The sequence below is a fragment of the Lasioglossum baleicum genome, chromosome 3 (assembly GCF_051020765.1).
Source record: "Lasioglossum baleicum chromosome 3, iyLasBale1, whole genome shotgun sequence".
Lineage (NCBI taxonomy): Eukaryota > Metazoa > Arthropoda > Insecta > Hymenoptera > Halictidae > Lasioglossum > Lasioglossum baleicum.
Window position 1 is genome coordinate 18,685,773 of NC_134931.1, and position 115,597 is coordinate 18,801,369.

Genomic DNA, 115,597 nt, shown 5'->3' on the forward strand with positions numbered 1-115,597 from the left:
TTTTAGTCGTGCAAAATGTTTCTTTTTCAGAAATGTTAAATAATCCTCTGAACAAAATTTTCAATATTCTAGATGATTTAAGGGACTCGCATGAACTATCATTTCTCTCTTGTCTAATACTAATTTATTATCTTGCTGCCAATCTTCTCTACTACGAGCAAGGTTATGTTAAATAATTTTTTAATTTTTCCGTACGTATATGAAAAATTCAACGTATATTAAAAGTAACTCTGAAAAATAGGTCGTTCATTTATCGTTAAAAAAATACTACTCACTGTTTAATCCACGGCAAGCAATATAATCAATTTTAATATTATAAATTAAATTATTATAAATTATAAAACAAATTTTTTAAATAAAATTATAAAAAATCTTGGATGTGAAAAGAATAATTATTTACCCGCGGTATAAACATTTGTTGATACAAGCGTATTGAACTGAGCAAAATTCTTGACCGATATGTATATATAATAAATAAATGAAAATAACAATGGTGCGAATATGGACAAGGTTTGGCTCGAAGGAGAATGAAAGTGAGCGGCGAGTATCGTGACGTATAGTTTTTATTCGACGTTATTCTCATATGTACATTCATCAAGGTCCATAATAATTATATTAATCGTTATGCAATAATTACAATAAAAGTGCAACCCGCTCGTGTGGTTACAGGTCAACGATATTAAGGTATAACAGGTTGATTAGATTCTCCTCTCCGTTCGTCTCGGCGTGTTGCGTTACATGGTGCGCGAGTGTGCCACTCCTGCTTTTGCCGATTAACTCCTCTCTCGGTTCTTCTCTAATTTTATAAACGTAACTTTTTAGGGGCTGAGCTAGTCTGCGTGATACGGGTGAGGCTGCGGCGATTCGCCCTCGAACAGTGCCATTTTCAAGCGTTTGCACTTGGCCCGGCGATTCTTGAACCAGAATTGCACGTTCTTTGGCTCCAGCCGCGGGAACTTCTGCCGGTATGGCATCCGGTTCAGCTCCTCTGTGTATTTTAGAATTAGCTGTAAATTAAACAGACGAGACGGGATTCATTAAAATGCGAAATCAATTTTGCCGGGCGAAAGTGTGAGCATCGGGTTGCGAAAGAGGCGTTGTTCTCTGCGAAATCGACAACAGAACTGTCTGGAAATTTACGTCCAGGTTTTACGTCCGGTGAAATTCATTGAGAAGGTTTCGTACAACAAGACGAATCAACAGGCCATAAGAACAACACAAAATCTGTTTATTAACTGTCTTTGTTAATTGATTGTCTACCATTTGAAAGTTATACTATTTAATAATAAGTATTACAAATTTCTTTAGTCAGTAACTATTATGCGATCGAATTGAACTTCTCCCATCGATAACTGTTATGAGCGATCCAAATAAATTTCTCTCAACGATAACATTTACAAACAAGAGAAAAAGTTTTCGGTGACTTCTAATCCTTATGTATTTGTAACTAATACGATTTAAATCGATGAAATACTTGTTATTCCATGATTTTTTTTCTTTTTGGTTATAACAGTTATGGTCCCTGATTTCAACAAATAATCCGTCAAAATTTAGTTCGAATGCACTATATGAATTTTGACAGATTTCTTCGAGAACTATTACTCGCTAAAACTGCATGAGGGATGAAAGAACCATGATTGCAAAACGTTTACAGTCTACAAAGACTAGCTTTATTAAAATTATAAAGAAATATTGTCGGTCGATAGTGGGAAAATCGAGTCTGGCATTACTACATTTAGTTAAAAATGCAGTTATGGATTGTCATTTATAATTTTGAATAGTCATAGACAGCGAATGTTATCACTGTTTCAGAGTCGGACCAAGGAAAATATTGTTCTTGTGACACTGATAATCAAGTAATATGTAAAAATAATTTCACATGCTTCAGCATTTCAACTTCGATCGTTTATTTCGAACTGAAAACATTCTACATTATTTTTAATCGAGCTACAGTTTGGGAATCAATCGTGTGCGAAACTTCTTTTTCGGACCATGTTGTTTAAAATTCGTGTAAGAAAAAGTTTGTTCGAGGCAATTCCGTGTTCACCCTATGCGCGTGTATGGCAATGGACTGCAAACGACAAGCGACTCGCACAATCATGAAAAACATCCGGTGGCAGCTATTGGAAATCCGCGTGTCGCTCTGAATGTATCTGGCGGCGCGGCGCGGCGCGGCGCGGAACGGCATCAGCGTGGTTTGATATTAATACAGTAGAATCGGGAAATGAATATACCGATAATTAAGCTCCGCTGTTCAACTTACCGCGTGACTGGGATGAGTATTGTGGGTGAACCAAGCCTCGAGCCTCGGCACTTCCGTCACGGGATCGATGAATGTCCGGTTCCTCTTCCTCCTCTCGTCGAGCATGCTGGTCGAGCAGCCGGCCGGGCCGCGTGGCGGCAAATAAGGTGACATATACATAATTCCATGACCGAACATCGGACTCGGGACCAGTGAGAATCCCGGCATAGGACCGGTCGGCCTTGCCTCCTCGTCTTCGGAGCCGGAGGACACTCGAGCGTCCTCCTGCTTCACGGAGGATGGCGTCGAGGGTGGAGGTTGTTGATCCTCCGGTCTGGTTGTCAGTGACAGTGGACCGACCGGTGGACTTCCGGGTGGACAGGGAGAAGGCGAGGCTGACTGCAGCATACCAATGTCACACAGATCTTAGCGGAAGTGGATCGGAACCTCACTTGTAGACCGCGATCTTTACGCGGAATAAAAATTCTCTACTACTGTTGCAAGAAATCGGGGTCATTTCGGAACATATTTCTTTTAATAACTTCAGATCGGCATTGAAAAATGTTCAGTGACATTAGAAATATGATTATCAGCAGGCTACGAATGTCTGCGGAGTGTAAAGGGTTAGAAACTGATGAGCATACTGCGGATCTTTATGCAAAATAAAAATATCTTGCATCGATTGTGGGAAAAACAGGAATAAAACGTTAAAACCAACATTACAATATTCTTGAATATTTTAAACTTATACGGGGTCTAAAACCAACATTACAATATTCTTGAATTTTTTTAATCTATTAGAGCCCGTTCAGACACGACGGAAACCACGCGGCTGCCGCCTCTGAACCGCAGGAAATCAAATCCGCGCTGTTTCCGCGCGATTTTCATCTTCGTACCGAGCTAAAACTCTCCTGCATGTCCGCGCGGTTACCGCCTCACCCTGAACTACTGTCAATTTTGACGCGGTTCAAATCGCGCGGTCGAAAACGCGCGGATTCCGCCGTGTCTGAACGGGCCCTTAGTGTTCTATATTTCACCCAACTAATTTCTCTTATAAATGCATAAAGATCCGCAGCCCACTGATGAAAAAGACAAGGAGACATTAGTTGTAACAATCTGTACCTGATGTCTGGAATCTTCTTCCTCATCGGAACAGTCTTCACTGACGACACTGGCGCCCCTCGGACTGAGTCCAGGAGGGCTATACCCATTGACACCTCTGTTCTCAGCCCTCTTCTGGGCAGCCCTGGCGTTCTTGAACCAATAGACGACATTGTTTACGTCCAACGGTTTCCTACCCCGTCGAGACTCCAACGAATTCAATTCGGACACATAGTGTTGTATTTGCTGCCTCGACGGGTGTTGGTTCTCGCCGAACCAACGCTGCAAACGCGGTAGTTCTAACTCAGGATCGAAACTCGTCCTCATCCTAGTTTTATGGGAGTACTGAAGAAGCGCAGGATGCGGAGGACCTATGGTACCGCCTGCTGATCCGATGCTACCACCTCCGTCTGGCTGAGGGCTCTGCGTGTGGTGGTGGTGATGGTGGTTCGAGGTAGGTACAATGGGGTTCAGACCCAAGCCCAACTGTTGCTGCTGCAACCACGACTCGAAGTTCCGCTTGGTGTCCTCTGATAATTCGTTCCCGCCTCTGCAGAGGGACAGCAAGGTCATCTGTGTAACAGAAATACGTTGCTCTTCAGCATCGATTCAACTATTTGCAATCCACCTTTCCTCCGCGACAATTCAGAATTCGTACACTCGTTGTCTAGAATTGTCTAGACATCGTGTCTGGACTTGTGCTACGATCCAGTGGAACATTGTCATTTTCGAGTTAATTATTGGCATGCTGGCCCTTAGAATTCGTTACAGACTTGGGTACGGTTGAAAGTTAAATGTCTTGTTTTGTATCAGGTAAACAGACCAGCGACCAACAGACCATGAAAATTAATGTTTATATTAATGTCCACTTATTAAAAAGTTTCGTGATCTACCAATTTGTATTAAAATAATAAATTACATTATCTGAATATATTATAATTTTATCCAGCTTTCGGTGGAAGCACTCGATTATTACGGTTTTTCAAGGGTTTCCGATAATAATCTCAGGAGAACATGTTTTCAACAAAAGTTGAACAATATTTAAACATCTACAAACTTCTATGTATAAAATCTCGAAAAAAAATAGTTTCTCGACAGAAAATGAAGATCATTCTGATATTTGAAATATTAAAATGCATTTTTGATTTCAAAATATTATACGAATTCGACGACCTACTATAAAAAAAAGAGAGATCTTGAGCCCATAGAAAACGCAAAAATAATTTTTTCCAGCTTTCGGTGGAAGCACTCGATTATTACGATTTTTCAAGGGTTCCCGATAATCTGAGGAAAACATGTTTCCAACAAAAGTTGAACAATATTTAAGCATCTACAAACTTCTATGTATAAAATTTCGAAGAAAATAGTTTTTCGACAGAAAATGAAGATCATTTTGATATTTGAAATATTAAAATGCAATTTTGATTTCAAAATATTATACGAATTCGACGACCTACTATAAAAAAAGAGAGATCTTGAGCCCATAAAAAATGCAAAAATAATTTTCTCTAGCTTTCGGTGGAAGCACTCGATTATTACGATTTTTCAAGGGTTCCCGATAATCTGAGGAAAACATGTTTCCAACAAAAGTTGAACAATATTTAAGCATCTACAAACTTCTATGTATGAAATTTCGAAAAAAATAGTTTTTCGACAGAAAATGAAGATCATTTTGATATTTGAAATATTAAAATGCAATTTTGATTTCAATATATTATACGAATTCGACGACCTACTATAAAAAAAAGAGAGATCTTGAGCCCATAAAAAATGAAGAAATAATTTTCTCTAGCTTTCGGTGGAAGCACTCGATTATTACCATTTTTCAAGGGTTTGCTATAATCTGACATTGAGGAAGAAATGTTTCCAACAAAAGTTGAACAATATTTAAGTATATACAAACGTCTATTTTGAAAAAAATAGTTTCTCAGCAGAAAATGAATCATTTTTGAAATATTAAAATGCATTTTTGATTTCAAAATATTATACGAATTCGACGACCTACTATATTACGAGAGAAAGAGAGATCTCGAGCCCATAAATAACGCTAAAATAATTTTCTCCGACTTTTCGGGCCAAATGCCCTGTGGATCGCGAGGTTGTGTGGCTGGTTTGCCGTTGGTGAGCGTTAAAGCGAGCAGATTATGGAAAAGTTTTAGGCGGGCGTTAAATACTACTAGGTTTCACGGCACATGCACCTTATCTGGACAATGATTTACGCGCGAACAAACATCTACGGCCGCGGGGGCCAAGTAGCTCGACGCCACTTTAATAACGTGGTAATCCGTCGCGTATCCGTGGCACCTTGACAGCGTCTGTCGTCGCAGAAACCGTGTTGTTATCCACATTGGTTCTGGTTGGCCTGTCACCAGCTAAAATTCTGATCCGGCGAATTTTACAGCCCGGCTCTTAATCACTCAGAATCAGGTAGTCAACCGGCGACAACGATGACGGCTGACAGGACACAGGCTCGCGAGGCAATCGGCTGATAAACAGGTAAACACCAGTCGAAAAATACAGATGAAGAAACGGGCGAATTCAGCTCATCTGACAACATCAACGCACGTTGTAATTCGAGGCCTGATTTACGCTCGATTTATTATGTATTTCGAAATGACGCAGTTAGGCACCGTCAGGTGCTCATCCCGAGGGGTGGTAGTAAATCAATCGTCTTCGCCTAAGATCTGATCAAATATCCTCAAATACGGATACCCATAATTTTCCGTAATAATTAGGCTCTTCATAGATTAGGCGTCAGGGACAGCCGAACGAATATTAATTACGCCCATGTTGAAAATATTCGAGCGATTTTATTTCATCACCACTCGTTCAACCACGGAGTCCGCAGTCGCGCGCTCTACCCACTGAGTTTGGAGTAAATATAGGGGGCATAAAAATTTTAGAAAGGCTTAGCTGGGGGATGGCACGGAAAAGTTGGGAAACACTGTGTTACGACGTCACGTGGCTGATCCGGTACCGACAGGGAGGGGGTAACTTTCTCCCCTCGATTCGAATAAATTCCCCTGATCTGACGACTCTGCTGATATGTTTTGATACTCTATATCGGATGTGTACCCATCTTATCATTGAACACTTACATTGTGACTATGGCGCGAGATAAAAGTGACAGCCATCTAATATGCAAATTAGCGATCACCAAAGCTCATTATAAATTGTTACAAGTGCGGCATTGATATATGAGGAAATGCACTTGGCACGTTCAATTTGCGCGACACCAACTATCCGGAAGCAATTGCGGCAAATCGAGTAAATTGTTTGGGACATGTTGTTTATTATGTTCATCCACGTTCATGAAATTTGCAGATTCGTTAAAACAACAGAAAATTAGTATAATTATCAACTCTCCAAATTATTCTCTGTGATCAATCTAATTTACTAATCAATAGACAGATCTTTACGCAAAATATAAATTCATTTACTCTCTTAATGTGTTTAAAATAGGTTGAAAATAGTATTTTAAAATTATTCTAAAGCTTGTACTATTTTAAATTGCACCTACTCATTTCTGTTGTTAAATCAGCTGTCTACTAATCAAGGTCAGACTGGCTTATCCTAACCGTTTTCATGAAAGACACAAGCAAAGATAATTACCAGTAGCCAATTCCTCGAATTTTGCATCGTCAGAAACTTTCGAAAAAGTATCATAATTTATACGTCGAATAGCTCTTATACACTGCAACCATGAGCGACACTGATACGCCGGGAGACGCAGCGATCAACGAACGTTATCGTCGATCCGTATTTGATCAAAATTCAGCAGCGCCGTCTAACGAATGTATATGTAGGGTTTATCTGTTAATACAGCATCTGCAAAGTTCTACACGGGAACACACATTTCGGTTCGGTTACAAAAGTTTATAATTTACAATTCCGCGCGAATCCCGCCAATCGAATGGCATTGCTCCTCTCGGGATTATGTTCTATTTTTGGAATTAAAACTGGTGATTCTGACAAGACACAGATTAATCTTCTTCGCTTAATGCTTTTATAGGAGACTTGTCATTTGTTCATTCCCAATAGCCACTGTAAACGAAGCTGACTGTCGTGGAGATAAACGAATGGCACTGGATTTAAATAGCACTTCAAATTAATGAATTCTTTGTGTGAATTCGTGATAACTCGTCAGTGTTGATATCCGGACGATATTGGGAAGAAGTTCGTCACCATTTTTAACCTATTGAAAACTGCTCTAACAAAATCTGTTTCCCGAAAGCTTTTTGTACTCTATGATATGTTTATCATTACCAGATAGTGCAGAAAATGAATCTGTACAATCTTCGACTTATTCGAATTGTTAAAGGAAGAAAGACATGTACACTTAGCTCCTGTTTGTTGTGATGCAGACAATTTTCATTTTGCACAGATCCTAGTCCAGCTGTTATACAACTCTGCTATAAAATTAATAGCAACGCTAATATCTCATCATTTAATACTCGTGAATAATTGTAAATGTTTTTAAATATAAAATTTCACGAAACAATTCGCAGCTAAAAGCTATCCCAAGGATCGAGTGGTATAAGTTGAATAAGCTGGGGCATAATAAGTGTGCAATATTTAGACTGCGGATCTCTATGCAAAATAAAAATTGCCTGCGTCTATTATTTCTTCCCTTAATGATTTTAATAGAGGAGAAATCATATATTAAGATCTTCAATTTCTTAAATTTTCCAACAATTTTGAATTTCATCTACCCAATTTCTCTATAAACGCATAACGATCCGCAGTCTAGTAATATCTAATGGAGACTATTTTGAAGGGGATAACATTCACGTAGACGAAAAAATAAAATTTTTTCCGACAAGTGAAAATTTCCGGTATTTTTTTAACACAACTAGTATATGTTTCGCTACACAAGCAGAAAGGAATAAGGAACGGGAAATGAATTTTGACCTTGAGAAACGTTTGAAGGTGAACCGTTCATACGATTTGCTATTGGTCCTCGGAGAACGGTAATTTAAATCATGAAATTACACTTATCATGGCTTCCAAAATCGATCGGCCCTGTTACCTGGCACGGCCGGATAGTTCTCGACGAATGATCGACAGATTAAGTCATATGCATTCGAGCAGCCGCCGCGCCGCCGCGCCGGTTCTCTATCGCAGCCGTTCGCCATTAGCCGACAGGCCGAAACTCGAGCAGGAAACGACTGTCAGGGAAAATTGGTAATCATAGACCACCGCGAGCAGCATTAAAGTTCGGGGATGGGCAAGTACAGTAGGATCTTCAAAGAGAGTGCACTTAGATAATGCCCGCCCGTAGGGGGTGGGACACCCCTTCTCCTTCTTCCGATATCGAGGGGGCTTTTGATGAAGGCCGCGAATTTGGTTGAGTAAAGGGTAATCCTATCATACGCCATGAGATCTTCATTGCCGACGAAAGGGCACGCTTCTGCGCTGCCCTTACATGGACATCATACGCTGCTGTTCCAATCTTCGCAGAAATCAAATCAACCGGATCCTCCTTGCGCATCATCGTCTTCCAAAGAAACAAGAAAACGATCCAACGTTTCCCTCGTTACACACGAGGTCTACGTTTCACGATTCTCCATTTGTTACTAAACCGCGGTTACACGTTCATGTTATTGTAGACTTTGAAGACAGCGACACTTTTTCTAGTGCTGCTTATTATCAGTTTTATTTACAGGAGCTCAACATCAATTTTATTGACAGGAACTTAACATCAATTTTATTCACTACGCGGCTCGACCTTTTCAAATTGCCAGTTTAAATACGAGGTGTGTACAAAAACTAACGGGAATTTTTAGTTTTCGGTAAAACTTTTATTTACTCGTCTACATGAATGTTCTCCCCTTCTTCCAATCCCCGAAACACTTCTGAAATTCGATCTTTGGGGTAGCTGTTAGCTCTTTCAGCGATGCGTCTTAATCTTATCTGCGCTTGAAAAACGACGACTCGTTAAGGTTCTCTTTATTTTTGGGAACCAAGAGGTCACACGAGGCCATGTTTGGTGAATATGGGCTAGGACACCGTTGCAGTGTTTGTTTTGGCCAAAAAGCAACGAACAAGCAATGAAGTGTGAGCAGGTGCACTATCGTAGTGCAAAAGCCAGGGATTGTTTCGTCACGAACAATCGCTGATCGTACTAATAACACGTGTAATCTTCTCGAAAGCTGACAATAGATTAAACATCGAATACGACAACCAATGTACAGACACTTTTCAGACATGTTTACCAACACAACCAAGAAAAAATGGCGTGAATCGGACTAATACAACCCGCGAATCTACGAAATTCTCGTTATTTTTTACTTGTTTAAAACTAGTATCGATTGAAGAACCATCTTTTAAAGTAAATTTGAAATGAAATGCGAGCAGAACTATCAAATCAAATATCTTTCAATTTAATTTTATGTTTAGCCATGATGCGACAAAAGTATCTCACTTTGTAGTGTTAGAATAAAGGTAAACTAATTAAATATAAAAGAAATTTTCTTGTATTTTTGTTAGCACAGGCGGTTTAACCCCTAAATGAACTATTAGGGCCACAAAATTCTAATCATTATTTATCGTGTAACTATTCGTAGTCTTAGAATTTTTACTTGCTATCTACTAATTGGATGAAAATGAGTATTAAATATATATGCTAGTTAAATTCTTGCATTTTCAAAGTCCAGGGTTAATGATGTGGAAACGTATTTGGTGATCCAGGGTCTGGAAACGTCATCGCGGTGACTCGAAACCGAGAGGACATTTATTTAAGACGAAGATCAGCGACTTTCAAGCAAGAATCCGGACCAGATTACCACAGTGGTTTCCAAAGGAAGAACAAGTGCACTGGCCGGAGGACTTCTTAATGAGATTAGGTGTCCCGACGACAAACACTCCCTGGTTAGATTTACATTTTATACATTTTTAAGCGGTCTTACTTAGAGTGAAGTCTTTCCCGTTCCTTGATCCCGAATCGTGTTTAAACTTCCTGTCTGAACGCTCGATCTTTATTTCCGAGTTAAGCATCGATTAGTCTCGGATTAAACATTCGCTACGTCTAAAAAACTATTTTAGCGTTATCTATAGGCTCAAAGTCATAATATAGTAGATCATTGAATTAGTCTTAACAGCAGTTATAATATTATGCAATCAAAAATGCATTTTGATATTTAAATAATCAAATGATTTTTATTTTCAGCCATGGACCATACACTTTCAACAATTATGGAATAATCCATCGGTAGATAATGTGTTAAATTACACCTATTTTTGGCACAAATACTTCAAAATCAGCTGTCCAGTTATTTGAACTAAAACATTTATTTTCACGATTTTATCGATGAGTGTTTGTTGTGATTTTGAATTCTTTTAGTTTCGCTACCGAGACTAGAAACTATGAACATTTCGATGTTGGAAAGATCCGCCAGTATCTCGCGTGCGAAAAGATTTTAGTGGATTTCACTGTAAACAAATAAACTGCGTCATTCCGCTAAAAACGTTTAATGTAATATATTTAATTTAATATATAATAATCCTGTCGATTTTAATTAAAGTTAAATTCTTTGTAATCTTTATTACCAGATTCAATTCTTACCACTTTATAGTACAACGCAATACGTATACTGTTTATGCACACAGAAATTATAAATATTTATTAAATAGGTAGGAGGACTATTTTCTCATTTTATTGTCTATGCTTCGAAATAAATAAAAAGATGAAGATATCTGATACATAAAAATAAAAATAATAGTAGACTTCATGAGAAATTTTTAAGACAGTCTACAGATAACTATTCCATCATTTTATCTTCAATATTGATGTCTTGAACAATTTCAAAATAAAGTAAAACTGATTGAGATTCTATGCTTCAATTGCATAATTGTTCAATTTAATTTTTCAATACATTCGTGATCTAAACACAGGTAGAGTATTTTCGGTCGATAATAGATATGGAAAAGAATAATTGAAGACTTACCTCATCCAAAGGACAACCAGCAGACACTAACAGCGCATGGGAGTGCAACAATAGCAGTCTCAGCAACTTGTTTCTGACTTCCGCTGCCGGACTAGGCGGTGGCGGTCTCGATCTGTACACTTGGATCTTCAATGTTGCGACCGAAGTCAGCTCGGCTAAAATATCGCCAACTGTCAACAGCGGACCATCCGCGACCTTCTCCATTGGCAGTGGTTTCCAGTTTCTTATGACAATGCTTCCCCTTGCGCTCGGTATCAGGTCGCTTGAGTAGCCTAGCCGGACCAATGCTTCGCCAACTAAATCCTGTAGACAGTTCGACAACAAAGGGTCAATTCAACAAAAATTACCTTTTACCATTAAAGTTATAGTAATGTCCCATTCTAAGTCCGGCGGAGGAGACCACTCTGTGTCACTTCGCCTACCTATTCCACGGGTATATCGACGTGAGCAACTACTAATCCAATTACAACCAATTTCACCAACTTATATGTATGATTTCTCCTTTATTAAAATCATTAAGGGAAGAAATAACGTTCAAGTTGGTTTCTATTTCTTGCAATCGAAGCAGACAACTTTTATTTTGCATAAAGAGATCCGCAATCTAATGGCACGGGGTTAATAATAATTAAAATAAATATGAGAAGATTAAGCGTATATTAAACAACTAGGTTGGTTTGCTTGTCAATGTAGAAATAATATGTACTTACTTGGAAAGGCATGGCCACAGGGATGATCACGTACGAGTCCGTCTCTACTTGAGGCCTACGCCAATTCTCACGGGAGTTGCTCACATGACTCTCCACGATGTTGTGAATCGTCTCGACCACACAATGCACTGGGATATTCTTCCCTGCAACAATTATATACACCAATTAAGCGTTTCAACGATTTATTTTCCCGTTAACGTGTTCGATACTCTCTTGCTGACAGAAGCCTCCCGTTAAGTGCTCTCAGATACAGCGAAACGAATTAATAGAGCAAGCTAGAGCGAAGCTAGAGCAATTTTTCCAAAAATTGCAATTGATCGGAATTGTAGAAAAAGTTGCATTTTACAACTTTCTTACGTGGGCCTTTAAAAATTTTAAAAATATGTTTTGTAGATACAATATTAAAAGAGCGTCCGAATATTGATTCGTTTCACCGTAGTCTTTTCTCGATTGCACACATCTAAATATCTTTTTGTGCGATCGAAAGATCTCATAGTTATAACTGATCTCATCACATCATATTTGTTTACAAGTGCAATGATTAGAAATTCGTTCTTCGCGTCCTGGAGGATAAAGAAAATTTACATTCGTCAACTTTGTTCAAATGGAATATTTTTTAATGTACACTCGATGCTTCTCGTCATTCCCCACATACAAAAAGAAATACTGATTCACTCATAGTAAAAAATCATTAGTTCAGAAGATATTTTGATATTAATAATGAGCACAGGAGTTTTTCTCCACAAGTGATTTTTGTGTGGGGAATAACGAGCAGGATCGATTAGTGCACAACAAAATATACGATTCTGTTTAAAAAACAAAGTTGACCTTCATATGATCTCTGGTTATGGTTGTTTGAAGAAGAAAACGAAGACGAAGGCACGAATTGATTCGTACAGCTAATAAATGAGAAAAGTGTTCATACTAAAAGTACGAATTGTCTAGAATAAAGATAGCGATGACGAATGGTAACAGGCGCGATACAGGACGCGAAAGTTCAAGATCAATAAAGCAGAAGCAAAGGAAACAGTACGCGAAACCACCGGCTCCCGTACTCGTATATCCTAACGCCGCACCGCGACGAAGAATCAAGCCAGTTCCGGCTTTGTAGATTCGACTGACAATGGCCGCGCGCTTTCGCATTTCAGGATTTGAATTCGAGGGTCCAGATGATTCGTGAGGCTGAAGATCGTTGAGAGAAGTCTAACTCCCGCGCTAAGCATATGCAGATCCACTCGTCTATCCCGAGACAATAAGAGCTGGGCGATGGCACAATAGCTGCGATCCTTGTGTAACCCTGACTTAAGTCCCGGAGTCTATCCCACTCCAGGTCATAATCCCAGACTTCTGCGAAACCGAGGAAATGGAGAACGAGGAGAAGGCGAGGAAAGAAGAAGAAGGAGGGTAAACTTGCTTTCACCGACTCCATTCGGTGTACAAGGCAATACTGACTAACCGAAACCTGGGACACCTCCCTTGCAATTAGTCGGAGAGAAAACCCTGCTCGATTTCCCGAAAAACCGGAAGTAAATCGTGCTTTTTTAGTGACCCTGTCCAAATGAAAGGGATGTTCGCTCTGTCCAAAATTCGGATAAATCTTTCTGTAATTCTGGCACGACGAGAAGTACGGGGGTTGTCTCGTTTCCAGGATTCCCATTTCTCGATAATGCAAAGATGGGGGTTTTCGGTAGTCAAAAGCGCTAGATAAAAGATCAATCTAGGTCACGATCACCCTCAAAAGTCTTATTTTTACGTTTACGAGGCGTAACTTGCATTATTCGGAAGCATGTAGGTGTCGCAGCTTTACGAACATAGCTACATCCGCACCTGTATGTTTCCGAATAGTGAAAATTATAATACGTAAACGAGAAAATAGGACTTCTGCCACACACTGTGACATTTAGCAGGAAATTGCAAGTTTTTGGCTTGTAATTTTAGTTTTTCAACACATCTACATATAATCTACATACTATGTATACCCCTTACATTGTAAGGCTCAAAATGTCATTTTGAGAAACATTTCCTAATTTTGAACACCTGTCCCTCGGTACCTATTGGGTTAAAAAATACGTTGGACCAGTGAAATTTGAAGGAGATTTAATGCTCTTTTCAAAAATGAAAAGGAAAAGTTCGTGCACTGAGAAAAAAAAGTAGTTACTTCAATAACACGCGTGTTATTGTAATTTTTTTTACTTCGACGAATATCAATGTATTCTTTTCAATAGTATGAAATTTAAAAGCAAATCGTGATGTATTTGAAATGTCTATCATGAAATGATTGAAAATATTATTCGATTCAATACCGTACATTATTATTCGTAATATTTCTCTTTTTCCTTCAATCAGATATGTTGTTAAAAAAATTTGAGAAATGTATTGATTTATACTGGAATTGGTTTGAGGCCATATCTTATTTTATTGAAAACATTGATGTCAAGCTATTCGCTTATACAATTGTATTAAATATTAAAATAAGTTCATATGATATTGGCACTATTCAATAATACATCTTATTGAATCAACATATATTTTTTTTGTTTCGACAGGATTTTGTTCTCAGTGTGGGACCCATAGTATTTGAGTTATAGGCGAAATACCAAAAACAGGTAACAAAAATCGTGGTTTTTTTTCTCCCTCCCCAAGTTAGCACGGGGTCATCGAGGTCGAAAAAACTCAGATTCGACGTGCCAAAATTTCATTAAGTTCGGAATACTTTCCAGGTAGACGCCCTTTTTTCGACCTGGCGACTGGACTAATACTTTTGAGCGAAAGTGTAAGGTTCCATGTGAAGATTATTGTTTAACACGTCGGATGTGACTCGTCAGCAAGACAATTGCGAAAGGCGAGGTAAATCACGGTGCGAAAACATAATCACGAGACTTCTAATCTGTAGGAGGCGCGTATCAAAAGGGTTTACGCGTTCTATCGTAAACTGTTGGAGGACGTTATCGATGCTGGACGATGTAAGGTGCTAAGTCTCCCAGCAAGATGACCAACAAAGGATTTACTGTCGGCGGCACAATATTAGGTATTAATGCCCTAAACTTCCATCTAATACGCTGGTCACCATAGAATCCATCCCCATGGTTGCGTAAGACAGGTCGTACCTAGGAAGACCGAAGGCTGACCAGTGCCCACCTTAATCCAGAGACGTATAGTTTTCATTAAGGTGGCCCGGTCCTGGCATCGTCTCTGTACCGGGATCAGCTGGTTCAAGGCAGGCTTTTACTCCGCAGATTTGGCCACAGGAAACCGTATTATGCGGTCTGTTTATTAGCGACCTTCCCTGATGCGCAAAGATCCCTTCAGCGACCCGACGCCATATTGTCAGACTTCTTTCGGCAACTTTGTGCCTGCCGAAAATCTTCTCCGCGTTCCGTTGCATATCATGCGATTTACTATTTGACTGTTGATATTTAGGTTAACTTCTCGTAACAGCGCTCGGCCAGGTGCTAATGGTGCAACGAACGTTAAAAATTGAGGTTAACTAGAATGTACAGGGTTGTTACAACGAAGTGTCATTATTTTTTACTATTTTTTTATAGTGTCTATCTATTTTCCTTAATTTTTCATGGCTTGTTATAATTTTTAATCAAGAGGAGAATTGAATTTTCATTTTGTTTAATAAATTTTTGATGTTCCGTAAAGATCCGCAGTCTATGGATAGCATATGATAAAATTTCTCTCGCTGGAACACATTGTTTCGTCTACGAAAATGATGTTAACTTGATTAATTATATCAATAGCCCATACTGTTATTGTTAGTCAATAGTGAATCGCATTGTAGCCTGTGTCTGGAATATTTACATGGTTGTAGTATCTTGTAACATTGCTGATTGTTCGTAATGCTTCGGCCGTGTTTGTGAAAATGCGATCAATTGGGGTAGAACGACGGTATAGATTTCCATTGAGTTTGATAAATTAAAAGCGAGGGGAAAGAAAAGTGTCAACCACTCATCCGCGAAATCTTTAATCTGTACAACCGCAAAGACATTTCTCATTTCTGGTGCAGACCCTATCGGTCTTCTGGTTATCTCCCCGTTTACGCCGTGAAGGAAGTACGACGGAAGCGTCAGGACGGTTCCTCTTTGACAGTTCTCGCAGCAAGATAAGATTCATCCGGAGGACAACCCTTGAAGAAGCGAAACCGAGTTTCTCTCGATAGATTTCTTTCGTTCATGAAATCCGGTACATTTCAGGTTCGTTACGTGTCCCACTCATTATTCAGTTGCGGGCTTTTTTGTCAATTTTTCTAGACACGTACAGAAGAATGAAAATAGAACAAGTAATGCAAAGAACGTACGCAATTTTCTTTTTTTTTGAAACAATATTAGGTAGGTTTTTAGCCCCCTGATTTATGGTTTTAATTCGAGTGAAAGTAAAAAAATTTGTATGGCATTACATTGAAAATTATATTAAATAATTTCCTTTTATAGAAACGATATTAATTAGGCTTTTATTTATTTCAAAGTTTGAAATTATTCCTGTATATCTTTTATACTTTGATTATCATAAATATCCTTTCTAAATGAACATAATTGCATAGATAAATCAACGAATATCCAATGTGTATAACCATATTTATACTGTAACACATAATGTACCAAAAATATCTAATATTTGAAATTCTACATTGAAAGAAACATCAAAGTATAATAATAAAATGGTACATTTAAACCCACAGATAAGAACGAGATTTTCTGCGAAATCGAAACTGCATGAAATCGAATTACAAAAGTATCATATTGATATGTATTACGTTAATAAAGGTATTGATAAATTTAAACGAAGGAATATTATTTTGCCACAATCAGTGAAAATAATGTAATACTTGTACACTGAATTCAAATGTAAATGTACAAGTATTTTACGATAGAAGAAACATAAGCCATAATTGAATTAATATCAAACGAAAGCATCGTTCAGGAGGAAATTCTTACCGAATGTACTTCTCACAGTTTAACGAACTCCCAGCTCGATAAATTAACGGAGTGCTCCCTGCACCCATTGCCAAGTCAGCAGTGCAGATACAAGATAAAAAGTTGGAACATATTTTTCGACACTCTGTGATCACCCTCTTCGTGCTGCTGTGATAATGGGTTCCTTAAGAGCGCGGTGGGGTTGCCGTTGAACGAGTCGAAAAATCTTTACCGAATATTTCTTTCCTTATGTCATCCAGCAGCGACATTACTATCACAAGATAATTCATCGCTGCCTCAGATTGGCGAGCGGAGCTGTATTTTTAAAATATTGTCTTTTCTCAAAGTTTCCAAGGTCATGGAAGCTCTTTTTAAAGTAACCGCATATATTTTTGTGTTGCATCGCGTACCTCATAAAAGAAACATTCAAATATGTATGTACTATGACGTGGCCTTGAATTCCAAAAATGAAACTCAAACTTAAATTCCGTTTCTAAGGAGAATGCAGGCTTTGCGAGATATGTTAGATATATAGGGTGTCCCAAAAGTGTATATATCCATAAAATAAGAAGTGAACACATAAATATTCATAAAAAATTCTATAATATTTTCCTGTTAACATTTAAGCATTGAAGAAAAGGTAGTTGTACAATGAGTATAAAAGTTCGCTCCCATCTAAAAAATTGATGACAAGGAAATGCTAAACGTTGCAGCTATGAAAAAAGAAATCGGCAAAGAGTTATACATTGTATACAGAAAATATTTTCCGGAGTGTTCGGTAGCAACGTTCACACTATCCAGGATGAGTGGGATAGAATGATTCTACTCGTTTGGATTTCGTGTGCGGAAGAGCGGCGATATGCGGCCGGTTTCGAGGAGAAAATAAAAATTTTCCCCTAATCTAACGCTCGACAACCGGAAGAGGAACGCTATGCAGATAAGTCGTAGCGCGACCGGGACTTTGATCCTAAGGTTTCCCCTTCGTCTTGGTGACTCGGTAATCCAAGACGACTTCGCCTAATCTCTCGAAATCGAATCAAGCTGCGCCCTGAAGCCTCGACTAAAGAACGAACCTATTAGAATTCATTTTTCCGATCTGCGTCCCGGGGACCTCCTAATGAGCGAGCTACACATTTTTCAGAAATTGAACAATGTATATCAATTCGATTCTTGATTGTCGTTCGTGTGCGGTGTTCCCACTCTACCTTCCCCTTCTACAGCGCTATTCCCCCACGTATCCTCCACGGCCGAGTCACGTGACGCGTTCTGTCTCTTTCGTGCATGTAACAACGATGCCACGTGACTGATCCGGTACTGGCAGAGAGGGGGTAACTTCTCCCTCTCGAATCGAGTAAAGTGGTTATTAAAAATACGGTTATTAAAGACGATCACACACACAAAGGTTCGTTACCAGTTTATATGTTTCAGAAATGAATTACTCCCTCTGTCCCATAATAATATGTAGTAGCAAAAGAAAATAAATATAGAACGCAACATTTATTATCAAAAAACTAAACAATAATTTAAAAATATTACTCCTTATTTTCTATGTTGAGTGTTCAGATAGTTCTTGCTGCATTTTTCAATAATTTCGTTACTGCATTTTAAATTTGTAGGTAGAATCATATAATGGTTCTCCAATAAATATTGGAGCCATCGTTCTTCGTTGCTTCCAGCATAATTTGTTTTTTTTTCGATCAGCGGATGAAATTAGAAAAATTGTTATAATTCGTAATAATTAGATTAACACAAAAATTGACAGATGTCATGAAACATTGATTCTGATTGTAGGCTTCGCAATTTTGTGCTACAACATAACTTACAGCTGCATTTAAATATTCAATTGCTACTATTATTATGGGACAAAGGGAGTAAAACAAATCACTTGGAATTTTTAGTGTATTCTGTCGAATCACATTGTACTGCAATGATCTATAGATGAAATTGAACATCTCTGTCGCCACGTGGCGATACCAGCGATTCCTGGAAGTCAGCGGCTTTCGGAAGTTAGCCGAAGTGCGTGCACCAGAAGGAAAGTGTGGGTGGCATCGGTATCTGTGGCTGATTCGGCGGATGCCGGACTTTACAGATAAACGACCAGCTCTTTCGAACGTTTTATCTGCTACTCTCATCCTCTCTCTATTTCTCTGTCTTCCTTTCTGTCATCTCTGCTCAACCTTCCGCACTGCGCTTTTAATCTTCCTAACAAAACTCCAAGTACCTTTTCCCCCGTTATTTGAAAAATGGTGAAATCTGCAAACTTCCAAATTGCACGATTTTCCCTTCCTTGGGATTTCGTCCAGGAATGTTGTTAAATGCAGACAAATTTCTTTCTTTCAAATTCCCATTTGCATATCTAATTTTATGAAAACTAACATAAACATTTCTTTCATTGACTGAAAGATTCGTTTTGGTAAAAATCTCGCGGATCTTCATTCTAAATGACAATTTTATTCATCGGTTCCAACAAACAGCAGTCAAATACAAATTCCTTTGAAATTCCCACATTTATATTTAATTTCATGAAAACTGAAATAAAGAAAAAATTTCTTTCATCGACTGAAAGACTCCTTTTGGTAAAAATGAAATAAGAGTTATTTGAAATTATAAAAATTAATCACGTTTCGGGGAGTCACAGCTTTGATCTTCACAAATAGTAAAACAGCGTGAAATTTAAAATGGAACCTCGTAATGGAAGACCCTTAGTTTCCCGGGATTTCTCGGATAGTTCGTTGCCGAGCACGTCGAATGAGCCGAGGAAAAAGTGATTTCAGCAAGAGGAAGGGAGCTAATCAATTAAACATACCGAACAGTCCACTTCGAGGATACATGACGCACTTTTACAAGCGCGATAAGACATTTATCCGCGAACTAGCGCATGCAGGCACTTTTCCGACGGTCCTTCCGCCTAACCCCGATTTATTGTCACGTGTTAAGGTTTATCAGGGAGATTCTTCATAAAGTTTACAGCGTGTAGTATTAGAAGTTTCGTTTCGCATCGGGCGCGCTCCATTTGCGTGCAGGCAAAGGCTGCGTCCGTGAGCTTGCGTGCGATTTAAGCTCTACGGCACCGCTAAGCTCGCGTTGGGGCGAAAGCACCAGATAAGACGTAATGAGATAACCTCACAGCTAGTGTAGCTTATAAGATCACCAGCCACGCGACGAAACCTTCTAAATCTAAGTGTTAGCCGATTCTTAGAGACGGGATCACGCACCGTGTTGAAAAACACACACATCTCAATATGTATAGCGTCTGCGGAAACACGCGGAACCTTCAAACGAGTTGGTTTTCATCCCCGCCATTAAAATTCAGAATCGCCGCACAATGGGCTCGCAACCGCGACAGCCTGGTAGAAACTAGAAACCCGAAATATGTAAATTCAAGAATTCATGATTATTAGTAAATGTACTTAAGGATATGCTTTTGTAGAATCAGTAAAAAATCATTTTCGGTAATTAAAATATGAGTCATCAAATATAATATTTTCGTGTGTTCGAAAAGTATGTCTGAAGTAATATCTCGACAACAAAAGTGAAAGGAATTACGTTAGGATATGGGAATCATATTTGGCAAGGTTCAGCATAAAAGTACTTGCTTGTTTAAAAATGGATAACTATAAAACTAAACAATATAATTTAATGCAATAAGAAGCATTTTATAGCAGGCTTGTTAATCATTCTTTTCTTGTCCCGTAGCACTTGAAACAATGTTCGAAAGCATTTTTAACTCTCAGAGACGCTTTTGCCCCATTTTCGGGGCAAGTGGGTAGTATTTAACACTTTGTACAATATCCTATCAAAATGATAATTTTCAAGCAAAATTATAATTCTACATAATACTAATCCAGCAGTAATAACTGTGGCAACAGTTTGATACCAAGAACGTTAAGTTTTTACACTCCAGACTGAAAATACATCAGTTTAAAGTCCAACTTTGCAAAAACTAGGCCGCACTTACCCCACTCCACCTTAGTTACATTTTTCATTTTTGTTTTGTGAATTTTAGTCGCTGCTTTGTCGCTGTTTATGCGGATATGTCGTGTAAGAAAGCACTGATGAGATTGAGGTCAATTTTTATATTGCAAAGACGTTTAATACGAAATTGATGAGTATAGATTAAGCAGCAGATATCCGAGGTAGTAGGTACTTATTGATACATATGATTTTATAATGGGTACATATCAATTCAGGACAGCTAGGAGTAGTAACCATTAAGAAATCATTTTACTTAACAGGGTGGAAAGTTTAAGAATTCGTGATCGCAGACTTTCATTATTTTACAATACCTTTTCTTAGAATTTATTGCTGCGTCTATTATATTACTCAAAGAAAGCATAATCTTATTTCTTTACTTTTATCATTTATTTTTTTTCAATGAAGAACGTAAGAAAAACTTGATGCGCCTACTTCCTCGACAGTCATAGCGTCACTAAAGGGTTGAAGGCGTTAAAACAGCCCTTCGGTCGACTTAAATGAACGATGAGCAATCTCGTAGATCATTGAGAAAAAAAACTTATAAAATTTTAACCCTCTCTCTTGACCAGAAATATAATTACTAGCTGGCGGATTTTCATGCAAAATAAAAATTGTACTGAGCAATCGGAAGAAACAGAAGGTAAATATAAATACACTTTCCCTTTTAATATTTATGATAAGTCGAGAATAATATAAAATCCATAACTATAAGTACATAGACTGTGACAATTGTGTAAGTTCCTCCACGTAATTCCATGCGAAAATTCTGAAAAAGATATCTGACGCTTCCCAGATATCAAACTGGATATTCGAGAATGTTTTCCAATTTTTCAGTTGGCTATGAAAAATCAAAAAGACTCGGAAAACCCCGTTAAATGGAGATTTCTCAAAATACAGCCCCTGGAATTTCGATTTTCTATTCGCGTTCAGATCGCTGAACCATCCTGCTAAACGCTAATGCTTACTTTTTGCCGGTCGCGTTCGAACCTCGGAGAGCGCGCGTTTTGCCCGATAGTCGGGATCCGTTCTCTTGAAGTATGTATTCCCGTTGAATAGAAGCAAGGGTGAAAACTTGCCCTAAGACGCTTAGAGAGTAAGCTCTTACACAAGACGGAGAATAAGAGAAGGGCGTCGTTCTCTTCCCTGTGTCCTCATCGAGCCACGAATACGTGTACGCACGTGTGCGGCCTGTTGTGTGTGGGTGTGCGAGCCGATCACACATCGAAACACATCGTAACAAACAGAGGGTTTGTTTTCCAACACTTCCACGGGTCTCCGCGGATTCGCCCGAGTTTCCAGGGGGGGGGTGAGGGTTGCTGGCAACTGACGTTGTGTGCACGCACTGTGCCCCGAAAGATTAAAATTACTTCGGTAAACTGCGCCCCGAACGAGAGAAAAGGAAGATGGTGAAGTAAGACACCGTGAGCAGCGGGTGTGGGTGGTGGGCAGAGGGGAGGAACGTCTCGTAAATTTCTCAACTAAGGAGCTTAATTTGGATTTTCGGTAACGAGTTATTGTAAGCGCCATCTCATTGGGGGATGATTTAGGCAGCGGCTACGACACAGGATCTGGCTGCCTATTACCGGTGGCCGATCGATGGATTATTCGCTGGATCCAGAAGAATAAATATCGAACTTCTTATCGCCCATGGCTGCCACCCTCGCGGGATATATCCGGTGTCCTCGGGGAACGTGAAATTTCCAGCTCGTTCGAGTTTAGATTAAAGCGTCGTCGTTGGAGTCAATCGACGTAGAGTGGGGCATTTGGCCGGAAAAATCGGAAAACATTATTTTAGCGTTATTTATGGGCTCAAGTTCATAATATAGTAGGTCGTTGATTGGACACGTGTTTTACACTTTTCTAATATCTTTCATGCTTTTCGAGATATTCGGCTAGAAAGGTTTCAAATGAACACCCTCAAATTCAGATCGAAAACTTTTATTTTGCATTCAGATCCGCAGTCTACTAATGACAATATTATTGAAAGACATAAACGATTCTATGTAATTTTTATTGGCTTTCAATGAACACAGTCAAAGTGGTCATAAAAAGTACTACACGTTCCCACAGTCACTTTTAATCTCAGAAGCAACCATAATACATTTCATAAATATTATTCGATTTCCATAATTCATGTCCGACGAACGTCTACGGATTGTACACAATGTTATAAATTTTAAGCAAGTAATACCTTAAAAAATTCATGAACGGAATATGTAACAAGCGGTTCAATTAATGATTACGGAAACAGAGTGTAGACGCGACAGAGTATACAGCGTTAATTTATATAATACATTCTTGAGTGATGAAAGAACGAGATCGATAAGATCTCGAGATCCATGTAGAATCTTCGGAGTTACGTAGTGGAAAATCAAATTCCTGTGGCAAATGTTTCATGCTGGAATCACCATACCAAGCAGAATGACTTTACGTATTGTACTATACGAGTTTCTCGATTTTACAAATGCTTTCGCAGAGGAAATAATGCACACAATTTTCTATCTATTTATTTGAAAATTATTGTCACGGTTCAAAATGTACGGGATGTCAAGAAATTCTGTATGAGAACCGTTACTGCTTGATTCTTCATGTTAGGATCGACGAAGATCTGTTAAAAAAGTTTCGTGGAAAAATTGACCTTGACAGCCTTCTCAAGGTCACATTTTTTATGATTGATATCGTGTTCTACTCGTCGAGAAGAGCCAACTTCTCAAAGGTCACATAATTTCTCGACACGCTGTACAAACTGTTCAAATGGAGTTTACGATTCGGAAGAACCGTAAGAATCGAAGTTATAACTAGAGATTTCCTCTTTAAGGGTAAAAAATTCTTCGAGAATTTTTCTACTGAAAGCTCTGTACCCTGGTTCGCCTATTTAGAACTTGGGAGAAGCTTTATCGTTACGGTTAACAGAATGCGCGCCGATCATTATAACCTAGCTGCTTCACTAGCGCGGGTAGGTATTGTGAATGGTAGCCAGTGTAAATGTAATCAGGGCTGCGAAACCCTTGACCACGTAATATGGCAATGCGTATTGTATAATCCACAAAGGCGAATGTTAATAAATGCCCTGCTTAGGGTGCAGTTATAGTGGAGCGGCGAGCATCGATGATAGCGGCGCGGTGAAAACAAACCAACATTCGTGACAACATTTCGACACATACTAAAGAAAAAATACATATGTATTTTCTTTGTTTTTCTTTCTTTTTCACCGCACAGCTCACCTCGCTGCTCCACTATAACTTTACACTTAGGAAAGGCCTTCAACCTCCTCTTAATGTAGACACGCTCATATCAAAGCCAGATATTGGAGCTTGCCTTAGCATTCATTCTTTTTTCAAAGATTGTAATTTCCATATTTAAAGTTAACGGACATTCACCTGTATTATTATTGTATTATTGCATTCACTTGTATTATTATTGTATTCTTATTGTGTTATTACTGAATTCCATATCATCGTATTCACTTATATTACTCCTGTACAGCGAAATAAACCCGGAAGGGTTTAAAATGCTTACAAATAAAAAGAAAAGCTAGAGATTTGAAAGACTTCACGACTAGACTGCGGATTTCATGCGTTTACGACAAAAATGGGTAATCGCAATTTAAAGCAGTGGACATATTAAAAAGATTTAAAGATTTAAAGACATCCGCTTTTTTTTCTTATCGGCTTCAGCTTAATCAGATAAAATGAAAAGAAGAAAGAAATGTTTATTGATTTTGCAAGAAGATCCGCAGTCTATTCATTAGCATTTCATTGAGACTCCATTTTCCACTTTTTGCCGCGGTTTCTTGGAGGACAGGATCGGCGAAGATTCGATCGCAGGGATGTCCTCGGGGAGCGCGGTCGCGCGCTAAACAACGCGAAATGATTCAGCCCCGCGGCTGACAACCTGATTTAGAAACAGGATGGAGTCTTCTGTGAAATCCTCAGAAGGAAGAGAGCTGATCCTTCCGGCGACCGGAGAGTCCTGCAGAATGACGTAGTAATCCCGCGGGAGAGCCTCGGCCTTAGCCTTAGCTTAAGCCATAAGGGTTTGCATACACGCGCAGAGAGACCGGCACAAATCAGGATACACACACAAGAAGACCCCGGGCCCAGATATACAGAGAGAGAGAGGCTTGCACGCGTCCTTAAAACACGGATATACGCGCAACACGGGCGCTCCTAATCCACGAGGGTTTCAGCAAAACTTAAACCCCCATCGGCCGAGGAACACTCTGGATTTAGCTATTCTACTTGCGCTGGACGATCTGAAATATTTAAGGAAATCGATAGCGGACTCCGCACGCTCCTACGTAAGATCAAAGGCGATCGGATATGCAAAGGAACCGGGTACGCGTCCCTGGTATCCTCCTCTCGCGGTTCGTCGTAGAAAAATAATCGCTGCGAGGAGATTATTGAGATTCGGAGGGGACCGAGTTTAATTTTTCGGTGGCCTCGTTAATATTTCAACGGGATGGCCTGTCCCGATGGGGCTGCCAGCTTGAATCATTTAAGCTGCGGTAAGGATAATGAATCGCGTGTCCGTTGCTCTAACTCGTTTGCGAATACGATTTGATGCGAAAATCAACCGTCGCGAGTCACTAATTCCGAGGCCTGTCCCAGACTATTGAACTCGACATACAGTTCCTCAATTCCTACCGATTCAATTGAACGAATAAAATGTTACATCGGGAATATCAGAAGGATTAACGAATCTACAAGAAATATATTCGCAAAAGTTGATAATTACTGGAAAATGACTCGTGAAAAAATACTTCTGATTTGATCAGATCTCGTGATTAGGAGCATAATCACACGTAAAGTTTTCGTCACGGACGGAGAAGTTCCAGGACCTTTCCCGCTTTCACTCTCCTTTCTAGGACTCGAAGCGGCGTGGAGAGGGTTAATTGAAACACAACAAGCTCGTCGGTCGGTTCTTTTAAACAATGAAGGCGTTTTAGGCGACATTGTGCTAAGGCACGTAATCTTCGGGGGTTTCTCGAGAAGTGACGCTGGTCGGAGCGAGGTAAGGTGGGCTGACTGTGGGAGGGGTGGCAAGAGGGTCGAAGAAGACACCAGCCACGGGCACAGAATCGTCGATGGAAGGGTGAAGGTTGGGAACGGTAAAAGGGGAGGGTGAAAGGGCTCCTTAGCGGAGATCTTAGGCAAATCCAGCGTGAAATCGCATCAGGACATCCCCTTGCCAAAACCACCACTTACTCGTACCATCCTCGCTTGGTATCCGTGCTATCCGCCTAGGAAAATTCTTATTGCCATCCCTTTTTGACCATATCGGAGGAATTTCATGTAGCACGCTGTGTGTTACGGAAATACGTCAGCTATCTTCAGGTTGTCGTTGTGTGCCAGAGTGCCAGCATACTTGTGAACACATCAAAGCAATCGCACGACTTATCCAGACATTATTATCGACGTGTTTTTCATCTGTACAAAATGAAAATGGAGAACATGGTCTGGGGGAACTAATTTTCTTATAACTTTCGAATTTTTAATTTTCAATTTTTAGCATTTAATATTGAAAGGGAATGTATTTCTCCGAACACGTAATTTCTTTCTTTTGCATAGGCAATATATTTCTTAATATTAACAGCGAATGTTACCACGTGTTTATCGTCACCCCAGAAATGTACACGACAATTGTTATCAATTGTCGCGTAATTCTTGGATCGAAGGATGAATAATTGACATTACAAGTAAAATATAATGATAATAAGGTATGGAGAATGAATATGTCAGGTAACAATGAGTGAAATCCTAGGACATTTCATACAGAAAGGTATAATTTTATGAGACTACTATTGTACAAATCCAATGAAATTTCAATTTAATTCGAATTATACTCGAAGCTGATTACGCACAGCCATTTAATCGGTCCTACGGTGGGAGAAAAGAAAAAGTACAAAGATATATAACATTGTCGTTTCATCACGTTCTATAAATTCGTGTGAACTGCTCGCGAGCACACAAACGCGCCTAATTGTCCCGTTTCCGTTAACTCATAATCCACACGTGGAACACATTAACACAATCTCGCGCGATTGTGCCGTGCACTAAAAAGGATTTATTTTTCGAGCGATTACTACGATAACACCGTGTTGCATCTGCGAGCGTAGCTTATTCTCTGCTCATCATTTATCCGCTGTTATCTCGCGCGATTTTCCACCGTGTGAGAGCGAACAAAACGTTTTCTATACAATCTTGTATCGCCACGACGAAGGTGACGTTTGACGACTTGACAGGCCGCGAGTCGACAATTATTCAAAGCGAACACCGTCGTCTTCTTTGCCTCTCGCGGAACCACTGTCAAGCTCACGGGGCTCTCTTAATCAAAACGCGAGGAGAAAAGACATTAAAGGCCGCGGAGAGGCTCGTATCTCGCCTCGAAATAAAGTTCTAGTCGGCCAGGGAAGATAAGGCTCCCCCTCGGCGCTACTTTCTTTCTTTCTTTCTTCCTTACACTCTTATGGGATCGCTGTCTAAACGCACTCTATTATTACAATACAGTCACGGCGTCGCGTGTGATTTCTTCTCCCGCGGAAGATTATGTCGGATCCTATGAAACGGGGAAATGTTTCTGGCGTCAGATAAACCTTAACGGATCGCGGCGAGGGTTTAACGCGCGGCTTACCAGCACGAAAACATCATTCCCTCTCGCCGCGCAAATCATTTTTAACACCCACGGCAACGAAACGTTTTTCTTCTTGCGCGGAGCCTTCGAGTTCGTTGACTGATTGGCCCAGAATAATTGCACTGTGGATCTTTGTGTGAAATAAAAATGTTTTGTAACGTTTGCGGGCGGCAGGAGTTAAATAAATATTCATTCCATCCCTTAATCGATTTTTTACATCGAAAGCATGGTAATAATATTCATAAATTTTCTAACTTTTACTGACGCATATAGAAAGTTTTCATTAAAAAGTTTTGCAACGGTTGTGAGCAGTAGTAGATAAATAAACATTCATTTCATCCCTTAATCGATTTTGTACATTGAAAGCATCATAATAATATTCTTAGATTTTCTAACTTTTTACTGTTTTATATCTTACCCAGCAAATTTCTTCATAAATGCATATAAAAATGTTTAACAACGGTTGTGGGCAGCAGGAGTTAAATAAACATTCATTCCATCCCTTAATCGATTTTTTACATCGAAAGCATGGTAATAATATTCATAAATTTTCTAACTTTTTACTGATTCATATAAAAAGTTCTTATTAAAAAGTTTTGCAACGGTTGTGGGCAATAGGAGTTAAATAAACATTCATTTCATCCCTTAATCGATTTTTGACATTGAAACCATCATAATAATATTCTTAAATTTGTATAATTTGTTACACGCATAAAATAAATGCATGAAGTCTGAAATTTAGCAATAATTCACGTCAGCGATCGAAATTGTTGTGGAACTTCTGAATACTAGAACAAATTTTAACTTTTTAGTTACGGTTCCATTAATTAAATTACTTTGATTTTGCGAGGATTTTCGCAGTAGATATTCGATATTTGAAGTGTGAAAGATTAATTTCAGAAAATTAATTAAATGGATTTAAATGAACGTTCCCTTGTTGAAGTTTCTGGGAAGGTCTAAATTAAACAGAAATTTGATTACATTCTATTAGACTCGGCTTTTTACGACGTCGTACTGAGTTCTAAACAAATTTGTTTAGTTACATTGATATCCGTTCGCAAACAATTGTATGAATGCAACTGAGCAAAGAAACAAATAGAAACAGGCCAGATAAGCTTACTGTTTTGCTCATATGTTTAAGAACGTATTGTCAAGTCATAAAATATTTATTAGCTTTTCTGTGCGGTAGAACTATCACTTTAATTATCCTATTCTCAGACAAAGGAGCACGTGTCAAGTGTCTATACACACACACAGTTGCTCACGAAAGGGCTTTTTTTTAAAATTGGTGACCAAACGAGCTAACTTTTTTAGCAACTAGAAGCATTGATTTAAAAAATTGCAATTAGTAGAAATTATGAAAAAATCACGTTTTAAACCTTTTTTGAAATCGATGAAAATTGAAAATCTGCGTTTGTAGATCTGTGTTAGTTATACACATGTTGAAAATTCGATTTCGGAAAATTTACAGCACTCATTGATGAAAATAATATTGAAGCTGCTTCGCGAGGCTCAGGGTTCACTCCACACCTTCGTCCATTCTTTGGCGCAGTGTCTGAGAGAGAAGACTAATTTCGAAAAATTTGTCACACGGTGGACACTCGACAGATTAATTGAAATAATATTGCAGCAACATCGTTAAGCCAGGACACGAGCCTACGCGTCGAATGGGACGCGGTCATCGACGTTCTAGTAAGCCGCGCTCTCGCGAGCATCGTCTTCGACTTGGGCAGGAACTCGAACTAGATCTCTACGTGAATACATCCAGGTGAATACATAATGTGTAATCCTCGGGGTATGCGGACTCGGCGTCTTAAGCTAATCTTGTTAGGCGTTCTAAGCCTTCGGCTGACCCCGCGTAGCGGGCTTTTAATCCCTTAACACGGCTACGCGCACGAAGATTTTGCATAAGAAAGAAATAGGATTGTCCTACCCCTCTTCGAAGGTGACGAGCCATTTTCCGTCTTCTTTTGCACACGGGGAAAGCGATTCCTAACGGATTGATGCTCCGTTGCGCTTGCTACCTTCACCTGAGAATCGGTGAATCATTTTGAAAAAACGTGCCAACGGTCCTTACGCTTTCACGCTTCGCTCCTGAAGACTCTTTCGTATCTTGCGAACGAATAATGGGAAAAGTAATTCAAGCTCTTTCGGGTAGCTTCTACTGGTTCGATGGTGCAATAAATGGTGGTTCAGAGAAAAATTGGTGTGTGGTGAGAATGAGAAAAAAATGAGAATAAGGGAGAGGCAGAATGTATGAAATAAATTTGGTTGAACGAAATAAAGAAATCAGTGTGCATGATCGAGCGTTTTGTTTGGAAAAATTGTCATCGTGCGTGTTATATCTGGTTCGTTTATAAACATAGATAATTCTATTCACTGCTTGAACAATTGCTTGAATGTTTAGAGGTTGGTACCCCCTAATTGTGGTGTTTATGGAACTTTAGGGTAGTTTTTTAAAAAGGTAACAGCTGCTGGTTTGTCAGTGTTCATTTAAAGAACAAAATTATTGTTTTTATTGAAGTAACAGCTGCTGGTTTTTATTTATGAATTTTAATTATTACACAGTTGTAGTTAAATAATTGATTGAATCCATATTACACGAATTTCAGAGTATCGTTACATGTTTATGTGAAAAATATCTTTAAAAACATTGTTATACTAAAATATAATATTTGTAATTTAATATTGAATATTCTGTTGAGCTTTAGCAATTCGTAAGTAGGTCTTCTCTAATTACTTTTCACACATTTGCAATCTGTAAGTATGTACCACATTATAATTAAATCAACCCATTTTCCACTGAAATATAGACGCACTTTAATTATTTATAATTTCGGCTATAAATAATCACGTATCGTGGATTTGGTTTTAACTTTGACACAGTTTCGCATCAAGATTATTAATGTAGCTATTACATGAATGATATATGAGGGTTAATTCGGGTACCGATAAGCTCTGCAGTAAAAATATTAATAATGTAATGAATCGGGATGTAACAGACTGTAGAATATCAAAAATAATAGAATAAATTTAATGCACACAACTCGACTTATTTCATTTTTGCAGACAAACGATTCCATTATTGTAGTAATAAAAAAAATATATAAAAAAGAACTTTTTTAAAAACCACGCTTATATTAACATGCACTAAAGAGGAGAAAATAATTTTTTTAGGCATTAGTGACTATAAATAAAAGCGTGGAGCACTGAAGTATACTGACGTAATCTTCGTGGGCGCTCCATGCTTTTATTTATAGTCACTAATGCCTAAAAAAATTATTTTCTCCTTTTTAGTGCATTTAAATGTAAGTGTGGTTTTCAAAAAGTTTTTTTATATATTTTTTTATTTTCTACGTTATAGTCTTTTTTAAATGGAACGCACGATATAGTAATACTGGTATGAAATAGTAAGATATATAGAAACGCAAGATGTTTATAAGATACTCCGAGAGATGACGTCTCTTGATGGAACACCACACTGACTGAGCTCCTTCGGTGCGAAATGGGTGAGTAGAGTGGGGATGAGTCGGAGTGGGAACGCGTAGTGGAGTAGGGAGCGCTGGCGCGCGGAGTGGGGATCGCTGAACGCGATGACATACTACCGAGCGTCGCGCGACGAGGTGTGACGGTTAATATTAATATTTTTCTCTCCTGAACGCACAGTTTTTTTTTTAAATTTGATTTTAATATTGCATTGTCATTCAGTTCTGAGCTATGTTTAAAGTTTCAAGTCTCTAGCTCGTCGGGAAGTGGTTTAAAATTCGATTACAAGATTTGACGCATACAACAACGACAACTCGGCAAGCTAATATAAGCGTAGTAACAAAAACGTTCATTTGTATTCCTATATCTTCACTAATGGTTAAATATGTGTGGAAATGTATAGTGAGAATGAGAAGGAAAAATAACGAGTGACAGGCAAAATGTATGAACTGAATTTTGTTGAACGAAATAAAGAAATGAGTGTTTTGTTCAATACATTGTTCGTTTATAAACATTGATAATTCCATCGACTGCTTGAACAGAATATTAGTGACGTAGGAACGGATATTACGTGAAGAATATTTCAAAGATTTCGTTTGAAATCTCGAGTTCACTCGATAGGGAAATTATAATCTTATATTCGTTGGCGTGTTGTCTTAATAATTGCAGCATGCATACGTTCGCAGAGCCACTTTATACGATTGTTTCCGTCACATCGCGAATCAGATAATTATCGAGGAAAAACCGTGCTCAAATAATCCTGTTCGGCTGGCAGAACGGAAAGCCGCCGGCGCCGACAATATCGGATTTCACAGATCTGCATTTCAGACCGGGAAACGAACTTAAAATTTTCGAATAAAGTCAACAAACAAGCTGAGCGCGCAGTGCAGAAACGAGGAAACTCTTCGGGATTTCGCGCGGATCACAGGGCAAAGTTTGTTCCTTGTGCGCCGCGATGCGAAGAACGGCCAGTTAACAAATCCTATTAAAAATACATACATACAGTTGAAAGTCATCGACGTTGCAGCGCGCCGCTCCGCGTCGCCTTATTTCTATACTTATAAGAGTCTTACAACATTAAAGCCTTGGCCGCGGCTATTATGAATGTACAATGAAGCGCTGCTCGCGACTCCATCCCCCCCCTCCTAACCCCCACTCCGGGTGCGGAGAGATAATTAAAAAGGGAGAGAATTCGGGAATTCTGACCTCTGTCTTCGACTCTCGTGCCTCCTTTCTCGTCGCTTAATCTGCTTTAGAGTGCTCTTAGAAGCGCTCAGACGACTTCAAAAGAAATGATAGCCGCCGAAACTCACGTGAAAATCTGAAGGATGACTGGTCTGGTTGTCAATCAGAGAAAGAGTTACGTGCTTGTATCAATTTGTTACAAATGATCTTGTCTTTAACTGTGAATTAATTCACCTGAGGTGCTGTTTTTATGCTAACTTTTGTGAACTGACCTAAGATGTATTTATGATTGTATTATTATATTAATATATTATTAAATTATGTGTTATATATTGATTTATATACATATAATTCTCAAAATTGCATACAATGCATTTGATTTTGGCACGTAAATTTTCGAAGACGTGCAAACATTATTTTTCTAGGGAACAAGTAGACTGCCTTCATTATTAATTAGAATTAAGCATTGTGTCACTGCAACAATGGAATAATATTTTCAGTAAGATATTATTGGTTTCAGGAAATTTTTTATTTATGCTATTTATTTCGAAACCGTAACATGCTCGAGTCTTTTGGAAGAAAGAGTACGTCATTCGCTCGCAATTAGTGCAATCGATTACCTTACTCTGTGTTCGTAATACATAGAATTATTAGATCAATATCCTGCAATGCGACAATAATTAAGATTCTAAATTGGAATTAAAAGTTACAATCCAAGTTAAAATTACAAATTGATTTTGGCATTGTATTGTTTGGCACATTATCTGGCAAATCATAATCTGAAGACATCAGGAAACTAGAACTGGGAAGTGGGAATTGATCAAAGTGATGACTCCTCCAATTCTCCTGCATGCTATGAATCCTAGTAAGTGTGCTCGAATGTTTCACGACACAAATTAGGTTCTAAACCCGGTCAGAGAATAGTGTCATCCATATGTGACTGATGTGGAAGACGACGTGTTAACCCCATGCCTTAAAATGGCGTCTCAAACATGTAATTGGGCTTGTACGCCACAAGAAAAATTTGAATACATTCCTAATGTTTTAGCTATGTCCTTAGTGCGTCCTAGACAATTTCTTTGCAAAATGTCGAGACTTTATCTGACTTTAATGGTAAAAAAGAAAGAGGTGCAACTTTTTTGCCTGATGAAAATTAATATTTCTATTAACAATTAGTTATTAAAAAGCTTCGTAATGTACAGTTACTCGAATTAATATTCGGACGCTCTAAAAAAAACGATAACTTTTTTAATATTGTACTGTACGATTTGAACCTTTTTGGGAAGCTAGAGCAATTAGTTTACTACATGATGTGAAAAGAAATTTTTCCAAAAATTGCAATTAATCAGAATTGTAAAAAAAAAATACTAAAAGTTCCATTTTACAGGAATTGAAAGATGTAAGAATTCTTAGATACAGACCGAAAATCGTGAAAATCTGCAATTCTTACCATCTTTAAACGTTTGTAGCTCGTTGACGAAATTTTCAGAATATGTTTAATTAACACAGATCTGCAAAACGTGTTTTTCAGATTTTCAATGTAGGCCCACATAAAAAAGGTGTAAAATGCAACTTTTACTATTTTTTCTAAAACTCCGATCAATTGCAATTTTTGAAAAAATTTCTTTTCACATCCTGTAGTAAACTAATTGCTAAAAAAGTTCAAATCATATTAAGTTTACCAAGTAAAAGCTATATAAACTAGTTGTAAGTTAAGTTACTATTATGTATTGTTAAGAGGACTAATATGTAATATGTCGATATGTTCATGTATTGTTTATGCTACATAAACCATACTATGTTTAAAGCATTAAATAAATAATAATAATAATAGTACAGTATTAAAAAAGGTATCGTCTTTCTTAGAGCGTCCGCGAATATTAATTCGAGTAACTGTACCTATTTAGTATTACTTTCCAGCTTTTCGGTGGAAGCACTCCGTTATTACTATTTTTCAAGGGTTCCCGATAATCTGAGGAAAAAATGATCCAAATAAAAATTGAACAATATTTAAACACATCTACGAACTTCTATATACAAAATTTCGCAACAAAATTTTTTCGACAGAGGAAATAAAAATCAGTTTGATTTTCTAAATATTCAAATGCATTTTTTATTTCATAATGTTATAACTGGCGGTAAGACGAATTCAACGATCTACTATATTATGATTTTGAATCCATAAATAACACTAAAACAGTCTTTTAACCTGGAGCCTGGGAATATGATGAATTAATTTGCACTCACCGAATGAAACGTGTTGTAGGAAAGTGGAGGGAGCTGCTCTTCAGAAAATTTTTTGATATGAATAATCAATTGATCGCGAGGCTAGTGGGGGCAGTTTTGAACGATAAATCAGAATCGAGGCTCGGCTGGATACCGATCGGCCGTTCTGCTAATGCGAGCGGTCTGATCGATTCCGATCTGCGCGGCGTTTAGGCTCGGCTAACTCATCGGAGGTTCAAGAGTAAACTTTTCAGCCGTGATTACCGAAAGTACCAGAGGCACCCATCGATGACATCACCTGCCCTGCGTCGCGAGGCTGAAAGAGGAGAAAGATAAATCGAAAACAGGATGCAGAGGCGTGGATTTTCGCAGAGGCTAACGTGGAGGCAAACGCACACAAATCTACGCCAACCGGTGTGGTGGTGCACATACAGAGAGTATCGTGGCCGGAGATACGATGGAGAGAGGAAGAACGAAGGCGAGAGGGATCAGTGTATACCTACACGCATCGAGGTACACACGGGAGTTAATGCCACTCACACATCGTTGCCACCTTCGGGGATTATCCTGCAGGGATATTTTTGATCGTGCAATAATCCCTAATACGATTTACACAGCTCGTGCTCGCAGGGACGCACATATTATTCGCAGACGCCCATAACCATTTGCGACTCCGCACCTGACTGACACCCAGGACGCCACGTTCGCTCGGCAAGAATTTTAATTAACTAATATCCCGGTCGAATTGGTTTTCTTAACGATTATTATTTATTCCTCACGGGGTCCATGCTGTACGCGAATTGTAATTCGTTCGGTTGCAAATATGTTTCATTCTTAATGATTCTGTTGCGACCGATTTACAAACGCAGGTAACTACGGTTAAATGTAATAACTGCTACCTCCGAAAATAATTGTTCGATCAAATAAGTCAAGTGTCTATCATTTTAATTATTCACATTCTTAATGTGAAATATATGTATTTTCGTCTACGATAAAGACAAGTGCGACGATAAATCTCGGCTTATACATACAGGGTGTTCCAAAATTCCATCAACAGCCGGAAATGGGAGGTTCCTGAGATCATTCGAAGCAACATTTTCCTTAAAAATGTTATCCGCGACTTTGTTTAGGAGTTATTAACGAAAAACACGGACCAATCAGAGCGCGGCCTAGACGCGAGATGGCCCGGCGCGCCAAGTATACCCTTAGTATACCCTGATCTTCGGATGACCTTGAAGTATCATTTAAAAAAATGAAGGTGGCCTTGGCAATAATTAAAATCAAAATTTTCGAACTTTTTTTATTTCAATGTAAGTATAGCCAAATCGACAACTGATCGATAATCGTTTAAAATATTTTTTTGTTAGATTGTCGCAAGCATTCAATTTCAAAATCGTGAAAAGTGTTACGTGGGACACTCCGTATATGCTCACATGAAAAAGGTCGTAAAAAGCGACTTTCAGTGTTTTCTCTAGACTAGTTGCAATTGCTCCGAAATTTCTTTCCACATCATGTAGTAGTGAATTGTTCTAACTTCTCAAAAGTTCTAAGATGTATAGTACGATATTTAAAAAATGGTCTTATTAAGAGTCTTAATAAAATTGTCTTATTAAGGTCGTAAAAAGCGACTTTCAGTGTTTCCTCTGGACTGGTTGCAGTTTTTCCGATATTTCTTCCCACATCATGTAATGGTGAATTGTTCTAACTTCTCAAAAAGTTCCAAGATGTATAGTACGATATTTAAAAAATTGTCTTATTAAGAGTCTTAATAAAATTGTCTTATTAAGGTCGTAAAAAGCGACTTTCAGTGTTTCCTCTGGACTGGTTGCAGTTTTTCCGATATTTCTTCCCACATCATGTAATGGTGAATTGTTCTAACTTCTCAAAAAGTTCCAAGATGTATAGTACGATATTTAAAAAATTGTCTTATTAAGAGTCTTAATAAAATTGTCTTATTAAGGTCGTAAAAAGCGACTTTCAGTGTTTCCTCTGGACTGGTTGCAGTTTTTCCGATATTTCTTCCCACATCATGTAGTAGTGAATTGTTCTAACTTCTCAAAAGTTCTAAGATGTATAGTACGATATTTAAAAGACTGTCTTATTAAGAGTGTGCGGATATTAATGGGAGTATAGGCGAACGCAGCGTGAGGCAGTCTAAATCCCGAGGAGAACGGAGCGACACCCCGTCAGTTAGGGCCCAGGAGTTAGGGGATCGCGGATCGATGTGCAGCCGGAGGCATCGATTAAAACATAACGGCTAATCGGACGGCAATGCGGCGAAGCCAGCCGGTGCTCAACAGTTGTTAGCTGCCCGGATAAAGATAAGTGTCGACCCTGGTTCTTCTGCGTCTCCTTCTTCGTCTTGTTCCTCTTCTCGGGGGAACTCGGCACGAAGATTAAGCCGGCAGCCGTGACCGGTGACCCGTAAAGATAGCCGGCTCGTATATTCGAAAAGCCGTCGATCGGTGCATCAACGTTGACGCGTCTGGTAAGCCTACACTTTTTTATCAACCCTTTTCGCGCGTCGCGTTGCGTCGTCCCATTGTCGGCTTTCAGGTTCAGACCGAGACCGAGGCGTCGTTCGTTGCACTTTGAGCCGAATACATCTGCGCCAAGATTCGCGCACGCCGCTGCAACGAAACGCGTTATCTCGGAACGAGAGACCGTAAAAGAAAAAAGGAAGGTGCTACGCCGGGGTTTAATGAACACGATGATTTATGCACCCCGCCGCGCCGGTTTATCGGTCGCCCTCGCTCGCGCCGATTCGCGAAATGTTCGCGCGCGCGCTCCCGTTCCGCAACGATCGTTGACTTTTCGCTTCGGAAAGTAAGTAACAATAACAAGAGGTCTATCGATTTGTATGCACGGATTAATACAGTGAAGCCTAGACCCGTCATCCTGAAAAACTGCATCGAACCGACGTATGATACCAACACTGTTCCCGTCTGCTACGTCGCACAGTGGCGCAATTGGCCGGAAACGTGGGAAAAAAACTATTTTGGCGTTATCTATGGGCTCACGGTGATGATATAGTAGGTCGTTGAATTGGTCTTAACGTCAGCTGTAATATTATGAAAACATAAATGCATTATAATATTTAAATAATCAAAATAATCTTTATTTTCTACTGGATAAAATTTAAAGTAAATTTTTTTCTTCTAAATTTTATATATAGCAGTTTGTAGATGTTTAAATATTGTTCAACTTTCGTTGGGAACATTTCTTCCCCAGATTATTGTGTCACGAAACTTTTAATGGGTAATTGTTAATATAAATATTAAATTTTCATCAGGAAACACATTGCATTAAAAGGTATTTCTAAAATAGTGCAAACACGTTGCAACTTTTTCTTTTTTAGCATTAAAGTTGGATAACGTCTCGACATTTTGCAAAAAAATTGTCCTGGGCGCATCTGAGAACATAACTAAAAGTTTAGGAATGTATACAAATTTTATTATTCTTTCAAGGTGACAGGAAAATTCAGTGGAACTAAATATTACAATATTTTCTAAATACTACGATATGTAATCCTTCACTTACCACTAGACGAACAAGCCATGATAATTTGGTTGGTACATATTGTCGCGTATTTATCAAAATATATTTATTAAAACCCAATAGCAATGACCAATTTTGAACTCCTGTGACACCAAACATTGTGACGCCTTTTAACATTTTTATTTTTCACGGATTCTACAAGAGCATATTCTTAACTATAATATAATTTACTGACGGATTATCATGAATTCTGGAATATTCATATTTCGAGTATCTGTCAGGTTATCAATATAATGAACGATGCAATGAGTCCAAATTTATGGTGGTACGGTCATTTTTTACAAAATTGCGCTGTAGGGGAGTCCACGGTACGACAAAAATCAATTTTCAAATACGGATCAAGAATTGTGTCACTCATATTGACCGACATAGCAGTCAACGTTTCAACAGTGAAATTTTAACGAAAGAGGAGATCTTTGAACATAGTGGACACAGCAGATCTTCGAACATAGGCACGGTTTTTAATCCCTGGGAATTGAATCTGTTTGATCTACGAATTGCTAGAACCACTTCAATAAATTTTACATTGAAAGGGGCTATTGTCGAATAGAAAGCTTGCTACACTGAACACTTATTGTTCTGTGAAATGTAAATATTCATTTGTAAAACATAGTATAATAAAATATTGAAACTGTCAAGGAAGAGCAGCTGAATTTATATAAAATGAAATATGATTTAATATCACATTGGAATACTATGATATAATTTACTAAAAAATCTTTGTAACTGCATATTTTGTAATGCAATTAAAAAAAAAGATTGTGTTCGCACCAAAATTTGCAACGTTAATGTCAATGCAGTAAAACAATAAATATGTTTCCATTTTTATAATTTTTATTATAAAATTCAGAATGAGGAAAAACTCTCTTGTCGAGTAAATATCAAGACAATCCTCCTCTGAGATTCCCGGTGTTTAATTAAAAGAAAATAGAGAATTTTTGAATAATTTATTGTCTTCCAGATAATAAAGAGACGAATCTGTGAACAATTTTTTTGAGATACGTACTTGCTGTTAGCCAGATTCTTGTCACTTCTAATTTGGTGGTATTGTTCGGACTCTGCTCTTCTCTTCTCTTTCTAAGAAGAAAAGCAGATCAAACAGGTGTATTGCTGATTGCCATTAAAATCTTTGTTTTATTAAATCAACATAAACTACTGTGATCAACAATTGCGTTCTTAGAGACTTCAATGGAAAAGATTGCATGTCTGCCTTTGTCCATTCACAATGAAATTATGCTAGTTTTTTGGTTTGTGCAATTCGCAATACTGTCAGGTTTGTCTTCGTGGAACCTCAAAATCATATTGGATGGCTAATAATAATTGTATTACATCGAAACTCCTTATTAAATTAAAATTGGCAAAATATCACAAACGCAGTAATAAAATAAAATAATGATAAAATGAACGCTTGTATTTTTTAAGTTATCGCGATTTCTTTTTGGTTTATAAAATATCCATTACATAATAAGATAATACTGTGCCGATGCACCTGGAAAAATTTCAATTGCTATGAAGAAAATTAATCACATAATGCGTTATATGAATAAATAATCAATAATTTATGAGTATCTGTACGAATGTTGTTAAAACAGTGCTTTTACGACGACAAAATATAAATGATTGACGAAATGTAAATACAGATATGAAATACGTATTTACATATGTTAAATATTATTTGCGCAATAAAATTGAAACTATTTTACAGAATAAAGCAAAGCATTTATAGGCTTTTTCGCAGGCTCGGTATCTGCTAGATTACCTGGTAGTGGTAAATTGTGTGTAATGATTTTTATTTAAAACCGTTTTTTACACGAGCACTCCAATGAACTGCCATTTATGTATCCCGCAAATCTGCTATGGGATTGAATTTTGCATTGCGAAAAGATTAAAATCGCCACTTTGTGATCGGTTTTACCGATTATACTTTGCCGTCGTAGTTCATTACGAAGTCAGGTGTTATTAAACTTCGCGGCAGGAAATAAAATGCGAATCATCCCTTATCATTTTAATGAACAGACTTACCAGACGTATTAGAATATTATTCAAAAATAACTAAAACTGTAACTTAAAACTGTAATCATTCTATATAAAACATTTTGCGAACCTGACAATTGAACAAAATTCCTTATTTTTATCACATTTATTTATATGAGCTCATAGTTCAACTTGTTACACATTGTGTGATTTAACTCAGCTAATTTGCAGACATATTCATTTATTATTGTACAAATATAAATTTCCGTGACTGTATATATTAAAAAAAAAGAAATGAAACAAGCGTTATTAAAAATTTCAGTAACACATTTAGCAAGTACATATGTATATTACAATACTGTAATTGGACTGTATAATATGTAATCGCTAGACTGCGGATCTTTATGAAAAATAAAATTTTTATACGTCAACTGCAATCTACAGGAGCTAAGTAAAAATTCATTTTGTTCATTAATAATTTTGATATTAAAGTCTGTTAAAGTCTTTTAATCCTTTTAATGTTTTGAATTACACCCACTGATTTTTTGTCATAAATGCATAAAATCCGCAATCTAGTGACTAATGACCTAAATATTGATGCGACCCTGATAAATAAACAATATATATCTCTAAGCCAATGGATTTTGAAAAATCCATCGTGTTTTAGACCATAAACGTACGCACACTCTCAAAGCATCCCTTCAGATTGCTCGAATTTGCAACACGCGCACCGGTTCAATAATTCCAATACCAGCTTATTCTCAAAATCATTACACCGCCGACCAAATCAATCGCACGGAGTACAACCGTTTCACCGTAGCCATTTACGTTTCATTCAATCATCGTGCGCTTTCTGAAAAAGGGTAAACGTCCGTCATTCTTACGTCGACGTGCAAATAGAGATATACCGTGCACATTTCGCGTCACGCTCATAATGTACACTCACAACATGTACCTGTATATCTCCCCGCTTGTGTGACGCACGCTCCTCTACATGTGTGCGTGCGCCCATGATTATTTTGTAACACAGATACACATACAAAGCGAGAGAGAGAGAGAGAGAGAGAGAAAGAGAGAGAGAGAGAGAGAGAGAGATAATCTACACGCACGTATACACAGGAGAGAACCTGCACACAGCATAACGGAAGTGCGCTTTTAATCCTTGAGCTAAAAATCAATAGCGTGGCCCCTCGATGGCTAAAACCTCCCCCGGGATAAGCTCGCGCTGGGACCGTAGTTAAATAAATCCTGGATCAAAGGATAAGTCCTACCTCCGCTCTCTTTTTTCATACACACACACACACACTTCCCCCGCCCCTCTCCTATATCCCATCCCACCCTACCTCCCGGAGTTCTAGCAGCCCCTTTCCCGTCTATTCCGCGCCACGGATTATTTCCAAGATCGTAAATTATGAATCTTAACCAGGTCGACCTAGGGAAATGATTTCCTTTTCCCTTTCTCTTCCCGGGTTCTCGTTCGGCCGACTGAGAGAACGCCATCCGACCGAGAGCTGGAAGATCGAGATTTGTGGCGGTCACCATTCGATGCAGTTAAGATCCTTCGAAAGGATTCGTTTATATTTTTTTTCTGCGGGACTCTTCTGCGATTCTTTCTCTCCTTTCACCCTGCTATTTTTCTTGTCTTCCGTTGGCTCCCTCCCCCCCCCACTCTTCTGTCTCTTTTTCTTTCCCACACACGTACACACAGGCACACGGTTTCCTTGGCAGGAGTTATATGCACGCGGGTATACATAGACACCCTGCGCACATCGTTTGTTCAGGCATGTCGTAGGACGAGGCTTAATCTCAGATTATTTCGTTCTGCCCCGAGGATCGAGGATTAACTCGGGGAAAGGACGACTTCTTTTCCGAACGATGATCTGCGAATTTATTACGGTTTTATACATTCGTCCCACGGCACAGGAAACGGGCTTGATTGATCTCGATCACGGCCGACGAAGACGCTTCTACGTACAGTCAAGGGCAAACAGATCCCAACAAAAACATCCTGTAAACAGAAGCCAAGCTCCTATGGCCGTAAAAAGTTACGAGATCAAACAAAATACGACCAAGTTCGTTAGCTTAGAAATACCTCTTGCAATACTGAAAAAAGCGTTCGTAAAAATTAGTTGAAAAGGACGCTATTTGATTTTTGAAGAGTTACATGGAGGGCTAAATTATTCGAACTTGGCCGCTACCTAACACCTTTTGTGGCCGTTGGTTTAAAAAATAACGGCATTCATGAGGTAAATCAACATTCATGACGTAAAATAAATTTAGAAAAAGAAATTGTTATTGTTGGAGGAAAGCGTGTAATTATATTCGTGATTTTAATCAGTCTACACATGGACGTCCGAAATGTCGCACAGTTTCATTAATTAAAGATGGTCAAATTAATTTTTTACGTGGTTTCAAGTCATCAGTACATACACAATAACATATGTTCAGAGAGTTCGTGTGACTTTCATCTATTATATTCTTCTGATATTTCATCAATAATTCGTGTGCAAACAAATGAGTTTATTTGAGAATTTAAAAGGGATAAACACACACAAAACACTCTTATTATAACGACGTACAATCCAAACTTACGTTTAAGGGGGTAGACTCGTTTTCCAGAACTGCAAGGGTGCGGGTTCTCATTTCTCGATAATACAAAGATGGGGTTTTTCAGTAGTAAAAACCGCTAGATAAAAGATCGATGTAGGCCGCGATCGCCCTCAAAACTTCTATTAGTAGCTATTATCATAAAGCTGGGACTGCTACATGCTTCCGAATAATGCAAATTACGCCTCGTAAACGTAAAAATAGGACTCTTTAGGACGATCGCGGCCTAGATTGATCTTTTATTTAGCGCTTCTGTCTACTGGAAACCCCCATCGTTACATTATCGAGAACTGAGAAGGCGCATCCCGCACTCTTGCAATCCTGCAAACGAGTCTACCCCCGAAACCTCGTTTAGCCAAGCCTAGATCCGTTTTGACCCAGGGTGAGAAACGTTGCACCTAAATTTTAATCTTTTAACTCACCAGTTCAAACTAGCTCTCTACATACGGCCAATAAGAATGTCAAGGTTGATTTTTAAAAAATAGATAAAAAAATGTACAATTTGAATGGCCAATAAAAAAATTTGTCACAATGAGTCTAGCCATAAACTCCAGCCTTGCGAGAGTTAATATGTCAAATATGCCAGCCATGTTTCCATATCCACATCCTTCTAGTGCACCAGCGATACCGGCACTCGACTAAAGTCGCAAGTCACGTACAAAGTAAGCTCAACTCGGTAAAAAAATGTTTTGCAATTCAGTTCGTTGGGCAGCAGTTAAAAACGAGAAGAACACGATTCTCCGTTATCCTGGCGAGCTCCTTCGACAGGACTCTGTTCGCGTTTGGAGGAACAGTGTAGCAGATGACTCTAGGACCACCGGTAGACTTTTAAGGATAAGCGAATCCTTAAGTCAGTAGGAAAGTATGAAAGAAAGTGAAAAGCTGCGGCGGCAGGTTGCTTGGTGTCCTATTTCCGTTGAAATCGAAGGGCTTTCCGTATCAGGGTTCTATAGACCGAACTTCTATGCTGGAAGGACCGCGCGGGAGAGCCTCAGGATCACGCTGATCCTAGATTTAGACAGAGTATAGGGGGTTTTATTATCAGGGAACCATGAGCGACGAAGGAAGCGTTCGCTCTGCTCCTGCCGGCAAGGATCCTTCGGCTATAGTCCTTCGCGGGAGAATTGACTGTGTCTCCATCAGCCCGAAGGACTCGTTTTTGATTTGTTAGCAATATTACAAGGCCATTTAGGTGTCGAGATTTCATGATTTATTCGAGTGTGGAAACAAATGAGTTCACTCAAGTATTCAAATATAAAAACATACATAGTTTTTATGGTAAACAATTATACTTTAAGCTTTCATTGTAATGAATAAAGGTTTTTGAATTTGTTAATGAAAAGAGTAGATTTTGTAATTTGGCTATTAATGCTTGACGCGATCTTCACTCCAATGGTCATAAATGAGTTTATTTGTGAATTTAAAAATGAAAATGACTTTTCTGTATCAATGAAAACTTGACAGGATCTTCATTGAGTGTAGATTGAAACAAATGAGTTCAAGAATTTCCAAGTAAAAATAATACTGCAGAAAAATTGCAGACTTTCAGAGATGAAAAAGTAAACATTTCAGCAACAACCCACGCAAAAATTTCAGTCATGTTTACGTCTGTTATAAGAATCTATCAAACTGTACACATTCACGTATTGAACTATCTCCGAATCAAAATAATCAGAAACAACAATGTTAGGCCCCCTAGTTGTGGTTCGCACTCTTCTCAATCATTTCCATTTATCTGTAGTGCGCGGCCGATAAGATTACATTATCATGGAATCTTCTAATGTAATAATCGTTCTACTGTACATATGTAGAACTGTGACGGGTACAAAAAGTGGGGTTTCAATCTCCCGTCAAGCTCGGGCATACGAGGATTAAAATGGAAGATAATACTGTTTGGAAACGTCTTGATTAACGTATTATTTATTTTAATCTTGTTACGCAGCGCGGAGCTTACTGTGCTATATTTCGATTCGTAATATGTACTCATTTTTCTCTAACATTCAGTCTTAAACATTTTTATTCTCGTCGCTCGGAAAGTATTTCAATTTTTGTCCCGTTAAAAATATGAAATTGTGTATTATAAGTGTTGCTATTCTGAAACTATAGGAACTTCCAAAACTGGAAAGAATAGTCTATTTATCTCTAGATATTGCAATAAATAATCTTGAAGAAAAATTACTGAAATCAAAAAGAATTACTGTACTCAATTACTGTACTTAAGTATTAGGTTACCCATAAAGTCATCAAAAACAACATAAAGACTCTATAAGATCACAAAACGTTTAAAAAAAAAATAGAATAAACAACACTTGTATTACAATGATTTCATTTTAACAAAGTAACGCAATTTATACATATACTTTTTTATGAATGGACCAAACGACTTCAATTTCTCTGTAAGGTTAGTAAATGACGTCTATTAAATAAGTTGAAAAAATGCATTTGGTCGGAATTGGGAAAACAATAGTAAAAATCAATTTTTACAACTCTTTTAGCTGGGCCAATAACGAAAATTTAAAAAATGTGTTTTGTCAACTGGTATAAATTGTACACGCTCTGAAAATTTAATTGCAATTGGTTAATTGGTTTACGAATTATAAATGATCAAAAATGGTAAAACTAGCCACTTTATGGTACACTACAAATTACCACTTTTGATCGTTTATAACTCGTAAACCAATTAACTAATTTCAATGAAATTTTCAGAGCGTATATAATTTATACCAATTGACCAGACACATCTTTTAAATTTTCGTTATTGGTCCAGTCCAATTTTTACTATTGTTTTCCACAATTCCGACCAAGTGCATTTTTTCAACATATTTTTTACACATCATTTACTAAACTAATTCTTCTAGCCTTACAGAGAAATTCTAGTCGTTTGGTCCATTCATAAAAAAAGTTGTTCTGATTTAAATTGTGTGGATTCAGTTGTGCTCCGTACTGTACATAAATAGCCTGTATGCATTCTATGCATTTATCACGAAAATGGGGAAGTATCATTTAAAACATGAGAAAGACTAGAGGAATTTAAAAATAAAATTTGTTTACTTTAGTACCTACTTTATCAGTATATTTAACTTATTCGATCGAAAGCAGAATGAACTGAAAATATTCGTAGACATTTATTGGAACGACACGAAAACATTGAATCTGAAGCCGACGCGACGATTTAGCGACAGCCGTGAATAGCACGCGCTAGGATTTCGTGGATTTATCTAGATTTAGAAGGAGTTTCACCACCAGGACTTTATGACACAGTTTCCTGTCCAACATCGCTTCGAAATCTGCGGCAACCACTTGCAAGGATCTTCGGAGATCCTCCGATATTCTGTAACCCTGATTCCACCACCGAGCTACATCCCCTTTGAATCGCCATCAGCCTCGTGTCCTTGGTGTATTCCTACACGTATTCGAATATAGCGTCGGGGATCCTTGCGTTTGTTGCCAGATGACGCCATCCCTGTCAGGTTTCCCGGTTTATCGCACGGGAATGTGGGTAAGGCTACCGTGTGACCTCCTTCTCCCAGGAGAACAGGAGCGATGGAGAAGGTTCGGAAGGAACCACCAGTTTGCCGAAGGTGCGAAAGGATCATCCGAGTTCTCGAAGGATGCTTTCAGAATATGTGCTCGAACGAAGAAATTTATTCAGTCATTTTTAGTCATTTTTATTCGATAATTTCCAGTGCAGCCGTTTTATGGTTTTATGAACTGTAGAATTAAAAATGTGAAGCTGATCCTTTGACTGGCTGTACTATATTTAGTGTTAACCGTTCATCTTTTGGCATTAAAAATTAACTTGCCAGAAAAGAAACCACCAGTTTATTAAAGGTGCAAAAGAACCTTCTAAATATGAAATAAAATTCATGTTACTTATTACATGACTATTATTAATTAAAATAATTTTATGTGGTTAGCTGAATATGTAAAAATTATTATTTGACATAATATTATAATATTCTCTTATTTTTGTTCATTCAAATTTTTATAATAGGAGTGGGACATTTTATTTTCGAATCAATTATTTGAATGAACGCAACAATAATCTAATAGTGTTCGAATTACAAATGCTTGTATTATGATTTTATTATTTTGTGTTTTAACGAACCTTTCAGTGCGAAAATTAACACCAATTTCCGATAAAGTGTATGTACTTAGAAAGTTTATTTTCCAGTGAATCAAATGCTTACCGCTTTGGAATTATGTTTGCATAGATTCGTTTATTTAGAGAGAAATATATAATAATCAATATCCTTAATCCCTTTCGCTGTTCTATTTCAATAGAATGATATTCCAACGTTACATTTTGATAACACCATATATCACGATATTCAATTACATAAATTAAGCGTGCTAATACATATTTCAAAGTGTTGCGAACTTATTATGTAGAGTATTGTAGAGCTTCATGCACTACTCCCTCAATTACCACTATTCCTTTATGAGCTGAACTAAATTTTCAATAAATTCGAAGATTTACTATTTATAATTCAATGTTAAAGCATTTCATACCATAGCAAACTAAATATTAAAAAAAAAAATGTGAATGTGAGTAGGCTGCAAATGTCTATACTAATTCCTATTTTTATAAATAATATTAAACTTAGTAAAGATGAAAAATATTTCATCAAATTCTGTGGAAGCAGAGTTAATTAGAATCTGAATTCTTATGTTAACAGTTTGATAAATCGAAAGAAATCTAAAACTATATTACATAAAATTCCTATTACCTGGAGATTGTTATGAGCTCCGAAAACAGATGATCAAATTTTCAAAGTAAAAATATATTTTAAAAAACATCAGATCTTACAACAAAGGAGAGCCACAATTAAAAAGCTGCGAGAGTCGCTTTGCAAGAAATATGAGAAAAGCGCGTTCACGTAATAGCTCCAACCGTCCTTCCGTTAAACCAGGATTAAATAATCACTAAGATTATACAATCTTAACGTTTTGCTTGCCAAAGGCGCTCCAAGGATTAGTAAGTCTGAGTCTTAAATGACGGGATTATGTAATCCAGAAGATTATTTAGAGCAGGATTAGGCGTATGATAGAAACAGTGTAATTAATTTAATATCAGTACGCACGGTTACATGTTTCTTTGGCAAAGTCGTGCAATAAATCAGAATTATCATCGACGAGAAGTTTCTAGAAAGAACTGGCACAATCAAATTCGATTCTCAACACATTAAAAACACCTCCATTGTATTTATGTTGTACGTTGTGGACACGTATTACAAACGATGCAATCGAATCCGACAAATGCATTAAAAGTACCTTCTATTTGTGTTACGTTGTTCAGTTTAATCTTTGTCTAATCAAGGTGCACGGTGGTGTACCAGCCAAGTTCTCGCACAACCTCCTTTTACACGAAACAAATTAGCCGTTTTTTAGAGGCTTACAACTCGGCACTGGAGGCAGATGGAGAGATGTAATTTCGTACACTTGTTAAATGCTATCGTGTCTCAATATTGACAAAACATTAATCCTCCAACATTGCTGGGTTCCGAGATATAGGACCTCAAAAATCGCTAAATTTGTCACTGACTGACTGACTGACAGATCATCAAAACCTTTTGGGTACTTCCCATTGACCTACAAGCTTGAAATTTGGTACATAGATCCACCATAACAAACACTCAAAGGAATAATTACCAAAGTTTGAAATTTTACACCTTAAAGGGCTTGTATTGAAAAAATGTATTACGAAATAGGCAGTAAAACGAACGTGCATTTATTAATTTACTTAATGTCCACCTTAAAGATAAAAAATGTTTAGGATTTAATGAATTAGGGATAAAGTAATAACTACTTGATAATTGATGAAATTTCAACAAAAATTGGTAAAATCCCAACAAAAACATCTTATAAACAGGATCCAAGTTCCCATGGCCGTAAAAAGTTGGGAGATCAAACAAAATACGGCCAAGTTCGTTAGCTTAGAAATACCTCTTACAATACTGAAAAAAGCGTTTGTAAAAATTAGTTTAAAAGGACGCTATTTAATTTTTAAAGAGTTGCATCGAGGGCTAAATTATTCAAACTTGGCCATTACTTTTTAAACCAATGGCCATAAAAGGTGTTAGGTAGCGGCCAAGTTTAAATAATTTAGCCCTCCATGTAACTCTTTAAAAACTGAATAGCGTTCTTTTAAACTAATTTTTATAAACGCTTTTTTCAGTATTGCAAGAGGTATTTCTAAGCTAACGAACTTGGCCGTATTTTGTTTGATCTCACAACTTTTTACGGCCATAGGACCTTGGCTCCTGTTTACAGGATGTTTTTGTTGGGTTGAAATATTAACAAAGTCAGTATTCTATTCGGTGTACAACAAAAATTCTTTCAGACTGTGGACTTTTATGCAAAATACAAATTGTTTACGTCATTTGTAAGAAACAGAGATAGAAATAGTACGATGCAAATAATACATATTTTTAATCCTTTTAATTTTGTCGCTGTTTTAAAATTCACTATTTTATACATTTTATGGATTTCATGAACTCTACAATAAGAAAAATGAGGAATATTTCCATTTATTCTCTGCTACTCGCAAGGGATGCAAAAAGTGCTTGTTTTGCATAAAGATCCGCAGTCCACTAGTAACTCATACGAATGATTGTTGCGACGCTAAATAACGAATATAAAAGAAGTCACAAACTCGAACAGAATTTTTAATAAAAAACGGAAGAGTTTACTTTGATGTATGACTGAAAAGCGAACGAATTCAGGACGGCAGGACAGGAGAGAGAAATGGCACAGATCAAGCTGCGCAGGAAGTAGCATCGAAGGATAGAGAAGAAGAGGACGGGGATACGGTTAGGTAGAAAGAGGGACAAATGGTGAGAATTGATAGGGTGCGTGGTTGGAGCACGTGCGTAAGGACAAGACATCCTGCGGTCCTGTGATCCTGGTCACTCGGGTACTACAAAAGCCCTTATTTGGGTCACCAGCTATTTCCAGAATCCAGGACACGCTCCGGGATACCTGCCCGCCCGTTCTGCTGCCCCATTCGCAAAAATAAGGCGACGGGTATCGGACAAAGGACCTCATTTACATATTTTTCGATTACGCAGGACTCTCGGCTCTCTATCGCTTGCTGTGCTCGCCCCCGCGAGAGGCTGAGCAACGACAGGACACTTCCTGCTGAAGTATGCGTGCCTAATACCAGGAACGTCTAGTAGGTCTACAAATTATGAACCATCGATCGATACCGGTACACACGGAAACGCGCGTGTGCGTTGCCAATCACGCTATAAATATGCGGTAATCGAGTGTATTCATTGAACATTCGAAATCGAGAGATTTTATGCTACTATAGTTGATGAATTAACACTTGAGCAGAATACACATATTTTGTTACCAAAGTGTATTGACGTTTTCAGCGCACTGGTTCGATCTGATGTTACTAACTAAGCAATTTTGCAAATTGCTGAAAACGTCAATATACTTTGTTAACAAATTGTCGATCGAGATAAAGGAAACAGTTATATTTTGTTAGAATTGTTTCTTTAATCATTTTAGTGGAGGAAGGATTAGTCGTATGCAAAACAATTCTAGTCTGTTCCAACCCTTCGTGCAGGCTCATAATTATTGGGCCGTGAATCCTTATGCAGAATAAAATTGTTCTGCATCAATCGCGGGATACAGGGACCCAGTCGAAACTGATTTCTTTCATTAGTAATTTTAAATATGAATAAGTGCGATTTGAAATAGTAAAATTTTTTCAACATATTAAAATTTTAATGTTTATTTATTATTTTTTATCAATATAATATAATGTAATATAATTAGTAATGAACGAAACCAATTTTAAAATCGGCAGTCTAATAAATGATTATGATTTTTTCCACCTTTTTTATACTCATCTGGACATTCCTTAATGTAAATATTAGTCGAAATTTATCTTTTAGCGTAAATAATATTTATGAATGGCTGAACAACGAGCCCTTGCAAATAGAAAAGTTTCTATCCAATTTGCAAGAAAGAGGAATAAACTGTGTCCATTAATAATTTCAATAGATAACAACTTTCTTAAACTCTTGTAACATTTTCACAGTTCCACATTTTTACCCGTTCACCGCGGTCGCGGATGCATAAAATCCGTGATATAACAAACATAAGTACAAACATAAATTTAAACATAAATCTCCACTTACGGCGAAGAAAGAAGCTTTAATTGTGAAGTAACATTTATTGCCTTGAGTGATTTCTGCGGTTACTTTTCTGGCAACCCTCGCCGACACGCGACATCTTGAATGCGGGAAAGAGGGTGGAAAGGTAAAAAAAGGTATAGAGTGACCCTTGAGCATTAGGATCACAGAACATGGACTGAAGGACGCGCGTACCTACCTACGTTCCAGAGACGACGGTACACCTGGAAGCCAGAAAATCCACGAGGATCAGGCCCTCATATCTTGCGATGTCGCAACTAGCTAGAGTCTACTGTCGTCTCTCCTGCGAGCCTGATGTCTGTGTCCGCTCTTTATCCCAACTCTCGAATCGGAGATTACCCCAATCTCTATGAAATCCATCGGCAGTCGTAGACGTACTAGGGATCCTCTGGAAATTCTACTGTCCCTCGTAAAAACTCCGAATCCCCGGTCGTTTGTTTCTCTTTTTATACACCGCCGCTCGATGCAACAGGCTAAGGACGTCTTCGGCGAAGGTGCACGCCAAGAAGGACCTCCACGTGGCTGTGTTCTAGTATCCTCAACCGCGTTCTGCTATCCTGAGACGAGAAACTCGTCCCAACAATTTGTCCAGAGGCTCCTTAGCCTGAGCCACCAGCCATCAGATTTGATAGGCACAATTTTACACTAGTTTTAAATGACGCTAATTCATGAATGAATTAATGAATTATTTTATTTAATTTCATCTGTCCAACATTTTTTTATTTGAATATTTCGTCCAAGCTGGAAATATTTCACAATAACATCATTAAGATAAATTGGCTTTTCAGCAATCAGTGTGCTCTTAAAAATTCTTTGAACACATTAGCATGCCCCTAGTTAATGTCTCTCGTCAATATTTGTCTGCCTCCAATTAATATGTCTGACCAAACACTGCACCCTTAAAAAATGTTATTCTCATTAAAATAAGTGTTGTCACGAATTTTTTCGTTGTAAGAGCAGAAAATGTAATGTGCACCTTTGGAAAAATGTCTCATTCTTGAAGAGTTAAAAAATGCAATGTTTTCCTATTAATTTAACTTAAAAAGGTAGTTCCTCTATTTATTTTTTCAAGCTATGTTTTGCTGCTTATTAAATCATACAAATAACTTTAAATATACTTTGTCTTTTAATCATCTTAAAAAGTCAACAATTGTTTTCGAGTAATCTTCTTTTCAGCAATCTTCTGGAAAGAAGATTTATTATTCTATTACATTATAATTATGTAATATACAATAATAACTAGACTGCGGTGTTTATTCATTTCTGACATAAATGGGAACATCACAGTCAAACCAGTGAAGATATACATATATCGTGAATATATAAAAGTGTTTGTGATTAATCATTTCGGACTTGTTAAAATTGTTACGAAAAGAAATAAATGTGTATGTAGCTCCCATATGTTGTAATAAAGGCTGACAATTTTTAGTTTGCATTAAATTCCAAAGTCTACTGATAACGTCGATGAACGAGTCGCGAGAAACGATTCAACATTATTCTGTATTATTCTTGTCCACAAATCAACTTGGTTTGTGTTTTGTAACAGTTATTTGATATTGTGTAACAGTTGATCTTAAATAATGAAGAAGAAAATTTACAATTCATACCCCATTCACCATCGATCATAGATCATCATAGATCAAAGAATATTCCATCAATTAATCAAATTTCCCTGATAGATAAAGGGGGTCAAAAATTAATTTTCGAAAGACTAGGAGAAATAGTGATGAGGTAGTGAAAGTGTGACCCTTACACATAATAAATCCCAATAATAATTATATGTATTATGCATATATACGTAGATTATAAAAATCCCAATAACAATGTACAATAATAAATCCTAATATTGTTATAATGTTTAAAAAATGTATTATATTTTGTCGAAAAATTTTAGTGGAATATATCCACAATCCAGACACGATTCGTCTCAACGGAAATCACCTTGGAATAAACAGATGATCTCAAGCTCGTGGATCATTTTGATCTGTGTATCACAAGGCAAGACCGCTAACGTGTCCTCAGTAACGTAGCGCCGCGAAATGTACCAAGATCAGTAACATTTTCACGTGCCGTTTATTACTGTGTGTTTAAGATTACGTATTCCGATAATAAATCCATATGATCCACGGATTTATCATCGTAGTACGACTACGAGGTTTTAGACTCCCTAATCCCGAGATTCGTTTCAGGGACAAAACGGCTGGATTATACAAACCCCGGATCATTTAATCCTGGATTAAGATTATGGTCACGGGGTGGTGGGCCCTCGCGAATGCGTGATCGTATTTTTCTTTTGCGAGGAGAGGAACGTTCGTGATAAAGTCCATATGGAACTGCAGGAAATAGTGCGCCCAGGGAAGCTTCTCCGAAAACTAACGAGCTTTCATAAATATTATAGTTCCACTTCCACAAGGAGCCCCGATTAAATACTTTGAATCACACCGCGTGACCCCCATAATTGATCACATGCGGCAAATCACTTCAACTTTTTCTGTGAAGCTGGGATTAGTTTATCGGATGATGTGCAATGGAAATATTGGGAATATCCGGCTGGAATTGCGACAAAAATATTAGAGGTTGATTTTTACTACTTTTTTAATCTGGTAATAGAAATTATATCGAGATTGGTTTGAATTTTTCGACATTCTGAACATTTCATCGAGATTATAGAGTCACAAACGATCAAAGATGACGACAACTTTACAATTTTCACAACCTAACATCAAGCACCCGACTGTCAATTTGAATGGAATTTATATAGAACATGTCGCAAATAATTTATTTATCCCAAAGAACGTCTGCTAGCAGTCTTGCTTGCCACCCTCTAACAATCCTGCCAAGGGGCAATGCGTGTATCGCGCAAAAATGTTTGTAGGATATAGTTTGTTAAAAGTTATTCGACACGCAGTTATTCGATAACCAAGCTTCTCGCAATGCTTCTTTCAAAGTGTTATTTCTCGAATTTTCTGGGATATTTCAATCTAAAAGTTCAATCTTAAATAATTAAATGATCAATGCATGTCAACTTATTTCACGATATTCAGATTGGAGTAAAGTTTTCTACGAAATCTCACGAACATCGTCCGACAACCACGCTCGTCAGCAATAAACTATCACGGACTTGCCCAAAACATCGTTTAGATTTTCTCCACACCGGCATGAGCGCATTCCCGGGAGGCATGTCAACTTGCCTACCGAGACGAGTGTACATTACGATTTCCGTCCCCGACTAAATCATTGATCAAACATCTCCAGAAGTCCTCATCACAGCAGAGAGACTCCTTTCGGTGTCTCGGCGTTCTCCCGCGCAGCCAGCGAAGCCGAAAACCGCGGCTAGCGGGGAGCAAATAAACACAGAGAATCCGGGAAACCATCGCACTCGGTCGCTCGATGTCATCCTCCAAGCCTCTGATCGTCGACAATTCCGCGTCTCTTTCGCGCCGTCCAATATTTCCATTGAAACCGATGCGGCTGGTTCTCTCGCGGGTTCTGGCGCGCCCGCGCGCCTCGACCCCAACAGACACAAAGAGGATATATCTTTCGAATCGTTCGTAGAATTCCCGTCGTATCAGAACGGGATGTAAAGCTTCCTGGGGGATGAGCCGCTTAGCCTCTAAACCTTGTGTGCTCTGCCATAGTCCTCTCCCCTCCCGGCGATCACCCTTGATCCACCCCCACCGTCGTTTCTCTCTCTCTCTACGCCACCCTTTTCTGCGGACCATCATCCTCGTCGGTGATAAGTGTGCACGTTGGTACGTGTGCGCGCATACAACCACGATGCACCGCGGCCAGCAAACGTATATATACCGCCCTACACGGGGATTATCCGGGTTCTATATTCGTGAGGATTATCTTTGGCCGTTGCATCGATGTATGCACGCGAGCGCGCAGCCTGGCTTTGTGTGCGTGTAGCCAAATCCTTTGGCGCCTGGTTCTCTCTTCCCCTGGTATCCTGACGCGCGCGCGCGCACACACATACACACACCGTCGCACGTTCGAGCCTCTTTACCGGTGTGGATGCGTCCTATGTTGCGGATCCACGGGTCTAGATATATGTGTTAGCCACCCACACTTCAGTCATTCGGTTTGACCGGACTCCATGTGCGATCTCTCCTTCTCTCTCTCTATCTATCTATCTCTCTCTCTCTCGCGCTCTGTGTTCGTGTTGGAGGATACGCAGCGCGATCCACGGAAACGCGCGAGCGCACCATCCGTGAAGAGGTGTGTGTAGACGCGCATATAGTCGAACCTAGGATTAATCCGGGATTATTGGTCGAGTGTGCGCCGCTCGCCGTCTAAATCGGAAATCCAACGCACACAACTCAGCTAATCCTAACCTCTTCCCCCCGCGCTACCCGTGTTCCACTCTTGGCGTACCTTGTGCATTTCACGACATTCGGTGTATTTATCTGCACCGTGCTGCCCAACCCCACCGCCCCCTATACATGCAGAATGCTTCTTTCGTTCTCGCGGAGATAAGGCCCCATTTTCGCGCGATTCTCCGGGTTAACGACACCGACCGATGAGCGACGCTTCAGGGATAGATGAAGGGAATTGGACAACAGCTTTCCGGGATTCTCATCGATCTTCTTCGCGGCTCAGATTCTTCAACCCCCTTTGAAACTTTGCTTCTGATCGACTGAACCGCTCAATGCAGTCAGAAAACTTGATTACTGGACAAAGGGAGTTGTTTATTCAACTGCAGGGTTTACAATAGGTCTAACGTTTACCTGGGTTTTCTAGTCATTCAACCCTTCTTTCTCCCCCGTCTCTTGTACTCCTCGACAAAATAATAACACACCTAGCACATATTTTTAAATTTCTTATATTTAAAGGTAGGAAATGTACACTCCGTTGTATCCTGTATATTACATACTATTTCCAAAGTAAACATGTAAAATCTTAGGATTGTATCGCGTACCATAGAAAAATTAGAGAAAGATATTGATTCTGGTGCTTGGATGGCAGCTAATCGTGGGACAGGTGGTGGAGGACCAGACCGTTTGATTTTTTCAAGTAGCTCGCATTTTTTCGAACAGTTCGACGATTTCAAGTAGCTCGGAAGAATCAAACGCTCAACTCGGCTCGAGCAACCGAATCAAGTTTACCTCTGCTCGTAAATAACGGGTACTCGCACACCCCTAATGCCTTGGCACTAAAATGACTGCCTTTTGCTCGCAAAGTATGACCGCAGAAGTTTGGTCTTAATCTGCTCGAACAGATTTTCCTGACTGGGTATGTCATAAGCAAAACTACGAATTGAGAAAGCGACTGAAAATTAATCTGACGAGGAACATTTTAGCAAAAGATGCAATCATAATTTAGTAGAAAACATAAGGAAGACATGAAAATATATCGTGAGTTAGTAGCAACTACAGTCCTCGACAAAATAATAAGACACCTAGCATATTTTTAAATTTCTTCTATTTAAAGGTAGTAAATGTACAGTCCGGTGTATCGTGTATATTACATAGTCTTTCCAAAGTAAACATGTAAAATCTTAGGATTGTACCGCGTACCATAGCGAAATTAGAGAAGGATATACATAAACACGGTCTGACATTAATTCGACAAAATTTAAATATAAGATTTTAATTTAAATATAAGAAATTTTTAAAAATATGCTAGGAGTCTTATTATTTCGTCGAGAACTGTAATTAAAATACCTAACCATCTACCCTATCTACTGCACACTTTATGCACTATTCTTTGGCTTGCGCTTCCCTTCTCTTTTGCAGCCTTAATCTTTCGGATTATGAGCATAGAAAAAAGCTGTAGTTCCTCAGACAGCATTGTATTAAAGCGAAAGGTCGAAGATCGTCGATTCTTTAGCTGAATCCAATTGCGAGGATTGAAAAGAGAATTGCATATAATAGTTGAGAATTGCAACAAACTGGAATGGTATAGAAATATATTTGATTTATTATTACACCTCCTCGTTTGGGTGATAAATGCATAAAATCCACTGGCTACTTAGAAATCGAGCATTGTTCCTCGTCGTATAGGAACAAACAATGAATGGGATCAATTGACGTACACCACTTTTGCATTAAACAGCTCAACTGTTGGCGCCTGGAGGCCTGATTGGAGCTCGACATGTCTGATCTTTTTTTCTCTCGTGAGTTTAGGGTTGCATCAACATACATCTGGTGATCGGATTCTTTACAATGTTACCTTTTGTACCTTGCATACAATTTTCTAAAACCCACCAAAATGCAGAGTTAACTGGGAATACAATTTCATGTCATGAGCCAATCATTGTATCCATTAATAATCGAAACAACATGCTCTTGCAATTTTTAATTCGTCAAAGTCTAAAGCGTAACATGCGCAGTCCAGTTACGACAGGAAAAGAAATAATTTCACTTTCATTGTGTAAAACACGAGATCGTGATCGTCACACATGCGTGATGCTGCTAGCGAACGCGCGTCAGCGTTTTATACGATAATGTGCGTCAGAGTTTTCAGATAAATCATTCCGGTTTTCGTCTAGTACAAGGACGTATTACATGTTCATTAAAAAGGTTTAATGAATAAACGTGATTTTATTTGGTTATTGTAATCTACATTTATGAAACTGAACTTAAGACTTGAAATAAGTGAAAGTAGGAACGTCGAAACTTGAAATTTCTTATTCGCGTATTGGCTGGAAAACGTCGATAACCATCCCGTTTCTAAACTATAGTCGCAAATGTGTGCCACGTACAATGGACGCATTCAATGTCGTTAATCCCTACAGTAATTATACATTAATACGATCAATTCGTTCCACTTGTGAAAATTCTCCGCGGTGATTCCTATTCAAATTTCGAGCTCGAGACTCGCGAAGAGGATCGTTTCCGAAAGAAGAACTCCGAATAATTTGTTCCGAAGTAAGCAAGCGTGAAACGAGCCGTCTTTAACGACGCAGATGACATCACGAATCTACGCGTGTATTACATCGTATTAGGCATTTTCTAAGTGGATCTTGAAGTTTCACTATGTCCCTAATTAAAGATGAATGATGCCCGTCGCCGTGACAATTTGTCGGCCATAGTTTACGATACATCATTTATTAATCACTAAATGTAGAAGCTGCACAGACATTTGTTACTAAGCTGCGGATTTTACGTGGACATATTGAAAAGATTTAAGGACATCAGTGTACTACTATGGTAACTGAAAGACGAAAGAAATTTTTATTTCGCTCCCGCGTGTCTTGCAAACAATTTTTATTTTGCATAAAGATCCGTAGGGTATTTACCCTAAATGTTTTAACTGTTTCGCATCTGATCTACTTATTGTTATCATGAATGAATAAAATCTGTACAAGAAATGAATGCCATACAGTGGGTAACGAAAGTATTCGAACGCCGTTTAAAACAGAATAACTTTTTTATCATTGTACCAAACGACCTGACTTTTTATAATCAACTAGAAGTATTGGTTTATGAAATGATGTGCAGAAAAGATTTTCCAAAAATTATAATTTACAAGGTTACATGCAAAAATAGAAGAAGGATTTTTTAAAACTTTTTTTATTTGGGCGCTTAATGAAAATTTAAAATATATGTTTTGTAGATCCATGTTAGTTATACACATGCTGAAAATTTCATCAAAATTTGTTTACGATTAGCATATACACTGGTAGCCTATTAAAAAATCTTCTTTTACACAATAATCCCGAAGGAAATGATTGGATTTCGTTATTGAGAAAAACTTGGTGTTGCTATTGAAGGATTCTTTTAAAAAATCCTCACCCATGGCTTTTAACCATAGGTTGGCAACCATAGACTTTCAACAATTATGGAATAATCACCTGTAGGTAATGTGTTAATTGTTTCTTATCACGTTGTTCATTCTTCCCATAATTTAAGACTAACATACTATAGTATTTTAAACAATCCCCATCCCCTTGAAGGGTGAACAAACACAAAATCGGCCGTGTAGGTTGGTCATGAAGTAATAACCGCACGTGCAAAATGGTTCCCGTCGCAAGAAACGACGTTAGGAACGCTCGAGAGAGCCGATTGAAAATTTTTCCACGGCAAACAAAAGCATAAAGGATCAACACTCGGTTTCCAGCCCCGGAATAATCTGAATGGAGTCGGAGAAAGGGTTAAATGTCGTAACGAGTTCAATCGTATGCTGCAAGACGGTGTAGTACATGTTCGCAGATCGCCTAGCCACATAGCCAGGGATTCGAATTTAATCCGGATTAGTTCGTAAGGGTCACAATATCCACCCCTTTCCGTGCTACCCCTTACGTACATACAAAAGCACACGAACCTCGTACAGGTAAGCTCGCAGCACATGGACGCGCGCCCTGTTATCCTAAGTCACGACTTTTCCTTTCTACAATATTATACAGTGAACCCAAAAATAATTTCGACGCTAAATTTCTCGAAAAATTGTCGATATTTAAATCGTGATCATTTCGTAAAAACAAATAGTACAACCATATTCTGACTTATATTATGATGTCGCCAGTAACCTAGACGTTGACGACGACATACAACTATAAACAGAAAAAGAAACGAGAAAGTAATTTCCAAAAAATAGAGCCTAATTGTTTTATTCAAGCAATGAGCTTTAATGAATAAGAGATTTTCCCTTTTGTTCGATGATCTTTTGCCAAAAAGATTAAATAAGAAAATATTTTATTGATTAAAGTTCACAGCTTGAATAAAGAAATTCGGTTTTATTTCACCTTGGAATTACTTTCTTGCCAACCCAATAAATAGTAAAACCATAAGCCTCGAGTCATTTTAAAGCTTGGAGTCTCTAGTTTTACAAAGCAGTGTTCATTTTCCTCTAGAAAAACATTTTTACGTGACGTAGCCTCAAAATTGCTGCGAATTTTTGTATAATTTATTTTTTCTCAAGTTTTTCAATCTAAATCGTTTTTATTTTTATCTTTTGATGCTCATCAAGCAGAGTTGGGCAGTAATTAATTACATGAGTATTTAATTACATCTTCAATTACATGTGCAAAAGTGGACTATGATTACAATAAGAAAACGGTTAAATGGTCCAAAGCATAAAAATTAGTGGTTTAAAAGAACAATTACACTGAAGTAATTGTTAGACTCAATTATAATTACTGTAATCGTGTTAAGTAATTGCAATAACTCCTTTCACAATTACTGTAATTGTTATTGGAAGTTGGAATTACAATTACTGGTTGAGCCAAAGTAATTGCAATTACCAATTACAATTACATGTAATTGCGGACCACAATTACAATTACAGTGATTCGTCAAGTAATTGCAATTACCAATTACAGTTACATGTAATTGTAATCGTATTTCTGTAATTTCAAATTACAGTAATTGGTAAGTAATTGTAATTGTAATTGAAATTACATTTTGGTCAACTCTGCCATCAAGCCCATGCCTAGACCCGCCGCCGAGTCTACTAAAACGACGTGTACAGCAAAAATGATGGGAACAGTTGACAAACGGGGTCGATATGTCTCAAAGTCGCGCGCGCGAGCACCGGTTTTGTTTTGCCACCGGCGAACGGACGCGTGCAAATTGTTTCCACCGCATTATCGAGGATCAAGGAAATTCCGCCGATAGTCTATCTCTCATTTACGAGCTTTAACGATCCCTCCATGCGACCTCCAACGTCTACACATACGAGCCGCTCGTCATTCCCGGTGGAAACTTGCGTTACAAATACAGGGTCCAAGCCTTTGACTCGTGTAATACGATTGCTAATGGTTCCTGTGTTCCCCGAACGATGTTGGAAGATTACTTTCATCCTTTCGTAAAGACACGGTGGTAAGAGAACATTAAGATAATATCGCATTGACGAATTAACGCTTCGGAGAAAAATTAGGAGACAGTCTTCTGCGAATTGTGTCGCACACCCTTCAGACAATTAGTTCCGTTTGTTCTCGCAATCATTTATTATAATTAGACTGTGAATCAATTGGATCAATTGTCGGAAACAGAAATTCACTAAAAATTGTATTTTTCTATTTATTCTCCGATCATAATAAATACGTACAATTTCATGTTTGAGTAAGTGCAGTAAGCATGTTACATTTAAATGTTTACGATTGCAGGAAATAATAAAAATGTGTGAAGGAACAGGCGTCGGGAATATTGTGCACAATATAAAATTGAGAAAAACAGTTTATTATTGCGAAAAATAATGTGTTGTAAAGTTGTGTATAATATTTTATAATTTCAATGTTTCGACGTTTCAATGTTTAATTTCTGTGTAATAACTAGACCGATCTAGAAGATCTTTATTTCTTTCATTAATAATTTTAATAGAGCACAAATCATACATTGACGTCTTCAATTTTTTTAATTTTTCAACAACACTTTGGATTTCAACTATTCAATTTTCCTATAAATGTATAAAGATCCGCATGACACATTGGTTTATATTCTTCATAAAAGAATTAATATCGATCCAGGTCAGAGTTGGGCAAACATTTAATGAACGATTGACGAATAAATTTCTGCTTCAATCGTTAATCGCAATTAACAATTAAACTCCTATATTAGTCGTTAATTGCGATTAACGATTACATTCCTTTCAATTGTAATCGTCAATCGGATAATTGTTTAATGATTAGCTGCTGAAATTTCGAAAGTAAATGCGGAATCAAAAATTTAAAAAAAATGTAAACTGAGTATTTGTCGAGATATACAATTTTTGTCAATTCTCCATCTCCGCCCACTGCCTCTCTCTCCCTCCGTACAATTTATGGATAGATCGTGTGGCGATTAACTCCAAAGATTGATTAAATCAGTCTCTGATTTTTCGATGATTTCTTTTTTTAATCAACGATTGACGATTATCTTCATCAATCGTCCATTTTTCAATGATTACCTTTCTCAATCGTACACTCAATCAATATTGGATAAAACTTTAATTGAATAATGCCCAACTCTGTGATGCAGGTTTACCGAATTTTCCGATCGTGTAGTTACCACTTATTTATAATTCCTACCTGATGTTATGGTGCCGCCGCATTAAGATTGTTTTCACACGACCGGTACCGTAATGGTAACTTAATTCGCCCGGCGTCGAAGATTTACAGCCGAGGGAACACGCGAGCGATTTGAGATTCGGGATAATGCGTCGTGGAAAGCGGCGTGTAAAACAAAAAGGAAACGGAAGAAAAAGGGGCAGGGAGGGGGGGGGAGCACGTTGGAACAAGGGGAGAGGTTCCAAATGACCGACATATTTAAGCGAAGGGTGCTGATGCGTGCGCCTCGCCTGCGGACGAGAAAACTTGTTGCTCGTTCGTGTCGTATAGGGCAAGGAAGAATCAAATTACCATAAACAAAGCTGCTCGATCGGGAATCTGAAATTTACTTTGACCCTACAATTCATTCGAGCGTCCAAAAACAATCGGCCCAGCGTGTTGGTGAGACGATACTAGTCCAACGACAAAACTTGTTTTTTAATATTTTCTTATGAAATTTATACGACAAAATGTTTGTGACATTTTTCTGATTAAATTGATAGGAAATATGATACGTGACTTATAAAAAATAACCATATTTAGTCTCGACATAAGAGCAGAAACAGTTTTCACACATATCGTGTAGGGGACACGATCCGGGACCGCTCGACTCGGCCGAGAAATGTAACATGATACGGATCACGTATACAGAATTATCAAAGAAACACAAAAGATGTGTTCATCACTAGAAGAATCATATGGCAAGGGATTAACAAAGTCTGGAATTGCTAAAGTCTGGAAGAATTAATTTCTACCCCTAACAAACGCCGGAATAAGAAGGTATTCGAAGCAGGTTCAAGTAGCATTCGATGCCTGTTAATTTCACCTCCATCTTGGCATCGACTGTTCCCCAAACAATATACCGGAACGGATCCCTCGGCTTTCATTCGTTCCGGCAATTTAATATTCATTGAATTATAGGAGAGGAATAAAACACAGACTCACCGGTGCTGGCGGCGGACTTGCTGAGATCGAATCCTTCCTGTTTGGGACTAGTGTTCGCCTCCTGCTTCGGGTGTTGATTGTGCGCGGAAAATGGCGTGTGGGGCGCGCTCAAAGGTGTCTGCGACTGATGAGGATGTACCGGCGGAGGTTGAGCAGTGCTCTGCGGCTGAGACTGCTGGGACTGGTGTGATTGGGGGCTTCTCGGTAACGAGGACACGCTGCTCGGCCTCGAAGGTGGAGAGACCTTGTGTGTCAATGCCAAAGCTTGGCTCTGCAATTCGTAATTTCATCCCTATGGTTAATTTTACAGAATTAACAAACCATTTCTAAAACCCTGTATATGGTGTACTGAGGTTTCTCATGACCCCAGTCTTTACGTTTACTTATACATATTTACAGTGGATAACGAAAATATTCGAACGCCCTTTAAAGCAGAATAACCTTTTTATAATTGTACCAAACGACCTGATTTTTTGTAATCAATTATGAATTAATGTAATCAATTATGATACAATTAGAACTATTGGTTTGTGAAATGATGTGCAAAAAAGATTTTTTTTTAAATTATAATTTACAAGTTTACATGCAAAAATGAAAAAGGCAATTTTTAAAATTTTTTTATTTGGGCCCTTAATAAAAATTTAAAATATATGTTTTCTATAGATCTATGTTACTTATACACATGCTGGAAATTTCATCGAAGTGATGATTGTTGTAAAGATTCGTCGTTCGTTTTATTCATTACGATGCTTACTCTTGTCGAACGTAGAAATTTATTTAAATCTATAGCAATGATACTTTCAATTGAGAATATTGAACTATTTTACCGCATCATAAAACCTCACTTAACCCGATTAGCGCAAACTAAAGGCCAGATAAATTGAGGTCCGACAAGAAATCATTAAAAAATGTATCTTCTACAAAATTAACTGCATATATGAATAACAGAAAAGACTATTACTCGAAATCCTGCTTACAGATTCTTACAATAAGCATTTTCTAGTCTCAAAACGGTGAAATATTGCATTTTCTATCACATGATCTCATACGTTACAATTTTCTCTCCTTTCCATTTAAATTATTTATATGTTTCAGTTAAAAAGTCAGTTCTGTAACAACAATACCCCATAACAGAATTCAGTAAAAACATATTAATTTTGTTCTGCACAGATTATGCGACTTCTAAACCCTCGACCTATTCAGAACAATCAAAATAAGTACTCAGCACATCTTTAGTAAACGATTAAAAATCCACTTCGAAGAAATCTGAATTACAAACAGCATAGAAAATTTGTTTATGAGAATACTACACCCCCCGAGTCTCAGTGAAATGGAAACAAATAATTCAACAATATTATTTTACTCGATCGTGTGCATTTAACTACAGTGCTACCTTTAATTTCAGTATATTGTCATTCACTCTCCACATGGCATATTTCATTGCAACCTGATATTTTACAAACGAGCGACAGAGACCGGGCGAATAGTGGGACGAAAACATGTGGGAGTTCAAACATTTTTAATAGCAGCCATTGTACTTTGCACACCACTATGCACGTGTGCATCGGGAATACTTTTCATTCTTATTTTATTGCTCGTTACGCTCGTTACGCATGATACGCGTAAAACTGCAGGCGGTAATCTCCACGGAAATAATAGAAATTCAGGGCTGTTCTTAATCTGCCCTGAAAGTCCTTGACATACTTCGCTTTTGGTGACAGGACGAATGCGATTTTGCTGTGATCCTCCACCCAGATTTTTTTTATACATTTTATAAAAAGCAATCTATCAATCGCAATCTAATTAATTCATCCCTACAAACTCCTTCATCCCATTTCGTTATAAATAATATACATTATTGAGAAATCATACGATAAAATAGTGAACACGTATTTTTATACAGCTCAAACAAATTAATTGTGCACACTTCTGATATTTAATCTAATTTTGTGATCTCGAAATTGTGAATTTTAATGAATGAAAATATATAATATTTATATATTCAAATTTTGTTATCCGAGAGCGGACATAAATGTACAATTTTGCATACAAATTCTTATCTGCGCCAGAATATTTTTAACACGTCCGCTTATAACATGAGGTAGGTTCTTGATCAATATCTTGATTTAGCAGTTAATTGCCGAGCAGTGCCAGAGCGTTCACAGTTCTCGGTGTGACAATAGTTTCTGTCCATAAATCAACTAACATGCTGGCGAAGTTGGAATCGATATGCCATACTCGTCACTCGAAATAAAACATAAATGATAAATTCATTCTTGAAGAATCGGAGATTATTTTAAACTCTTCATCCACGATACTATAAAAAGAAAAAACAATACGTTCTATATTTATAAAAATATAATCCGCTTGATACATATCAGATCTACTTTATCGTTTTGCGTACTTTCTCCAATTAAATTGTGAAACGTATTTAAAAAATATTAATCTAACCTCTTCAAGGACGAATTTCTTAAGAACGAATTCGGCGATTTCTATGCCCTTGTAATTAGTAGACTGCGGAGTTCTATGCAAAATAAAAATTGAAACATGTGTGCTACCTTCCCCACTGCAATTGGTGAAGAACATTTTTATTTTGTATAAAAAGGACTGCAGTTTATTCACCGTTCACCGGACTGCGAATTTCTATGCAAATTAAATATTTTCTACGTCGATGTAATAAACAGAAATGAAGTAAAAATGTACTTTTTGTAACAGCGCTCTCAAGTTCTTCCATTGTCTTCACAGTTTCGTATTTTATTGATCCAGTGCATGAGATCCAGTCTACCAATCACAATTAAAATTACGAGACGTCTCTGACGCGTGTCGAAAATCAGTTGGAATTTTCCCAAGACGACGAAGCTCTGCAATCGATGGCTCGTCTTTAATAACGGATAGAACGACGTAATGATCCCATCATTAATTCCACCGAGAGGAGACCGTCTGAACCTAGTCGAATCTGCGACGATTCGGTCGTATCGAATGAGCCGGATGATCTAAGCGTTGTCGCCGATGAAATCTGAACACGTGCTCAATTCCGACAGCGGCCTGCTAAGGCATAAGCGCGGACTTAGATTTATGTATGAGTGAACTGAACTTAACACTAACGGCTAAGCCGTTCACAGTGTTAACGAGGGTCAAGTGGGCCCAGAATGCGACAATCCTACACTATAAGACCGAAGTGCGAAATGCACCGCGCCGCGCCGCGGCGGTTTTCGCCGCGTCTGAAAACTGGATCGTCGATGACGCTTCCGTGGAACTCGATGAACAAACTAACGGGAAATCGTTTACCCCCTGTCCTCGCGTCGTCTTCGTTGCGCGATGCGACTTCTTTCCTTTTGTTATTCGATCAGCGAGGTCTTAATCGAAACAGATTTCGCAGTAGGTTGCTGCAAAAATAATTGTGGTTTCTCTTCTGGAATTTCAAGGCCTATAGATTATGCTTTATTTCAACTAAAGTTCAACTTTTTTGTTGTTTTATAACGTCTAGAGATGTTCTTCGAGGATCCACTTCGATGACAGAAAATATAGATGAAAAATATACATTTCGTTTAAACATTACAACAATATGTAATACTCGGACCAGACGCATCCTCGTAAAATGTTACTTTAAATGACCTTAGGAATCACCCCTTTGAATGAAGTCGAACATTTTTAGGACACCCTGTATGTCGATTGCAGACGTCAATGAAAAAATACCAATTAAAGACATATGAGAGAGTGATACTTGTATACATTAACTGGTTTGATTCTTCTAAATATAAATTAATTCGATGTTATCTTCCGATTGATTAAATAATACGAGGATCATGAAGCACTCGTGATATATTCCTTACGTGTGAAGTACCGGTTTCTGCTACTCCATTACGGAGAGAATGTTGCTTTTTCTAGATCGATAGATCCATGTCTCGATAAGATTACGTCAAGTCTTCCAAATGATGTAGTTCGATACCAAAACTGACTCAACGATTTTTCTAAAGTAGCTCATTGTAATTCATCTATATTTTGATTAATGGAAACAATTTTATTGCACGAAATTCACTTTTATTGCATCATATATGAATTCCATGATCTCGTGTCACGATCGAGTACATTTACATTCATGCTGTGTGTCAGTCAAACTACTTAATTATGGTTACATTATTAAATTTTAATACTAGAATCAATTATAGAACATTTAGAAGGATTTATGTCTACAAATTTTAACAAGACTAATTTGAAAGTGTCACTGAAAAAGTGGAGATGGAGATGGTAAAATTACCTTGACCTTATATTTTACATTCAGCCAATTATGTTCAATATTCCTCACCATCGAAACGAAGATAGCAAAATTTCATCTGAATCCACAAATAGTTGCATCACTAATAAGTGTCGCTGAAAACGCGGATCTAATTAGATCATCATGTTTACATGAATACTTGTTGATGGAAAAACTACCTTGACCTTATATTTTACATTCAGCCAATTATATTCAATATTCCTCACCCTCGAAACGAAGATAGCAAAATTTCATCTGAATGCACAAATAGTTGCATCACTAATATGAGTCACTGAAAAAAGTGGATCTAAGTAGATCAATCATGTTTACATAAACACTTGTTGTTGGTAAAACTACCTTGACCTTATATTTTACATTCAGCCAATTATATTTAATATTCCTCGCCCTCGAAACGAAGATAGCAAAATGCCATCTGAATCCACAAATAGTTGCATCACTAATAATTGCACACTGTACAATTATTAACGATCGAATAAATAATTTCCATCTAATTTCAGGTGTCCAAAATTCGCAGAACATCGCCAAATTCCAAAGTTACCGAAAACCAGCTCCGAAAAAAGAAATCAGACGCATAGAAATCAGCCTGCAATCGTTCACGAAGCTGACCAGCATTTTCTCGCGATTGGAATTTTGAGTTCGGTCCAGCGATCATGCACACGGTTCGAAACTGCGTGCGTCGATCCGTCGAACGAACACGTAGAGGATCGCCGAGTCTCGGGTCGGTGATTTTTTCACTGGCCCGGACTGTACCTGGGTACCAGCTACTGTTTCGGGAGCTGCTTCGAGGTATGCACTCGCAAAAAACACGTCAGACTGCTGAAGACCCGGGCTTGGAACGGGAACGAACGAGAGATGAAGTCGGCGGAAGAAAGAGGAGGCTGAACGCGCTCGTTGGGGGATGAGGAGGAGGAGGAGGAGGAGGAGGAGGGAGGAAGAGAGGGAAAAGGACGTGGTTGGAAGAAGAAGAGGAAGAAGAGGAAGATGGTCCGAACGAGGACACCGTTCAGGTGACGAGGAAGGGAAAAGGAGCAGAAGCCTGACACCAGCGCATAAAGGAGCGCGGACGAGGGAGGATGAAGCCGAAGCCCTAAGGTACAAGCGTGAATTGGAAGAGGACGAGCCGGGTCCTTGGCTCGCTTCCACGCGAGGAATGAGGATGAACGCGAGCCTGTAAGCAGGAACGCATAAGAAGGGGCAACAGGTGGATGGGGTTAGCGGCTTATCCGGCTAACGCCCCAAGTGATATCGCGGTAACTTCGACGTGACGCAAAAGGGGATGCACCGCTCCGCCTTGCAAAGGTGCCTTCATGCTCTGTTGCAAATCTCTCGGCGATTTTCGGAGCTCTGCGAACGACGGACACCTTGTCCCGCGGGAACACGGCTGCTTTTGACACGTTCGCCGACGAACGTTCTTTCGGCCACTGTCTTCCTGATTAATTTTATTAGCTTCCAAAAGTTTCTCCTGTAATTTGCTCCTTTAATATTGTTAGATAACACCGTCTGTTCGCTAATGTTTTATTGCTGCCTAAGCTGCTTCTTATTCAACCATGTCATTCGCTTTCTCGAAAAGCTATTCTGATCGAGAACGAAACGAACATTCGAGACAACCCAATATATTGGGTTCATTGAACTCTTCACTGCATGATTTTTTTAATTGGGATGAAAAAATTGGTGGAAGGTCAGTTTTTGTGTTTTATTTAAGGGAAAAATGTCTAAAACAATTAAAATCAAATGGGACAAAATGTGTAGAATAGTAAGAAAACACATTCTTAGTTTACTATTTACCAGATTTGTTAACTGTATCTATCAGATATGTTACACTATGCATTACTCCCTCAAATAATATTAGATACATAAATTTTCATATTAATATTTAAATAATATTAAATTTTATATAAAATTAATCGATAACCCCCAAATTATTCACTTTTAATAAAATGTTTGTATAAAATTAATTTTTCATAATTTTTTAACCTCAAAAAAGCTTCCCCATTGTTTTATTATATAGTGTTTTTAATGGACCAAATAAGTTATTATTGTTACTTTAAAAGATAATTTTTACCCGAGTAAAAATCCCTTAATTTTCAGTTTCATTAAATAAATATGAAATTCATATAAATTTCTCCATTTATAAAAATCCCAAAAATATTCAAAGTAAAACCTTAATATTATATCCCATAATATTAAGCTTTTATTACTATTTTAATTTTAACTCTATATAAGTATTTAATATTAAATATACTATAAATTTCTATAAATAATATTTAGGTCTACGTACCTTGGGTGAAACGAGAAAATTGATTTTTTAGGTATACGAATATTTTCTAATTAGGTTTCGACGTTGCTTCCACGTCGAATATCATTAGCAACGGTGCACAATTGTTGGAATATTTCTATTTCATTGGCTAGCAACTTGATAGATTACAGTCTTCGATATAGTTTTGTTCAAAATTGAATAAGATTTGTTACAATATCCTCGTTTTCATATTCGACATTTTTTCGTTCAATTATTTGAATGAGTCAAGAATAGTGCATATTCATAAATTCTTCGGAAATTCTTCGAAAATTTCGCGAAATGATTGACCTATTTGTGAAAGAACAATACTGTTACTGCTTTTATCTTTCTATGTATGTATACACTACTTTCGACTCGAAATGCAAAAGAAATCTCGTGTCCATATCTTCGCCGATCATCATAGATCCCGGATAATCTTAATTGTCGAGCAATGTTCAAGTCCAGCTCATTACTTAATTTATCGTTCTTACCAATATACATCGAAGTGCGATTAGTATAGCAGCGAATAAAGTAGAATTAAGAGCTTGAACTTCATAACAAGTGATTAGGGTTTCCTATTTTGCGCAATGGGAGTCAAATGTATTTTGTATACATTGTTCCTCGAAGTCGTAGAAAACACAATGTTCATAGAAATCAGCTCTTTAAGTAAAATTTATTTAGAATCATACATTGAATAGATTGAACGATAAATCTTCACGACTGGATTAAAATTGTGAAACAATTAAATCACTCTCTTTACCGTTTAGGTGGTTACGGTGGATTACAATGGTACTTGTTCCGATCGATTATTTTGATAAAAGTTGTTTCTTTACAGTTAAAAATGGACATTTAGTATGCAACATCCCAATGTAACAAGATCTGTATCATTTTCATGAGACAATGCACACGAACCATTTCTAAAGGTCAGTGAACGTATTTTAAAAATGACCAAATGAAGAAACAACTGATTAAACTGGTGTCCCTTTGCCTTAGAAAATGTTGATTCCGCGCGAAGCTTCGCGGACTAATTAACATGGACAAGGGATAAATTCACGAAAGTGAAGTACGTCGTTTCTCCTCGGCCGTAGGTAGACGTGTCCGGCAGTCGCCGATCGGCCATTACAATCAACCAGAGGCGATAGCGGCAAACAAACCGAGCGAGTCGAGAAATAAAAGAACCGAATTCGGCTCCCGTGGGTATGCAAAACGTAACATCACCACGAATTAATGCTGGCATCGTAAACAGCGGTTCGACAACGTTTATCGGCGGATCAGCTTATCTACCGGGTGGAACAGAGATACGCGTCGTCGTCGACGTTTCCTGCTCGGGTGTTTCCCGTTAAGATGATAACCTTAATCGTCGGCCAATGTAAAATTCCGTGCGTTCCTGTTGCGAGCACCAGTCCACAGGGATTCCGGGAATTCATTTCGAGAGACGAATTTCTGTTGTGTCGTTCTAACGAGCTTACGTAACGTCGGACGAGATGGCCACCGGCAGACGATGTTTGACCAATTCAGCCAAGAACTGGGGCCATTTCGCGGTATTTCTCGAGCAACAATTATCCTCCAAATACGTTTTTGCCCCTCCGCGTACTGACAGCCCGCGTTTAGCCCGCCGATAAATTATTTTTCGTCCCCTTAACACTTTACCTACCGGAAACCTATTAATAGGATTTTCAATAATTGTGCTGTACCAAAAGAAAGCATAGAAATCTTCTGTTACGTTGCAATCTTAAATGAAACTATTAGATGACGTTATTGAGGGCGACTTGTCAGTTCACAATGAAAATTCCTGTTGCTATTAAAGGTTCCACTAAAATGTGTTTGGCCATGTACCATAGATTTTTCAAAATTATGCAATAATCACCGGTCGGTAATGTGTTAAGTTCTCAACACTATGAGTGTCATTTTTACGGAGCTTGAAAATTCATTGTTAGTACAATCTGTTAACTCTTAATTCTCGAGGTAGTCTTTTATGCCATCGACAACCTGAACTGTTAACGCAAAGCTCCTGTTTTACACTAATGTAAAGCATTCATGGCACGAAGAGCCACTTTCAGAAAAATGTTATTTTACCACGTTTTTATTAGCTCGCTTTCTTGTCTGTCTGTCTGTTTGTTTGTTTGTTCGGTAGAAATTTTGCAATTGATTTTAATCTATTCTCGATGAGCTAGAGACTTTAAATTTTAAACATAGCTCAGAACTGGATGACAATGCAATACTTAAAAAAGCCTATGCGTTTAGGAGACATAAACTATTAAATTTAACCGTTATTTTTAGATTCTTCCAATGTTTTCACTATTTTAAATTACACCTAATTTTTCTCAAAAATGCATAAAATCCGCTGTCTATTAATAAATGTAGTTAAACCGGTCATTCTGAATTTCGGCCAACTAGATTGGTAACACTATGCCTCGGCGATTTCGTATTGGCTATCTGCTTCTGTGCCCTTCCGATGTATCCGAGGCGCGTAAATTGCCGTGTACACCACCCGAACCTCTTTATTATTTCTTCGAAGTTCGCGTTTCATTCCAACCACCTGGACCCGCCAATTTCGATAGGGTCCCCTTGGTCTCCTTCGCACGAAAACGCCTCGCCGGCCGTCCCCCCTTCCGCTACTAGCAATTACGCGAATATAACATTACTTTAAAACGATTATTAAAATAATAAATTATCTTGTTCCTGAAACGCGATGGCCGAACAAGCCGTTGTTATCTTGGTACAGAGAGAAAACTGAAAAGATCACACGTTATTTCGTGTTGGATTTGAATAAAAATAAATTGTGACAAGAGGCAATATTCGTGAGTATACTGCAGATTTTATGCGTTTATCATAAAAATATTATGAGAACTTCGGAACATTAAAGTTCTATAATAAAAGTATAAAAATTATTGAAGAAAGAACTTTTTATCCGACTCCCGTTTTACGCGAATGAACTAGTTTTGGAATGAAGTAAAGAGTTAAGCCATATTCAAAGTTCAGGGAAGAAATAAAAGTGAATTTTTGAACGAAACCAAAATATTTAGCAAAATGCCTAAAAGTTGTAGTTTGAATCATGTGTTCGTTGTTTAAACTGCTTCCCCGTGGATGCAACATTGATCAAGGAAATATAAAACCCTGAAGTATTTTTAATAATTGTAAAATAAAACGCTGTATTTACCACTGGAAATAAAATATTTTACCACAAGAAATATTCGCACCACTTTCAGCAAAACACACTGTTTATAGCACACGTCGACGGTAATTAGTAATCCAGCAGAAATCGACGGCAGTCAACCGGTTTTCAATATTTAACCATTTCTGTCGAATGATCCAGTTTTGCCTGGATCGTGTATCAATTTTCCCTCGGCAACGATCCCCGGCGAATAATCGCGCGAATCCTCGGGAAATTTTCGCCACCACGAGGAATCGGTTGTTGAATAATACATGTTTATATATCGGCCAGTGGGATATCTGTCTTTATCGGGCATCGGTAGAGTGGAATTAAATGTCTCCGTGGTTTACGTTAAACGTGCAACATTCTAATCAGGCTTATCGGGATATCAGATGAACGATATCCACACACAATAATTGCCTCTTTTCCAGAGTCAGATAATCCATGGATTGACGCTTCCACGATCACATTACGTAAATCGATCGCTGGTGCTACCAGATATTCGCTGCCTTCCCACTTGTTCCGAAAAAGAAACAGGAAGAACGCGATCCCAATCGGTCGGAGAGCAAAACTAATTCTGCTCGGCGATACTATCGAAACGGCGTACCTCAACTACTTTAAAATCGCCGGCACTCGAAACCGAATGGCAATTTCTCTTTCCCTCTATGTTTGATTGATCGTTATATCAAATTAACACTAACCGTACCGGGTACAAAATGTGTCGTTGGCTGCTCTTTACTTTACCGGACTCAAACTCTGTGCCTTCCTCCTACGAATTATGAATTCCTCGACGAATTATTTGTAATTATTGAAATTATAAAGACGCTTCTATTAAAAACTATTCAATAAACTTCTTTATTCGAGCACGTATTATTATGAAAATTGTGGAAACTCTAAACAGATTCAGTCTTGCAATTTTTATAAAATAATATACAATAAACTACACTGGTAAACATTACTCTACCGGACTCAAAATTAGTACCTTTCTCCTACGAATTATAATGTATTTGGTATGTAATTTAGTAGATTTGTACCCGGCGCAGATGTAGATCGAAATTTCGATCCTCTAGGTTCAATAGTTGAAGAACTATGGTCGCTTAAAGTTGAGCAATCTGCAGTGTTTTTGAAAGGTAAGGGCGCCACCATATTGGTTTGTAATGACGATCGCACGCCGCTTGCTGAGTTTTTTAGGATTAGATCGAGGGTGGGGGGACGGCGGCAAGGTAAGCGGCTCGCGGACGTCACTACAAACCAATATGGCGGCGCCCTTACCTGTCAAGAAACTGTAAAAATGCTCAACTTCAAGCGCCCATAGCTTCTCAACTATTGATCCTAGAGGATCGAAACTTCGATCCGCATCCGCGCCGGATACAAATCTACTAAATTACATACCGAATACATCATAACTCGTAGGAGAAAGGTACTAATTTTGAGTCCGGTAAATTAAAGTTCACCCGTGTAGTTCATTATATTGTTTTATAAAAATTACAAGACTGAATCTGTTTAGATTTTTCACAATTTTCATAATAATACGTGCTCGAATAAAGAAGTTTATTGAATAATTTCTAATGGAAGCATCTTTATAATTTCAATAATTAAAAAATAAAGAATGTGAAAGCGGTCATTTGACCGGTCGTGGTACGGTTATTGTTAACTAAATATACGGTGGACTCAAAAATTATTTGAGCACTAAATTGCTGATTCTCGTAAAATTGTCCATATTTAAAAACTAATATTATTCTAACTATTATCATGAGGGTTGTTCAACTACTATAGGTGGAATGAAGCAGTTAAGGCATGTTCTGTTGTATTCTTTCACTATTTACAATTTAAAACTATAATTGTATAAAATGTTGAAAATTAGGAACATTAATTAAATATAAGGATGACTAAAGTATGTATTGTATTATTAATATTAGCTAAGCACGCCCACGAATATCATTCGACCCTAATACAATTTACGCAGTGTGCACGAAAGATGGCACGTAACATCGAATTCTTTAAATTATGTACATGGGGAACGGAATATAAATGCGTATTCCCCCATACATCTTTAATTCCACACAATTGCATTTCCTGTCAAATACCCAGTGCAATCCCAGTTGGAAACTCCTTGCATGAATAGCATATATGGTATTTTAAGTCCTCAAACTTATATTAAACCAACCCCTCTTGTAGAGGTTATATGCTCCTGGGAACGATAAAAGAAAGGTTAAGTCACGTGTTACGAACACTGATTACTATTATACGCGAAACTGCACTGAAAAATGCTCTAAACTATAGAATTAAACTCGTCTAGATTCTATTAAATTGTACGTTATCATTTTAGTAGCATGTCTGTTCTGAATTCGATCAAAATTCCTCGTTCAGTTACCACAATAAGAAAATCAATGGCACCTTTGATCACATCGAACTTCATTTAATTCGTACATGAAGCAGTTGAGCAAGACATCCAAGTTAAAACACTTAAAACAGAATTTTCTTAGAACCTGAAGACATTTACTTCGATCTTTATTATTTGTAATATTCCCTCAGTGAAATGTTATAGAGCGTTTCGATCAACAAATATTATTACAGGTTTATTGTATATCAGTAGACTGCGGATTTTATGCATTTATGACAAAAATGGGTACGTATAATATTTAAAGCAGTGAACATGTTAAAAAATATTTAAGGACATCAATGCATTAGTTTCAGCTTAATAGGATAATTAGAAGAAGAATACAATATTTATGGCCCACGGAGGCCAAGAATAGTGGAAACTGTAATAAAGAAACGTGGAGGATTCTTCGATGAAAAGAAGATATAAATATTTGTTTACTTCTTGGTAAGATTTTTGATATTCGAGTGCAGCATCCTTTCCTTGACGTGTGAACCTTTAAATAAGGAAAAATTTGTTCGCATCGTTCAACGATTATTTCATTTCTACAGAGTTCGATGCAAACATGATTACTAGACTGCGGAACTTTATGCAAAATAAAAAATGTTCGCAAGACACACGAGTCAAATAGAAATTGCATTCTTCTTTTAATTATCCTATTAAGCTGAAACTAATACACATTGACGTTCTTAAATATTTCTAACATGTTCACTGCTTTAAATTGTGCGTGCCCATTTTTGTCATAAATGCATAAAATCCGCAGTCTAATGATTACTATCCTAAGACATATGAGCGGGAGTGTGTATCTATCTAGTACAGTGGTCGAAATTTCTATAAAGTCATCTTCTTTTCCATAGATATTTTAAAAATATCACCATTTTTGTTGATTTATCGTATCTGGTCTTGTGCCTTGTAGACACTCGGATAGAGAGACTGCGTACTCTAGACCGCTATGTTTACTATTTACGTTTGTTTTGATTTTTTTCTGTGTGGTGCAGAACACAAGTGCGAAGTTTCTATAAACTCACTTAGTGTTTCTCTGTATTCTGAGCAGAGAACTACGGAGAACTGCGAATATTCTAAAAGTATTAGTTTTAGAACTGACAGAAATCCTGTTTGTTATAATTTGATTCACGTGTATGAGAATGCCGAGAGGAAAAGTACTAACAAGTGAAGAAAAAGCATCAATCGATGCTTATAAAGATATGGGCTGTTCTAATCGCGCAATTGCTAAGAAAACTAATCGGTCATATACTGTGAATAATAATTATATCAATTTACGTGAAAATTACGGAAAAAAATCATCTTAAAGGTAGTAATAAAAAATAGTCAGAGACAACATTCAATATTAATGAGGTCTGCAGCTAAGGAAAGGAAAAATGCAGCACAATTTCGAGCTGAATTGGAGCTCCCAGTAACAACAAGACGTATGCAACAACTTTTAAATTCTTCTGGACAAAAATACAACGTAAACCAGGCCTTAAAGAAGTACATACATAAACCGGCCCGTATTGATTTCGCACGGGCACAAAACATAGTGACTTTATAGAAATTTCGGCCACTGTAGTGTAGTGAACTTCGTCGCAACCGAACATCCTTAGTCCAGTAAATGGCGTCGTAATTACTAGAACAGCCGATGTACGGTTTAGCCGAACATCGACATTGTCATAAATATTAACGAGATATTTACGTGGTGTTCGATGCGCCGATAGCACGTCAGAAAGAGTAAAGGGGACGAGGAACGGCCGGGAAAGAGGAGAAAAGTTGTACGTGCGTTTGATGTATCGGCTTCGGTGGCCGGATAGATGGATTACAATCATTCCGGTAGCTGGGGTGGTCAAATACCGTGACCATGCGTGTCTCAAACCTATCCTTGGACGTACATGTACGCACTTTCGAGTGCACACGTGGGCCCGGTGCGTGCACGTCGCACGATCCTGCCACCATAGCCCGGACAAGGACGCGTCTTTGACTAGCCGAATATATTATTAGTAGGCTGCAGATCTTTATGCAAAATGAAAATGTTCTGCGCCAATTACAAGGTACTGGGGCCAAAGAACAATTTAACAAGTCGATGATAATTTCTCGACATCCTCGAATTCCTTTTATCTCTCAACTGTGCAATGTTTCCTGTACTCATTTTTGCCGTAGCTGCATAAAATCGGATAATTATATTGTTGGTCTAATTATTAGTTACTTAAATTAGTCTCTGCCGCGTCATTTTGGTCAGAGAAAAAGAGTATTCGGTCTGAAGTGGCAGGTGACGAGCAAACAAAATAACAAGCTCTCACTTTTAGCTCATAGAAAAACGAATTCAGTAATGCGATTTGTTGATTTCCAGATTCTGTGAACGAATTACAAGTTTCTTGATTAACACGGAAATTTAATATTTCTCGATCGTTCGCGTTCCTCATTCGCAAGATTGTCGTTGCCATTTATAGTAGGCTTGTTTATCGTTTACGGCAATTTGCTTTCTTAAAAATCTAGATTGAATTTGTATTGTGCGCATTAAGCTCCCTCGTACTTGATCATGCCGTTTAGCTCGTTGAACAACTATTCCGAGTTTACATTGAAACGAACTTTCTGAGCGACCAATAATATGTATAACGTAATAACTTTCTGCCAGCGGAATTTTGGAACGGCACAAATGTGTTTCGTTTATCTCGATGTCCACGAGGCTCGTTAGGTAGCCCGCGTCGATTAGAAGACACACTCGGCCGATATACACAGTGTCCTTTAAATGTCCTACTCTATGTAGGTACCGTTCGATGCCGCGAGATTAAACGAGAACCCCCTTAATTAACGAATACGCAAGCTCTTGAGATCTTGATAGTACACTTGGATATTATTTCTGTATTATTTTTATTGCTGTTAATTAAGGCCTCGAGGCAGCACGTACTTTTTACCTACACCGTACGCTTTGACTCCTTATAAGTCGACATGGAATTTCAATTATGGTGGCCCGTACTCCTAAATCTCAAAATTCCTAAATCTCATATTTTTATGCTGGGTGGATCTCGACTAAATACCGTTATTTTTTACTGTTTCCACGAGAGCATATTCTTAACTATAATTTACTGACGGATAATCATGAATTCTGGAGTTTTCATATCTCGATTTTCTGCCAGGTTTTCGCAGCTTCTCGACTACACTGTGCACCGCGACAATTCTTGGATTTGAGTTGTATTTCCAGAACTGTTTCGTTTCAACGGTACAGAACGTTATTAACCGACTTCGGAAAAGGAGGAGGTTACTTAATTCGATCTGCATGTGCCTTTTTTTCTATGCATGTTCACCCATTACGCCAAGATGGATGGACCAATCGGAACGAAACCTTTTGCATCTTGTAGAGTATGTCCCCGAGGTGGTCCCGTGAAAACAAATTTTGCACTTTTTTATTCCTTACTATTTTATTTGCGAAAAATTAATTATTTCATGCGTGTTCACCGATTACTCCGAGATGGATGAACTAATCAGGACGAAACCTTCTGCATTTCTCTAGGGGATGTCTCTCGATTGGTCCCTTGAAAACAAATTTTGCATTGTTTCATTCTTTGCGGTTTTTATTGCAAATAACCAATAAGACCGAAAAAACCCATCCTACGGTGTTCCACAAATTCTGCTCGTTCCACTAAAAAGTGTGAAATATAAAAATTTTATAAAAAAAAATTAAACCGACTTCGAACAAACGCATTAAAAGGTGCACTAAAAAGTATGAAATAATTTCCATGTAATTTATGTGAATATACACACGAACTTAAATGCAATACAATCTTTTCGAAGGCGGCACAGAATTGAAAATTTTCGACGCTGGAGATTACGATAATCCTTAAATTCTTCTACATGCTTTCACATATTAATGTATCTTCTCTTCCCACCTACTGATTTCCAAGTTCACCATATTCCAATGAAATCATAATCAGCAACATCTGTCATTTGGAAAATGTTCAATTTTGCGCCGCCTCCGAAAAGATTATATCGTATTTAAGTTCGTGTGTATTCATATAAATTAAAGGGAGATTATTTCATACTTCTCAGTGCTTTTTTCGAAGTCGGTTTAATTACTTTTAATTCGAATTTTTATTCGTAAACGCTAAACAGCGGGTCTTAATGCATTTATGAAGAAATTGGTTGCGTGAAATATAAAACGGTAAAAGATTAGAAAAACTTCAGAATATTGTAATGTTGATTTTAATGTAACAAAGCCATTAAGAGGTGAAATCAATTTTTATTTCAATTCTGCTTCCCATAATAAATTCAGAACATTTTTATTTTGCATGAAGATCCGTGGTCTAGTAATCAACACTGTCCCTTATCTCTAGTATTTGAGAAATTGTTGCCGAATAAGTAATGAAAAGAATCGTAGCCAAGAAAATTCTGACCGTATACATATGTAGATACAGGACACAATAGTGCAAGCATAGCATAGCAAACAGTATAGCGTTCGCGTACCAGGGTGCGCCGTCAATTATTAATTTCCACCTTCCTGGTAACGGTTAAGGGAGAAATTGTAATCTATTCACACTGGAAAACTAGACCCACAGTATTATATTGCCTTCCCTGGATCTTCCCCTCCATTTTTAGCAGCGGAAGTCAAACGCCTGTTACACCGTAGCTGAATTGTAGGAGGGAAAAGGCCGAGTCGAACGATCGGCAAACAGTGCACAATACCACTAAATCCGGCCGGTATCCTGTCCTCGTGTTTGTTAAGGAAAAATCGTCGCTGTTTGTTCCCGATCTTCGCAACATCCGGTCCGAAGAACCGACTAGCATTAGGAAAAGTTCTCCAAGAGCACCAGATAGCTAAGATTTTGTAAAAAATACATATATCAAATTATACTCGATTGGATATTAAGTATCCTATTAAATAAACAAAATAGAAGAAACACACTTATTGCACATAAATCTTCTTCAAAGTCTTCTTCTGCGATTTTAAAGAAAAAAAATTGTGACACTTAACGTCGGACACTTTCAGGATATGTTAGATTTGTTATAAGTAAACAGCCGGTTTTGTGCATTTTTGTCAAGAATTGATAGATACAACACAAAACAGTGAAAATATGAAAACATCAAGAAGATCTAACAATAAGTATAGCCATTTTATTTGTCACCTATTAAAATTACTGACTGAGAAAAGGAATAAAGCTTTATTTATCTCTTGTTCCTTACAACTGATGCATCGAATTTTTGTATTGCATAAATAAGTATATCTAATGATTCAAACATTCGAAAATATGTACTCAAGCTCATGGTCCCATTCTTGGAAAGTTCATTGCATTTTCCCAAAACTGTAGAATATGGAGAACAATTTAATATAGAATATGGTTTCGTTACGAATAATTTTTGAAACCTGTGCCCGTTTTATCGTTTTCCTAATTTTATTGGACTCGTTAGCTTGCACCTCACCTTTGCAATTATTTAATAAAATGCCAGTTCAGGTGATTCGAGCGATTGTACGAGTTTTTTTCAAATGCGAACGTATGCTAAATATAGACAGACATCTGAAAGGGTATGCCTCCACACAGCTGGTTTCATTTCCTATTTTAATTAATGCAATCTTACAAATTGAGGTAGTCGTATACGCGATATAGTCATGCAAAGAAACTCGTAACACATGTTGATTACCCTGTAGTTTAATTTCAGAAATTCTGAGACAATTATAAAACATGTAATCAAAAATTTATGACAAAAAATGAACTAACGCGATTTAAAGGAATAGACAAATTAAAAGAATTTAGACAATGTATAAGATTCAGCTTATTCAAATTATAAAAGGAAGAATGAAGCTCCTATTTGACTGGTTGCAATTCACACCAATGATTTTCATTTTTTATTTGTACCTCTTGTAATAATAATGAATTAAATCAGTGTTTTTGATGCACAAAAACGTAAATTTTGATATTTGAAAGGTCCTGCTCTCAATCTAAAACCGATACTCTCACGTAACTATCTTTACCTATACTCGCCAACAGTAATTGCAACATTAAAAATGTTTTATGTTCATGAAACTATTTGTATACAGTTTTTATACATAGGTATGTAGAAATAACCGAGAATATAAACAGCACGAATAAGTGGAAGATATTAATTGAACTGTAATAATTATTTCAGAAGAAACGCAACAAAATCAGCGTTCCTGTAAACGTGTAAATGTTTGTACTCGTGGATCCTATTTAAACTAAACCTAATGAAAAGTATTGTTAAAAATATTTAGAACACTTTGGTTTCCGATTCCCGTGCTTTTCGGCAGGAAAATGGTGGCAACGTCCCTAGGCTCGAGATTATAGAGGATCGGAGGGATTATTCGAGGAGGCGTAGAACCGTATACAGGTCATAAATGAAAATCAGAAATTTCCGACGATCAAAAGATCGACTGGTCAATGGAGATGCGGTCTTATTGCACTGAATGCCAGAACGTGAACGTGGTCGCAGGCACAGGAAGAAGGCAGGGGCACATCCGTATCGTGGTCAGAACCCGTGACCCCCCGTACGTACACGTGTAAAGGTACGTATGCCCGTCCACGCAACACGTACGATCCGCGATTTTACCAAGGATTATCTCTCTCCCAACCCTCTCTTTACCAACGCTCCGGTTACCTCTCGGAAATTTTCGAACCTCTCCCGGTGTGCGTGTGTGCACCTGTGTGTGTATGCACATATGCTCCCGACTTTTTACGTCGTCGCACTTTCCCTTAACCCCCTGTGTTCTCAATTATATCATTCCTTTTTCGCTGGCATATTCCCTGCAGGTTGTTCGCTTTGTTTAACACTCTCGCCGGCACTATTTGTTTCGGTGATGCATTCGGTTGTTGCACATGTGAAATATCCGATTTTTATATTACTTCTTCTTTTAAACTTATTCGTCAACGTGGACAATACCATTCAACGCATTCTGTCAACGAATTACTTGGTTGTATCACCGACGCGTGGAATTAAAACTTTTTTTTTCGCGGCGTTTACATTCATCATTTACAAGACTGTCAACTCCATTTTTGGGTTTGTGTGACAAAACTGTCTTCCACGGAAGACAAGGTTCTTGTGCGATTGATATAGACAGCGGATTTTTATGTAAATTAAACATTTTCCATCCGACTTGCAAGCTGGAGTGAAATAGAAATTTATTTTTGTATAACAGTATTTTTAAATTCTTCTAATATTTTTACTACGCTCTCTAGATTATAAGCATTCCAACAGTCTATTTGCATTCTTATTCTTTGCATTCCAACTGTCTATTAAAACCATAAGTGCAATTGTTTCATTGGCAAATATTGTAGAATTTAAAGCTATCGTGGCAATAGAGCCAAATATGGAATAATAAAGCTTTCTGCTAATAAATGAATTGCTGACAATATAAAGATCCTTTTCTATAAAAATTGTATATAGTTCTAATAGTAAAAACGTCGTATAAAAATACAAAACAAGTTAGCTTCCTCTACTTAGACATACATATACAATAAAAATGTATCGCTTTCTCCACACAACTCTAAATTATAATATAATTATAATACAAAAAGGTGTGACTGCTATTTGTAGTTTATAGTCCCTCAAGTTTCATTTCCCCAATAACCGAATCGTACCGACATTAAAGAATAATCAGAACCAATTAAAAACAATGCAGATGTGGTCTGCTCAGAAAATAGATTAACTCATAACTCATCATACGATTCTCACCGATTGCTCAACTCTTTGAGCATTCCACGACGCGGCAGAAAGTGGCAAATTGATATACATAGAGGAGTTAGCTCGGCAATGAGCTGAAAGTGCTCAGGAGGGGTGAAATTGGAAGGGTAGCAAATTGGCTGTGTAATGTTGGGGGTTGTTCTTCGACGACACTATATTCACGGTTATGAACGTTTGTAGCATTTGCAATTATTCAGCCAATTCCCACGACATGAAAAAACGAAAGAAACAAAATAAAAATCTCTCTCACACACTCGGTCATTTAAAAAACACCAATTAAAATACCATTAAAATCATTTACCTGTACTTGATCCGTTTTCGTGTTAGCAGCCATCCATGCCTCTACAAACGTGTCCATAGCGCTCTGAAAATCCATTCCACCGTGGAGCGTTTCTTAATAATTGTCCCGGGACTCGTAAGTCGCCGCCATTTTCAGCATCACACTATAATCACCGATATTGCTCGAACCGATTCTCACCGATTTCGCGATTTATCTGTTCCTACGTGTCATCGATCGGCCGTGCGACGTTCCTTCGACTACACTCCGTTCAAAATACGCGGTTGGTCACAGCCATACGTGTCGTCAACATGATCCCCCAACCCTTAATCCCGATACCCGATCGACCAGCTAAAAAACTCATGCAGAACATGCACTTCCGATAATTCTCATAGTCCCATGGAAAATCTCGACGTTACCGTTCCGGGTCAATCGAACGCGAGTAATCGGGAGAGCGTATCATTGATGGTTAAAATCGATTAGATCACCGAGATCAATAAGTCGACAGCGCACACTTACTAGAAAGAACGGCTTTGCACGCACGTGTCTCGGGAGCGATGGTGATCTCGGAGATTCCTCTCCAACGCAGCTCGAGTTCCCACTGAACATACGACCGATTATACCAACGAAATACCCGATCGACTGTTTGACGTGCGAATAATGTTAATGATCGTGAAGCACACTGGCGCGACTGTTAGGAAATCGCTAGAGCTACCGGTAGCACGCGGCCGGCTAACAAGTGGTTGGAAATTTTTTCTACATGATCCTCTCGCACGTCCGCAGCCGTGGTCCACAAACTGTCAATCTCTCAGCATCGATCGAGGAGCACTGTCCAACGTTCGGCATCAACGTTCGGTCTCATGTCAGTCTCTCAGTGTAATCCACGGGGGAACAGATGATCGGGTGGGGCCCTGGATAGCAGGATAGTCTCGGGTCGAGGTAGCTCTCAATGCTGATAGATCAGACCGGAGACATGGTACACGTTGCCTGGTGTGTGGAGCACGGGTCGCGAGGACGACACGTTCGCATGGGACGGCGTTCGAGCCGCGACTGTGCACGCCGAGACGTCGCGGCGCTGGTTCTGCCCCTGCGACGCCCTACCCGCCGACCTACCCGCGTTACCCACCGTCCTACCCGCGCCACGTCGGTGTCACCCCACCACCGCGCCGGCCTCCATCGCCCCACAGGAAGACTATCCTGGTCCTCACTCGGATGGTTCACCCTCAAACCCTTCAGAACTGCCTCCGTCATCCGTGCAGCTTCCCTTTCCCTCGTTCCTCCTCCTCCACCTCCTCCACCTCCTCCACCTCCTCCTTCTCCTCCGAACAGAGATGCAGAAGTCCCCTCTTCTCATCTCTATCTCCCCCGCCCTCTTTGATCGTCTCCTCCTCCCCGACACGCGGCTCTCTTTCTTACTCATCCACCTGGTCCCCTTTGCCGGTACACCCAATCCGCCGGTGCTTCGACTATTTTCTCTCCCGTGTTTTCCTTCGAATTTCCCTCTGTTTCTCCCTCTTTGTTTCATCAACGGGTCTCATCCTCTTCCCTCTTCCAACATCTCCTCTTCATCCTCGACCCCTCTTCCTCCCGCTTTCTGGGTTACCCCTGTATCGCTTTCTCCCTTGCTCTGTCTTTGCTTCTATTCGTCTTGGCTGATCTCCCTCTCCCGCTATCTCCCGCTCTCCCTCTCTCTCTCTGGCTAGAGGTCTATACGCGATTCGACTCCCACTTCTGTTCGCCGAGCTAGTTTTCCGGTACCCCGCCGCATAGCTGCGCGGCTTCCGCGCCAGGGGTGTGTCTAACGATAAGATGCACTCATACCGTTGCACCTGTGCACCTGCAACACACCGCACGCTGCTGGGAGACGTGGACACTGGGGCCGGGGGCTGCCGAGCAGATATCAAGATTTCGCTCGAGGCTGCGGGCTCGCTTCTTCGTGGGGATTTTGGTTTTCTGATGGGAACGTAAGAGGTTGTTGCACATCTACCACTAGCATTTTTATAATTCTTCTATAGTTTTTGGTAGACTGCCGATCTTTATGTAACGGAAAAATTGTTTGCGTCAATTGCAAAATACAGTAGCCTAACTTTTTGTTCTCTTCCTTTTGTAATTTTAAGAATCTGGTTTATCGGCGTTTTCTCAAATTCTTTTAATTTGTTTTCTGGTTTCAATTGTGCCCACTCATTTTTTTTGATAAATATATAAAATACGCAGTAACGAATGCATCTGTTATTTAAATAGTTCATCTGCTATTGTAGTACTTTTAGTCATATTTTCAGTTTGTTAAACTATTCGGAGCATACTCGGTTCGGCAGAAGAGAAGTGTAGTTATTAATAGACTGCGGATTTTTATACATTTATGGCGAATAAAAATTTTCAGACAATGCTGGAGCATTAAATTCAACAGAATTTAGTAGGATTTTTATTTATGTTGGATCTACGAATGAAAATAGAATTTTATTTGGTACCAGTTCCTGAAAATTTGTCTACAAAAATTGAAAATTCCGTAAATATCCGCAGTCCAGTTATTAAAATTTAAATGATTTTCAATTATTTGAGCTTTCTTCATTATGAATGAAATTCAATCGCGAAACTTACGAGTCGAATTATAGTTATACATAGATTGCGGATCTTTATGCACAATTAAAAATGTTTGCATTGATTGCAAGACACAGGAGCCAAATAGAAATATCATTCTTATTTTAATTATCTTATTAAGGTAAAACTAGTACACTCTGGGTTCACTGGTGGCCTTAAATCTTTTTAATGCCTCCTCTGTTTTAAATTGTACGTACTACGTCTCTCTTCATATAACAATTTACAATTTCTAAAATAATTTTATTGTTGTCTCAATTTTCGTAATCATCGTCTACTGTGTGTGACGGAATGGTGCTGTGTGAGGCGAGAGTTCTTTTAGATTATTAGCTTTATTATTTATATTCAATTTGAAATGGAGATTAACCTTGATTTCGAAGAAGTGGATTGAACAATTGTATATTCACCATAAAGTATGAAACATAATATTTTGCCATATGTATTGTATGCCACAAGATTAAAGTAGTGGTTGTAGTAAAGCATTGGTTGACACCTTTATTCTTGGGCGACATCTATGTCGAATAGTTCATACTGACTTATACTACATTAATAAATACAAGCTAGAGAAATTTCGTTCATATTATAATAAGAATGACCAATTAACGGACTTGCCCCCCGTAGACGGACTTACCCCACTCCACCTTAATATAAAAGTATGAATACATAATATCTTAAATACATGGGGAAATGATTATAATGGGTCTAATTGCATAGACAATGTACATTCAAGGTACATAACCATAAAAACGCATAACTACAAAATTGTTTAACAAAGCAGTTCATGTGCATTCTGTTCTCTAGCATGTATAGTTCCATTCATACATATACACGATAAATATTCTTTTTTTTCTTTCATGCATTTATGAAAACCTTGAAAGAATTCAAAAAATCGTTATATTATTTTCGTTCAAAGAATTCGTGTTTTGCATAAAAATTGACACACACTTAGAGCTTTCATTTAATTCTATCTCGTAGGTTCACGTGCAAGATTACAAGTTTAATAATCTTGACCCATATAATTAGACCTTCAATATGTACTTTGAAACAAGTTCAATAATCTTGTCCCATATAATTAGACCTTCAAGATGTACTTTGAAACAAGTTTAATAATCTTGTCCCATATAATTAGACCTTCAAAATGTACTTTGTAAGTGCAACGATTCTACTAACTCGTATCTAATATTACATTTATATTTCAGATACATCTCTATCGAAATGGTAAATAGAAACTTAGTGGGATAGTAAAATTCCAAATAGTTATTAATAGTGACACATGAGATAATCATTAGTATGAATGGGTCAGTATCGGCCCCAGCAGTTCACTTAAAGGTGAAAAGAATGAAAAGAATAATTTATCAAACGACTCCACCGACTTGAATAGCCGCGCAACATTTGTAACGGATCGCGTGCAATAACAGGTTGATTATATCTATGGTGACGTCCCGTATCAGTTCCGGTTTCCGGTGCATGGATTGCAGTAACGATCATCGTTTTCGCCTATGATACTTTAAACGCACGGGACTCCTCTGTCGTCATTCTGTGGTTCCGATTCGTGAGTGTCGGTTCTCCTTTCGATTCGCGAAGACGCTCCATTTGTCAAACGACGCGTTGAACGCACGCACCGCGAGCCGCATACTTTGCATTCGATTAAATCAAACAGCAAAAGTCGTTTAACCCAGATCGGCCGGCGACGTTATTGATATCGATTTATGCGAACGGGAAAAAACCTGATCAGCGAGAGATCGGTCAGCTTAATCTCGACCGAGCTCCGATAGCGCTGGGGTATTAAACTAGATAATCCTAGGATTAGGCAAAGTGCTCGTCAGTTAATCCGTTGATCACGTGACGTATGCCATTCGCCGTTCTATTCCGTGACAGCGACGCTATGATTTCTTTTAACCCCTTTTTTTAACCTTTTTAACCTTTAACCTTTTCACTTTTTAACTTTTTTCAACCCTTCTCCACTCCCCCATCATTTCTGCTGCCCCAATTGATTAACAGCTGTAGGAATACCTTGTTCCAATTGTTTATAAACATCAAAATTGAATAGTTTGGTGTGTTATTATTTCATCGTTTTTAAATGTCTGCGATCCATTGCTGAAGATTTTTTAACCGTCAGCACTCCAATGTTGACTCTGAGGCGCCATTCAAAATATTGTTTACATTATTAAATGTGTCGGTATCTAATCAATTACTAAATTTAACTTTTATATTCATTTTATATTCATTCGATTTTATATTCATACAAAGAAAAAAAGTAATATGGAATGGAATTATTCTGTCTTGGAAGAAATGTTTAATTCTCGAGATAAAATAGCTCCGAGTGCAAACGGTTAATGAATGCTTAAACAGCAATTTTAACTGTAAATCAACAAGCCTCCCTCAGTAACTAATAATTTTGCTTATTACGATTATTACGATTTCTGATTTTTGAGAATCCTATTAATCCTTTGCCTTAGAGTGACGTCTCACAAACCTCATGCCAAAATTGGATTATTTTTAATTTTCTATCATCTTGACCTCTTGAAGCAATACAAATTATTTTATTTAGAGATTTATTTTAATTTGGAACATTGGAATTAAATTGTAAGAGACAAAAGGCTTAATAGACTTCCGGTAGTATTAACTGTTATTGTTCTACTGAGAGTTTTTTTTTTCAGTTGAGCACAGGTATTTTTCTTTCGTTTCAAACAAGATCTCGCGATTTTTATCCCGGGACGCGGGCACATCGGCACGAAGCCAGCCGAAAATCTTCTGTCGGACAAATTTCTGGTGACAGATTGGGAAAAACCGGAGATTTCGTTCGCGGATACATCATTCCACACTTTTCAAATCCGATTGGGGACACCGATTTCGCGAAACGAAACAAACGTGTGGTATTCGCTACATGGAAACTCCTAATCCCTTCGAGGTTGATACGGATTCTCTGATATATGCGAATGCCTCGATATGGTAGTCGCAAAGTACCGACATTCAACTGCTTTTCATTTTATTTAAGACTTTTTTATAATACATATGTATAACAATATCCTTAAATTCATCTAATGTCTTTCCAGTTTTCGACCCATTCAGTTTTGTCGTAAATGCATCAAATCTACAGTCTGATTATTTATCAATCTTAAAGGAAATTTTTTTCACTCTTACCTACTTACCGAAGTACTGTATATATTTTATTTATACTTGGCTGATTGATTAAACAATCTCCAAAATGTGGATTTACCTTGCTCTTGCATCGAGTCAGCATTCTTACATGAAATGAATTAAACATGACAAATTTAATTAAAAATGACATAGAAAATTAACACAGCACACACATCCGCATTCTTCGGGACTGTCCAACATTCAACCACAGAAGAAGCAGATACAAATACTAACAGAGTGGAAAAACACCTTAGTGAGAAAACACAAGCAATTGCAGTAATCATTAACGACACCTTAGAAACCATGTTTACAAAAGTAGACCTCTACATTATAAAGAATTCCATCACCAAGTAGTCGCTAATAATCTGAGAAGTTGAGAAACGTCCCTCAAAATTTAACATCCATTGCTTCTTTCAACGGCAATCAAAATTATCAGTAGACTGCGGATCTTTATGCATTTATAGCAAAATTGAGTAGATGAAATTCAAAATTGTTGAATAATTTTTAAAATTGAAGATGTCAATATATGTATGACTTCTCCCCTATAGAAAATCATTAAGGGAAGAAATAACATTTAATGTATGTAATCCAATTCGTCTGGAGAACAAATCAGCGTTTCAACACGAAATAAACCCTGAGGAAATTAGAGAAGAGGCAACCCTCAAGATTCTACAGATTCGCCATGGACGCTGTCAACCTGGACCAACACAAGAACGTGTCCACAGCGACAGGAGCCGTCCAGAGAGAATCAGCATTTTTGCATGAAGCGAATTCGGCAGAGTTGGGCAGTAATTAATTACATGCGTATTTAATTACACCTTCAAATACATGTGCAAAAGTGGACTATGATTACAATAAGAAAACGGTTAAATGGTCCAAAACATAAAAATTAGTGGTTTAAAAGAACAATTACACTGAAGTAATTGTTAGACTCAATTACAATTACTGTAATCGTGTTAAGTAATTGCAATGACTCCTTTCACAATTACTGTAATCGTGTTAAGTAATTGTTAGACTCAATTACAATTACTGTAATCGTGTTAAGTAATTGCAATTACTCCTTTCACAATTACATGTAATTGTAATTGGTAATTGCAATTACTTTGGCTCAACCAGTAATTGTAATTGGTAATTGCAATTAGTTTAGCTCAACCAGTAATTGTAATTGGTAATTGGAATTACTTTGGCTCAACCAGTAATTGTAATTGCAATTACCAATTACAATTACATGTAATTGTAATTTTATTTCTGCAATTTCAAGTTACAGTAATTGGTAAGTAATTGTAATTGTAATTGAAGTTACATTTTGCCCAACTCCGGGCGAATTGCATCAGCGTAGACGCAGGGAGGAAGCATTCCCGAAAATTCCTGCACATTTACCACGAACGATCTCAACGCGAAACAGGAGAACGACGATCCACGTGTCGTACCCGGCGCAAGGAAAAAAACCCGTCAATTTCGCGTCCGGTATCTCATAGCGGGTTGAATACCAGCTAGTTACATTTCCTATGGCTACCAAGGCTGACGGCCCTTATCGCGAGCGCTGAAGCCAATAAAGCATCCTACCAGGCTTTATCTCAAACTTTCCCATCCCCCGTCTGAACGGCGCGGCGCACTCTTCTAGCCGGCCATCCGCATGCAAACGACACGTGCACAGACGACAGTGGTGCACAGTAACGCTTCACCGAGGCAGCTGTCGAAGTATCCACACAGACACATATACCTCTACAAACATCGGGAGGAGGGATCGGGGATGGGGGGAAATTTTCCTTGTAAAAGGAGCAGGGACCGGTAGCGGGGTAATGATTGCATCCGCGGATGCCACAGATGCAATCTGTGTGCAAAGCGGACCGAAGTTGAGTCTTGAAGGTTTGTGGGAGGTGGGACGGGGGACGGGGGGCTGTAGGAGAAGCTTGGAGGGGTTGAGACGGGGTGGGCAACAGAGGATGGATCACGGATGGAAGGACTACGGCTCCCGTTGAACCCGTTGGAGGGGTTACCGGTCGAAGTCTCGCCGGTGACACGGCTGGTCCGACTATTTTCCAGGATCGCCAGAACCTCGTAGTGGGGGTGGTAAAGCTGCGCCGGGGAGGCGTGCACCAGGAAGCTTGCGGGCGGAGCTTTTGCGACTCACGCCTTCTAGTGGCGAGCAGCTTTCGCGTCGCGACCAGAAAGGCGTCTCTCGGAGGGTAGCTCCTACTGGAAGCTACCCGTGTTACGCCTCTCTCTTTCCTCTTGGAGCTTCTCCAAACCGTCTCATCCCTCTCTCGACCTCTCTCCCACCCCCTCAGTCCTCCCGCAAGACCCCCCTGCCCCTTTGCCGCGTCTGATTCGTACGCCCGACAGACTGCAACCGTATACGAGAGGATGTACACGCTTGCAACCCCGTCTTTGGACGCTTTCATTGGAAAAAGTGGAAGGCACGGGCTTGCTATCAGGAAATCTGGGTTTGCGCGACAGGGTGGGGTGAATGGGGGGGGGCGCGGGATGGGCGAGTCTAAGGCGAGGGTAACGTATGCCCCGAGCTAATTTGCCGAAGCTTACCCGGGAAATTACGAGCGTCCTGCGCGATGCATCGGAATATCCTTAGAAAGGCGCTCCCGCAGTCCTTTTCTCGATCCGCGGACACCCCTCTCGCACCCCTCGCCGTTTTTTTCATCTCTTAATGATTCCGCGAGTTTTCGATTATTACGACCGGCACAGGCTGCTCGGAATGCTGTCGGATATCGATTTTTATGGCCGCCAATGCGGCTGCGGGTTTAAGCCTTGAACGGGTTTTGAGCCGATGGAGTCGGACGCGGGTGGGATTTCTTGTTGGTAGGTGAGCTGGAAAGATTTGATGTGATGTATACCCAACCGTCTTATAATATCGTTTCGATACAACACGTTGCAAAAATTGTGAAAGCACTGCTATGACACTATACATATAATTATGACATGGTTTTCATGTAGCACCACTTACAAGTAACACGTACTTATTAAACACCGAAGAATATTAAATACGTGTCTTTTTGTTTTGGCTAAATACGCTTTTTAGGGGTAGAAAGCACTCCTCAAACCTCTGGAGATGGAAACGTTTGTGGCTAATTATTTCTTAAAGGGTTCATGTTGTTTCTATTTTGAGCCTATTTTCCTATAATTTTCCTTTTTTTGGGGGGGGAAAATAATGCAACAAACCAATTCTGAAGACAGATTTAGAGTCATCGCATAAAATTACTGATTATAGATACAGGAAGCGCTCGAGGGCCGGCAACTGCTAAATCCGGCAAGTCCGGCTTATTATTTCTTAATTTAATTGACCTTGAAAATCGATCTCAAGGTCGATTTCAAGGACGCCATCAACTGCATCACTCTGAGCTGTACAACTCTGGATCTAGCACTTTTTTCAGAAACTGTATCCTTTAAGAAACAATTAGCCACAAACGTTTCCATCTCCAGAGGTTTGAGGAGTGCTTTCTACCCCTAAAAAGCGTATTTAGCCGAAAGAAAAAAACATGTACTTAATATTTTTCGGTGTTTAATAAGTACGTTAAATTTCATTGAAATTAGTGAGTATCAGTTGGGTAGTGTTACTTGTTAGACATTTTAACAACCTTTGTATCGCATATAATTATAAAAAGGTTCGCTTAACACGGTTTTAATACAAGACGGAACGAACTAGCCGTGTTATAGGAGGGTTGAATTTTGCCCATACATTAGGGTGGTCATAAATACAGTGGGCGATCACTGTGGATTTTTATGCGGAATCAAAATTGTTTGTGTCAATGGCAAGGAACGGCAGCCACGTAGTATAACATAATTTTGTAAATTTTTAATTATGGATTAATTAACAATGTAGAATTACTAAAGAAGCCAACGTCATTCGTTTTAAATTTTTGATTGTGTGACTGTTAAAAATATGAGGACGTCATTGTGGAAAATCGTTAAATAAAAAAATGAAGTGAATTTCAATTTTACTAGAATGAATTTTGACGACGTAAACACATAGTGAAAATCATCCAGAGAAGAGTGAAATGAGATTCAGCTTTCCTTGCTCTTTCATTACAGATAAGAATACAAAAAATATTGTATTGAAAATGTTGAAAGATGATAAAAAATTGTAAGGAGCGTTTCTATCAGAAATTATAGAATAAGAGGTTATCTACAGGTTCTATTCATTCACAGAAGTTCAGTATATCTCCGCCACGAACTGTACCATTGTATCGCTGTGGCACAGCTCCTGAATGTATACAACCATACTCGCATCGCTGCAGAGCTCTATCTGTTCTCCAATCTACAGGCGTGGCTAAAATTAAAACAAAGTCCGAACCAGTCTTGGTACTTGGCGTACACACGTACTAATCTATTCATTACAGTTCACTTTTCATTAATAAGCCTCGAATCAGAGTAGGGCAATAATCAAGTAATATTTAAAAACGACTAATAGTCTTTTTGAATAGCAAAATTAGTCAAAACTTTTTGATTAGTTAGTGATAACTAATGAATAATATTAATGTGTGTTAGTCGCACAATAGTGACTGATGACTAAAGATTGATGACTGACCATCAACTACTAATTCACTAATAAGCAATAGCTAACGATTACTTAGAGCTGTGACTGTTTGCCATTTAATCAAAAATTTATTTTGTTCATTAATAATTTTGATATCGTCAAAATAGTATTTTGACACTGTTAAAGTCTTTTAATCCTTTTAATGTTTTGAATTATATCTACTCATTTCTGTCATAAATGCATAAAATCCGCAGACTAGTCATCACTAACTAATCAAAAAGTTTTGACTAATTACTATTTTGCTATGGCTAGCATTCAAAAAGACTATAAGTTATTTTCAATTAACAATTAATAATCGTTAATCGCAATTAACGATTAATAAGTATTTAATCGTTAACCACAATTTTAACGACTAAACGAGGAGATTAATTGTTAATTGCGATTAACGATTGAAGGAGAAATTTAGTCGTCAATCGTTGATTAAATTTTTGCCCAACTCTGCCTGGCAGGAACTCAAAATATGAAAATTGAGGAATTCATGATTATCCGTCAGTGAATTATAGTTGAGAATATGCTCTTGTAGAATCAGTAAAAAATCACGATGTTGAAAGGCTAAATTCGGTGTCATACGGTTCTAATAAGTATATTTTGATAAGTACGCGACAATATATTTACCAATCAAATTAACATGGCTTGTTAACACTGAACTTTTTCGTTACCTTGTCGGACAATTTTTTTGCAAAATGTCGAGACTTTTTATCTAACTTGAATGCTAAAGGAGAAAAAGTTGCAACTCGTTTGCACTTTCTGAGAAATTCCTTTCCTTTCATTACGTGCAGTATACCATCGCGATGCAGTGTGTTTCCTGAGATGAAAACTAATATTTATATTAATATTTACTTATTAAAAAGATTCGTGATCTACATACTTAGTATTAAACTGATAATTTACATTATTTCAACCTAATTTGCATACAAAATGGTGAACAGTATTTAAATATCTAAAAACTTATATAAAATTTCGGAAAAAAAATGTTTTCGACAGCAAATAAAAATCATTTTAAATGTTAAAGTGCATTTTTGATTTCATATTTATTATAGCTGATGTTAAGACGAATTCAACAACCTCCTACATTACGACCTTGAGCCCATGAATAACGCTGAAATAGTTTTTTCTTAATTTTCAGGTCAGATGCACCACTGTGCCAACGTATTAAACACGAACAAATTCGATAACGACAAAACAGAGAGAGAGAGTTTCGTACGAAACTTTTTCGTACTCGGATTCAGCATTCAAAATGGGGTTAATACTCGGCTGTTGTTATCGGGAATTGAACAAGGACAAGCGTAGGGAGGTACGCGAGCATAAGGGCTGTGTTTGTATCCGAAAGCGAAGGCCAGAGACTGGGTGTAGCGCTCGGTGATCTACCTTCCCCCCCACATTCAATTACTAGAACTGGCAATAAAATCGAAGCGGGTGTCGAATTTAAATTTTCCAAGGCGACGTTCGCGGCGCGGCTCCGATAAAGAAGAACTGGCCCGGTATAAAGCTCGAAATAAGAAATGAAATACACTCGTTCCCGGAGTACATACGCGATACGCCGCGAAATCTGTCGAGCATGTGGTCTGGAAGCGTTAATGTACAAATTGAAAACCATTTAGCAAATCTCCCCCATCGTTCGAAGTGTTAATAAATTCAGGTTTACGAGGGTCGGAGGGGTTGCGTTATGGATCTACAAGCGTCGGTGCGTTAACTTACACATAAAAGCGGAGGCTGCGCCTCTCCGCCCGGCACCGTGGAAAAAGGATCTTCCTTGCGGGAAAAGCGGAAGCCCGTGAGAGCCCGCGGAGAATGTTCGGTGTCATCGGGACGGATCTTTTTGTCGCTCGATTGAGCATCACCGTCTTTTCATACGTGACTGTGCCGCCGCGCCGTGCAACCGTAAAGGGTGTAGCTCCCTCGACCGACACTAATTTATTTCGCACTGTTATTAGTCGAGCCCGAATGTTTATGTAAATATGGATTTATCGGGTACAGCGAAGAATCCACTCGGGAATTACAGAAGAATCGATTTTGTTTTTATTGCATTAGCTTGTCGCATACGAAATGTCTCGGATTCGATATTGCTAATTTAGTTGAAAAACGTTTTCGTTTTCCGTTATTTTTTCCTTCGAGACTTTCAGCAATGTATTTGTGACATTTTTCCGAATAAAATGATACCAAACGTGGCATAATTCGCTACGTATTTGCTCCTTCAATCAGCAATAAAGTATCACCTCGATTATCCGAACCGATAGCTGAATTCTCCATTATCCGAGCATGGATAACACATATAAACTTTACAGCTAGACTGTTATTCAAACGCGCAAGTTTAGTTCTCCGACCGGTTCGGATAATAGAGGTGCCACTGTATCACGGATTAAACGAGTAAACATGTGTCGGGAGCAAAAGCTCCATAAACAAACAATAAAAGACGAAACAGTTGTGTTACCGGATTGTATAATTAGTAGACTGCGGATCTGTATGCAAAATAAAAATTGTTCACATATACTGCAAGAGACAGGAGCCAAATAGAAACTTCTTATTTCTTAAAATCATCTTACTTACACTGATGTACTTAAATCTTTCGAATATGTCCCCTGCTTTATATTGTACGTATTCATTTCTGTCATAAACGCATAAAATCCGCAGCCTAGTAATTAGACTGCAGATTTTACATACATTTCCGACAAGATTGAGTAAGTGAAATTTATAATAGTACGAACTATTACCTCCAATCTATAATATTAAGATGATTCGAGGAAAAAAGGAGTTTCTACTTTGTTTATATTTCACATTGCAGTGTAATTCTAATGTAGGGGAGAGTCGCACCAATTATAAGAAGTGGGGGATGTACACGAAAATAATAACAATACACTGGAAAAAGTGTTCGTCTAGAAAAGGGTAATTTTCTTCATGGTTCGATTCGGAATCCAATTATTTTTTCTGACGTCGAAGGCTCAGGGTTTCGTTCTTAAAACGAGAGGGAAGAATTCGCAGCCGGATCGAGTGTACGCATATAACATGCTCAAGCGGCGAATCAGAAATACGTTTCCATCGTAACTACGAAGCTGATCTAACGGTAATCAGCTTCCGTACTCGTTCCTCAAGTTCCTTTATCTCCTTGGGCTCTCCGGGTAGGACAGAAATGATACAGAATTTAATACAGCTTCATTCAATAAACTCCCATATACATGCTCCTGTCCGTGTCACTAAATTCTAACTCGATGTAGGAGCTGTACGTCGTAATCCCCTGACTACGTCGAGCGAGTCCTTTGAGGGTGAAAACGTTACCGAGAGCACAAACGAGAAGATAAAGAGAGAGAGAAGGAGAGAAAGCAAGCGCGCTCGCGTGGAAGGGTTAGGTAGGACATTCGTAGTTTGCCCGAAATCTGCAGGTATAATACATCATAATAGGAAAGGAGAAGGATTCCTCGTGCAACGGGGAATCGGCGGAGATATTACTTATACTTACGCGACACCGCTGCGAGCGTATTCGACACACAGATTTTCCTCCTAGATATGGTTTGCCGGTATCCAAAATTTGGGTACCCGAAATTGTCCAGTCGGGTCGGGCTCTTTTCGGACAAAAATCTGCCGACAACTCAGTTTTTCATCGATTCAATTGGAATTTTTTTTTAAATGTTCGTGAACGACTATAGTTTGATGACGTGCTGCGCGAAAGTCGTTAACTGTCGCAATCAAGAATCCTCATCTACAAAGTTCAATAACTAAAAAGTAATATATGTTCAGTCGGGCCCAAGTTGGTTAATAATTTGGAACACGTTAACAGTCTGCCATGCAATGAAGAATATTATAAATATGGGCTCTCGACTTTAGACTGTTGGATCCGTTTCATGGAATACCTTCTACATGTTTCATACAACTTAGATTTCGAGAAAGGATCTGCGAGAACTATAGAGGAAAAAAGTTAAAAACGGCAAGGAAGAAAAAAGTGCAAAATTCTTTGAAAGAGCTATCAATCACAGTTGATGTTGTCAAACAGGGAGCTGGTACATCAAATACTGGGAACGTGGCCCGAACTTTCTTTAGAAAAGCCGAATCAGTTACTGCAGTGACTGGATTAAACGCGGTTACTATCACAAGATTGCATAACATTCTTCAGGTAATTACATGTGACAAGAAAGCTGATTCTGTGAAATGCAAAGAATATTGATCGGAGACGGTTAAATTGTGCATTAAAATTTATCCATGGTTTAAACTACCTCCATCAGTTCATAAGGTACTGCAACATGGAAGTGAAGTATTTGCTACATTTGAACTGCCAATTGGTTTGTATTCAGATGAGCCGCAAGAGGCATAAAGTCTTCAGGAAATCACGAGCTGAAAACTCCCGAATGTGTTGCCGCAAAAAGACAAATATAGGTATTATACGGCATATGTTATCATCATCCGATCCACTTATAAGCTATCTAAGAATAAAGGATGGCAGGCACAAGGAAGTTCTTTCTCAAGAAGCGAAAACTGTTGGATCAATAAATTAATGGTAAGTCTCACAAGTGCCGAATGTAATTCTATTCAATTGGTAATTCTCACGACCAGATTTACAGTTTAAAATTTTGCGGTTTAGGGTTCAGGATTAAGAAGTGTTGGCAACTCAGCTGGGACATGCAAATTTATGGTATGGGCGGATGAAGTATCGCAGTTGTTGGGCTTTGTAGATAAGGATTCTTGATTGTGACAGTTAGCGATTTTCGCGCAGCACGTCATCAAAGTATAGTCCTTCACGAACATTTTAAAAGAGAATGCAATTGAATCGATGAAAAACTGAGTTGTCGGCAGATTTTTGTCCAAAAAGATCGATTTCTGGCCCACTGTGGGCCACGTGAGTAAGCTGCGGATTTTTATACAAAATCAAAATTCTTGAAGTCTATTCTAAGAGACTGAAAATAAATCAAATTATATTTTCTCTTCCACTGACCTTGAAAGGTCGAAAATAATTTAACAGTATTCTTAGGTCCTCCAGGTGCAATACAACAAAGTCGAGAGTTCGCGATATATAACTGGAGATACAAATCTGTATACATATGAGAACGGCAGGTGGAGTAGAGTACTTAGAAAAAGAGGGAAAGGCAGCCAAGAGCTAACAGCAAGAGTTACATGCGGAAACTTCGAAGAAGGAAGCCCGTACTGGCTAGAAGAGGAAAAAAGGAAATGAGGCATCTATTAGAAGACTGCTATAGTGCAGAGGGCAGCGAACTAAGAGAGGAGGACATAGTAGAGGGTAGATCAGGAGAGGGGGTAGTAGCTGGCTGAGAATGATAGAAGCTTAGCGCAGAGGAGTCAGAAATGAGAAATAAACCAAAGGCAAACACGGGAGGTTATGCAATTTAGTATAAATGAAATAAAAATGAATATAGTGCAAAAATACGAGTGCTGCGTGTAGTAGTTAAAGCGTAGTCAAGCGTTGCGTATGTGTGATTGTAAATCCATGTCCAATTCTCGGCTGCAAAGTAAAAGTAAATGAATTATATTATATCCTTAAATCCTTCTACTGTCTTTTCAAGTTTTAAATAAGTGGATTCTAATTGTAATTCTAATTATTAACTTTTAGGACACCCGAGGCTCGGACACCCGCACCACCTAGTTGATGGCAACTCGAAGGACGACCGATACGAAGCGGAGAACGATCAGCTCATAAGCGAATGAGCGACTTTGGATTCAGTACCACAGCGTATCCTGCAGGCCATCGGCGATGCCCCTTTGCGTGACCGAGGTGCATGCCATGGGAGAGATCCGAGGGTGTTAAGGACGTGAATGGGGTTTGCCCGTGTGGTATGGCGACATCAAACTGCTTAAACCATAACCGACGACTAATCGGAGTTGACGTAGTTCTGCTAATCCGGGGAAAGGGACGAACGTTTACGAATTCGGGCCATTTCATGGACATAACTGGCGGATCCGGACTTTGTGCATTTGTAAGCCGGGACTTCCGGCGAATTTTTCGGATCGAAGATCTTGTCGAATCCTATTCGGAACTGAAACTGTACATTTGATCCAAAGTTCTGGTTTGGCCAATTTAGACTCGAGACTAATGCAGTGAAAATTTTATGCAATTTTACTACTAAATATTATTCACACGAGATTTACGTAGAACAAAATGTGACTATTTCACAGTTACAATGTTCTCGCGATTGATGTGACTTTCGGGTATGCGGATAATGTGACTTTTTTATCCCCGCTACAAAGAAATTAGGGTATTAGTGTGTTTAAATTGGGGTTTTATGATATTATACTTGATGTATCATTCTCAGGTATGGAATAGCATTAGTACAATACAACAATTTCCCGCTTAGCACCGGTGTTTACCCAGGATCGTCGTTTACACTTGGAAAAGTTATCCAGGAAATCTACGTTCGGCACACACGTAGGAAAACGTAGTACCATTTCGTTTCCTGAGACTCGATACCCCCGAGGTTCTCACAACAATGGCGGGAACACTGTATTTAGAAAAATAACAAGAATGTATCCTCTGAAATTTTTAGCCAGTTTCTTACAGGGTGGGGCATTTATCCTGGCTACCTAGAATATCTCGGAAACTAAATTCCAGAGAAAAAAATATTGCAATTAAAAAGTTTAAGTCAAGGAGGGAATGACGCAAATTTTCATCATGTTTTCAAGGTCATTCCAAGGTCAACTTCATTTTTTTAAATGGAATGAGGTATTTTTTAATACGTAATACTAAACTATGTATGTCGAAAAGTTAGTAGTTCAGGAGATATTTCAATTTAAATAATTCTAAAACGCCATTACTGTTGTACTAAGACCTTGAAAACATGATGAAAATTTAAAATGGATATGACATCAGTCCCTCCTTGACTTAAACTTTTTTACAATCTCAACAATTGTAGACTAAAAACATTAGAACACGTCTCGTAAACCTAGTGTTGAGGACGTTTGAAAATCATCAGAAAAGCACAAATTTTTTTAATACAAAGGGTGGTACAATGATTGGATTGGTCTAAAGGGGTTGAATGACCTACACGCTTTTCGAGTGCATGTTTTCGAACGTGTGAAGAAGAATATTAAGCTCCACTTCTGCAACACTCGTGCTCAAAGAGAATGCAGAAAAACGAAAACATCGATTTTTTGAGCATGAATATCCCGTTAAGAGACACATCTCCCTGACCGATCTCGGTCCCATAAATACGGCTCATACATAAATTCCGCGTAATGGTAGCTTTAGTCAAAGGCTGGAACTCCGTCGCCGGTAATTCAAATTCGGAAAGATAATGTCCCGTCTGTACAACGTATATTCCGCTGTACCTGCGCCTAGTTACGTAAGTTCGCTTCTGAAACCCCGTCTCTAACCTCCTCGACGTCGTGAGCGTAAGGCGATGTATCAGGAAGAAAACTTTCAGCATAGATAACCTACTTGAAGAGTTAGCCCGCGTACATGCAAATTTCTGAATTATTATGCCGCGACGAGTATATTATGCGAGCCGCCCGCCCGCCCATTTCGCAGCGGCCGCTCGCTCTTTCGCAGCCTTTTCGCGCGTTACACCCCCCTCCTCCCACCCCTACCATCGCGAACAACCCCTTCGCCATTTTCCACGTCCCTGCTGCGCTCAGCCGCAGCTGCACTTATCTACCAACCACGGTTACCGTACTTTGCTAATTAATCTGTCGATCCTCCACTAAACCTAACAGCACCGGTCAAATCACTGTGCCGTTCAACGCGTTGAATGCCATAGTCATGCTACCCCTCGTAGAAATTATTCGATGAAACGAATCAAGTGTCTGTCATTGCGATTATTCATATTTTCAATGTGGAATATATTCCCATTAACGGTAAGAAAATAAAGAAAACATTTATATAAAAAAATGAATATGTTTGTTCTCTTCATAATTAGACTGCGGATTTTATGCACATACATTTGGAAAATTTAAACATCGTATTATATTATTTTCAACCTACTAAACATGATTAGGAAGAAAACAAATTTCTATTTCACTCCAGTCTGCCGCAATTCAGGCAAGAAATTTTTATTTTGCACTAGAGGGGAGTTGTTGCTCGCTCGCTTCGCGAGTAGGGCTGTTGAAGCTTTGCGAGCTCGCGAGAGGGTTAGTGGTACGCATTTTATTTTAACAGACGTCGATAATGTAAATTTCTATTGAAATATTGATTAAAAGCTACAACGTTCGTTTTTTTGTTGTATTGAAATATGATTCTAAAAACACTTTTAGTTTTTCCCGAATTTTCCATTTTTCCGTGCAACTTTCCCAATTTTTCTTTCCCTAAAACCTTATTCGGACTACATATTACGAACATTAAACAAAAATTAGCCAAACCGGTCCAGCCGTTCTCGAGTGATGCGCTTACCAACGAACAGCATTTGATTTTTATTTATATAGATTTTCACACACAGGTAGTTTTACTATTTTATATTAGCTAAAACGACAAAAGAATTCGAAAGGGTTGATTAATATTTTTCCTAAAGAGAAATCAGTCTCATTATTTATCGAATATACATTTGTATGCACTGGACTGCGGATCTTCATGCAAAATAAAAAATGTTCGCGTTGATTGCAGGATACAGGAGCCAAATGAGAACTGTATTATTCTTTTGATTATCCTATTAAGCATCAATGTCCTCAAATATTTTTAACATGTTCACTGCTTTAAATTGTACGGTCCTGTTTTTGTCACAAATGCATCAAATCGGCAGTTCACAGTACTATTTTCCATATTCGCCAGTAAAAGAAAAAGATATTAATTCATATCCTTCTACAAAAGCCTTTTACGATACCCCTTTGAAAATTATTTAAAATTTATCTTCGTCGATGAATTATAAAATCAAGCCGTCGATTCCGAATAAAATTGTCGAAGCCGAGCTGGTGCATTAACATCGTCGCGAGAAAGAAATTAGTCAACTCTTCATTTACAATTCTTCCATCGCGTCGCCGTGGGGGGTGAAGTGGGTGTGGGGATGGTGCGTTGCTTTCGTAACAACGATGGGATCGAAGACGAAGACGTTCGAAAGAAAAGACAACGCACAACACTTTCTCCGGTTAATTGCGTTAATTGTCCCGGAGCAATATCAGGCGGTAATTAAGGCTGCGACGGCTAATTAAGTTCGAAGCAGAGACATCCGTCCGAGCACTATCACCCCTGCGAGCCGTGCTTCGCGAAAGGACACAAAGCTGCGGACTAACTGAATTTTCTTGAGCAGCCAGGCGTCCATCAAAGATCTCAGTATTTGAAGGCCTCTTAAGGGTTGTCGAAGGGCATAACCCTTGGAATACGGTTCCCTGGAAATTCCGGTAGATATCGAACGCGCGACCATTATCAGGGACCAATAAAGGATAACAATGAACAAAATTCTACCACTTACTCCGCTTTACAATCTCCACGTGGCAGACGAATTTTTTTTCATAGGAAATCTACTGAACGGTCAGTCGCAAATGTCGTTACAGTCTGCTGCGGGGACTTTTTCTACAAAGCATATTACAGGTTCGAAAAAGAGTAATCGAAAGTGTAGGTCGAGTCCACATCAAAGCAGAAGTTGCGATGCGATTAATCGCTAATCAGGTTACCGTCCAATGGAAAACAGAATTTCCGGGGGGGGAAAAAATCGCTGCCGCCCCTGGAAAAAGGGGGTACCGCGTGTTTATTCGCGTCGACGAAACTCAGGATCGTCCCTGAGTATCCGTGACCTATAGCTAAACGCATCTAGTCTGTATACTGGGTGTACGCGATAAGTAATTCACTTATAACTCTATTGAGTTAACCCTTGCTTCTGCAGTGCCTCCATTTAGCCTCTGAAACCCCTGTCCCGATGGGTACTTCTGCTCTTCCACCTTCCTCCTTCGTCCCCACGCTCCGATCCCACCCCCTACCATGGCCATCTCCAACGACAGTAACCCCTGTACCATTTGACTCCCGCGATATTAGAACTATAGTGCCCAACTTATATTCCGAACACCCTATATGCGCGCGTACAGGATAGTAAACGGGCACGGTGATGCACCGGTACATCGAAAAACTTCGGGACCGAAATTTTACTTATATCGTGTAGGGACTAGTTGATGCAGGGACTGGTTGATAGAATGCGATTATCTGGACACTGTGGATACCTAGCACGATCTAACAATATCTGTTATGTCCATTCACTGGACAGATAACCTTTTATATTCTCATTTTCTTTTTTGTGACACTTTTATCAACATTTTCGTGGCACTTCTCTGATATTTACCTGTTTACCGAAACCTCAATTATTCGAACTAATCAGTGAAATGTGAGTGTTCACCTTAGCTACTGTGCTACATTCAATCTTTACTGATTTATACAATAAGTGTTGTTGCCATTTTTTTTTTAAATTACACTGTTTACATTCGGATATTTGGAGAATTTAGATATCGGTTCAGATAATTGAGGTCCTATTGAATCGTGGATTAAACAAGCAACATGCACGGAATTATATCGTGTCTGGGCTCGTTTTAATAAGACAGGTGCTACAAATTTGTTGGTAAAGTTTCACAACGAAATCATTAGAAACAAATTTGTCATTGAACTTGTTAGAAATATCGTGTGCTCTTTCTCGCGTGCGCACTACCAGCGCTTGTGTGGACGAAGAAATGAACGTATACATCTTTCAATCACGTAATGGTCCCGATTTAATGCGGTACATGCATCTGTGTTCCGTTGCCGCGTGCTATTAACTTCCAGTGCGTCTTCTAGTGCAGTTGTAATGAATACTATTTGCAAATATCAGCTGTCAATGGTGTGGTATAACAAAAAATATTGTAGTACAATCGTGTACTTATACAAAGAAGGTCATTATGATGAAATGGTAAGGAGGCGACATAATTTATTAAAAGAATGTCGTGTTCAACATGCTGGTAATACTGCATAATAATGTGTTAGGATATTTTTGGATATTTTTAGGATAAATATTTTAGGATATTTTTTCATTTGGTAATGTATTATTTCTTTGAAATCTCAGCAATTTAAATAACACGTACATGTGTTAATCATAAACTATGTTCACAACCATTTGGGTACAGATATACATTAAATGGTACTATAAATTGTATGTAGAATAAAATTAAATTCCACAATAATCATTAATAAAATATTTCAGTCGGAGTGGCATTTACTTTAACGTAGTAAGGACATCAAGGATTAATCAATGCATTGCTATGAATAAATAATATTCGGATATGTACAAAATGGTATCATAAATATAATTAAATTAAATGTCACAAGAATCTTCAATAAAATATTTCATTAGGTGTACATATACAGTTAGCAGCAAAACTGATCACACACATTGGCCCAGCTAAAAAAGTCGTAAAAATCAATTTTTACTATTGTTTTTCACAGTTCCGGCCAAATGCATTTTTTCAACATATTTCATAGACGACATTTACTAGACTAATTAATCTAGCCTTACAGAGAAATTGAAGTCGTTTGGTCCATTCAGAAAAAAAGTTATTCTGATTTAAAGTGTGTGCGATCAGTTTTGCTCCTAACTGTACGTTAAACCATAAGGACATGAAGTGGATAGAAGGAGAATTAATTAAGACATGAATTATGGGGCTCTTATTCAGAAGTTTCCAGAAGCACCGTTTCCATCGATACAAGAATTTGATTTCTCATTCATTTAGCAATTGCCAGTTTCTAATAAGACTTAGGCGACTGTACGGCATATCGGATTTCTGGACGCTCAGAGAGGAATTGATATCCGATCAATTAAACGTACAGGTTGAGGGTAGATGAGAGGGACTGTGTTCGAGGGAGGTCGAGGGGTAGAAAGGGGGTGCAAACTCAAGGCTCGCGAAGTGTAGCGAGGAAGAGTGGGATGGAGAGACAGGGCAAAAGGATAGGTCATATTGTGGATAGGCAAAGTAAGTATCCATCTCGTCAAAACGTCGGTGTAAGACCACTTAGGGCAAGGGTTCGTCTCTTTGCGAAAGCTTATGGCGGGCCCTCAAAGTGGCCATTACGAGCCGATGGTTGGTCCGTGGACGGTGTGTAGAAATCGACGGTCAGTATCGTACTGTCTCTCTTCGCTCCTTTAGCTTCGACTTCTTCTTCTCTATCCTCCGCATCTTGCTCTCTTACGGTACCATTTGCCAACCAAGTTGTCCAATTAGGTGTGTCAAGAGGTACCGAATAATTACGGCGGTTTACGTCGGTTGCTATTCCTGCGGAACACTGTCCACTCGCGAACTGCTTGTTTCCGTCAAATATTTTTCGGGAACAATAGCCGCACTCTCGTTTCCTCCTAATGCTTTTATCTGAATACAAATTATAATTATTAACACATTACCGACCGGTGATCATTGCTTAATTTTGATAAATCTATGGTTCATGGCTAAACACTATTTAATGGAACCATCAATAGTAATAGCAATTTTCATTATGAACTAACAAGACACCCTCAATAACGTCATCTAATAGTTTCATTTAAGATTGCAATGTAAAAGAAAATTTCTATGCGTTCTTTTGGCACAGCAAAATTATTGAGAATCCTATTAATAGGCTTCCGGTAGGTAAAGTGTTAACCGAAACTTCGAAAAAGGAGTAGGTTGCTTAAAAAAAAGCACGAAAAAGACCGCACAAAAACAGGTTTGACTGTGATTGTAATTTTTGGAAAATCTTTGTTGCATATCATTTAGTAAACCAATGCTTCCAATTGATTGTAAAAAATCAGGTCGTTTGGTACAATTATAAGAGAGTTATGAGTTTTTAAAAGGTGTACGTATACTTTGTACACCCACTGTATATTCACTTCGAGGTAAGATCATAATGTTTATAAACGAGGCACTTCTACATACGATTGACAAGCACGAAACGTTTGTAGCCACGGTATCCTTTTGATAGTTTCGTATCGGGCCCGGGGTCTAGGTCACGTGTCAATACTTCCAAAGCGTTTGATAACTCATTGTAAACTGCCTGTAGCTAATGTTTGACGGTTACTCGATAGTTTCCGCCTTAAGGAACATCCTTTCAGTAACGTTCGAACGTGTCGATGATTCAGTCACCTTCAAACTAATAACGTTACATCATTTTCTAGGACTTCCTAAATTACTAATTATTTTCCTAGTTGCGAACATTTTACTTCACGAAATACATATTTCATTCGAAATGTCATTTTACAGATGAGCATAACGGTTGAAAGATGGGAAGAGGTCAAAAAATGAAGGTCAACACTTGGGCGATTAAAATCATAACGCGAGAACGCTTCTCGTTGAAAATTAGAAGAAGAACGACATTATTTGATGCTATAGTTAAGCTCCGCGAAGGTTCGCGAGTATGTACACATTATCTACGAAATCTGGAGGAGCGCCTTTTTCATATCGAAAGTATTTTTGGAAGGTCCTGTAGCGGGGAGTATTTTATACCGAGGGACACGTTTAAAGAATTAAAGTATCTAATGCGAAAGAAAGGTCTTCGAAGCCGCCGTTTGAAAGCGAAGTATTGTCTGCTTAAGCCCGGCATTCAGTGGGCCCCCGTCTGTCCTTCTCTCTCGCTCTGTTACAATTCTCCTCGTCTCTCGTTCGTTGCCGAGTATAAATTGCGAAAGGTAAGATAGTACGCAGGACAGGATCGGTAGAGGGAGAAATAAGAAATTAAGAGAGAGTCTTAGGAGAGAATAAAGCTAAGAATTAAAGCAGCGGCGAGGCTCAGCATTGTGGGGGTTCCAGAAGAGTAGGGGAAGGGGGTGGTGTACAGAGGGGAACAGAGAGAAGATTCGGAGGGAATAGAGGAGGCGAAAGAAAGCAGGAAGAACGACGGAAGATGGAATGAACTGAAACCACCGCTGGCGCTCGCTTTCGGGCTTAAGTCCTCCCCGGGATTCTTACTCGCGCGTCATTTAACAAAACAATTAGAAGTTAACCCCTTCCTTCGTCCGTCCGTTCGTTCTTTTCTTCCGAATCCACGTACCAAAATTAAGGAGGCTTTCAACCCTTTTCAGGACCGGCCAATACTCCCTGGTCCTCGATTAAACCGCGATGCCTCACGCTCGAACGATACATGACCTCTACGATTCATTGTTTCAACGAAATGTTTAGCGCGTATGCCCGACCGACCATCCGTCACGTGAGCACCACACTACCACCTTCTGGGGTGTGCGTAATGCATTTTTTTAACCACTCCCTTAATAAAAAAAAAAAGTGAGACTTCTTGCTTATTGAGTGTAGATACAGATAAATGATTAGTATGCATATTATTAGCGCAACGGTTCTTTCGTGATGAATGCGAAATTTTAATAAATAAAAAAGAAATGAAATTATTTTTAGGCATGATTATTTATCCGCAGAATTATCAGTGCCTGCAGAATAATCAGTGTCTATCACAGTGACAAATTCCTAGAAAATACAGCATCAATTGTTGTACCCGACCTGGTAGTTGGTGTATTGTCATTATTGTTGATTTTTAAATTGAATTCTCTAGCCAAAAAGTCAACGAGAGGTTGACTTTCAGGTTTGAAGAACTGGACATTAAAGTCACCGCTCATTATCATTGGTAGAGTCCCACAGTTCTTTTTTAGCTGGTGGGAAATTTCAGAAATGTAAAGATTGCGGCTGGGTTGTCTTTGAATTGACTTGGAGTTGTGAAAATAATAAAAATTCTGAAAATTCTAAAATTCTCGGCCGTCTAACTTTTCGTTGAGTTGTATTACTGAAATTCGTGCCACCTCCTTCGATATCATGTTCTCCTAATACTTCCTCAATTTTCGAGATTTTCGAGAAATCGTATGTCGAAGGAGATGGCACGAATTTCAGTAGTACAACTCAACGACAAGCCAGACGGTCAAAATTTGATCGAGAACTTCGAAAATCAAGTTTTGTATTAGGAGAATATGATATCCAAGGATGTGGCACGAAATTTGGGCACTGATAAACCTTGCACATTTTACAGAGAAGTAATTAGAAAACGGAATCAACTTGACAGTTAGCTAACTCTTGGACTACGCCGATTTCGCAGAGTACGCCGACTACATACATTGACTACGTCAATGGATTGCCGTTGACCGCATCGCTCGCTCTGTCTCGTTTGTTTGTATAAATTAGACTCGCTCCCCGCGTCACGCGCCCGATTAGTGTGTGTGTCCGTCTCCGCCAATAGCGCGTTAGAGCCGAGAATGCGTGTGAGAATAGGCGTCTACGTTCTAGTCTGACCACTCAGGTGTTCTTTGCGTCCCTCTAGCTCCGTTCCCGTCCCGCTAGTTTACACTCTTTCACTGGACAACCAACTTGAATAATACATAGCCATTGCAACATGTTATATGGAAGGAAATATAGGTTTATTAGGTTTAAGGGTGCCCTCGTGCCCGAGCGAGAGTGTGGTGAAGCTCTCTCCGCAGGCACCCTTAACGATACTTCATGTTGGCAAAATAGAGGTCGCAGAGTTTCAGATCAATTGTTCTACAAAGGAGAACATAATTCTTCGCGTGAAATATGTGTCAAATCGTCACGAAGAATGGATGAAGGTCACCCACCAAATCACTAAACGTATAAACATCCTCTTGAAAAAAACGAACAACAACTGAAACAAACATTCCGTGCCGAAATTAGTCGGAGCATAAACATCCCTCACACTTTACAGCGAGCGCCTATTAGCGCCGATACCAGAGGCCGTACAATTTTACAAGTAACGACACCATGGAACAGCAAATCCTTATCGAATATATTTTTACTTGCAGGAACGAGTCCAAGAGGCGACTGATAAACGAAAGAGAAGCAGCTATTCCGCCAAGGAAATTACCGGGAATCATTTAGGGCGAGTGCGGAGGACGAGAGAGAGAGAGAGAGAGAGAGAGAGAAGTTTTTTTCCTACGGCAAGAAAAGTCCACGATGGTAACATCGCGCCGCCATGAATTCCGCCTTTCACGGAGATAAATAACAGTAAAGCGTAAAGCAAAGACATCCAGCGAGCTGCGGGAGGCCACCCCCACGATCCCCGTCGATATTCTGCATCGACTGCCGTCCCCGCACACCCCCATACACCCCCATCGCCTCTTAGAACTGTGACCAGCTTGTGTATCGGAGACGGGAAATAAATATGCGACGTTTTTCCCGCCGCAGCCCACCGTGAAATGCGTATAATCTTCAAACGAAGGCGTTCACGGGATCGCGACACAGCGCGGCGCGGCGGCGTCGACGCCCTTTTTGTCGGGTAGGGTCGAAGGCACCTGGAAAAGATTTCTGCCAATTATCAGAAGCGCCTTTTGATCTGGCCATGTTGATTCGTAAAACTCTTACTTCCATCTCCAAGCAAAAAAATAAGAGAAGAGGGTGTTTTCTGTTTACGCCGCCGCCGCCGCCGCCGACGACGACGACGAGCTGACAGACTTTCCGCGATCCTCTCTCTTTTTACACACGGATCCGTCGAAGGGGTTCCGAAGGAGAGTTTCCTGACGGTTTCCTTATTTGTCTGGCAATTACTTATCCGGAAGAAATTAGTAGGGAGTCGGTTTGCCTCCCTTCTGGACCCGTTAGATACCCGCGGTGTCTTTTTACGAATGCCTGATTCCCGAAGTTCGGGCTCGTCTGGATCCGTAATTGGCTGGCTTTCAGAGAATACTGAACAGTCCTGTATGGTCGTTCAGTTCAAATATGAACAATCATGCTTTTCTATTTTGTTATTCGGCAGGCTGAAGAAATTGAATGAAGAATTGGATAAAAAGTTACATCATCATTAAACAGTATGACTTCATTGACGTTATCTGAATCTAGTCTATTAGTGAGCGTAAGCGTAGACGATTAATTGTATCAATTGCTTAAATAATAGATAAGAAGAAGCTAAGCTTATCAGCTGTTCTTCTTCTCTCTTAGAATGTCTATTATTGGATCTACCGATAATGCGATGATTCAGTGAGTAATCCGCCATTCGTTCAATAAGCTTCGTATCGTACACACAATACACAAAAATGGAAAAGATAATTAAATTTTTAATCGACCTCGATCACAGATTTATTTCAAGTGAAAGTGCTACATTCGAAGAAGACTTCTTTCGGATAAATGAGTCGCGAATGTCAAAAGTAATAAATGTATACCGTGTCAAGAATAAAGGGGACCAGAGATTAAGAAGGGGAAACGGTGTGAAAGATCGATTTATCAAGATTTACACTTCGTAAAAGATTTCTAATTCTTGCTCTTTATTCTGCTCCCCATTAAAATCTGACGAGGACACATAGATGGCAGGCGAACCGAGTTTTCCTGATAATAAAAACGACTATTGTCATGTTAAGTAGTAGCCTCTCATCCCCACCACGTCGTGATATCTTATCCGACAAAAGAAGGCGACAAAAGTTTGGCCCCATCATCCATAATTAAAGTTTTGCTTGTCGCAATATTGAAAACACGTTGCAACACACACACATTTCATTTAATTTCTTTTCTTTCTTATAATATCGCTGCTCCGGAAGTATAATGACGCAACTGTAAAATTTTGTGAAATTGACTTGACTGTGTTGGCTTGACTTTATTGTGATGCATTTTCAGAAGAACAATGACGTATTTACATGGTACTGATTAGAGTGAGGCTGGTATTTATTATTTTATAAATTGAAATAACTTAAAAGTTGCAATAATAACCCACGATGTCGTTGAACGAGCCTTTTCTGCTCTAAAATTAACGCTAGATGATTAGCGATGTAATTTGTCAGGAGAGAATTTGGAAAAACTCATGTTTGTCACATTAAATTTTAATTGTAGCAATTAATTTTATGAATAAAACATTTATGAAATAATTGATTGTCTACCATTTGGAAGTTGTACTATTCAGTAATAACTATTACAAATTTCCTTCATCAATAACTGTTATGAGCGATCGAAATGAATTTCTCTTATTGATGACTGTTATGAGCGATCAAAATTAATTTCTCTCAACGATAACTGTTATGAGCGATCGAAATAAACTCTCATTGATAACTGTTATAAGTGATCGAAATAAATTTCTCTCAACGATAACATTTACCAACAAGAGAAAAACATGTCGGTTACTTATAATTCTTATTTGTAACCAATACGATTTTAGTCGATGACACACTTGTTATTCCATGAGTCTTTTTCTTTTTGGTTATAACAGTTAGGGTTCGTGGTCACAATCATTCTAAAGGCAACTTATCTGCATACCTGGCTTTCGATAGATTTGATCTCGTCTCAAGACTGACTCACAAATCCCAGAAATCGGTAGAGATCTTGGAAGTGTAGGGAGGAACAATCACTTATCTATACCAATCTTATCGTCGTATTCTTGACAATCCTCATAATAAATGTTAACGATATTCCCGGTTGGTTAGTCGAGCTTGTAGCCATCGTACAGAGATGTCGTCTGGTAGCAAATGAATTGCTGTTTTAATGTATACGCACACAGGTCCGGCTTGTGAATCGGCCCTCTTAATACCGACGAGGAAAGTTGGCGAGCCGAAACGAATATTAACAGAGGCGAATAGAGCGACGACAGCAATACACATATCCGTATTTGAACGAATCCTGTGGAAGGGTCGAGGTCAACGGGTGGGGCGGGGAGGAGAAGGGGCAAACCTATGGCAAACCTATGGTATGGACCGACCACGAAAGCCAGCGGGAGCTTTTTAACTGGCGGATACCACCCCGATCGGTCGCTCCAGATTAATTTCATCATGAATGTTGGCCCAACACTCGAGATTCAACCGCAGCCAAACACCCTCCACGATACTCTATTAACAGTTTAAAGCGTATTACAGTCGCGACGCGAGCTTGTTTCGAGTGTGTGCGATGAACCTGGTCAAAGCTCGACGGCTGTGACGAATATTTTTGATAAATATGTTACCGTCACGAGATAGTTACGCATCCGGAATAAGGCCGCTCCGATGGAATATTTTGTGTCCCGTGGATGTTCACCGCATATCTATAACAAACCTTTTTTTTAACGTTGTCCATTTATTATTGCAGGTGGGCTAAACCAATTTATGGACATTTGGGATTATTATTTGAACGGCAAAATAGCTGCTGAAACTGCAATAAGATGGATTTTTCTTAAAATTTTTATAGAAGTCATTTATTCTTCTTAATATATCCTCTCTTGTAAACGAGAAAACGTCCAAAAGCCTGTGGATTTATGCATTTATAATAAAAAATTAGTAGATCGAACACAACACCGTAAATTTGCTTGCAATTACAAATTTTATTATGCATAAGTCTTGTTACTATACATACCAAGTCTTGAAGCTTGTTTATAAGTTTGTTTATTATATTGATTTATTCCAATGTAAAAAACCGAACGAACTTATTTGCCAACCCAATACTATAACATATGCATGCTACACCATCTTAAATTGATAATAAATTTATTCAGGTACCTAATAATAAATTATTTAAAAACTGAGGGGCAGCATTTACTTCCTTATCCACCCCACCGCGAGACCTCCGCCAGTTTCGGTTCCTTAAAACGAGATTCAGTAATAACAGACATCGAAGATATCTTAACAAGGTTCCCCGCATTGATGTTAAAAGGAAACTTCACAAGGTTCCCGAAGCGTTCCGCGTCGCTCTTTACAATGTACCTAATCGAGAACACTCTGAAAGCGTGGTCTCAGACGATTAGCGCAAGATTAAAAAAAAGAGAGAAAAGCGATCCCGCGAGCGGAGGGTTGAAAATCACGGGGCGACCTTCTTAGGAGGACTGGGGGTTGCGAAGGGGGCAGGGTCAGGAGATGGTAGTCAGTTCGGCGATCTTAGCAGAGGATTACGTAGAATTAAATCCCGGACGGGGGCGTGCCCCCGTAACACTTAATTTTTCCCCCGATTTTTTAATCTGCCGGTAAATATCGTTCCACTCTGTCCCCCCTTTACCCACAGCTAGTCGACGGTCCGCGTCTTCTCCTTGCTCTCCCCCCCCCCTCTCTCTCTCTCTCTCTCTCGCCATCGTCAAAGGAGGAACCCATTTAAAAACCTCATCAATGCTTAAGCCCCCGTGCTACCATAGGAACTAATCCCTCCTATTTTAACGCAGAACGAAGGTGAGAGAGTGAACCACGAATAAAAGAAAGAGAGAGCCGGACGGATGCAACGGTACGCGCTTTTAAAAGTAAGACTCTGCCTTTATTAGTAGATACAACAGTTTTATTTCCACCGAAAAAGGCAAAGAAGAAAGAAGGTGGAGAGCGAGAGAGATTCCTCGGATCGAGATCTCCCTTTGTTTCTCTTTTCAACCACGGTTTCGTTCGACCGGGCGCCCCCGTTTTCCAGAAACGAGCTTACCCGGGCTTCCGACCTTTCAGGTACGTCTAATTGGCAGTCAACTGTGCAAAAAGTGATAACACGCTGCTCTCGATAACCTAACGATCGCGTAATCGATGTGTTGTTTTGTTACATCGTTCGAGAGATCGAAACAGCTCCGGAACTTTTTGATATTTCACTGCACGATCTAAGAAAAATATATTCGATGTATTTAGCCGATAATTTTCCATCAAAAATACATGAAAAATTTGATTTTTAAGGTTATTATTATGTTTGTAAGTTGTGAACTGTATAACTGTATTTTCTTTCACTGTCAAAGTGAACTACATATTGGCCATTTAAATGTATGCTGATAACAATTTAATGCGTGATCATTAATAATATAACTATACTATCTCACTGCGTTCCTATTTTCGCGGCAAGCGCGTCTTAGTTGACACCTTGTACAATATCCTATCAAAATGATAATTTTCAAGCAAAATTAGAATCCTACATAATAGTTATTCATCAATAATAACTGTGGCAAGAGTTTGATACCAAGAACGTTAAGTTTTTACATACCAGTTTACATACCTAAATTCCACTCCAGCTTAATTAAATTGAATGATCGCATTTTTAAAGTACATTTTGAAGTTCCACTGAAAGGGTTGAAGTCTGCAATATTACCAGACGAATTTCGGTGTGAAATATTTGATACGGGTAGCATGAATCGGTAGCTATAGGGTAGCTATCAACGCTACGCGAAATAATTTGATTAAAGGTCGGATAATGATTTCCACGGTGGAAATCGACTTTCGTGGAAGTTGTAATCACACGGAGCACATCCTGCCCCCCCCCCCCCTCGACAGTTTGCATATAAAATCATATCTCGAGCAGTTTAGCGACGCGGCTGATGGAAACTTCATTTTAGGGCGGGTTCGGAGGTTGGGTTGCGGCGGGTCTCTCTTTTTCCCAGCCGCCTCCTCCACTCAAATAATAATGTGGCTTAATTACATGAGGACAAGTCGATATGTTAGCGATACAAATATTTAGAGGGTGGACGGCGAGTAGCCGTGGAACGATGTTATTAGTAAATTAACCAACATCAAAGAAAATGCTGGCGATGGTCACTTACTCTGCTAATGGAAAGCCTGCATCCTCCTTCCGCGAGATATCTATAGATGTACTTACATACACGTGTACAGATACATTTCTATATTTCTCTCGTACAGCTCGGGACACCGTGTGATCGCTGTGATTACGTACGGTTCTGTCTAAGAACCCTCGATGCTACGTACACCCTCCTATGAGTAATTAATCTTTTTAATCATCTCACGAGAAAGGATTACATTTCCCTTTTTACGGAAAACTCGAAAATGTTTGTACACAACTTTACAGAGACTATATAAATGAATCTATCCATGATCTTCAACAATTTTCAATTTACACTTGCATTCTTCACATTGTGTTTTATTCACAATTTTATATTTCAAATGAATACATCAAATTGCAACACTGTGGAAGAGAAACAGGAAGTTGGACATTTTCGAAAAAGAACTAAGGGTGAAATCTCACCTATCAAGCTATATACGCTGTACATAAATTAAAAAATATTAGAAGAGCCACCTGAAAAAATTGCAGAAGAAGAAATAAGTTATGCATTTATGAAGAAATTAGTTGGGTGAAATATAAAACACTAGTAGATTCGAAAAATTTAAGAATATTGTAATGTTGTTTTCAACGTAAAAAAAAGTCGTTAAGGGATGAAATCAATTTTTATTTTATTCCTGCATCCCGCAATCAATGCACAATACCTTTATTTTGCATAAAGATCCGCAGTCTACCGATCAATTTAACACACGGAGATGACGGAACCTGGGTCCACTTCGACGATTAATTTTAATTGGAGGATAGTCAGTTGGCTTCAGCAAAGATATGTTTTAAAAAATCGGTCAAGAATCACCTGAATGGCATTGCCATGTGTACAACCATCAAAAATGTCCGCCTCTAGAGTACTGAAAAAATGAGTTGGAGGATTCGCGACAAAAATAGGTGGGCGAAATTTGAAATAGTAAAAAGATAAACAGAATTTACGAACGTGTGTTATTTTTAACGGGAGTTATAAGAACAAGAAAGCAATTGTTCATGAAGATCCGCGTTTGAATTCTTGCCGAACTCACCACTAGCATCACCAAATGCCTTGGAATTACACCGAATTGTCGGGTTCTTTTCCGTGGAGTGTCGTAGATTGATCCGACTGGCGATCCTTGAGCACGATGATTCATTGATCACGTTGGATCACGATTGGTTAAGGGGATGATGCATGTGGGGGGTTGACGCGGACACCTAGAAGCCTGCGCCTGTGTGCATTCGCCGAGAGAAGACCTCGTTCCTCTGATTTTCTGGCATCGCTTCTTCCGCCGTTACTCCGGGGTCTTAAGGGTGATTTCTTTTCGTTCCTGGCCCCGG

The 115,597-nt window shown here is 38.6% G+C and overlaps 1 protein-coding gene across 2 annotated transcripts; it reads right to left on the bottom strand.

Annotated features, from left to right (window-relative positions):
- Positions 1-514: 514 nt before the first annotated feature.
- Positions 515-83,811, bottom strand: Dve (SATB1_N and homeodomain domain-containing protein dve). Of its 2 annotated transcripts, none has more exons than XM_076447586.1 (8): positions 83,203-83,811; positions 82,708-82,770; positions 62,642-62,912; positions 11,997-12,139; positions 11,290-11,592; positions 3,365-3,916; positions 2,264-2,641; positions 515-1,007 (listed from the first exon to the last, which is right to left on the bottom strand). In XM_076447586.1, the coding sequence occupies exons 1-8, from the start codon at positions 83,290-83,292 to the stop codon at positions 831-833; spliced, it is 1,977 nt and encodes a 658-aa protein (XP_076303701.1). In that variant the 5' UTR covers positions 83,293-83,811; the 3' UTR covers positions 515-830. The 2 variants fall into 2 exon arrangements, with proteins under 2 accessions (XP_076303701.1, XP_076303702.1); XM_076447587.1 differs by having other exon boundaries at positions 82,708-82,849; positions 83,203-83,804.
- Between the last annotated feature and the right edge of the window lie 31,786 nt (positions 83,812-115,597).

Excerpts from the sequence above, each read along its gene's own strand:
- Dve (XM_076447586.1), bottom strand. The coding sequence starts at position 83,292 with ATGTTCAGTGGGAACTCGAGCTGCGTTGGAGAGGAATCTCCGAGATCA. Across the intron at positions 62,913-82,707 it reads CGAAAACGGATCAAGTACAG|AGCCAAGCTTTGGCATTGAC; the intron begins GTAAATGATTTT and ends TACGAATTGCAG. Across the intron at positions 11,593-11,996 it reads CTGTGGCCATGCCTTTCCAA|GATTTAGTTGGCGAAGCATT; the intron begins GTAAGTACATAT and ends AACTGTCTACAG.